At 43.4% G+C, this 116839-nt stretch overlaps 7 protein-coding genes across 8 annotated transcripts; 5 read left to right on the plus strand and 2 right to left on the minus strand.

Annotated features, from left to right (window-relative positions):
* The first annotated feature begins 2500 nt into the window (after positions 1-2500).
* depdc5 (DEP domain containing 5, GATOR1 subcomplex subunit) lies at positions 2501-37078 on the plus strand. 2 transcript variants are annotated; one of them, XM_084160939.1, is made up of 43 exons: positions 2501-2556; positions 2904-2968; positions 3079-3166; positions 3253-3299; positions 3457-3542; positions 3655-3738; positions 3852-3901; positions 4024-4093; positions 4240-4318; positions 4507-4568; positions 4706-4775; positions 4873-4945; positions 5108-5211; positions 5321-5395; positions 5507-5641; positions 5769-5830; positions 7888-7961; positions 8139-8208; positions 8318-8354; positions 8455-8572; positions 8667-8899; positions 9065-9265; positions 13797-13932; positions 14025-14128; positions 14286-14345; positions 19190-19373; positions 21215-21375; positions 21598-21718; positions 21816-21983; positions 23607-23844; positions 24055-24188; positions 24315-24414; positions 24798-24860; positions 29710-29837; positions 29962-30042; positions 30395-30527; positions 30648-30756; positions 31158-31397; positions 34082-34251; positions 35308-35479; positions 35681-35741; positions 36086-36168; positions 36336-37078. In XM_084160939.1, exons 1-43 carry the CDS (start codon positions 2510-2512, stop codon positions 36632-36634), a joined length of 4875 nt encoding a protein of 1624 aa, XP_084017065.1. In that variant the 5' UTR covers positions 2501-2509; the 3' UTR covers positions 36635-37078. The 2 variants fall into 2 exon arrangements, with proteins under 2 accessions (XP_084017065.1, XP_084017066.1); XM_084160940.1 differs by lacking the exons at positions 13797-13932; positions 14025-14128; positions 14286-14345; ... (16 more) ...; positions 36086-36168; positions 36336-37078 and having other exon boundaries at positions 9067-9228.
* Positions 37079-38754: 1676 nt separating this feature from the next.
* Positions 38755-42452, plus strand: ywhah (tyrosine 3-monooxygenase/tryptophan 5-monooxygenase activation protein, eta polypeptide). Its single transcript, XM_084159100.1, has 2 exons — positions 38755-39202; positions 40361-42452. Exons 1-2 carry the CDS (start codon positions 39116-39118, stop codon positions 41012-41014), a joined length of 741 nt encoding a protein of 246 aa, XP_084015226.1. The 5' UTR covers positions 38755-39115; the 3' UTR covers positions 41015-42452.
* Positions 42453-45562: 3110 nt separating this feature from the next.
* Positions 45563-60293, plus strand: slc5a1 (solute carrier family 5 member 1). Its single transcript, XM_084159662.1, has 14 exons — positions 45563-45770; positions 46694-46765; positions 47490-47594; positions 48327-48386; positions 48510-48614; positions 50436-50541; positions 54839-54919; positions 55123-55334; positions 56055-56298; positions 57650-57800; positions 57943-58111; positions 58908-59123; positions 59273-59378; positions 59511-60293. Exons 1-14 carry the CDS (start codon positions 45639-45641, stop codon positions 59723-59725), a joined length of 1974 nt encoding a protein of 657 aa, XP_084015788.1. The 5' UTR covers positions 45563-45638; the 3' UTR covers positions 59726-60293.
* Positions 60294-67524: 7231 nt separating this feature from the next.
* On the plus strand, positions 67525-78131 carry rnf208 (ring finger protein 208). The gene is made up of 2 exons (XM_084159124.1): positions 67525-67715; positions 75411-78131. Exon 2 carries the CDS (start codon positions 76679-76681, stop codon positions 77477-77479), a length of 801 nt encoding a protein of 266 aa, XP_084015250.1. The 5' UTR covers positions 67525-67715; positions 75411-76678; the 3' UTR covers positions 77480-78131.
* A 4374-nt stretch (positions 78132-82505) lies between these two features.
* On the minus strand, positions 82506-89499 carry LOC311127742 (uncharacterized protein). The gene is made up of 6 exons (XM_084159610.1): positions 89208-89499; positions 86821-86985; positions 86476-86659; positions 86289-86368; positions 84233-84333; positions 82506-83596 (listed from the first exon to the last, which is right to left on the minus strand). The coding sequence occupies exons 1-6, from the start codon at positions 89472-89474 to the stop codon at positions 83512-83514; spliced, it is 882 nt and encodes a 293-aa protein (XP_084015736.1). The 5' UTR covers positions 89475-89499; the 3' UTR covers positions 82506-83511.
* A 3481-nt stretch (positions 89500-92980) lies between these two features.
* cimip2b (ciliary microtubule inner protein 2B) lies at positions 92981-96665 on the plus strand. Its single transcript, XM_084159611.1, has 6 exons — positions 92981-93129; positions 93793-94016; positions 94120-94274; positions 94836-94968; positions 96024-96236; positions 96423-96665. Exons 1-6 carry the CDS (start codon positions 93065-93067, stop codon positions 96518-96520), a joined length of 888 nt encoding a protein of 295 aa, XP_084015737.1. The 5' UTR covers positions 92981-93064; the 3' UTR covers positions 96521-96665.
* A 1700-nt stretch (positions 96666-98365) lies between these two features.
* Positions 98366-108132, minus strand: LOC311127814 (AP-4 complex accessory subunit RUSC2; the record flags this gene model as incomplete). The annotated part of the gene is made up of 9 exons (XM_084159695.1): positions 98366-98477; positions 98568-99312; positions 99430-99476; positions 99590-99695; positions 99838-100012; positions 101924-102000; positions 105224-106237; positions 106381-106678; positions 106849-108132. The coding sequence occupies 9 exons, from the start codon at positions 108130-108132 to the stop codon at positions 98366-98368; spliced, it is 3858 nt and encodes a 1285-aa protein (XP_084015821.1).
* Between the last annotated feature and the right edge of the window lie 8707 nt (positions 108133-116839).

The following is a 116839-nucleotide window of genomic DNA, read 5'->3' on the forward strand; positions in this document are numbered from 1 at the left end:
CATATAACATCTAAATATCTCAGTTCCTTTCACTGGATGGTTCTCACTTTGTAATGTGCTACAGAGCTAGTTTCTGACCGAGTTCACAACTGACCAAAAACAGTGACAAAATAATTTAGCATTAAAGGAAAGAAAGAACAGTTAGCTACTACATTAACACAAACAGTAAATTCAAGAAATAAATATGCATGAACTTAAAGAATTACCTCAATCGAGGACAGGTTCAATAAGCTACAAAATTGTGTAACAACGATATGTGATGCTGCTTTACAGCTTCGCTAGTGTTAAGTTTAGCAATGAATTTTTCAACTAACCCTGTGCTTGGCGATGCTTTCTTCTATTTTATAAATGACTGTGTCCATTTGCAGGTGGTTCTCCAAAAACCAGACAAAATTCAGAATTATATTAAATCCATGTTTTGGTATCGAGTGTGAAATGCCTCTTGCATGTGTGTAGATCTTTGTTTTGGTCGCTCTGTAACGCGCTGTCATCTACTTCTTAATTTGGCCGCGCCCGGAGTGCATAAAAACGCCTTGTTCCTGCAAAGATGTTGGGAAGGACTAGATAGTTTTAAATAGTGGAGTATTGTGGTGGGTTTTTAGTAAGTTTAGGGTTAGATGGTATGGTATGGTATTTTTTGATTTTTTTAATGCATTTTTTCAAGTGGGAGCCGCAGAGCAGTCAACTTGCGCGATACGGCTAAGCCAACTTTGCGAGAAGAAATCAAATCAAATCAAATCAAATTACAACAGGTGTAGACATTACAGTGAAATGCTTACTTACAAGTCCTTAACCAACAATGCAGTTTTTAAGACAAAAAAAATAAGTTAAGTAAAAAAAAAAAAATATATTATAATTAAAGAGCAGCAGTAAAATAAAATAACAGTAGGGAGGCTATATACAGGGGGTACCGGTACAGAGTCAATGTGCAGGGGCACCGGTTAGAGACAGTGCGTGGTCTGACGTACGGTTTTATATGAACTGCGGGCACGTCCTCCCCACGCTGTCACGTCACCGGCGTGACTTTGTTGTTATTATTACTCGACCTGCGCGGAGCGCGAAGGATATAATCCATCCTTTCAACCATACTGACGATCTGAAAGGTATGAAGTAGAACTGACCAGTGTTAACATTGTAGGAAGCAACCATTGGAGGCAACCCGTCCGCCTAGGTCAGGAATGGGCAACTTTGATGTGGGTGGGGGCCACAAAAATCTGAAGTCATCATGAGGGGCCATAGTTGCCCCCCAGTGAGATTGTTTAAACGTTTTAGAGTTAATTTCGTGCAATTCTACACTTTTTGCCATGGGGTGTGGAGAAATGTTTGCTGTTTTAAAGCTATTTTGCTGTAATTCTACACATTTTGCCATGGGGTGGAGAGAAGATTTAGCAAGTTTATAACTAATATCATGCACATTTTTAAGTTTTAGATTTAATTTAATGCAATTCTACTAATTTTGCTATGGGGCGGAGAGGAAATTAGCAGTTTTACAGCTAATTTCCTGCTTTTCTACACATTATGCCATAGGGTGGAGAGAAATGTTTGCTGTTTTTTATATGATATCTGAGTGAGACTGACTAACAAAATCAATGGGGGCTGTAATTCGACCTTGATTACTACAAGTTTAGATAGCTGGCTAACTTACCGATCTATACATTTTTTGTTGACATGGGCTAATTGAGTGACTATCAGTGACTGGCACAACAACAGAAAAAACTAATTTCGAAATCCCGATCCCGATTGAGTTCCATACCTGGCCAAGGGAGACTAGAGTCAGAGAGGAAGAGGGGAAGCGAAAGCGATGGCGTTTTTGTGGCGTTTTTTTTATGGAGGTCAATGAGAGTGTCGAATTTGGTTAACAAAAAATGTAATGGCTTATTTGCTACTTGTGGCTTATTTGATCAAATAGAAGTTTCGTAATTATTAGGTTGTTACGAGTGTATTGATATAAGTAGGACGAAAAAACACGTTATACAGGAGTTGTGCCTTATCGTCACTAGTTACCACAGCCACAAAGTCATAACCCCCCGTCTATTTCTACAGTTTCTCTTCTTAAAATGTGATTTTAAGCCTAACCTTAACCACACTGCTAACCTTATGCCTAACCCTAACCTTCAATAAAGATCAAAAATCAAATTTTCATGAATTTTTACGATATAGCCAATTTTGACTTTTGGCTGTGGTAACTAGTGGAAACATACCTGTTTTGCACACGAGTATCTGCCCTCACATTGTCTAGAATGGTCTCACCTTGGTCTAGAATGGTCTTGCCTCCTCCCGACTGCCATCCATTGTTGAAGACATTCCTTTCATTGTTAGAGCGGCCACTAGAGTATGTGGTTAATATAATAGATAATCTGTGCTAGAGTGCACGGGAATGAAAATGAAGCACACCCAGTAACCAGTACCACTTGGTACGTTGTATTGTGAACACCCAATCAGCTAGCGTAAGCAACTGACAAGAAACCAATCGCTGAATGGCTTTATATTCTGTGGGCGGGTATACTCCATGTTTTGCAGGAAGTTGAACCATCGCTGTGCAGTAAAAACAACAAAGTACGAAGCGTATAATTTCAATAACGTTTAACCTATTTTTCATGTTAATGCGTTGTAAAGGCAGGTCTGAACTTCAATCAACTTCTGTATGCATTGTCTCGCGTTGTGTTTACAGGTAGAGGTAACTTGCTAAAAGCTCACAAGTTAGCTGTAGCAGCTAACGCGTTAGCCACAATCACGAGACAGTCAAGTCAGTGGTGTCCCATGCGTGCGAGCTCTGTGTTACTAATAGGGTGTTATTTGTGTCTACAGAACTTCTCGTTCCTTAGGTTTGATAGAGCTGGGTGTAACTGAATGGTTAGATAACATGCATTCTTGGTAACATACATTCGGTGTGCCTTCTTTAGCTTGTTCATCATGAAGAATAAAACATACAAACTTGTTGTGCACAAGAAAGGCTTTGGAGGCAGTGGTGAGTGAATTCCTTTCAGTGACGGTGTAAAACGGTTCACAGTGTTTTATCTTGTGTTGGGTGAAATGAATGCTGTTCTGTCGTTGACAATAACCCCTCCTGATGCACAGATGATGAGCTGGTGGTGAACCCCAAGGTGTTCCCTCAAGTTTCCCTTGGGGACATAATTGAGATTGCACACCCCACAGATGAATACAGGTGAGCATGCATACCAAGAAGTTATATTTTGCCTGGGTCTATATATTGGTCAAAAGTTATGATAGTTTCTCCTCTTTTTCCAACAGCCCTCTCTTGCTGCAGGTGAAGAGTCTCAAAGAAGACCTCCAGAAAGGTAAAGCATGACTCATTTCCTCCAGTTTTAGGGGAAGCCCCTATAGAACCTAGCTAATGAACTGATCAATATCCCATTTGATTGTAAATGACATGCAGAAGGGAAGCTCATCAGTAAATCTGTAGCCTAAATACAATGTATTCATTCTCTCCTCTAGAGACAATCAGTGTGGACCAGACGGTGGCGCAAGCCTTCAAACTCCGGGCATACCAGGATGTAATCGTTAACATTGTGGATCCGAAGGTGTGTTTTCTATGCATCATATTTCCAATAGGATTTGATTGAATTACAGTACTCTGCATTTTCAAGCTGATTTTTAAAGAGAGCTCATGCTGTATATGGATTTCTGTGGTAGGATGTAACTCTGGACCTCGTAGAGCTCACCTTCAAAGACCAATACATTGGAAGGGGAGACATGTGGCGACTGAAGAAGAGTCTGGTGAGAGGGAGTCTGTTTGAATACCTGTGTATATGCTATCGGTGTTTAGTTAAGGTAGCCTACTTCTTGAATCTGTGCCTAGTAGAACTTCATTAACACTCTATTTATCTTAGGTGAGCACCTGTGCTTATGTGACCCAGAAAGTGGAATTTGCAGGGATCAGGTATGCAATACCATTCTTAACGCATTAATAATAATAGATATGTTATTGCATGTGTAAATATGTTTTATGTTATTATGTGAGTTTCTGTCCCTTACTTTGTATCCTCTCTCTGTTACCTTCAGAGCCCAGGCCAGTGAGTTATGGGTGAAAGGAGAGAAGGTCACCTGTGGATACATCAGTGAAGACACCAGGGTAAGCAATGTCACCTTAAAAAATAACTGCCTATTAAGATATTGCAGGTAGACTACTGGAAATGTAGACACTGTATGTAGTTAATAAATATGTTCTCCAGTCTCCCTACGATAGATTGCTTTTCATATTTGTGATGTTTAATGCAGGTGGTGTTCAGGTCGACCTCTGCCATGGTGTACATCTTCATTCAGATGAGCTGTGAAATGTGGGACTTTGATATCTACGGTTAGTTTTTCTTCTATCCCAGGTTATCAGGTGTTGGTTTGGCTAGATGTGTATTGTTGAGTGTGTGAGATTGAGTCTGAGTGTTTCTTCTGTCTTGAGTGAGTGGGTGGTTTACTGAGATTGGCATTGAGCAATGAGCCCTGTAATTTGTCAATGAGGAGGAAAATAAAGTTTTCATTTGTTTTCAGGGGATCTCTACTTTGAGAAGGCAGTCAGTGGTTTTTTGTCTGATCTTTTTGCCAAATGGAAGGTTTGTGACTTACGTTCTGTGTCACCCTTGCAATGCATAAACCCATTAAATAAATGTAATCAACACATTTCTAGGCAGTAAACGATGCAAAAGTTCTTAAGGTATTTATCCTGGTGAGATTTTGTTGACTTTTTCAGGAGAGGTATTGCAGCCATGAAGTGACAGTGGTGCTTTTCTCGCGCACTTTCTACAATGCTAAAACCTTGGGTGAGCCTTTTCTTCCTGTTTCCATGAGACATCAGGAATATCACATGCTAGCTATTATTAGATTTAGATGTTCTGTTTTTCTTCCCATCTTCTATAGAGGAGTTTCCTGAGATCTTGAGAGGTTCCATCAGACAGGACCACGAGGGCCGTTTCTATGAAGATTTCTACAGGTTTACTGTCTTTCAGCCTCATTATTTAAGTCTATTTCAATTATATCTTCATGATGTCCATTTGTGTATGTCTACTGATTTCAGTTATAGTTACCAGTTTAACTCTTTCCCTCATCTGTCAAAGGTCTGACTGACTGTTTCTCTTGTGTTGTGTCTTTGTAGGGTAGTGGCTCAGACTGAGCGACGTGATGAGTGGGTCTCTCTACTGGTCACCATCAAGAAGCTCTTCATCCAGTATCCTGTCTTGGTGCGGCTAAAAGAAGCAGGTAATGAATCAGACACAACTTTGTACATTTAGCGTTATGAGCAGGGCACTTATGAACATTACTATGTTATTTATGTTTACTTGTGTACATGTGGTTATTTTTGTGATAGTTGGTTTTCCCTCCGGCCATAACTCTACTGCTGCTCAGGGGAATTACCTTGAGGCCATTAACCTGTCTTTTAACGGTGAGTGCATCATCTGCTCATTATTTTGTGTGATGCTCAGTGTTCATAATGAGCCACATATCATCTTGTCTCCTTATGACTTTCAAAAATACGGTCCTGTGCCTTTCACAGTCTTTGACAAGCACTACATAAACCGCAACTTTGACCGCACCGGTCAGATGTCTGTGGTCATCACCCCGGGGGTGGGAGTGTTTGAAGTGGACCGACTGCTCATGATCCTAACCAAGCAGCGCATGATTGACAACGGTAGGTATTTATAACAACAGTAATGGGATGGACAGTCATAAACATTATTGATGGTCATAAATTATTTGCTATTAGAAGGTGATAGGACTAAAGTGATTATTCTGACATATTTGTTTTCCTTTGCCAGGTATCGGTGTAGACTTGGTGTGTATGGGAGAGCAGCCACTCCATGCAGTGCCTCTATTTAAGGTAAGACGGACTGATCCCAAATAAAAACTCAGAGGTTAAAGTTCTCCGTCACTGCAATGGATTTTTGTAATATGGATGACGCATGAGGGTTTTAGTAAACAATTGTATTATTTTGTGGGGGGTTATTATTTTAGTTTTTAAAAAAGCTCCAGGCCACACTTGAATGTCTAAAACTAGATAGAAAGTATGTAGAAATGATACTGGACCTATATATTTTCAAATAACTGCCCTTTTTCTGGGCCACAAATCGATTTTGACAAAGAAATCTGTCATAAAAAAATCTGTCCGACCGTCCGCTGAATTTCGAAATCCCGATGTGGCCCTCGAGCCAAAAAGTTTTCCTGAGATCGACTTAAGTTTCAGTCATGGATTAACTTTTTCTTTAACCCCTGGAAATGCCTCAATCCTCATTTTGACCAAATTATTTGGACTCAAGTCGATGTGCAGCAGACCTGTTTTAACTATGTTTGTGGAAGGGGAACAAATAGTTACTTTGGCGGTGACCACATCTATTTGAATACAGATCCCCAAAAATGACTACTTTTCAAAACTATTTAAATACAGATCTCAGAAAGTGACTACTTTCCAAAACTATTTGAATACAGATCTCAGAAAGTGACTACTTTCCAAAACTATTTGAATACAGATCTCAGAAAGCAACTACTTAAAAAAAAGTAGAAGGCAGTTTGGGGTATTTAGTTTCCTTTTGACACGTAATAGCCATATTTTGTTACTATTAGGATCCTCATTAACACTTAACATTAAACTGTTCTTGTGCCTGTTTTAATAAAAATCGAATTACTTTTTGAGCAACATTTTATTAGCATACATAATACTTGCATTGCAATGAGCTGAGTTTTGTAACTACTGTACACAAGGAATAGTTACTGTTCCTTATTCCAAGTATGAAATAACTCCATTATTATAAAATTATAAAGCTATTTCCAAAGTCCTTTATAACAACATTGCTATTGTAAAAATCACTAAGTTACTACACATGTATAAGAACTTGATCTCAAGTGTTACTGTATTACCTTAGTTACCTTTGTCATTTTGAAACTGCAAAAGTTGTCTACTCTAATGTTGAGGTGATTCCATGTCCTCCATGTATTTAATTCTAGCCTATAGGCTATATTCATATCTAAGAGCCATCCAAACCATGTGTTTATGGTCATATATCTAGACTAATTCAACTAACTGTTGTAGTTTTTGGTTCTTCATCGAATATTCGGCAAGTTTTCAAATAACTTGCATATTTTCAAATACCTTCAAATATTATTTGGTTTTCTGAGACCTGTATTTGAATATCAAAGAAAATAGTTGCCTTTTAGTTTGTTAGATTCTTAATAAACAGAGTAAAACACACGGACGACTAGTGAAGCTCAAACCAAGTTTATTCACCCACTGGGTCACACAGCTGCATAAGACAAAGACATATTTACACAAGCACTGGTATTTAAACCTTCCTCCTATGCTGAGTCTCCTCCTTACACATCTGACAGCCAATACAGCTCTGTTGCTAGACAGGACTTTAGTGATGCCTGTTCTTTCTCACTTCATCTGACCTGACCTGACCTCGGCCCCCATTCCTCACTAATCCACAGCTATCCACCCTTATCAGTGACCCCACCATATACATTCCTCCTACATATAACCATGAACTTCTGGTGTAGAAAGTATTTCATATTACAACCCAACAACTGAAACCAGACTGTGGCCCTTCTCCACTCCATAGGATACCAAATATCTAACAATAACATGTTCTGACACAATGTAAACTTTCTGCATTCCCCTCTCTCCCTCAGTAACAAGTTTAGAAGTCAGAACCCATCAAGTTGAAACTATATAAACTATATTTGACTACCTTGAGTATTTGAAAAGTTGGTATTTTTTAAATAAACTACAAAATACAACTATTTTCTGCCCAGGTCTGATGTGCAGATACAGAATGTATGTTATTGCTACCAGTTTCTGAGTTATGATTTTCTACAATATGTCACTATCTTTGTATTTTGTATTGGATGGTTACTGTATGTTTTCCCTGTGATGTTGACAAGCTGCACAACAGGACAGTGCCTGGAGACTCACGACTGGGGGATGACTACAACCTGCCACACTGGATCAACCACAGGTAAGAACAGACAGACACAGCTTACGGATAAAGATGGAGAGATGGAGGAGGACAGAGGAAGGGTAATATGGGTGAGCGAGGTTAATATATTTCAGGATGGGAGACTGTTGAATATCCCTGGGTTTAGAGAAGGGGATGTTCTTCTAATGTTATCTCTTTCTGTTACCATGACCACAGCTTTTACACATCCAAAAGCCAGAACTCCTGCAGCTGCTTTACTCCTCGCATCAAGCTGGCAGGACGCAAGGTACTTACAGTATATAGACCTAATCCAGATGCACCTACTATTCAGCCAATATTTTTCATTAGGCTTTTAGCTCACCTGTCATTTATTTTCTCCTTCTGTTTATATCTAGCTCCATGCAGAAAAATTCAAGAACAACAAAGAGCACAGTAAGAGAATGTCTTTATTGGTTAATTCCCCCTCTGCGATGAACTATCATTCCTTTTTCTTCTCTAACGAACTGTGCCTCTTCTTCATTGTCTCTCTCAGCTCTTGGGGCTCCGAAGGACGAGAACAGCCTTCCCATCCAGGTGGACTACGATGCCCATGATGCACAGGTGTTCAGACTCCCCGGGCCGTCCCGAGCCCAGAGGAGCACCAACTTCAGGTGCTGCTCAAACACAACCACACATTTATGACACACTTCCAATGAATAGGGTTAGGAGTAAGTATAGGAGTAACTCAGTGCGACGGTCTTCTAGGGTGGTCCGAGAGAGGGAAGTGAGTGGAAGGAGAAGCTGGGGGTCTGCGGACGTGAGTGGGGGTATAGGGGGCGGTGTGTCCCCCCCTGTCCGCTCTTGTGGGCCTGATGAGCAGCGGAGCCTGGCCTCTGATGACAGTCTGGGCAAGGTGTCCAACATCCTGCTGATCCCCCGTCTGCCCCCAGCCCAGTACGGAGAGGTCAGCAGCTCCCTGGGCTACACCAGCACCAGAGGTACCAGGAAACAAACCCCTTGTATGAGTGATTAGTGTGATGGTTAATCGTGAGGGTATGTTATCTAATCATGTGATGAGTAGCCATAAGAGTGTTTATTACAACTGTGCTAATGTGTGTCTGACTCTCTTTCTCTCTCTCTCTCTCTCTCGCTCTCACTCTAAGAGTTGTTGGAGAAGATGATGGAGTCTCAGCGGGACTCCAGTGCTCCGGGGAGGTTCACGGTGGGGAGTGCTGAGTCCACCCTCCATGTGCGCCCAGGGGGCTACACCCCTCAGAGGGCTCTCATTAACCCCTTCGCCCCCTCACGCATGCCCATGAAGCTCACCTCCAACCGCAGGCGCTGGATGCACACCTTCCCCGTGGGTGAGGACACAAACACAATCACACACCTTCATCCACTTAGAATTAGACACACACTCAAACCCGGCAGTTTAAGCTTAAACTTTTTCTTTGTCTCAAAATCTGCATCAGCCAATTAAAATCTTTGACGTAGTTGCATGTGATATAACGCTAAATGTTAGCTTTTCCCATCAAATAACATGGCACACTTGGCTCTATTCTAACAACACCAGCTGGACATTATTATTTTCTGTAATTCTGCATCAGCCAATTACAAATGTTGACGTAGTTGGACGTGATAGAACACTTTTTCATAAGAGTGTCCTTAACAGATGTCAAACAGCACCATTTGCTAATCAAACTGGACGATTAGCTCACAGTGTATTGAGCCTAGCTCCTGGTAATTTTCGCTGTTTGCGGCAAGTTGTATTCCCAGGTGAGATATAGTATTTTTTCCTTTGAAATGTAGAATGACATGTATTGTGTGTTGCGAAGGGAAGTGCATCCAACACATAGAAAATGTAGATGTTTATTTTATATATATACAGCTCTGGAAAAAAGTAAGAGACCACTGCAAAATTATCAGTTTCTCTGGTTTTACTATTTATAGGTATGTGTTTGGGTAAAAATAACATTTTTGTTTTATTCTATAAACTACTGACAACATTTCTCCCAAATTACAAATAAAAATATTGTCATTTAGAGCATTTATTTGCAGAAAATGACAACTGGTCAAAATATCAGTAAATATGCATTGTTGTCAGACCTCGAATAATGCAAAGAAAATAAGTTCATGTTCATTTTTAAACAACACAATACTAATGTTTTAACTTAGGAAGAGTTCAGAAATCAATATTTGGTGGAATAACCCTGATTTTCAATCACAGCTTTCATGCGTCTTGGCATGCTCTCCACCAGTCTTTCACATTGATGTTGGGTGACTTTATGCCGCTCCTGGCGCAAAAATTCAAGCAGCTTGGCTTTGTTTGATGGCTTGTGACCATCCATCTTCCTCTTGATTACATTCCAGAAGTTTTCAATGGGCTTCAGGTCTGGAGATTGGGCTGGCCATGACAGGGTCTTGATCTGGTGGTCCTCCATCCACACCTTGATTGACCTGGCTGTGTGGCATGGCGCATTGTCCTGCTGTAAAAACCAATCCTCAGCGTTGGGGAACAATGTCAGAGCAAAAGGAAGCAAGTTTTCTTCCAGGACAACCTTGTAAGTGGCTTGATTCATGCGTCCTTCACAAAGACAAATCTGCCCGTTCCAGCCTTGCTGATGCACCCCCAGATCATCAACGATCCTCCACCAAATTTCACAGTGGGTGCGAGACACTGTGGCTTGTAGGCCTCTCCAGGTCTCCGTCTAACCATTAGACGAACAGGTGTTGTCTACGGTCCAATCCTTATGGTCTTTTGCAAACCTCAGCCTGGCTTTTCTTTGCTTCTCATTGATGAAGGGCTTTTTTCTAGCTTTGCACGACTTCAGCCCTGCCCCTAGGAGCCTGTTTCGAACCGTCCTCGCCGTGCACTTCACCCCAGCTGCCATTTGCCATTATTTTTGTAGGTCACTTGATGTCATCCTACGGTTGTTGAGTGACATTCGAATGAGTTGGCGGTCATCCCGGTCAGTAGAGAGTCGTTTTCGCCCTCTGCCGGTCTGTAGCTTTGTTGTCCCCAATGTCTACTGCTTGACCTTCTTCTTATGAACCGCCGTCTTTGAAATTTTAAGGATGGAAGCAACCTGACGCTCACTGTATCCCTATGCCAGTAAAGCCAGAATTGAACCCTTCTTTTCCTCTCTCAAAACTTTCCTTTTCAACTCTTTTGGCATGGTCAATAGTTATTTTTTGATTAATATTACTTTTGAGGTACTATTAGCACTGTTTCTGCCATCCAGCTGGTCCTATTGCAAGAGGATAGTGATGACCACCGCAGTGGTTTTTATACTTTCCCTTGTTAAATAAGTTTAGGTTCAGGTGATCACCTAATCAGTACCTAATTCAATAGAATGAGGTGTGCCTGTGTTGGAATTCAACAGACACTGGAATGGAATGGCTGTCATTCATGTAGAGATGCTGATTGCAGTGGTCTCTTAATTTTTTCCAAAGCTGTATATATATTTTTTACTTTTACCCCTTTTTCTGATATCCAATTGGTAGTTACAGTCTTGTCCCATCGCTGCAACTCCCCTATGGACTCAGGAGAGGCGAAGGTCGAGAGCCATGCGTCCTTCGAAACACGACCCTGCCAAGCCGCTCTGCTTCTTGACACACTGCTCGCTTAACCGGAAGCCAGCCGCACCAATGTGTCGGAGGAAACACCGTCCAGCTGGCGACCGAAGTCAACTTGCAGTCAACTTTTTTGTTGATGGACGATAAACTTAAAAGTTGTATAGACCTCCTTGATCTTTTTCCTGTAAAAGCACATAAATGTATATAAAACGAATAAGGAAAAACTTGGGATTTTGTCATATATTCGAAAATGTGCCTTTAGAGTTTTGTCTAACGTTAGTAGTTAGTAGCCTAGTCAAGGATGCATCATGCAATATTGGCACACTACACTTGTGACAGACCAAGTGGAACAAAAGTAACATTTGGGGGTTTACATTATCTTTCTGGTGGCCAAGTTGACCTATTTTATGAAATGCCATTGGTTGGTGGATATAAAGTCTAAGATCTTTGATAGGCTGATGCGGAATTTGTTACAGGAAATAATCACAACCACCTGGTCAGGTTAGGATAGGGCTAAATGTGCGATGTTATACAGTGGGGAAAAAAAGTATTTAGTCAGCCACCAATTGTGCAAGTTCTCCCACTTAAAAAGATGAGAGAGGCCTGTAATTTTCATCATAGGTACACGTCAACTATGACAGACAAAATGAGAAAAAGAAATCCAGAAAATCACATTGTAGGATTTTTAATGAATTTATTTGCAAATTATGGTGGAAAATAAGTATTTGGTCAATAACAAAAGTTTCTCAATACTTTGTTATATACCCTTTGTTGGCAATGACACAGGTCAAACGTTTTCTGTAAGTCTTCACAAGGTTTTCACACACTGTTGCTGGTATTTTGGCCCATTCCTCCATGCAGATCTCCTCTAGAGCAGTGATGTTTTGGGGCTGTCGCTGGGCAACATGGACTTTCAACTCCCTCCAAAATTTTCTATGGGGTTGAGATCTGGAGACTGGCTAGGCCACTCCAGGGCCTTGAAATGCTTCTTACGAAGCCACTCCTTCGTTGCCCGGGCAGTGTGTTTGGGATCATTGTCATGCTGAAAGACCCAGCCACGTTTCATCTTCAATGCCCTTGCTGATGGAAGGAGGTTTTCACTCAAAATCTCACGATACATGGCCCCATTCATTCTTTCCTTTACACGGATCAGTCGTCCTGGTCCCTTTGCAGAAAAACAGCCCCAAAGCATGATGTTTCCACCCCCATGCTTCACAGTAGGTATGGTGTTCTTTGGATGCAACTCAGCATTCTTTGTCCTCCAAACACGACGAGTTGAGTTTTTACCAAAAAGTTATATTTTGGTTTCATCTGACCATATGACATTCTCCCATACCTCTTCTGGATCATCCAAATGCACTCTAGCAAACTTCAGACGGGCCTGGACATGTACTGGCTTAAGCAGGGGGACACGTCTGGCACTGCAGGGTTTTAGTCCCTGGCGGCGTAGTGTGTTACTGATGGTAGGCTTTGTTACTTTGGTCCCAGCTCTCTGCAGGTCATTCACTAGGTCCCCCCGTGTGGTTCTGGGATTTTTGCTCACCGTTCTTGTGATCATTTTGACCCCACGGGGTGAGAACTTGCGTGGAGCCCCAGATCGAGGGAGATTATCAGTGGTCTTGTATGTCTTCAATTTCCTAATAATTGCTCCCACAGTTGATTTATTCAAACCAAGCTGCTTACCTATTGCAGATTCAGTCTTCCCAGCCTGGTGCAGGTCTACAATTTTGTTTCTGGTGTCCTTTGACAGCTCTTTGGTCTTGGCCATAGTGGAGTTTGGAGTGTGACTGTTTGAGGTTGTGGACAGGTGTCTTTTATACTGATAACAAGTTCAAACAGGTGCCATTAATACAGGTAACGAGTGGAGGACAGAGGAGCCTCTTAAAGAAGAAGTTACAGGTCTGTGAGAGCCAGAAATCTTGCTTGTTTGTAGGTGACCAAATACTTATTTTCCACCATAATTTGCAAATAAATTCATTAAAAATCCTACAATGTGATTTTCTGGATTTTTTTTTCTAAATTTGTCTGTCATAGTTGACGTGTACCTATGAGGAAAATTACAGGCCTCTCTCATCCTTTTAAGTGGGAGAACATGCACAATTGGTGGCTGACTAAATACTTTTTTCCCCCACTGTATAATGGTAACAGCTAACATGTAGCATTTTATCACGTGCAACTACGTTGACGATTTTAATTGGCTGATTAACAAAGTAAAAAATAAAATAATTAAAGTATCAGTGCATCACAAGCACAGGGCAGTCATGATGCTACAGGTACAATGCATACGTTCCTGTACAGAACATCTTTCACGTGTTCCAGGTCCGTCGGGAGAGGCCATCCAGATCCACCACCAGACCAGACAGAACATGGCTGAACTGCAGGGCAGCGAGCAGAGAGACCCCGCCCACACCTCCGCCGAACTCCTGGAACTGGCCTATCACGAGGCCACTGGCAGGTTAGACACGCCCCAGGGGGAAGGTCATGCCTCTTTTATGTAATTATAGTTGAGTCTATTGATTATTTCCCCCCTGTGAACTGTATGTTCAGACGGACAGCATCAGAGAGACGACAGGCAGGAGAGAATGGGCTGTACTCCAGCGGAGGGATGGAGGAGTATACTCATGGCAGCCCAGCCAGCAGCAACAGCACTGGTATACACACACACGCACACACACACACACTAGTGCATCTGACTCACTATATAAGCATTGTATATAGCACACACAAACCCTGCCAGTTATCTTTTCTCTTAATGTTATATGGTTGATGATCACGCAATTGGTTTTAATGCTGATAGTGTCTGTGCAGGAACACCGGTAAACCGTGGCTCCTCGTTTGAGGACTTTTCATCTGGCAGTCTGGATCCAAGTGAGTCTGTGCTGCCCTATGAAAGAAAACACACACACGACACAGACACACTTGGACACAGTCTCACACGTCATGTACACAGTAATATCCTATCAGTTTGGTTGGGAACATTGCTTGACAGCCGAACTGATAATTGGAATAAGCCCTAACATGATGAACTGAACGCTTATCCAGCTGGACCCCTGATTGGCTGAATCCTCCGTTTGGTGTCTGTCTCTGTGAGCCTCAAACATCATACTGAGGGAAATACAAGGGTTCATAAAGGTTCACACATTATTGGGTCACGCACATCCCCCTCTCTCTCTAATGTCCTTCTATCTACCTCTGACTATCTCTCACTTCCATTCTCTATCTTCCAGGTTCTCTAACTCTTTTTCGGCTTCCTCTATATTCCCCCCCCCCCGGCTTCACATCTCTCTCCTTAATGTATCTGCTATCATGTACTCTATCATACATAAAAGTATTATAATCTCTGCTCTCATGTGTATGTGCTTAATTAGCCTCTTCCAGGTATTTGTGTGTGTGTGACTCCTGTCTGTCTGCATGGGCGGTAGGTAGCCTAGCGGTTAAGAGCATTGGACCAGTAAACGAAAGGTTCGAATCACCAAGCCGACTAGGTGAAAAATACAGTGGGGAAAAAAAGTATTTAGTCAGCCACCAATTGTGCAAGTTCTCCCACTTAAAAAGATGAGAGAGGCCTGTAATTTTCATCATAGGTACACGTCAACTATGACAGACAAAATGAGGAAAAAAAATCCAGAAAATCACATTGTAGGATTTTTAATGAATTTATTGGCATATGATGGTGGAAAATAAGTATTTGGTCAATAACAAAAGTTTCTCAATACTTTGTTATATACCCTTTGTTGGCAATGACACAGGTCAAACGTTTTCTGTAAGTCTTCACAAGGTTTTCACACACTGTTGCTGGTATTTTGGCCCGTTCCTCCATGCAGATCTCCTCTAGAGCAGTGATGTTTTGGGGCTGTCGCTGGGCAACACAGACTTTCAACTCCCTCCAAAGATTTTCTATGGGGTTGAGATCTGGAGACTGGCTAGGCCACTCCAGGACCTTGAAATGCTTCTTACGAAGCCACTCCTTCGTTGCCCGGGCGGTGTGTTTGGGATCATTGTCATGCTGAAAGACCCAGCCACGTTTCATCTTCAATGCCCTTGCTGATGGAAGGAGGGTTTCACTCAAAATCTCACGATACATGGCCCCATTCATTCTTTCCTTTACACGGATCAGTCGTCCTGGTCCCTTTGCAGAAAAAAAGCCCCAAAGCATGATGTTTCCAACCCCATGCTTCACAGTAGGTATGGTGTTCTTTGGATGCAACTCAGCATTCTTTGTCCTCCAAACATGACGAGTTGAGTTTTTACCAAAAAGTTATATTTTGGTTTCATCTGACCATATGACATTCTCCCAATCCTCTTCTGGATCATCCAAATGCACTTCAGACGGGCCTGGACATGTACTGGCTTAAGCAGGGGGACACGTCTCGCACTGCAGGATTTGAGTCCCTGGCGGCGTAGTGTGTTACTGATGGTAGGCTTTGTTACTTTGGTCCCAGCTCTCTGCAGGTCATTCACTAGGTCCCCCCGTGTGGTTCTGGGATTTTTGCTCACTGTTCTTGTGATCATTTTGACCACACGGGGTGAGATCTTGCGTGGAGCCCCAGATCGAGGGAGATTATCAGTGGTCTTGTATGTCTTCCATTTCCTAATAATTGCTCCCACAGTTGATTTCTTCAAACCAAGCTGCTTACCTATTGCAGATTCAGTCTTCCCAGCCTGGTGCAGGTCTACAATTTTGTTTTTGGTGTCCTTTGACAGCTCTTTGGTCTTGGCCATTGTGGAGTTTGGAGTGTGACTGTTTGAGGTTGTGGACAGGTGTCTTTTATACTGATAACAAGTTCAAACAGGTGCCATTAATACAGGTAACGAGTGGAGGACAGTGGAGCCTCTTAAAGAAGAAGTTACAGGTCTGTGAGAGCCAGAAATCTTGCTTGTTTGTAGGTGACCAAATACTTATTTTCCACCATAATTTGCAAATAAATTCATAAAAAATCCTACAATGGGATTTTCTGGATTTTTTTTCTTCTCAATTTGTCTGTCATAGTTGACGTGTACCTATGATGAAAATTACAGGCCTCTCTCATATTTTTAAGTGGGAGAACTTGCACAATTGGTGGCTGACTAAATACTTTTTTCCCCCACTGTATGTCTGTGCCCTTGAGCAAGGCACTTAACCCTAATTGCGCTGGATAAGAGCGTCTGCTAAATGACTAAAATGTAAATGCATAAATTACTGTCCATAATTTCTATGTGGTATGTGTAGTGTGTTTTTTTGCATGTACTATATATATGTGTTTGTATGAGCCATACAGTGCCTTCGTAAAGTATTCAGACCGCTTTACTTTTTCCACATTTTGTTAGGTTACAGCCTTATTCTAAAATGTATTAAATAGTTTTTTCCCTCAACAATCTACACACAATACCCCATAATGACAAAGGAAAAACAGGATTTTAGAAATGTTTACAAATGTATTGAAAATAAAAAAAACAGATACCTTATTTACATAAGTATTCAGACCCTTTGCTATGAGACTTGAAATTGAGCTCAGGTGCATCCTGTTTCCATTGATCATCCTTGAGATGAGTTTCTACAACTTGATTGGAGTCCACCTGTGGTAAATTCAATTGATTGGAAATGATTTGGAAAGGCACACACCTGTCTACATAAGGTTCCACAGTTGACAGTGCATGTCAGAGCAAAAACCAAGCCATGAGATCGAAGGACTTAAATATTACATTTACATAATTATTCAGACCGTTTACTCAGTACTTTGTTGAAGCACCTTTGGCAGCGATTACAGCCTTCGAGTCTTCTTGGGTATGACGCTACAAGCTTGGCACACCTGTATTTGGGGAGTTTCTCCCATTCTCTGCAGATCCTCTCAAGCTCTGTCAGGTTGGATGGGGAGCGTTGCTGCACAGCTATTTTCAGGTCTCTCCAGAGATGTTCAATCGGGTTCAAGTCCGGGCTCTGGCTGGGCCACTCAAGGAAATTCAGAGATTTGTCCCGAAGCCACTCCTGCGTTGTCTTGGCTGTGTGCTTAGGGTTGTTGTCCTGTTGGAAGGTGAACCCTCACCCCAGTCTGAGGTCCTGAGCACGCTGGAGCAGGTTTTCGTCAAGGATCTCTCTGTACTTTGCTCCGTTCATCTTTGCCTCGATCCTGACTAGTCTCTTAGTCCCTGCCGCTGAAAAACATCCCCACAGCATGATTCTGCCACCACCATGCTTCACCGTAGGGATGGTGCCAGGTTTCCTCCAGACGTGACGCTTGGCATTCAGGCCAAAGAGTTCAATCTTGGTTTCATCAGACCAGAGAATTTTGTTTCTCATGGTCTGAGAGTCTTTAGGTGCCTTTTGGCAAACTCCAAGTGGGCTGTCATGTGCCTTTTGCTGAGGAGTGGCTTCCATCTGGCCACTCTACCATAAAGGCCTGATTGGTGGAGTGCTGCAGAGATGGTTCTCCTTCTGGAAGGTTCTCCCATCTCCACAGAGGAACTCTAGAGCTCTTTCAGAGTGACCATCGGGTTCTTGGTCACCTCCCTGACCAAGGCCCTTCTCCCCAGACTGCTCAGTTTGGCCGGGCGGCCAGCTCAAGGAAGAGTCTTGGTCGTTTCAAACTTCTTTCATTTAAGAATGATGGAGGCCACTGTGTTCTTGGGGACCTTCAATGCTCCAGCAATGTTTTCATACCCTTCCCCAGATCTGTGCCTCGACACAGTCCTGTCTCGGAGCTCTACGGACAATTCCTTTGACCTCATGGCTTGGTTTTTGCTCTGACATGCATTGTCAACTGTGGGACCTTATATAGACAGGTGTGTACCTTTCCAAATCATGTCCAATCAATTGAATGTACCACAGGTGGACTCCAATCAAGTTGTAGAAACATCTCAAGGATGATCAGTGGAAACAGGATGCACCTGAGCTCAATTTCAAGTCTCATAATAAAGGGTCTGAATACTTACGTAAATAAGGTATTTCTGTTTTTTATTTGCAACAAATTAGCAGAATTTTCAAAAAAGCTGTTTTCGCTTTGTCATTATGGGGTATTGTGTGTAGATTGCTGAGGATTTTTATTCATTTAATCCATTTTAGAATAAGGCTGTAATGTAACAAAATGTGGAAAAAGTCAAGGGGTCTGAATACTTTCTGAAGGCACTGTATATGCGTGCATGTTTGTGTTGTAATCACACTGCTGATGAGATCACGGCTTATCACGTGCTTATCACATCATCACAGATTGCCACGTCGATTGTCACAGAGCCTCAGTCTCCTGCATGTGTTGATCAGAGCTCCAGCTCTGTCAATGACACTGGAATCATCATCAGGTGCAATGAGAATAACACTCTGCTCTTTTTTTCTTCCCCCTCTTTTCTCTCCCTCTCTCTTTCTCTACTTTTATTTTTGTTCGTCCGTTTCTGTCTGTCATTGGCTGTTGTTTTTCCCACGCCACTCTCTTATAATTCCAACCTGTATCTTTGTTCCTTTCCAAACTTTTTGTTCCACATTTCCACACTTTCCCCTCCTCCTACTTTATCAACCACCTCTGCACACCTTCCTTTCATTCCAAACATATTTCTCTCTTTTGCTTGTCCTTCTTTTCCTATTTCCTTACCTACCTCCTCCTCCACAAAATGCACCCTGTTGGGTGGTATGTGTGTTTGCCATGGGGCACTTGTTTGTTTGTTTGTCTGTCTGTCTGTCTTTGTGTTGTATGGTATTTTTGTCTGGTTGCGTTCGTGTGTGTGTGGTGGGGGTTCCCCTGAAGCCCTGCTGCTGTCTGCCCCCCCGACAGTGCCAAGCTTCTGTTGCACGGTGGGGGTAGACTGGAAGTCTCTGACCACACCCGCCTGTCTGCCCCTCACCACCGACTACTTCCCCGAATGGCAGACCCTGCAGAACGACTACACTGAGGGCTGCTACGACCTGCTACCACACACTGACTTGGAGAGGTACAGGACACACACACACATACACATACACACTGTAGAACGACTACACTGAGGGCTGGTACGACATGTTGCCACACACTGACCTGGAGGGGTAGAAAGTGTAACTCGCAGAGTACACACACACCTCACGTAGTATACAAAATGACTACTGCAACACTGACTGCATGGTCTATTGCCTTACTGAGAAATATAGCAACTAATAGAGCAGCAGCTACAGTGAGGGAAAAAAGTATTTGATCCCCTGCTGATTTTGTACGTTTGCCCACTGACAAAGAAATGATCAGTCTATAATTTTAATGGTAGGTTTATTTGAACAGTGAGAGACAGAATTACAACAACAAAATCCAGAAAAACGCATGTCATAAATGTTATAAATTGATTCGCATTTTAATGAGGGAAATAAGTATTTGACCCCCTCTCAATCAGAAAGATTTCTGGCTCCCAGGTGTCTTTTATACAGGTAACGAGCTGAGATTAGGAGCACACTCTTAAATGGAGTGCTGTCCACAGAAGCAATCAATCAATCAGATTCCAAACTCTCCACCATGGCTAAGACCAAAGAGCTCTCCAAGGATGTCAGGGACAAGATTGTAGACCTACACAAGGCTGTAATGGGCTACAAGACCATCGCCAAGCAGCTTGGTGAGAAGGTGACAACAGTTGGTGCGATTATTCACAAATGGAAGAAACACAAAATAACTGTCAATCTCCCTCGGCCTGGGGCTCCATGCAAGATCTCACCTCGTGGAGTTGCAATGATCATGAGAACGGTGAGGAATCAGCCCAGAACTACACGGGAGGATCTTGTCAATGATCTCAAGGCAGCTGGGACCATAGTCACCAAGAAAACAATTGCAACACACTACGCCGTGAAGGACTGAAATCCTGCAGCGCCCGCAAGGTCCCCCTGCTCAAGAAAGCACATATACAGGCCCGTCTGAAGTTTGCCAATGAACATCTGAATGATTCAGAGGAGAACTGGGTGAAAGTGTTGTGGTCAGATGAGACCAAAATTTTGATATTTGGCATCAACTCAACTCGCCGTGTTTGGAGGAGGAGGAATGCTGCCTATGACCCCAAGAACACCATCCCCACCGTCAAACATGGAGGTGGAAACATAATGCTTTGGGGGTGTTTTTCTGCTAAGGGGACAGGACAACTTCACCGCATCAAAGGGACGATGGACAGGGCCATATACCGTCAAATCTTGGGTGAGATCCTCCTTCCCTCAGCCAGGGCATTGAAAATGGGTCATGGAGGGGTATTCCAGCATAACAATGACCCAAAACACACGGCCAAGGCAACAAAGGAGTGGCTCAAGAAGAAGCACATTAAGGCCATGGAGTGGCCTAGCCAGTCTCCAGACCTTAATCCCATAGAAAATCTGTGGAGGGAGCTTAAGGTTCGAGTTGCCAAACGTCAGCCTCGAAACCTTAATGACTTGGAGAAGCTCTGCAAAGAGGAGTGGGTCAAAATCCCTCCTGAGATGTGTGCAAACCTGGTGGCCAACTACAAGAAACGTCTGACTTCTGTGATTACCAACAAGGGTTTTGCCACCAAGTACTAAGTCATGTTTTACAGAGGGGTCAAATACTTATTTCCCTCATTAAAATGCAAATCAATGTATAACATTTTTGACATGTGTTTTTCTGATTTTTGTTGTTGTTATTGTGTCTCTCACTGTTCAAATAAACCTACCATTAAAATGATAGACTGATCATTTCTTTGTCAGTGGGCGAACGTACAAAATCAGCAGGGGATCAAATACTTTTTTCCCTCACTGTACATGCACCTGTTTCAGATGCCTCACCCCTCTCACCCTCCCTCTCTCTCTGTCTCAGGCGGGATGATGAGGCCCCGGTGATGAGTGCCCCTCAGGTGTTTGAGGAGTTTATCTGTCAGCGGCTGATGCAGGGCTACCAGATCATCGTCCAACCAAACAAAAGGAAACCCAAGCCCGCTGTGGCCCCACCCCTCAGCAGTAGTCCACTCTACACCAGAGGTGTTCTATACCCTGTCTGTCCAGGCCTGTGGCTCTGCTCTGACACAGTTACCTAATACCACCACAGTCACAGTTAGCTACTGGCTGACACCGTTCACTTAGAGATGATTCCCTTATACAGCATATTTATTTGCATAATTTAATCATTTGGTAAACCACAATAATCTCAGTTTGGACCAAGTGCAGTCATTTACCCTCTGTCTCTCTCTTCCTCCTTCTCAGGGCTGGTCTCTCGGCGCAGGCCAGAAGAGGAGGAGAGTCTGTACTGGCTCAGTATGGGCCGTACCTTCCATAAAGTCTGCCTGAAGGATAAAATCATCACTGTTACCCGCTACCTCCCCAAGTGAGTCTCCAGCCTTACATTAGAGCCATACTCCCAGCTAAATCATCAGACTATGTTTGCATGTCACTCACCTGTAATGTGTGTGTGTGTGTGTCAGGTACCCGTATGAGTCAGCCCAGATCCAGTACAGCTACAGTCTGTGCCCCCCTCACTCTGAGGCCCACTTCCTGTCCTGCTGGGTGGAGTTTGGTCATGAGAGACTGGAGGAGTACAAGTGGAACTACCTGGACCAGTACATCTGCTCTGCTGGCTCTGAGGACTTCAGGTACCTACAATGCATTCAGAAAGTATTCAGACCCCTTGACTTTTTCCACATTTTGTTACGTTACAGCCTTATTCTAAAATTGATTAAGTTGTTTTTACCCCTCATCAATCTACACACAATATCCCATAATGACAAAGCAAAAAAAGTTTTTTTGAAATTTCTGCAAATGTATTAAAAATAAAAAGCTGATATCACATTTACATAAGTATTCAGACCCTTTACTCAGTACTTTGTTGAGGCACCTTTAGCAGCGATTACAGCCTCAAGTCTTCTTGTGTATGACGCTACAAACTTGGCACACCCGTATTTGGGGAGTTTCTCCCATTCTTCTCTGCAGATCCTCTCAAGCTCTGTCAGGTTGGATGGGGAGCGTCGCTGCACAGCTATTTTCAGGTCTCTCCAGAGATGTTTGATCGGGTTCAAGTCCAGGCTCTGGCTGGGCCACTCAAGGACATTCAGAGACTTGTCCCGAAGCCACTCCTGCGTTGTCTTGGCTGTGTCCTTAGGGTCGTTATCCTGTTAGAAGGTGAAACTTCGCCCCAATCTGAGGTCCTGAGCGCTTTGGAGCAGGTTTTCATCAAGGATCTCTCTGTACTTTGCTCCGTTCATCTTTCCCTCGATCCTGACTTGTCTCCCAGTCTCTGCCGCTGAAAAACATCCCCACAGCATGATGCTGCCACCACCATGCTTCACCGTAGGGATGGTGGCAGGTTTCCTCCAGACGTGACGCTTGGCATTCAGGCCAAAGAGTTCAATCTTGGTTTCATCAGACCAGAGAATCTTGTTTGTCATGGTCTGAGAGTCCTTTAGGTGCTTTTTGGCAAACTCCAAGGGGGCTGTCATGTGTCTTTTACTGAGGAGTGGCTTCCGTTTGGTCACTCTACCATGAATGCCTGATTGTTGGAGTGCTGCAGAGATGGTTGTCTGTCTGAAAGGTTCTCCCATCTCCACAGAGTAACTCTGGAGCTCTGTCAGAGTGACAGTTTAGCTGGGTGGCCAGCTCTAGGAAGAGTCTTGGTGGTTCCAAACTTCTTCCATTTAAGAATGATGGAGGCCACTGTGTTCTTGGGGACCTTCAATGCTGCAGAATTTTTCCCCAGATCTGTGCCTCGACACAATCCTGTCTCGGAGCTCTACGGACAATTCCTTCAACCTCATGGCTTGTTTTTTGCACTGACATGCAATGTCAACTGTGGGACCTTAAATAGATAGGTGTGTGCCTTTCCAAATCATGTCCAATCAATTGAATGTACCACAGGTGGACTCAAATCAAGCTGTAGAAACAGCTCAGGGATGATCAATGGAAACAGGATGTACCTGAGCTCAATTTCGAGTCTCATAGCAAAGGGTCTGAATACTTATGTAAATAAGGTATTTCTGTTTTCTATTTGTAATACATTTGCAAAAATTTGTAAAAACCTGTTTTTGCTTTGTCATTATGGGGTATTGTGTATAGATTTATGAGGGAAAACTTTAATTTAATCAATTTTAGAATAAGGCTGTAACGTTAAAAAAATGTGGAAAAAGTAAAGGGGTCTGAATACTTTCCGAATGCACTGTATATACAGTCACACTTCCAAATTACTCATATTTTTTACCTTATCTACCGTTCCTGTGCCATAGTTTGATAGACTCTCTGAAGTTCTGGCGGACCCGCTTCCTGCTGCTGCCAGCTGGGGGGGCTAGACGTGTGGCGGACGGCGAGGGGCACTGGGACGTGTACGGGGAGGGAGCGGGGACGGTGGCGGGCAGAGAGGGCATGACGGGCACCGGGGACTGGGCCCTGCTGGACGGCTTCATCCGCTTCCTGGAGGGACTCAACCGCATCCGCAGACGCCACCGCTCCGACAGGATCATCAGGGTAACACCCTAAAACACTGTCTTAATCATTTAAAAAGACAAAAACTCAAAAGATTAACCCAAATGATGTGATTGAGCAGTCTTGCAAACCCAGCCAAGAGAGAAACTGACTCTGCCAGAAACAATGATCCTATGCCAATGTTGTTGTCTTGAGCTGTTTGAAGTTTTAAGCTTCTTGTCATACTGTCTTCCCCTCTCATTCTGTCTGTAGAAAGGACCGGCGATGAAGGGTCTGCAGGTGACTGGTCCTCTCTCTGCCTACCCTCCAGAGCCTGTAGCGCCCCCTCTAGGCAAGAAAGGCACCTCTGCTTTATCAGCTCTCCTGGAGTTGGAGCAGAATCAGAAGTGAGTGTAGTTGTCCTTTCTGTGTGCTTTCAATGGAACCTTGTGTGTTTCCAAATTATTGGATGCACAGGGTATCTGACATTGAAGGTACCGGTCTCACAATAATGATGCATTTCCTGTCTGCAGGACTCTAGAGGAGCAGCAACAACAGGGGAAACCCTCAGCTGCCACCAGTGAGTCTTCCACTGTCTCCACGACCACTACATATGTGGACAGCCCTCGCAAGGTGGGTGTCTTTGTGTGGTTTTGGGAAGGAACACAACGATCAAGGTTTCCTGTTTGGGTAAAAGGGAGCTCAATTTCTGTTGGGTAAAAGGGAGCTCAATTTCTGTATTGGGTTAAAAGGAGCTCAATGTCTGTCTTGGGTTAAAGGGAGCTCAATTGGGGCATTTTGGGTGTGTGTTTTGGTTGGGGGCATTTTTTGTTGTTGGTATGCATGGAATGTTGGTTTGCCGTTTATAGGGGTTTATCTTTGCTTCCTTATTATGGGGTTTCGCTTTGCTTTTGTTTCCTTCTCTCCTTCCCCACCTTTCTCTCCTTCACTTGTTTTCCTGTTGATGGACTCTGGGTTTTTCATCCTGTGGTGTATCCCTCTTCCTATGCTGACAGGATGCTGCCTTCATTTTGGATTTTATACGTAGCCCTCGTTCCTCCTACATCTATCACACACAGGTCAGTAACTAGGGGCACTGGACGCCGCTGCATCTGTTAGAGTAGAAGTGTGTGTGTGTGTGTTGTCCTGTTTCAAGTTTTAATGTCACATGCACAAGTACAGTGAAATGCCTTTCTTGCTAACTCAAAACCCAACAATGCAATAATCAATAACAATTTAATACTAGAAAAAAACACACGAGAATAAGAGTAAGCGATATGAAATACACAATAAAGTAAGTAAGTATACTATATATTTAAATATTTAAAAAGTAAGTTCCAATACCATATTTACAGTGTATTCAGAAAGTATTCAGACCCCTTGACTTTTTATACATTTTGTTACGTTACAGCCTTATTCTAAAATTGATAAAATTGTTCATCAATCTACACACAATACCCCATAATGACAAAGCAAAAACATGTTTTTAGAAATGCTTGCAAAAAAATTAATAAAAAGGAAATATCACATTTACGTAAGTATTCAGACCCTTTACTCAGTACTTTGTTGAAGCACCTTTGGCAGTGATTACAGCCTTGAGTCTTTTTGGGTATGAAGCTACAAGCTTGGCACACCTGTATTTGGGGAGTTTCTCCCATTCTTCTCTGCAGATCCTCTCAAGCTCTGTCAGGTTGGATGGGGAATGTCGCTGCACAGCTATTTTGAGGTCTCTCCAGAGATGTTGGATCGGGTTAAAGTCCTGGCTCTGGCTGGGCCACTCAAGGACATTCAGAGACTTGTCCCGAAGCCACTCCTGCGTTGTCTTGGCTGTGTGCTTAGGGTCGTTATCCTGTTAGAAGGTGAAACTTCACCCCAATCTGAGGTCCTGAGCGCTTTGGAGCAGGATTTCATCAAGGATCTCTCTGTACTTTACTCCGTTCATCTTTCCCTCGATCCTGACTAGTCTCCCAGTCTCTGCCACTGAAAAACATCCCCACAGCATGATGCTGCCACCACCATGCTTCACCGTAGGGATGGTGGCAGGTTTCCTCCAGACGTGACGCTTGGCATTCAGGCCAAAGAGTTCAATCTTGGTTTCATCAGACCAGAGAAACTTGTTTGTCATGGTCTGAGAGTCCTTTAGGTGCTTTTTGGCAAACTCCAAGCGGGCTGTCATGTGTCTTTTTCTAGTCCAAGGCGTGCACACCATCCACCGCTTCCGAGTATATTACTCGCTAATGTTCAGTCTCAGGACAATAAAGTAGATGAGCTCAGGGTGAGGATCTCCTTCCAGAGAGACATCAGGGACTGTAACATACTCTGTTTCACGGAATCATGGCTCTCTCCGGATATACTGTCCCCGTACATAAAGCCAGCTGGGTTCTCAGTACATCGCGCAGACAGGAATAAAGAACTCTCCGGGAAGAAGAAAGGCGGTGGTGTACGTTTTATGATTAAACACTCATGGTGTGATTGTGATAACGTACAGAAACTCAAGTCCTTTTGTTCACCCGACCTAGAATACCTCACAATCAAATGCAGACCGTATTACCTCCCAAGAGAATTATCTTTGGTTATAGTCACAGCCGTGTATATACCCCCTCTAGCCGATACCACGATGACCCTCAAGGAACTACACTGGACTTTATGCAAACTGGAAACCGAATATCCTGAGGCCGCATTTATTGTAGCTGGGGATTTTAACAAAGCAAATTTGAGGAAAACGCTACCGAAGTTCTATCAACACATTGACTGTAGTACTCACACTGGAAAAACACTCAACAACTGCTACTCCCCCTTCCGGGATGCCTACAAGGCCCTCCCCTGCCCTCCCTTCAGCAAATCAGGTCACAACTCAATGTTGCTCCTCCCTTCCTATAGGCAGAAACTCAAACAGGAAGTACCCATGCTAATGTCTATTCAACACTGGTCTGACCAATCGGAATCTCATGCTTCAAGATTGTTTTGATCACACGGACTGGGATATGTTCTGAGAAAAAAATGGACGTATACACGGACACAGTGACTGAGTTCATCAGGAAGTGTATAGGGGATGTTGTTCCCACTGTGACTATTAAATCCTACCCAAACCAGAAACCGTGGATAGATGGCAAAACTGAAAGTGCGAACCACCGCATTTAACCATGGCAAGGTGACTAGGAATATGGTTGAATACAAACAGTGTAGTTATTCCCTCCGTAAGGCAATCAAACAGGCAAAACGTCAGTACAGAGACAAAGTGGAGTCACAATTCAACGGCTCAGACATGAGACGTATGTGGCACACAATCACGGATTACAAAGGGGAAACCAGCCACGTCGTGGACACCGATGTCTTCTCCTGGACAAGCTAAACACCTTCTTCGCCCGCTTTGAGGATAACACAGTGCCACCGACGCGGTCCGCTCCAAAGGACTGTGGGCTCTCGTTCTCCGTGGCCAACGTGAGTAAGACATTTAAGCGTGTTAACCCACGCAAGGTTGCCGGCCCAGACTGCTGTCCCCACTTACTTCAAGATGTCCACCATTGTTCCTGTACCCAAGAAAGCAAAGGTAACTGAACTAAATGACTATCGCCGCGTAGCACTCACTTCTGTCATCATGAAGTGCTTTGAGAGGCTAGTTAAGGATCATATCACATCTATCTTACCTGTCACCCTAGACCCACTTCAATTTGCTTACCACCCCAATAGATCCACAGACGATGCCATCACACTGCACACTGCCCTATCCCATCGGGACAAGAGGAATACCTATGTAAGAATGATGTTCATTGACTATAGCTCAGCCTTCAACACCATAGTACCCTCCAAGCTCATCATTAAGCTCGGGGCCCTGGGTCTGAACCCCGCACTGTGCAACTGGGTCCTGGACTTCCTGACAGGCCGCCCCCAGTTGGTGAAGGTAGGAAACAACACCTCCACTTCTCTGATCCTCAACACAGCTCCGTCCTGTACTCCCTGTTCACCCATGACTGTGTGGCCACGCACGCCTCAAACTCAATCATCAAGTTTGCAGACGACACAACAGTAGTAGGCCTGATTACCAACAATGACGAGACAGCCTACAGGGAGGAGGTGAGGGCCCTGGCGAAGTTGTGCCAGGAAAATTATCTCTCCCTCAACGTCAACTAAACAAAGGAACTATCCACATCGACGGGACTGCAGTGGAGAAGGTGAAAAGCTTCAAGTTCCTTGGCGTACACTACACTGACAATCTGAAATGGTCCACCCACACAGACAGTGTGGTGAAGAAGACGCAACAGCACCTCTTCAACCTCAGGAGGCTGAAGAAATTTGACTATGCCGTAAGACCCTCACAAACATTTACAGATGCACAATTGAGAGCATCCTGTCGGGCTGTATCACCACCTGGTACGGCAACTGCACCGCCTGCAGCCTTAGGGCTCTCCAGAGGGTGGTGCGGTCTGCCCAACGCCTCACCGGGGGCACACTGCCTGCCCTCCAGGATACCTACAGCACCCAATGCCACAGGAAGGCCAAAAAGATCATCAAGGACATCAACCACCCGAGCAACGGCCTGTTCACCCCGCAATCATCCAGAAGGCAAGGTCAGTACAGGTGCATCAAAGCTGGGACCGAGAGACTGAGAAACAGCTTATATCTCAAGGCCATCAGACAGTTAAATAGCCATCACTAGCCGGCTACCACCCGGTTACTCAACCTGCACCTTAGAGGCTGCTGCCCTATATACATAGACATGGAATCACTGGTTACTTTAATAATGGAACACTAGTCAATTTAATAATGTTTACATACTGCTTTACTCATTTTATATGTATATACTGTATTCTATGTATTTTAGTCAATGCCACTCCGACATTGCTTGTCCTAATATTTATATATTTCTTAATTCCATTCTTTTACTTTTAGATTTGTGTGTTGTTGTGAATTGTTAGAGACTACTGCACTGCTGGATCTAGGAACACAAGCATTTCGCTACACCCGCAATAACATCTGCTAAATATGTGTATTTGACCAATAAAATGGTATTTGACCATGTCCAATCAATTGAATGTACCACAGGTGGACTCCAATCAAGTTGTAGAAACTCAACTCAAGGATGATCAATGGAAACATGATGCACCTGAGCCCAATTTCGAGTCTCATAGCAAAGGGTCTGAATACTTATGTAAATAAGGTATTTCTGTTTTACATTTGTAAAGATTAGAAAAACCTGTTTTCGCTTTGTCATTATGGGGTATTGTGTGTAGATTGATGAGAAAAAAAATATCTAATCCATTTTAGAATAAGGCTGTAATGTAACAAAATGTGGAAAAAGTCAAGTGGTCTGAATACTTTCCGAATGCACTGTACATGTGCAGGGATACTGGAGTGATGGAGGTAGATATGTATAGGGGTAAGGGGACTAGGCAACAGGATTTAAGATAAACAGAGTAGCAGCAGCTTGCATGTGAGTGGGTGTGTAGAGTCAGTATAAATGTATGTTCATATTATGTGTGAGTGAGAAATTGATGGAGTGAGTGTTTGTGTGTGTGTTGGCGTGACAGTGTGTGTAAGTGTGTAGGGCCCTGTAAGTGTGCACAGAGACAGTGCAAATATTGAAATAAAAGGTCAACTCAGTCCGTGTAGCTATTTTGTAGCTTGCATCCTGTACTGTCCTGCTGGCATGAAATCTGCATGTCTGCATGAGTCTACCTTAGACACACTATTGTTTGTTACTTCGGATTGGTGGTTTGTGAAGAGACCACACATTACACTAGTACCTGGCAGATTTAAGCCAAGTCAACTAAGGTAATGTATCCCAGATGTGAGTTATCCTCTTCAGTATCTAACTAGCATGAGACTAGGAGTGATTGATATGTAATATACATGAAATAAATAGAAGGCAGCAGAGTGACTGCCTGAGACTGTTTGATTTAATTCTAACCTTTGCTGATTGGCCTGTAGATTTCTACAGATCCTGCTGAAGGAGGGGCCACAGACAAAGGTGGTCAGGTAGGGGCTGGGGCGGTGACCGGTGGGGCTGCAGCGCAGGCAACAGGGGACACAGGACCCAGCTTAACCACAGAAACCAGGTGGGTTTAGAAATGCTGTTTTTTTGTAAAGTGTTCAAAATCATGTTTCTAATTGGAAAGTGTTATGTGAATGATGATGGCATTAGTCATAGTTAACCAGGCTTTTATGTCTGTGAGTTTACAGTGGGCAATCTGGTACTGGAGCCTTATGTTTGTCCTCATCCTCCACCCTGATGGAGATACTAGAGGCCATCAAACACCCCACGTAAGACCCTGTGTGTGTGTGTGTTTTTTTTGTTTTATAAGGATAGTAAAACCAGGAAAATTCAGACAAGTGGGGACATTTCGGCGGTCTCTACAAGAAAATAAGCTATTTTAGGCTTGGGGGTTAGGCTTAGAATTAGGGTTTGGGGTTAAGGTTAGGGAAAATAGGATTTTCAATAGGAATCAATTGTTTGGTCCCCACAAGGTTAGTAAAACAAATGTGCGTGTGAAAGAGTGTGTTGGCGTGCACCACAACACATACCTCAAGTGTTTTAGTTGTGGTTTGTTGTTGTCCCTGCAGTTAGATGAGTGTGTTTGAGCTACTGTTCTGTCCTTCTGTGTGATATATATAGAACAGGTGTGCAGCTTCTACCTGAGCAGAAGGGCCTGCCCCCTAACTGCTTCATCAGTGCTGAGATCGTCCATTGGCTGGTCAACAATGTAGAGGGCGTGGCCACACAAGGCATGGCTGTTGACATCATGCAGGTAGGTATACGTTTATCTGCCTTTGTTAAAGTATGTGAAAGAGACACACTGTATGTTGTGAATGCAGCATTTGTGTGTTGGGTTTTTAACAGTATTGCTGTGTCCCCTGTGTTTCTGTAGAAGATGCTGGATGAGGGCCTGGTTACCCATGCATCAGGGGATGCCATGAGGACCTTTGTCTATGGCTTCTACTTCTATAGGATAGTGGCAGAGAAAGACGCCGAGCGAGGTTAGGGAGACACTTACAGTCTACACAAAGCTAATCTGAAAACGTATCAATTGAAAAAATGTTGGTTTGCTTTCCTAGAACAAGGTAGTCCTCCATGCTGCCCACCATGGGGTCAATTCCGTTTCAATTCCAGTCAGTTCAGGAAGTGCACTGAAATTCCAAATCTCTTCAATGCTTTTCAGTGCGGCGAATTTTGAATTTGGTTTACTTTCTGAATTGACTGGAATTGTAATGGAATTGACCCCAGCCCTGCCTGCTTCCCACACTGACCTCTTTCCAGTCATTGATTCTCAGTCATGCCGATATTGATTGTTCTCATTTGAGGTTTCCAGCCACTGGTGGTAACTAACCAGACTCAATAATAACCATACATATATCTCTCCATCTCTACTGTACTCTAGGCCCTACATCCCAGCTACCTCCTCCTGTGGCACAAGGCTGGTCAACGGCAGCCTTGGAGGACTTTGCCCTGTTTCAGAGGAAGTGGTTCGAGGTTGCTTTTGTCCTGGAGGAGCGTCGACCTTGTGACCTCCCGGCCTTCCTGCTGCCCTGGCTGCCCAGCCGGCCTGCGTCCTATGCAAGTAGGCACAGCTCCTTCAGCCGCAGCTTTGGAGGACGCAGCCAGGCCGCAGCACTGCTAGGTACACACAGCCTGCTCCTCCCCCAGAGCTGAGCCTCAGCCCACCCACCCCAACCTCAACCCCACCCCAGAATGGACATGACTTCCCCCCCACAATCAGAATGAGCATGCCTCCCCCTCCCTTCCAGTCAGACACATACCCTGCAACAGGCCCTTAGGGGTTTGGGAGGGAGGGTCCCATAGCAGGTGTCACACAGAGCCACCAGACAAGATTCCTGCATGCCTCTGTATGCAAATATGAAGTGGTGCTAACTTGGTCATCAGATTTGGACATGGTTGGTTGAGATCCGGTTAAACATTTTTTTATTAACTTGGTTTGAATTGTTGACAAAAAGTTCCCAAAAATCATTAGTAACTTGTTAACAGTTGATCTCTAAATAACTTAACACCACTCCATAACTGAGGAGCTACTATTCTATTTGATTGAGGCATTCAGGGAACTTACAAACAGCCATCAAAACCATCAAACTCTAGATAATTTATTCTTAGATTTGAATAATTGGCCCATGATTCATTACATACTAACCACAATTTTACTCTTGAAGTACTTTCCAATGACTTGAATTTCTCACCATCACAACATTGCTCTCACATCATTTAATCATTGACTTGCCATCTACCATCTGAACTAATAATTATCCTGGTGACATTGTTCATTCTGTGTGACACAAGGCATTGGACCTCAGTACCCATCCCCCTTACGGGCAAAAACAGGGCTGCATGTGATTGCTGGTGATCTATCTACTCCAGCTTGCAGAGCTTGGGTTGGTGGTACACCTAAACCTCTTCCCATTCTCATCCCAACCTCCTCTGCCTCCAATTGTAGCTCGAATTGGCATGTCAGTATGTACAGTACAGTACATATTACATCTAATGGTAGTACTCGTGCCACTGTCGACTGATTGAAAACAACTCCATCCAATCAGATCACTGATGGATGGGATTTGCGTCTACTTCCTCCAATCAGAGCAGTAATCGGTGTGGTAGTTCTCTTTTCCGTCCAATTAGAGAACTAGTTGGTGTGGTAGTGTTTAGTGCATGCTGTGGTAGAAGTGGCTGTGGTACAGTAGAGCAGTGGTGTGCAGTGCATTGTCCTCTCTTTGCTTTCTCTCTCTGTACTGTTTAATGCGTTTCCACTATAAAATGTTGTGAGAATGTTACTGCATTTAGGGAGTCTTGACCAATCCTTCTTTCTCTGTCTCACTGTGATTTTCTTACCGTGATTTGATGCTGTTTATGCTGCCACTTTTACAGCAATTTAGAGGCAATCTGCAGTTGCTACATGCATTTTTGGACGTATAAAGTAATGATATATACACATTGATACTTGAAGAATATAACTTCTAAATGCCTCGTGCTGAGTTCAACTGTCGTACCCCATCAGAACCCAAAATATAAGCTTGTTTTACTCCAATGTTTGTAAACATCGGAAATGTAAACAAATACTGTATAGCCTCAAAACATAGTTTCTATATCTTGGATGGTCAGTCCTTGCATCCATAGCTCTGTCTATTCATTTGAGAGTGGTTACATTTCTCCAGACCCATCCCTCAGTTTTTTCTGCTTTGTAATTTTTCAACTAAGGATTGCCACTTTAAATTACTGATGAGTTTGGAGTTGTTTTATGGTTAATATAAACCAGCTTATTCCCATGAAAATGTCTAACACTGGGAGAGAAACAGCTCTAACTGTAGGCTTTGCCCCCATCTGCTCAGAAAACAGATATGGTCATTATACCCAACATTACCTAAAACATAAATGCAATAACTTTTCTCCCATAAAATGTGTCTTATTTGGACTAATTTCTGTGAGATTAATAAGGTGTGAATCATAATTCAGAACCATAAAATATAGTAATTTATACATTAATAAACTCAATGGTTCCTCTCCAGGAAATCATGAAACAATGACACCACAATCTGGCTGTAGAAAGAATTTCCTGTATGCCTATGTTTGTCATGATGACCATGTTTGTGTTGTCTCCAGTGATTAACAGTGTACTGACTTGGTAATTAAAACGTATAGGCCTATTTAAAAAATAACACACTAACCTTTTCAGAATGAAATAATCATATGGACAACAAAATAATGATTTATAAAGAATTGTGATGTAATTTGGAGTAGCATTCTAAATGTATCATCCTTAAAACATAGTCAGTACAGAACAGGTTTGGGGTCAATTCCATTTCAATTTCAGTCAATTCAGAAAGTAAACCAAATTCCAATTCCAAATTGTCCTAACTGAAAGAGAAATGTTGAAGAGAAATGGAATTGGAATTTCAGTGTACTTCCTGAATTGACTGAAATTGACATGGAATTTACCCCAACCCTGGTACCGAATCTGCCTGGAGACAAGTTCTGAGCATAACAGAGGTGTTTCAGGGCAAGAGAGGATGCTATGGTGGAATATTGTGGCTTCACTGACTTTCGATAACTTGCTAACATTCATTGTGAAGTTTCTAACTCCATCTCAAACATTTGGTGTGTGTGTCCCCCCCCCCCCCCCGTACCATATTCCATATACTCCAACAACTGTCTCTCACCCTCTTAATCTCATAATATCCATGCAAATGTCCTCTTCCTGCCTGTCCATCTCTACATCCATCTCTCCCTTTGGGCCTGATCTCTGGGCCTGTCCCTCTACTCCCTTGCTCTCTCTCTCCCCTCCCTCCTCTCTCTCCTCAGCTGCCACTGTACCAGAGCAGAAGACGGTCACCTTGGACGTGGACGTTAACAATCGCAGCGACCGCACCGAGTGGTGCAGCTGCTATTACCATGGCAACTTCTCCCTTAACGCTGCCTTCGAGGTCAAGCTGCACTGGATGGCCGTCACTGCAGCTGTTCTCTTTGAGATGGTAAGACAGAGCCAGACAGAGGGGGAATGTCCATTGACTCACTTGAGACACTCTCAGGGCTCAAAACTGCTTCCAAAACACTTGCATTTGCGACCCTTTGACTTGACAATGTTTTATTGTTCGCTAGGGTGCCAGTGATTATTTTTTTTGCTGGTCAATTTTTGTTTTTGGTTCACAATTTGCTTTTATCAAGATTTATTCAAACAGCAATGGGTATGCAACAATGGGTATGCAAACCAGGTATTCAAAAAGTTTGGTCCGAAGTCTTGGTGGAATCTTTGCCATGCGCAATTCATTCATTATGCGCTGTTTGAATGAACATTTCTAAAGGCTTTCCCAAAAAAACGTCCCAATTAAATGTTGACTGCAAAGTAGGCCTACCTGGCAGAATGATCTCATGATGATTTGTATCAATCACGGGGCATTTGTTTTGCAAACTCTGCCATCACATATAGCCTACACTGTATATTGTATAGTACAAAAACACCTCGGTCTCTTGCTAGGTGGGATTTTGCCACTGGCAAATGTACCTGAATGTCAAGCCCGGCAAGGGCAGCTAATTTAAAAGATGGCTAGTCATTATTAGTCTGGTTCTGTATGGAATGCAGGTACATTATGGGACACAGGTCCAGTCATTAACGGCACACAGTGGCGAGTAATTGGTGCGACCAAATCATGTGCTGGTGCCATCGACTGAAAATGTTGGTAGCACCAGTGCCACCAGTGGAAAAAAGTTAGTCTAGCGCCCTGCACCCTACACATTAAGACAGAGTTCCTGTCAGCATTATTTAATGTAAGATGTTTTTATGACATACTGACATATTTCTTGAAGTTGCCACGGATATGAAGTAAACGGCTGAATTATTAAATATTTCAGGTTGTCATACTTAAGGAGTCACAAGGCATGCCAGCTGATAATCAAACCATATGGGCTCAAAACGGCTCACTAATTCCCAACATGACAACACTACTACACATCACGTTTGCTTGGACGAGAGAGTTTGACAACAAGACCCATGTTTATCTTGACTCTCCACCATATTCCCATCTCTACAGGTCCAAGGCTGGCACAGGAAGGCTGCCTCCTGTGGGTTCCTGTTGGTGCCCGTCCTGGAGGTGCCCTTTGCCCTGCCCTCCTACCTGTATGGTGACCCACTGCGGGCCCAGCTCTTCATCCCTCTCCACATCCACCGTCTGCTGAGGGACGGCAGCGACAACCTGTTTGAGGGTGAGGAGACACTGGGAGCTTTTTACACCACTGTCATTGTACACATGTACACAGTGTGTCTCTATCATTTGATAGAGCACGTATCTTTAACATAGATTGTAAGTAAACGTACAGGGACATAAGCATAAACTATTTATTGGGTGTGTTGCTTTGGGTGTTCGTGCTTGTCAACATTATTCCCCTGTGATAATTGTTTGGCAGGGTTTGAACCAGAGACGTATTGGGATAGAATGCAGATCTTTCAGGAGGCCATACTGTACCGGTAGGTGATTCTCTATACATAGTTTATAGGGCAGCAGGTTGCCTATAGGTTAGAGCGTTGGGCCAGTAACTGAAAGGTTGCATGTTCGAATACCCGAGCGGACAAGGTGAAAAATCAGTTGATGCGCCATTGAGCAAGCCTCTTAACCCTAATTTGCTCCAGGGGTGCCGCACTACTATGGCTGACCCTGCAAACAACACATTTCACTGTACCTATCTGGTGTATGTGACAATAAAACATTGTTTTTTTTTGTTCTCTGTAAATGTGGGATGGAGGCACTATATGTGCTGCAAAGGTCTTTAGGTATTTATCCAAACATTCTCACACTTATCTCTCTCGCTCAGATTCGGTTTTGTTCAAGACAAGTTTTCTGCCTCTGCTTTCAACTTCCCATCAGAGAACAAGCCCCAATACATCCACGTAACAGGTAGGCACATATTAGAACAAAGATGAGCATGATTTCTAATTCTGTCAGACACATTTTTTTCAATATGCCCTTTGTTACCTCTAACACCCTCCCTCACACTACTGTTCTCCTTACCCTCTCTTTCTCTCTCTCTCTGTCCTCCCTGCTCCCCTTCTATCTCCCTCTAGGCACAGTGTTCCTCCAGCTGCCCTACTCCAAGAGGAAGTACTCTAGCGGGCAGCAGCGGAGGAGGAGGAATTCAACAGCATCAGCCAGTCAGGGCCTGTTTGGCTCGGAAGAGCTGGTGGGTTACTACTGGGCCTATAACACTATGCTGACCAAGGCCTGGAGGACGGGCGTGCTTGGGGACGAGAAGCTGGCTGACCGCCTGCTCAGAGACTTCACTGACTTCTGCGCCAACAAAGACAAGAGGCTGGTCAACTTTTGGGACAGCTGCCAGGAGAAAATGAATGCTAGTGCTCCGTGATGAAGAGATAGAGAGGGGGAAGTGAGTTGAAACTGAGAAACAGACAACTCTATTGAAGTGGGAATGTACTGTATGAAATGAGTCTGCATTGGCTGCAGTGTTGAGGTTTCTGGGAAGAATTCTCCACAAGAACACCTTGTATATGTGTGCTATGTCCCCTCTGTGGCAGGACTAGGTCAAGGTGAAAGGTCAAGTGCTATGACCGTTAATATGAAGACTATTCCTGAGGAGCAGAGACTGCTTCCTCTGGTCCTGCTGATGAGCTGCTACTCTTCCTTCATGTTAAGTGAATAATAAGAGAACTAATCTAAACCTGGCATACGCCTCTACATAATGTGTTTACGAGTGCAACTGTGAATTTGAAAACATGTACTTTGAGGAGTATTCATTTATTCATTTGTTGCAGAAATTAATACAAAATAAATATCAAGCGGTTATTATGGGATTTGTTCAGGATGTTTTATTGCATGGGGATAATGTAATGCTAGTTTCCCCTCTCAGTGACTGGTAGCCAGTGTTGAGGAAGCTACTCTGAAAATATAGTTTACCAAGCTACCAATTACTTCACACTGGAAGAAGTTAAGCTACACTAAAGCTACCCTTAACTAAAGTTACTTTGAAAAAGGTTAGGAGACCATTTTCCCTAATCCTTTTCCTAACCTTAACCTAATTCCCCTAACCTTAACCCAATTTCTCATAACGTGCTACGAAAAAGTTATAGCTGTATCAAAGTGGTGTGTTTTTAGGGAATATCAGTTAGTTACACCGCTAAGTGGCAAAAATTGTAATGAAAACACTACCTAGATTTGAATTTAGTTCAACTACCACCAAGCTACTGCAGTCTGCAAAATGTATACTGAACAAAAATATAAACGCAACAATTTCTACGATTTTACTGAGTTACAGATCATATAAGGAAATCAGTCAACTGAAATATATAAATTAGGCCCTAAACTATTGATTTCACATGATTGGGCAGGGGCGCAGCCATGGGTGGACCTGGGAGGGCAGAATGAATGTCCACCTTGGCTGTCCTCATACGATCCCGCAGGTGAAGAAGCCGGATGTGGAGGTCCTGGGCTGGCGTGGTTACACGTGGTCTGCGGTTGTGAGGCCGGTTGGATGTACTGCCAAATTCTCTAAAATGACATTATTAGCTTATGGTACAGAAATTTACATTCAAATTTATGGCAGCAGCTCAGGTGGACATTCCTGCAGTCAGCATGCCAATTGCAAGCTCCCTCAAAACTTGAGACATCTGTGGCATTGTGTTGTGTGACAAAACTGCACATTTTAGGTTGGCCTTTTATTGTCCCCAGCATAAGGTGAACCTGTGTAATGATCTTGCTTTAATCAGTTTATTGATATGCCACACCTGTCAGGTGGGTGGATTATCCTGGCAAAGGAGAAATCCTTACTAACAGGGATGTGAACAAATGTGTGCACAAAATTTGGGAGAAATACACTTTTTGTGTGTATGTAAAGTGTCTGGGATCTTTTATTTCAGCTCATGAAACATAGGACCTACATGTTACATTTATATTTCTGTTCAGTATAGTTAAATTACTAGTTGAACTACATGTAGTTCACGACTCCCCAACACTGCTGGTAGCTAGATGTTCTGCTACATTCTTGGAATAATATCACAGCCCTGATAATGTACAAAAGTGTGTCATACACTCCTCCTCTTGTCCAGTTACAGGGAAGAGAGGATGCAACACTGGAATGGGGAGTGTTTTCCTTTTAGGGATGAGGGAGATAACACTTGTCAGCAACACAGAGGTCTTCTGCACCTTTCAGTATCATATGTGTACATTACAGCGGTTGGCATAAATGCTATCATGGCTTTGGGACTGGGCAGATGTGAGGAAAGGCACTGCTTATGTCCTCTATGTTCTCGTCTCCATCCTAATATGCTGGAACCTTTACTTGCATACCATATGTGAGGAGAGGTCACACTAGCAGCAACCCTACACGCACGCGCTCTCAGTTGCTGCAACCGATGCAGTACGCCGCACTGCGCAGGTGCACGCCTGCAGCGTACGTTTCTATTTTTAGAAAGTGACGTCATCTTGAAATATCAGCGGCAGGCTTCGACACCCCCCCCCCCTCCACACGATAGACTGGATTGACAGGACGCTTGGAGCAGCACCCCATGTCGATAGCAGTGGGAGGCCGCAGTAGCTAGTTAGCCACCGGGTAGTGAGATAGAGAGTCGAGCGAGGACTTGGAGGGTAGCCACTGATTGTCTTACTTCTAATTTGCGCCTCGGCAGCATTAAAAACCGAATTAATTCACCATTGTTTACCTCGTATTGTAAGTAGGTTTTTAGAGATAATCCGCAGTGACATTTGATGTGCTGTTTGTAGCGTTGCACGTCACCGGGAAAATACACATAGCTAGGTGTATTCAAAAGCAATCGTCAATAGTATCCTGTATCTTGGAACTGACTGCCCGACCTTTGGCACATCAACAGCGACAATGGCAGATAGAGAGCAACTGATCCAGAGAGCCCGTATGGCTGAGCAGGCGGAGCGGTACGATGACATGGCCTCAGCGATGAAGCAGGTAGACATAATTTTGCATAATGAGCAATGCAGCTCACTTGGAAGAATTACCAAATGTGACAGGAATTGATATCAGTTTGTAACAAAGGTAATCTATTATTACATCATTCACTAGTCTGACAATGTAGCCTCTTGCTAACTAGCTAACTATAGTAGATGGAATTATCGTCTTGATTTAAGAAATAATTTCCAGAATTCTGTGCAACATCATAAATCAATGTGAAACCTGGTGCACACAATACCAAGGTTGACTATTTCGCTTCTGTTGCTATGTTATTTTGCCAAATCTTTTTTAGAAGTGAATGTGGTAGCTAAAGAGCTAGCTGAGCTAACAATGAAGCTGGTGGTGGTCGATGATGCAGTAGTAGTAGAGTAGCACCAGCCCAGAGGCTGAACGGGGACACATTGGGTGCGTTCGTTCACTACAGCACTTTGGGCCGAGTGAATAAAACTACATATTCCAAGCTTGAAAGCTGGTTTTGCCTTTCCTGTAATAGACTAATTAACAGAATAATCGTCAAATTTATGCCAGACAGAGGTACATTTTCTCAAATAACGAACAAATATGATGGTGGAAGTTTATAAACGACCAGGGCCGCCTGTAGCTCAGTTGGTAGAGCATGGGGCTTGCAACGCCAGGGTTGTGGGTTCGATTCCCACGAGGGACCAGTATGAAAAATGTATGCACTCACTAACTGTAAATCGCTCTGGATAAGAGCATCTGCTAAATGACTCAAATGTAAAATTACCAGATGTTGCTCCTTTACAAACGCACCCACAGACCCTGTCTGCAAGGGCAGATATTGGCTGCAGTTAAATGTATCGATGACGATGGATACATATTCATCTAATGACTTAAAAGTAGCCTGTTTCTCAAAAGGCATAAGACAAACATCTTTATAAAAAAAAAATGCCTTTAATGTTTACAGTTAAGAATCAAGCACAGCTTCAGCCACAAATACAGCATAGCCTTTCTCCACCTAGGCATGCATGCACCCTGCAACATCACACCTTTGTCATTGGTCAATTTCTAGAGCATTTCTTCAGGATTGGAATGTTAGGTCAATGGTACATTTGTTTGATTTATAGAAGGTTTATGATATGGTAGCATTTTCACATCCTGTCAGCATTCTTTTTAACACTTCTATGTCCTCACCAGGTGACTGAGCTGAGCGAGCCTCTGAATAACGACGACCGCAACCTGCTCTCTGTGGCCTACAAGAACGTGGTGGGGGCCCGGCGGTCCTCCTGGCGCGTCACCTCCAGCATCGAGCAAAGAGCCATGGCCGACGGCAACGAGAAGAAGCTGGAGCTGGTGAAGGCCTACCGGGAGACTATCGAGAAGGAGCTGGAGACAGTCTGCCAGGATGTGCTCAACCTGCTGGACCAGTTCCTAATCAAGAGCTGCGGAGAAGATCAGCTGGAGAGCAAGGTGTTCTACCTGAAGATGAAGGGCGACTACTACCGCTACCTGGCCGAGGTGGCCACAGCCGAGAAGAGGACCTCTGCCGTGGAGTCCTCCGAGGGAGCCTACAAGGAGGCCTACGAGATCAGCAAGAGCATGGCGGCCACCCACCCCATCCGCCTAGGTCTGGCCCTCAACTTCTCTGTGTTCTACTACGAGATCCAGAACGCCCCTGAGGAGGCCTGCAAGCTGGCCAAGGAGGCCTTTGATGAGGCCATCGGACACCTGGACAATCTGAACGAGGACTCCTATAAGGACTCCACCCTCATCATGCAACTGCTGCGGGACAACCTGACCCTGTGGACCAGCGACCAGCAGGACAGCGAGGGGGGAGAGGCCCAACCCTGAGACCACCTCCTCCTAACCCCTGATTGTCTTTAGCTAGAGTTAGCCACTCCCCTTCCCACTGTCCCCCTACCCCCTATTCTTTACTCTTTTCAGATCTTTTGTTCTCTAATCTCTTCCTCATCGCTCACCTCTTTGTCTCTTTGTGCCATTATCATGCTCAATTAAGGCCTCATCAGGAAGAATCTGTTCTCTAGTGGCCTGTCGTTTTTGTCCTACATTCTCACCTCTTCCCCTGCTGCATTCACCCTCTCATACTGTCCTCCTCAACTCTCTCCCTCTTTTCTGTCCTCCAAGGCTTTCTGTCCCTGGCCCACTTTCTGTGCGCTAGGTGGTATTTTTTCTTCTTCGATCCATTCCATCCCCTCCCTTCCATAGTTGCTGATAATTAACTGACTAGTTGGTATTCAAGTGACATTTCCACAGGATGTTCTCGTGAGGACAATTTAGTATCGATCATGAGTGGATGTCTGTAATTCTAATTAGGGAAAATGTATTTCATTACGTTACACAGCATAGTGGAAATGTTACTATTGACCAGAATGTTGTGCTCTCCTCCTTGACTTGAACCCTTTCTATGCCCCCACCCCTCTGTCACTGTAAGATCTCTGTCTGTTGTTCCTCCTCTCTATTCCCTGTCTGTTGCCCTTTCCACTCTGCCCTCTGACCTCTGTGTGCACTGCTAGCCCCTGTGAACGTGTGTGCCAGCCATCTTACCATTTTGAAATGTCCACCTTTGAAGGTTGATTGGACAGTGTCTGGAGTTTTCAGTTGTGCAAGTACATTTGTTTATTATTATGAATAATGTGGTCATTAAAATAATGCCATTAAAACATTACCTACCCTGGGAACTTGTTATGTGTGAATGCTTGGATGAATGGCATGCTCGTGTGCTTCAGTCGCCATGAGTGAATCTATGGCCCTGCGGTCATGAGCTATTTGGTCATGATGTGTCCTGCTGTACGTGTATTTTCTTTCTCATTCCGATTATCTCTGTGTTACACACACATACTCATTTAGTTCACTGTGTTAGATTTTATTGTGTATTTGTTGAGAATGTTCTCATGGTATTCCTTCCTCTGATGGACAAAGTCAGAATGGTGTCTTGGTGCAGTCTAAATTTCCAATTAATTAGCTGCACACTTCTGTTGGAGTGAAACGGACGGTAGGCTAGTAATAGGTGTAATATGACCCATTTTGGTTTTCTGTTGCAAAAGTTTTGCTTCTATATGCCCAATTGAACACAACCCTGGCTTGTTTCACCACTAATATTTTTTTAAAAACCTTTCCTGGCTCTTTGTTGTCCTGCATCTGACCATGTTAAGCTTCAGACTCGATAGTCACCTAGTGGTTGTTTCTGGTACTTTTACCCTCCTATCTACAGGGTTCGTAATAATGTAACAACTCCATTAAAGGGAAAAACGTGTTTCATTAACCCATTTATTGCAGTCTTTTGACTTTATCATTGATTTATAGGTCTCTGCTGAGACTGGTATTACAAACATCCCACTACAAGGATGACAGAAGTAGAAAATAATCATGACCTAAAACCAATCAAAGTTATCTTTTATATTGCTACTAGCTCATCTTGATAATCTCAGGGAAGAGTGAGGTTGGGCATAGTTCAGGCTTTGAAATTGCTGAGGTAAAAGCTCAGGTTTGGTGATGAAGCATCAGGTGATAATGAGATTGGACAAATACAAGGGTAAGATCATGCAGTGACATTGTAAATGTTATATACCTGTAGAGACTAATGGCTGATGTACATTTATGTGAACAAGATTGTTCGTAGCTGTGATGAGATGAGAGATTAATATAATTTTATGGATAGCGCCTTATCACACACACACTTAAGTCTTCACCAGCAACCTGAAGAGGAATAACGGCAGGGCAGAGTAATAATTAACCCACTATCTGTGTGTGTGTGTGTTTACTCTGTGGGTGAGGTAGTTTTATGAAGAAAGTACCTTTTCGATTGACTGACCTTGAATCAGAATTAGTTTCCTTGTGGAAATAAATCACAATATTGACAGAAGAGTTAATGGAATGGGCTTACAGTCAACAGCCATGTCCATTAACATACATTTAATGCTATTATTATTACTATATTTCCCCATTAAACATGTCCTATTATAGCCAATAAACCCTTCCTAATTGTGTTCAATCGAAAACCCACTATATTGTTTTTCCTGTGTGCTCTTTGCTGTGCTCTTTCTCCCAGGAGTCCACAATTCTCCTGCTGCCACAGCACTTTCACAGTTGACTTATCTACCTACAGTAGTCACCTACTTTCAGGGTTTTATCAATCAGCCCTTTCCATTAGGACTGGGATTAGTGTAATTCTGAAAGTGGAATGGCTCACACGTTGTCTTTTATAGGATTTTTTAAAAAGTATTTCCTGTTCAGTTGATCATTAAAGTGTCAATCAGCAGTAAAAACAAGAACAGATATACTCCCTGTCACTGTTTCGGTAAACAGCTGAGGGATGGGGTTGTAGAAATGTAACCACTCTCAAATTCATAGACAGAGCTATGGATGCAAGGACTGACCAACCATGATATCAAAATTATAGGTTTAACCATGTTTTTATGCTATATAATAAAGAGTAAAACAAGCTTATATTTGGGGTTCTGATAGGGTACAACAGTTGAACTAAGCTCATGAAGCATAGGTTATTGTATATTCTTCAAGATTCAATGGGTACATATAATAAATGTAAAAAATGAATGTAGCAACTGCTGATTTCCCCTTTAATGACCATTTGTTTGCCATAAAGCACATTCTTTGATTTCTGACACCAATATCTTTTTTTTCTTCATTTACAGTATTTGCATTTGCACATTCATTGGCAGGCAAGCTCACATACACACCTTTGCATGGTCTCAAACACACTATTAACCAACACACCAATGGCGGCCGGTGCCATTTAAGATGAGGGAGGATTATCTTTTTTTTATGAGCATGGATTTATTTCTATTACAGCATATTGGATGACTGTCATTCATATTCCATTCACCCAGCTCAATGTAACATCGATAGGTTTAGGCTACTACATGATAGTCAAATATCACCTACACACATCATGAACTTGCTATAACCTATGAATGAACGTTTACAACGTAGGTGCACAGGTTGAGAGAAATTGGAGTAATCAAGGTGACAGACATTGACACATTCAACACTGCCTTGCACACTCTTGCCTGTATCTAGCTGATCTATGGTGTAATCATTAGTCAAACAGTTGCAAACAAGATTTTCTACTGGACAAATTCAGGTATGTTTTCCCTGTTTCGTTCCGTTTGCTTGCGTTTAAAAAACTTTTTTCAACAGAATCGGTGGAATGAATACACCCCTGATCACACGCAATCACAGTTCACTTTCATAGCAGCCACATACAAACAGCATTATCCTTTTGATCGTTGTAGAATTGCTTCTCGCATCTACACGCTCTCCTCCTCTCACCTTTTCCCTGAGCTTGTGGACTTCAGTGCACAACACATCAGCTGTCTGTGATCAGGCGAAAAAACCTTTCCAAACCAAACCTTCATATCATAACCGCTGACCACTACACACATCCTACATCGTTGTCACCATATTAACTAACATCATAGTCAACATACTAGAACTAAGGTGTTAGTAAACCCGCTACGATCATGCATTACAGTGTACAGTCTGCAAGGATTTTAGCAGTTACACCGACAGGCAATAAATTAATAAAACCAAAAGCTTACCTTGACTTGGAAGAGTTCCAGTGTTGGATAGCCATAGCCAGCTAGCTACCATAGCCAGCTATCTACCATAGCCAGCTAGCTAACATAGTATCCCTCTCTGTTTGAGCAGGGTGTTTGAGTAGGCTAAACTAGCTAGGTAAGTGAAAGTGAAAAAAATACAAAATCTTTCTCTCTCTTGCATCTCCTTAATTTTTGAATAAACAAATGTGTTCAAAACTGTTCAACTATTGTCTTTCTCTATCTTTGAGTCAACTACTCACCACATTTTATGAACTGCAGTGCTAGCTAGCTATAGCGTATGCTTTCAGTACTAAATTCATTCTCTGATCCATTCATTGGGTGGACAACATGTCAGTTCATGCTGCAAGAGCTCTGATAGGTTGGAGGACGTCCCTCCGGAAGTTGTCATAATTACTGTGTAAGTCTATAGAAGGGGGTGAGAACCACAAGCCTCCTAAATGTTGTATTGAAGTCAATGTACCCAGAGGAGGACGGGAACTGGCTGTCCTCCGGCTACACCATGGTGCTACCCTACAAAGTGCTGTTGAGGCTACTGTAGACCTTAATTGCAAAACAGTGTGCTTTAATCCATTATTTGGTGACATTAATATATTTAGTATAGTTTGATCTAAAAAGCATAACTTTTTTAATGTTTCACTATTTACAATTTCTGAAATTCCCTGTGGAGGACAGTCCTCCCCTTCCTCCTCTGAGGAGCCTCCACTGGTACTCACACACACGTGCACTCGTGCTCATGTGCACACACATACCTATCTGTGGGTCAGTAGTACATAAGTAGCATTGCAGGTAACAGGGGAGTCAGCAGCACAGCAGTTAAGGAGAGAGGCTTCAATACACCTGTCCTCTGGTCACCTCTGCAGCTCAGAACAGACAAAATGACACAGGATTATTTGGGGTTCTCCTTAGTTAGAAGTGTGTCTAACAATGGCACCGTGGCCCTCAACAACCCGGCGGATATCTCTGTCATTGTGATCTACTTTTTGGTTGTCCTGGCAGTCGGAGTATGGGTGAGTTTCTGAATCTTTCCATTGACCATTCGGTTCACTCTAAAACAAATATATGTCTGTGAATAGTTAATCCCTCAGCAAGGAAAATAGATCATGGTTTTAGTTGAATCTGGAGAAAAGTTGTTTTCTCTATTCTGAATGTGATTTTTTTTAAAGTAAAAAAATAGAAGCCTCTGGATAGTGTTTCGATGTGTTTCCTTCTGAGTGATAATATGACAAAGTCTTTAAATTTACAAAAATTAAATATTTATTATGATGTTCTACACTTTCTTTACTAAGTCATTCAGATGGCCTCCAAAAAACATAATCCCTAATAGGTTCATGGCTGGACTCATGCAGTACACTTGTTGCTGCAGATATTGTCCAATTGGGCCATTGTGCCAGGAACATTATGCCAAAATTCTCCTCAAATGTATGTCTTTGATGTCAAGTAGCCTATGAATACCAAGAGCACTGACCTCTCAATGAAGTACCTGGATTGCTTCAATTTATGCCCAGCTGCAAAATGTATAATATTGCCAGACATTTATAGACCAAGTCACCAAGAATGTTTGAATTAAATTGCAGAGGAATACTTTTGCATTTGTCATATTGTTTCAGCTATGTGTGGAGAGTTGATACAGTACTAACTACACACCTGTTGGTTCAACGTAGTTTCATTGAAATTACGTGGAAACAACTTTGATTCAACCAGTGTGTGCCCAGTGGGTAGTGCTGATTGATGATTGACCCAAACAATGCTTACAAGATGTAGTAAACCAATTAAACACCATATAAACAAAAATGTATATTGAGCTTTCATATTTAACTGAAAGAGGTGCAAACGACTGTATCATGTAACCACATGGTTATTGATCAATATGATCCCTGATACATGAATATGGTATCTCAAAACAACTCAATTAACCCGTCTCTCTTTGCAGGCTATGGTGAGCACAAACCGAGCCACCGTAGGTGGATTCTTCCTGGCAGGAAGAAGCATGGTGTGGTGGCCTGTGAGTATAAGTCTTCTCTCAGGACAGTCTATTACATATTATAAACTGGGTGGTTCGAGCCCTGAATGCTGATTGGCTGACAGCTCTAATTACGTGGGTAACCAGTTTATAATAGCAACAGGCTAAGGGCTGTATCCAGGCACTCCACGTTGCGTCGTGATTAAGAACAGCCCTTCGTCATGGTCTATTGGCCATATACCACACCCCCTCGGTCCTTATTGATTAATTATCTCATTAATACATTATGACATTCAAGGGCATCCATCTCTCTACTTTACTGGCCACTGTTTATGACACTGGCCCATATTTGGAAAAACACACCCTGTTCTCCTGAACTATCGTAATACGTGCCTGTATTCCATGAAAGTGTCCAGCTCATACTTAAATCAGACAAATTATTTTATAAGGTCATAATCTTTTATCTTGATGGCCTTCATTTGAGACTGCTCCCAATTACTCAATAATGACTAGTGTTGATTGTACCAGAACACATGAAGGGTCTAACTTAATTGCATATTTCCCTTCTATTGAACTATGAACCATGTACTTGGCAACCTTTGCCCCATTATCCTACATGGAACATCCGTTGTTGCTGTAAATGTTCCTTTAGGAATGAGGTGCTCCTCAATGACCTTCCATATCCAAAAACTGTGAAATAATATAATTACTTTCTGTATAGATTGATCATGAACATTCCTCTGTCCTTCCTCTGACCGCTCTCCAGATTGGGGCATCCCTCTTTGCGAGCAACATTGGCAGTGGGCATTTTGTGGGCATCGCAGGGACTGCGGCTGCAGCTGGACTTGCCATTGGCGGATTCGAATGGAATGTGAGTGGCAACGTCTAATGTAAATAAATACCATGATAACCTCTTCTGCAAACATCATCATAACCTCTGAAACGTACCTGATATTATCACTCATCTAATCTCTATCTCTATTATCATCTCATCTCTATCTCTATTATCATCTCATCTCTATCTCTATTATCATCTCTATCTCTATTATCATCTCATCTCTATCTCTATTATCATCTCTATCTCTACTATCATCTCTATCTCTATTATCATCTCATCTCTATCTCTATTATCAGCTCTATCTCTATTATCATCTCTATCTCTATTATCATCTCATCTCTATTATCATCTCATCTCTATCTCTATTATCATCTCTATCTCTATTATCATCTCATCTCTATTATCATCTCATCTCTATCTCTATTATCATCTCTATCTCTATTATCATCTCATCTCTATCTCTATTATCATTTCAGCTCTATCTCTATTATTACCTCTATCTCTATTATCATCTCTATCTCTATTATCATCTCATCTCTATCTCTATTGCACTTTGCAATTGTTTGTATAAAAGGTGATAAACAAATATATTATATGTTTATTATCTATATATCTTGGGGCTGATAAGCCTGTAGGTTAAATGTGACTATATGATCATTACCAGAGAACAGCAGTGGGTGAAAGAAGTAACACTTCTAGTAAAAATATGAATCTGTCATTTTATAAATTCCCCATCTGAGCCCTTAGGATGTGTGTGTTTTTCAGGCCCTTGTGGTGGTGATCATTCTTGGATGGCTCTTTGTGCCCATTTACATCAAAGCTGGGGTGAGAACAACCTTTAGTGCTATTACAGTGTAATTACCATTTTACCATGCCATTTCTTACATTTCTGTAGCATAAAATCAAGTGCTATTCTACAATGTAATCATGTCTACTGGATGTGTTTAGGTGGTGACCATGCCAGAGTACTTGAGGAAGAGGTTCGGAGGGCAGCGCATCCGCATCTATCTCTCAGTGCTCTCACTCTTCCTCTATGTCTTCACTAAGATCTCAGTGAGTCACTCATATCTCTGTTCATTGTATATTACTGATGTTCAGTCCATAAAAACAACTAGGTACACTATATATATACAAAAGTATGTGGACACCCTTTCAAATTAGTGTATTCGGCTATTTCAGCCACACCCGTTGCTGATAGGTGAATAAAATCGAGCACACAGCCATGCAATCTCCATAGACGAACATTGGCAGTAGAATGGCCTTATTGAAGAGCTCTGTGACTTTCAACGTGGCACCGTCATAGGATGCCACCTTTCCAACAAGTCAGTTCGTCAAATTTCTGCCCTGCTAGAGCTGCCCTGGTCAACTGTAAGTGATGTTATTGTGAAGTGGAAACGTCTAGGAGCAACAACAGCTCAGCCACGAAGTGGTAGGCCACACAAGATCATAGAACGGGACCGCCGAGTGCTGAAGCGCGTAGCTAGTAAAAGTTGTTGCAACACTCAATACCGAGTTTCAAACTGCCTCTGTAAGCAACGTCAGCACAATAACTGTTCGTTGGGAGCTTCATTAAATGGGTTTCCATGGCCGAGCAGCCGCACACAAGCACAAAATCTGATTACGTTACTGAGTTTGGGTAATCCTAAAGTTACGTTTTTAGACAGGTAACTAGCAACTGTAACGGATTACATTTAGAAAGTAACCTACCCAACCCTAAGTCTTGCATCTCGCTTATCTCAATAGCCACACCTCCCCCAGTGAGCACATCACTCCAGTGCTGTTTAACCTCCACTGGCTCCCCATATGCTCACGCATCGACCACAAACTCGTGGTTTACACTTACCAAGCTATCCACAACTCTGGACCCAAGTACCTGTCTGACCTCATTCTACCCTCCTGCCCCACACGCGCCCTTCGCTCCTCCAGGTCCATCTCCCTTCAGCAGCCCTGCAGCAGACTGAAAACTATGGGTGACAGGGCTATCAGTTGTGCGGCACCGCGGCTGTGGAATGCACTTCCAGACACTATTAGGGCTGCAGAGTCTTTGTCCTTCTTTAAGGCACAGTTCAAGACCCTGCTGTTCAGAAAAGCGTTCAAGGAATTCTGTTCTCATGTCTTCCGGATCTGATGACACCTGTATATAGTGTTGTTTGTTGTCTGTGTTTTATGTTCTGTGTTTTTATTATTATTATTATTATTATTATTATTATTATTATATTTTTGTGCCTTGGGTGTGAGAAAAGTGCTTTACAAATGAAATGAATTATTATTATTAATATCTGCAGTGCCTCTCGTGGCAACATCATTTCGTTGTGCCTACCTCTACCATTATTTGAATGAACATTCTACGTTATCATGGACATTTTTGCATCACAATACCAGGCAGCCATTGCGAGTGTACCATGAGTTTACCAGTCAAATTGCCAGGGTTAGGGTTAGCCCATTCTATTCATCGTCTGCTACAACACCTTGCTTGTTTCAGCAAGGGGCAGTAAAGTTTCATCACGTTGTTAAAAGTCTATGTTATCGTAGAAACTGACTTAACCGCACGAATGCTCGGCCATCCGGTCTTCAGTCAGCTGTTCGTTGTTTTTTTTACGGTTATGTCAGTTATTGTATTTTCATGACAGTCTTCAACCAAAACCGTCGGTTACACGGTTATACAATAATTGCCTCTCTCTCTCTCTCTCTCTCTCTCTCTCTCTCTCTCTCTCTCTCTCTCTCTCTCTCTCTCTCTCTCTCTCTCTCTCTCTCTCTCTCTCTCTCTCTCTCTCTCTCTCTCTCTCTCTCTCTCTCTCTCTCTCTCTCTTTATCTCTCTTTCTCTTTCTCTCTCTCTCTTTCTCTCTCTTTCTCTTTCTCTCTCTCTCTCTCAGGCAGATATGTTCTCTGGAGCCATCTTTATTAACCAGGCTCTGGGGCTGAATATCTACCTTGCTGTGATTCTCCTGCTAAGTATCACTGCTCTATACACAGTCACAGGTATATATATATATATATATATATACTCTCCACTTATACACTATATACAGTGCTATGAAAAAGTATTTGCCCCCTTTCTAATTGTCTCTACTTTTGCATATTTGTGATACTGAATGTTATCAGATCTTCAACCAAAACCTAATATTAGATAAAGGGAACATAAGTGAACAAATAACACAACAATTACATATTTATTTCATTTATTTCATAAACAAAGTTATGCAACACCCAATTCCCCTGTGTGAAAAAGTAATTGCCCCCTTACACTCAATAACTGGTTGTGCCACCTTTAGCTGCAATGACTCCAACCAAATGCTTCCTGTAGTTGATCAGTCTCTCACGTCACTGTGGAGGATTTTTGGCCCACTCTTCCATGCAGAACTGCTTTAACTCAGTGACGTGTGGGGTTTCAAGCATGAACTGCTCGTTTCAAGTCCTGCCACAACATCTCAATTGGGATTAGGTCTGGACTTTGACTAGGCCATTCCAAAACTTCAAATGTGTTGCTTTTTAGCCATTTTCATGTAGACTTGATTGTGTGTTTTGGTTTTCGCCAGGCATTACTGGAATCATGTTGTCCAAAAAGTTATACTTTTGAATCATCTGTCCATAGAACGTTCTTCCAAGAGTATTGATGATCATCCAGGTGCTTTTTGGCAAACTTGAGTCAACCTTTTGGACGAGATGGGTCCCATTATGCCTGGCGAAAACCAAACACTGCATTCCACAGTAAGAACATCATATCAAAGGTCAAGCATGGTGGTGGTGGTGTGATGGTTTGGGGATGCTTTGCTGCCTCAGGACCTGGACGACTTGCCTTAATAGAAGGAACCATGAATTCTGCTCTGTATCAGAGAATTCTACAGGAGAATGTCAGACCATCCGTCTGTGAGCTGAAGCTGAAGCGCAGCTGGGTCATGCAGCAAGACAATGATCCAAAACACACAATCAAGTCTACATGAAAATTGCTAAAAAGCAACAAATTGGACGTTTTGGAATGGCCTAGTCAAAGTCCAGACCTAATCCCAATTGAGATGTTGTGGCAGGACTTGAAACGAGCAGTTCATGCTTGAAAACCCACACGTCACTGAGTTAAAGCAGTTCTGCATGGAAGAGTGGGCCAAAAATCCTCCACAGTGACGTGAGAGACTGATCAACAACTACAGGAAGCATTTGTTTGGAGTCATTGCAGCTAAAGGTGGCACAACCAGTTATTGAGTGTAAGGGGGCAATTACTTGTTCACACAGGGGAATTGGGTGTTGCATAACTTTGTTTATGAAATAAATGAAATAAATATGTAATTGTTGTGTTATATGTTCACTTATGTTCCTTTTATCTAATATTATGTTTTGGTTGAAGTTCTGATAACATTCAGTATCACAAATATGCAAAAGTAGAGAAAATTAAAAAGGGGGCAAATACTTTTTCATAGCACTGTAACTGTATATAGCAGCGATATACACTGAGTGTACAAAACATGCTCTTTCCATGACATAGACTGACCAGGTGAATTCAGGTGAAAGCTATGATCCCTTATTGATGTCACTTGTTAAATCCAGTTCAAACAGTGTAGATGAAGGGGAGGAGACAGATTAAAGAAGAATGATCCACCACCCAAAGGACATCTAGCCAACATTAACAAACTGTGGGAAGCATTGGAGTTAACATGGGCCAGCATCCCTGTGGAATGCTTCCGACACCTTGTAGAGTCCATGCCCCGTTGAATTGAGACTGTTCTGAGTGCAAAAGAGTGTGCAACTCAATATTAGGAAGGTGTTCCTAATGTTTTGTCCACTCAGTAAAATAGCAGCAATATCTAACTAATTCACTGAGAGGAGCGCTATATCGACTGTGTCCCTGTAAACCAATATGGAGTTCTTATCTGTAACCATGGCAGAATGGAGTAAAGTCCGTCCTGTATCGCTGCATTTGATTCTTTATAACAGGCCATGTCTGACGACACATATGCCTTCCTCCAAGGCTGTTTAATTTCTGTCCCACATGGGTAATTACCCATAATCCCTGATAAAACCTTGTTGTTCTCCTCTGTAATGATGCATTAATGCCTGGACTTTAGTTCACTGACAGGCCATCCGCAAGGTCAGTGGCACAAGACTGTCTCTATATTATGGGTTTCCATAATGCTCAAATAAACATGTAATGGAGTTTAGTGCAGGTGTTGTAAATCTCACACACAAAGGTGTGTTAACTGCTGAAAATAGAGTGACTCACAGCATCAAATACTGTGATGCACACGTGACACATCGATGCTTTCGAGATGCAGTCAACAGCAAAGGTTATGTGCACTGTTATTCTTGGTTAGACATTAAGGACTTGATGTTCAGTCTGTAAGGCAGCCCATCGGAAATGTATGTATGCCACCGTGTCTACTCTATTATCTTTGTGCTCAAATGAATATCAATGACCTACATGTATATTCATATACAGTGGGGAAAAAAAGTATTTAGTCAGCCACCAATTGTGCAAGTTCTCCCACTTAAAAAGATGAGAGAGGCCTGTAATTTTCATCATAGGTACACGTCAACTATGACAGACAAATTGAGAAAAACAATTCCAGAAAATCACATTGTAGGATTTTTAATGAATTTATTTGCAAATTATGGTGGAAAATAAGTATTTGGTCACCTACAAACAAGCAAGATTTCTGGCTCTCACAGACCTGTAACTTCTTCTTTAAGAGGCTCCTCTGTCCTCCACTCGTTACCTGTATTAATGGCACCTGTTTGAACTTGTTATCAGTATAAAAGACACCTGTCCACAACCTCAAACAGTCACACTCCAAACTCCACTATGGCCAAGACCAAAGAGCTGTCAAAGGACACAAGAAACAAAATTGTAGACCTGCACCAGGCTGGGAAGACTGAAACTGCAATAGATAAGCAGCTTGGTTTGAATAAATCAACTGTGGGAGCAAATATTAGGAAATGGAAGACATACAAGACCACTGATAATCTCCCTCGATCTGGGGCTCCACGCAAGATCTCACCCCGTGGGGTCAAAATGATCACAAGAACGGTGAGCAAAAATCCCAGAACCACATGGGGGGACCTAGTGAATGACCTGCAGAGAGCTGGGACCAAAGTAATAAAGCCTACCATCAGTAACACACTACGCCGCCAGGGACTCAAATCCTGCAGTGCAAGACGTGTCCCCCTGCTTAAGCCAGTACATGTCCAGGCCCGTCTGAAGTTTGCTAGAGTGCATTTGGATGATCCAGAAGAGGATTGGGAGAATGTCATATGGTCAGATGAAACCAAAATATAACTTTTTGGTAAAAACTCAACTCGTCGTGTTTGGAGGACAAAGAATGCTGAGTTGCATCCAAAGAACACCATACCTACTGTGAAGCATGGGGGTGGAAACATCATGCTTTGGGGCTGTTTTTCTGCAAAGGGACCAGGACGACTGATCCGTGTAAAGGAAAGAATGAATGGGGCCATGTATCGTGAGATTTTGAGTGAAAACCTCCTTCCATCAGCAAGGGCATTGAAGATGAAACGTGGCTGGGTCTTTCAGCATGACAATGATCCCAAACACACCGCCCGGGCAACGAAGGAGTGGCTTCGTAAGAAGCATTTCAAGGTCCTGGAGTGGCCTAGCCAGTCTCCAGATCTCAACCCCATAGAAAATCTTTGGAGGGAGTTGAAAGTCCGTGTTGCCCAGCGACAGCCCCAAAACATCACTGCTCTAGAGGAGATCGGCATGGAGGAATGGGCCAAAATACCAGCAACAGTGTGTGAAAACCTTGTGAAGACTTACAGAAAACGTTTGACCTGTGTCATTGCCAACAAAGGGTATATAACAAAGTATTGAGAAACTTTTGTTATTGACCAAATACTTATTTTCCACCATAATTTGCAAATAAATTCATTAAAAATCCTACAATGTGATTTTCTGGAAAAAAAATTCTCATTTTGTCTGTCATAGTTGACGTGTACCTATGATGAAAATTACAGGCCTCTCTCATCTTTTTAAGTGGGAGATCTTGCACAATTGGTGGCTGACTAAATACTTTTTTCCCCCACTGTACCATACACAACTACTGAGGGGTAGTTATAGATTCTATATGATAGACAAACATCAAATGAACAACTGGACCATTAACATGCTATCCCTTTTGACCAAGGCCAATCATTACAGTAAAAAAGAAATATCACATTTACAGTGTAAATGAGTACTACGGTGGTTTTCCACAGCTTAGTCATTGAGTGTAACCCTGTATGAGTAATGAGTGGGATTGTGTTGTGCTGACTCACCATTTGCACCCTACCTCAGGTGGACTGGCTGCAGTGATCTACACAGACACATTGCAGACCATCATCATGGTCGTGGGATCTTTCATCCTCATGGGTTATGGTAATGTGTTTATTCATTTATACTGCCTGGTCCCTCTTTTCCTTTTCCTATAACTCTATATCTCTTCTTCCTTGTCCTCCTCCTGATAATTATCCTCCCTTCATTCCCTTTCTCCATGCATTCCTCATTCTCATTCCCCCTTTCTCCTCTATTTATTATCTTCTTATTCCTCTTTCACAACCCCTTTCTGTCTGTCTCCTCAGCCTTCAATGAGGTGGGAGGTTATGAGAACTTCCAGACGCGCTACATGACGGCCATACCTACTCTGACTGGGGTCAACATCAGTGAGAGCTGCTACACCCCTCGGCCTGACTCCTTCCACATCTTCAGGGACGCAGTGACAGGGGACCTGCCCTGGCCAGGCCTGGTGTTTGGCCTCACTGTCCAGGCCACCTGGTATTGGTGCACTGATCAGGTAGCCTACTGCTCTGTAGGGAATGAACAAGTCTAACACCCTCCCACCCTCATTTACATGCACACACACTCGTGTCTTGTGTACATACGCTTGTACACATGCACTCTATCTAACCCCCCCCCCCCCCCCCAGCTCTCAGCTTGTCTTAGCTGAAGTGACTACCTTATGAAGAGAGGCATGCTTTTAGTTAGACCCAAATGTACTTCCCACAGACTTAGATATGATTAAAAGCCAGGCACACAGAGGTGACTGTGAAGAAAGAACAGGATGTTGATTTATACAACCACACCCACGAGCAAGCACTCACTCACACATGTTAAATACGAAAGTTGAAAAACAGTTTATTAAATTAGCAGAACTCAAAGCTTAACTGGGTTTCTGTTTCTCTAATTCATATATGATAGCGCCATGCCTTCTCCTGTGATCAGCGATTTGGGTCACGTTTGGAATGGAAAACATTTCATTTGATGAATAGTTCAGCTAGAAAAGCTGCATACACATTTGTGCCTGTCAGAAGTTATGTGGTTGTATGGTGCATGGAAGGAATGATGAGTGCATTTTACTTCAAACCCCTTTCATTCCCCTCTGCTCTTGATATTGGCATATTCAAGCAATACAGAGGCACCATACTTATGTTTTGACCATGAAAACTGAGCCTTGAAGATTGAATCCATCACCTCTTTAGTAACTGGAGGCTTTTTTTCCTCCCCTGTCGTCTAGGTGATTGTCCAGCGCTGTCTATCTGCCAAGAATCTTTCCCACGTCAAGGCTGGCTGTATCCTGTGTGGCTACCTGAAGCTGCTACCCATGTTCCTCATGGTCTTCCCTGGCATGATCAGCCGAATCCTCTACCCAGACGAGGTGGCGTGTGTGGAACCAGATGAGTGTCTGAGGTACTGTGGGGCCAGTGTTGGCTGCACCAACATTGCTTATCCCAAACTGGTGGTGGACCTCATGCCAAATGGTGGGTAACAAAAGATACTAGTCCATCTAGTAACAATGACAGTCCTAGCACCACTATCAAATAAAATAAAATTGTATTTGTCACATGCGCCGAATACAACAGGTGTAGACCTTACCGTGAAATGCTTACTTACAAGCAATTAACCAACAATGCAGTTCAAGAAATAGAGTTAAGAAAATATTTACTAAATAAACTAATGTAAAAAATAAAATAAAAAGTAACACAATAAAACAACAATACAGAGGCTATAAACAGGGGGTACCGGTTCCGAGTCAATGTGCAGGGGTAAAGGTTAGTCGAGGTACTTTGTACATGTAGGTAGGGGTAAAGTGACTATGCATAGATAATAAAGAGTGAGTAGCAGCAGTGTAAAAACAAAGGGAGGGGGTGTCAATGTAAATAGTCCGGGTGGCCATTTGATTAATTGTTCAGAAGTCTAATGGCTTGGGAGTAGAAGCTGTTAAGGAGCCTTTTGGACTTAGACTTGGTGCTCCGGTACCGCTTGCCGTGCGTTAGCAGAGAGAACAGTCTATGACTTGGGTGACTGGAGTCTTTGACAATTTTTAGGGCCTTCCTCTGACACAGCCAGGTATGGAGGTCCTGGATGGCAGGACGCTTGGCTCCAGTGATGTACTGGGCCATAACGCATTACCCTCTGTAGCGCCTTACGGTCGGAAGCTGAGCAGTTGCCATATCAGGCGGTGATGCAACCGGTCAGGATGCTCTCGATGGTGAAGCTGTAGAACTTATTGAGGATCTGGGGACCCATGCCAAATATTTTCAGTCTCCTGAGGGGAAAAAGGTGTTGTCGTGCCCTCTTCACGACTGTCTTGGTGTGTTTGGACCATGATAGTTGAACTTGAAACGATCAACCCGCTCCACTACAACCTTTTGTCCAGGTGGGAAAGGGCAGTGTGGAGTGCGATTGAGATTGTGTCATTTGTGGATCTGTTGGGGCGGTATGCGAATTGGAGTGGGTCTAGGGTTTCCGGAGTGATGGTGTTGATGTGAGCCATGACCAGCCTTTCAAAGCTCTTCATGGCTACCGATGTGAGTACTACGGGGTGGTAGTCATTTAGGCAGGTTACCTTCGCTTTCTTGGGCACAGGGACTATGTTACTACAACACTGTTACTACTGCTACCAATAGTGCATTCAATAAAGTACTACTCCTTATTCCAGGAAAACATTTTTTACTGCTAATTCAACCAACAATCACATTTGTTCATCTCTTCATTCCTTCTCTTTTCTCTTTTCCACGCCTATCCTAATCCGCCTTCCCTCCATTCCTGTTCTCCTTTGCATTCCCCCCTCCCTGCCCTCTCCTCCTGTCCTCCCCCTCTCTCCTGCAGGTCTGCGAGGCCTGATGCTGTCGGTGATGATGGCTTCTCTAATGAGCTCCCTGACCTCCATCTTCAACAGTGCCAGCACCCTGTTCACCATGGACATCTACACCAAGATACGCAAAGCCTCCTCTGAGAAGGAACTCATGATTGCCGGGAGGTACAGTAACACACATCTCAGCGTGCTCAAGTTCTTTGGAGTTCAATTGCTTTAATACGTGTGTATATGCTAGTGTTTGTGTATGTTTGTATTTAGATAAATGGGTAATATTGATATTGATGTATTATTCTTGGCTGTGTAGGGTGTTTATCCTGGTTCTGATCGGGGTGAGTATAGCCTGGATCCCTGTGGTCCAGTCTGCTCAGAGTGGCCAGCTCTTTGACTACATCCAGTCCATCACCAGCTACCTGACCCCGCCCATCGCTGCCACCTTCATGCTCGCTATCTTCTGTAAGCGCGTCAACGAGCCGGTAAGTCTCCAACTAAACCAAAATCAGTGTGATATAAACTAGTTTCCTTTAGCTACTTGTGGTTTGAACTGGTTTATTTAACCTGCAATAAGGCCCGAGGGGGTGTGGTATTTAAGTGATAATGCCCGAGAAGCCAGTGTTTGTTTTGTGTTTTGTTGAGAAGCTGGTGTTTGGTGTTTGTTGGATATATTGGCACTGGTGTTGTTAGGCCCGAGACGAAATCCAGCACGACACAACACGGTCGTGTATATCAGACCGTATACCACGGCTATGACCAAAGAATGTAGTTTTTAACCAGTTTATAATAGCAATAAGGTCCCTGAGGGGTTTGTGGTATATGGCCAATATAAATAATAAATAATAAATAAATAAATAATTGGTCATTTAGCAGACGCTCTTATCCAGAGCGACTTACAGGAGCAATTAGGGTTAAGTGCCTTGCTCAAGGGCACATCGACAGATTTTTCACCTAGTCGGCTCGGGGATTAGAACCAGCGACCTTTCGGTTACTGGCACAACGCTCTTAACCACTAAGCTACCTGCCGCCCACTCCGCGTTGCGTCGTGCTTAAGGACAGCCCTTTGCCATGGTATATGGGCCATATACCACACCCCTTGGGCCTTATTGCTTAAGTAGTTTATCTGTACTCTGCTGGCTAGTTTCAAGGGACCCTGGTTACCACTTTCACCATTTACTGCCTTGTTCCTGTGTATGTTTGTGTTATACATGATGTTTGTGCAATAGAAAGTGAACCATGAAAATGTGTTGAGTTACATATACCCCCCCACACTTTCAGGGTGTGTTCTATGGCCTTACGTTAGGTCTGGCTATTGGCTTAACCAGGATGATCGCTGAGTTTGCCTATGGGACAGGAAGCTGTGTGACCCCCACTAACTGTCCTGAGATAATCTGTGGGGTCCACTACCTCTACTTCTCCATCATTCTGTTCTGTATCTCCTGCCTGGTGATAGTCAGCATCTCCCTCATGACCAAACCCATCGACGACAAACATGTAAGTTACAACTGCCCCCGATACCCAAACTTATTTTGTTATTCTTCCATCTGTGAATGTAATTTAATAAAAACTCTGTCACTCTGCTATCTCTAAATGAACTTCTCCCCATTTGTTTGTCCCATGCCTCTCCCTCCCTCCATCTCCAGTTGTACCGGTTGTGCTGGCAGCTGAGGAACAGCACAGAGGAGAGGGTGGATCTGGAGCTAGACAATTGGACAGAAAACCAAGAACCTGACTCGATGGATATTGAAGGTAAGAGAGGTCTCACTCCCATCTCTATCTGTTATTCCGTGACATACATACAGATGTTTCTTCTCACATCTGCATTCATACGTGCGCACGCACACACTGTCTCCTCATCCCTGTGTTTGTGTGTCTGTGCAGAGCCCACAGAGGAGCCAGGCTGTTGTAAGAAGGCAGTATTGAGCTTCTGTGGTTTGGAGAAATCGAATGCTCCCAAGCTGAGTGCTGAGGAGCAGGCTGAGCTGCAGAGGCAACTCACAGACACCTCAGAGAAACCCTTGTGGAGGAACGTGGTCAATGCCAACGCCATCATCCTCCTGTGCGTCTGTGTCTTCTTGCACGGCTTCTACGGTTAAACATCTCCTCATCCTGGACCTCCAGTGCCCTGGAGTCTGGCCTGTCAAACCATCAACTTGAGGAGCCTCCTCTTTCAAACCTGAAATCCTCCCCAGACTCACAGGCCCACGACGCACTGTAAATTGCCTTCTCTCTTACACTCCCTCCCTCTATCCATCATCTGTACAGGTCCCTCTTAACCTCTTAACTCTGTAATCTCCACACCTCCATAACGTGGTCAATGCTACGAACGCCTTACCTAGCTCCATACCTGAATGACTGGCCTGGACTCTCTAACTGGGAGTCACAACGCTCCTTCGGTTGGTGTTCTTTGTTCTCTGCTTTGTGGACTTTAAATGTATGTTGAATGTGTCATGAAGATTATGATGATGATAAAGAGGATGATCATGATGATGATGATGATGATACTGATGATGATGATGATGATGAAAGATCTGAATAGAACTCAGTGTCCAATGTTATCCAATGTTCACTTTGAACTTTCTGACCTTCATGAACATTCTATATTTCGGTATATTACATACACTAGGTGGGGGTGCAGTATGAATAAACTCATGTAATTTAAGATTTGAAAGAGTATCATTACCAAGATAACACTGTACAACCACTCCACAAATTTCTTGTTAACAATCTATAGTTTTGGCAAGTCAGTTAGGACATCTACTTCGTGTATGACACAAGTAATTTTTCTAACAATTGTTTACAGACAGATTATTTCACTTATAATTCACTGTATCACAATTCCAGTGGGTCAGAAGTTTACATACTTATTTAAGACTGTGCCTTAAATAAATAAAAAAGTATATCAGTTTCACTTAAGGACCAAAGGATTGACAGCCGTCCCATATAGATTGCAAAATAGTTAGGAAGAGATTTTTGACGTACCGATCCCATGGCATAGTGTTTATGAACTGACACGCAAAACGACACCGGATTCAAAAATTTGAATCTTTCAATTTAAATTATTATATAAAATTCTTGCTACCAATAGAATGTTATTTATATGGGGGATACAATCTTCCCAGCTCTGCAGATTTTGCTGTGAAGAGACAGAATCATTAGATCATTTGTTTTGGTTCTCTCCATTTGTAGCTTGTTTTTGGACACAGGTCCAGGAATGGCTAAAGGATTGCAATATTTACCTGGAGCTAACCTTGCAGATAGCATTACTGGGTGATCTGAAAAGTCATAGTCAATCGATCAATAATATAATAATACTTTTAGCAAAAATGTTTATTTTTAATTCACAATCTGTAGAAGCAATGAGAATAGAAAGGTTCAGAACTTTTGTAAAACATCACAGTACGGTTGAAATATATATGGCAAATAGAAATCCTATATGGATGGTGTTAAGAGATATATGGGAGGTATTGAATAGAGTTGAAGTTGGGACTAATAACAAATAACAACAAATAATAACAAAGATAGCTAATAATGTAAGCATACTGTGTCCACAATAAGTATATAGGTTGTATATTGGGAGCTTTTGGGAAAGAGCACAGTTAGAAAGATATGGCATATAGAAGCAAACCGGATGGACATCATGAAAATGATCAGAGAGGTTGAGAGTAGAAGAAGTTCAGGAGCAAAAAAAAATATATATAAAAAATATATATATATATATATATATATATATATATATATATATATATATATATATATATATATATATATATATATATATATATAATATAATTATTGTAAAATTAACTGTGTCCATAAGGTGTAGATAGTAAGTATAGACCGGAAGTAGAGGCCTGGGCATTGTTGTTCACTAATTTACTCCAAGTAGGGAAAGGATGGCAGGGTGGAAAAGTAATAAAGGGGAGTATATATATAAAAAACATGGGGTATTGGAAGTGATGCAGACAATTACATTGATAGAAGATACAATCTATCTGCAATATTAAGCTGATCCACCCCCCCCCCCCCCCCCCCCCCCAAAAAAAAGAAAAAAAGAAAGTTGACTGTGCCTTTAAACAGCTTGGAAAATTCCAGAAAATGATGTCATGGCTTTAGAAGCTTCTGATAGGCTAATGGACATAATTTGAGTCAATTGGAGGTGTACCTGTGGATGTATTTCAAGGCCTACCTTCAAACTCAGTGCCTATTTGCTTGACATCATGGGAAATCAAAAGAAATCAGCCAAGACCTCAGAAAAAAATGGTAGACCTCCACAAGTCTGGTTCATCCTTGGGAGCAATTTCCAAACGCCTGAAGGTACCACATTCATCTGTACAAACAATAGTACGCAAGTATAAACACCATGGGACCACGCAGCTGTCATACCGCTCAGGAAGGATTCGCATTCTGTCTCCTAGAGATGAACGTACTTTGGTGCGAAAAGTGCAAATCAATCCCAGAACAACAGCAAAGGACCTTGTGAAGTTGCTGGAGGAAACAGGTACAAAAGTATCTATATCCACAGTAAAACGGGTCCTATATCGACATAACCTGAAAGGCCACTCAGCAAGGAAGAAGCCACTGCTCCAAAACCGCCATAAAAAAGCCAGACTACGGTTTGCAACTGCACATGGGGACAAAATCGTACTTTTTGGAGAAATATCCTCTGGTCTGATGAAACAAAAATAGAACTGTTTGGCCATAATGACCATCGTTATGTTTGGAGGAAAAAGGGGGTTGCTTGCAAGCCGAAGAACACCATCCCAACCGTGAAGAACAGGGGTGGCAGCATCATGCTGTGGGGGTGCTTTGCTGCAGGAGGGACTGGTGCACTTCACAAAATAGATGGCATCATGAAGAAGGAACATTATGTGGATATATTGAAGCAACATCTCAAGATATCAGTCAGGAAGTTAAAGCTTGGTCACAAATGGGTCTTGCAAATGGACAATGACCCTAAGCATACTTCCAAAGTTGTGGCAAAATGGCTTAAGGACAACAAAGTCAAGGTATTGGAGTGGCCATCACAAAGCCCTGACCTCAATCCTATAGAAAATATGTGGGCAGAACTGAAAAAGTGTGTGCGAGCAAGGAGGCCTACAAACCTGACTCAGTTACACCAGCTCTGTCAGGAGGAATTGGCCAAAATTCACCCAATTTATTGTGGGAAGCTTGTGGAAGGCTACCCGAAACGTTTGACCCAAGTTAAACAATTTAAAAGCAATGCTACCAAATACTAATTGAGTGTATGTAAACTTCTGACCCACTGGGAATGTGATGTAATAAATAAAAGCTTAAATAAATCATTCTCTCTACTATTATTCTGACATTTCACATTCTTAAAATAAAGTGGTGATCCTAACTGACCTAAAACAGGGAATTTTTACTAGGATTAAATGTCAGTAATTGTGAAAAACTGAGTTTAAATGTATTTGGCTAAGGTGTATGTAAACTTCTGACTTCAACTGTATGACATGTATCTGGTAACTTTCTGTTATTGAATTAATAATGTATTCAACCTTAGTTCGAAAAAAGTTCAGAACTACCCTCTTTTTCAGAGATGAGGGATGGACTCACAAATGTACTATTACACATTCAATCTCCTACTGACTACTGTGAATGGAGCCTGGCGATCAAAGGTTAAAAGTGGTGCCATATTTCCTCTTTGCTCTAGCTGTCATTTTGCTTTGCTATGTGTTAATGAATGATATCTCAAAGATGGAACGAGCAGTACATTTCCTCATGGTACTGGAGTAATAATCCCCTCCACAGGAGTAATAATCCACTCCACACGCACACACATCCGAGTCATTCTTCTCTTTACTGCCCCCTGCCTGTGACAACAGTAAATGCACCTGGAGGACCAAGAATGTAAAATATCATCGCCACATGGGATGGTTTACACTCTTTTAAGTGTAAGGGCTCTATTCAATCCGCATCACAGCGTGATTTAAATTTAAAGGCAATGTTCCTGCGTTAGCGGAGACTGCATTCATAATAAACGCTGCATATGTCGGAAATTACCTTTACATTTCTATTGTGGAATCTGTAACTTTTCAACTTTACAGATTGAATAGAGGCCTAAGTATACTTGTTACAAGTAGTATACCCTAACCCTAACCCTAGAATGGCATTAGGGTTGTTCCATGTCATTTCAGAAAGCCATGACACCCACCATTGCAGATTGATCTAAAATGGTTTCTGTAGTTAGAAACAGATGAGACATTGTTTTGTTGAAAGACAATTTGAACACTGAGAAATTAACCTTATTGTATGCACCCAAATTGGCCATTTAAATTGATAGGATTCATTTAATATTTAATAAATATAGCACCCAACATCCAATTTGGACCAAACCTCTTCCTAACAATGATTAAAGGTAGACTCAGCGATATGATGTAGATGCAGAAAGTAAACAGCATAGTGGGTCAATTTCCACAACAATTGAAGCGCGAGGCTCAACTTCTCCGCTGTTCTGGTGTCCTGGCTACCACGCTGTGAACAGCGTGAAATGAACCCGTGCACATGAGCAGATACTGTGTGACTATATGAGAGCAAAGTCTTGCATCTCGCTCATCTCAATATCTCCTGTTGGTGCTATCCCAGTCCCTCCAACACGCTGCCATCTTAGAAGGATCTGTCTCTAGTCTCAAAATATCCACATATGAATTGTGTTCTTTTTGCACAAAATCTCAGCTTTTTTATAGCTCGTATGCATCATACTGTACTTTATTCTCTTTATTTCTCTATAGCTTATATTGTGTCATAACTCCTTCATCCAGGCAGCCTCTCTTTAATACATTTTGCCCTCTATCTTTTATGGAAACATGAGAGGATGAATGCTTACAATAACTATGCTGTGTTTATGCAACATTGCAGTTGGTTGTCAGGCTGGGCAAGTTTGTGTGAGAGTTATCTACTTCCCCAACGTAAGATGAACTTGTGGATACCATTTTTATGTTTCTGCATGCAGTTTGAAGGAAGTTTCTAACTAGTGGTACCGCAATTGCTAATTAGCATTAGCACAATGACTGTAAGTCTATGATGGCATGCTAATAGATACCATAGACTTCCAGTCATTGCGCTAACGCTAGTTAGCGTTGGCTCGCGAAACTAACTCTAACTTCCTTCATACTGATTGCAGAGACATAAAAATAGTATCCATGAGTTTATCTGACTCTGGGGAAGAATTGCAAAGTATTCTTTTAACGCACTGAAAAACATATTAGGTTATTAGGCTACTTACTGTATCTAGCTCATACAATAAATGTGTGTATAGCGAGACACAGACATTTCTCTTTCACAGCCAAAGTATAAAGAACCAAACAACTTCAATGGAATGTTCTCTCAATGTGTGGGTTATACAGTATAGAAGCACACACAGATATTATTTCATGGATCATCTTTTCAATCCGAGCTGAGGATTATTTATAGGTCAACATGCAGGCCTGTGGAGTGGGAAACTGATTAAAATCCTTGTTATGTAATGCTAGTATGTGATGGCTGAGGCTATGGCATGACGGCCAGACAGGGACACTGCTTTTAAGTGTCTGCCACTTTGTGTTTGTGAAAGCGAGCTAATGACATTGTCAGAGCAGCTTACCGATCACTGCACCTGTACACAGCCCATCTGTAATTAGCCCACCCAACTACCTCATCCCTATATTGTTATTTACATTGCTATTTATTTTGCTAACTTGCACCCCTGTCACGAATTCAGCCGAGGCTGCCCCTCCTCCTTGCTCGGGTAGGTTTCGGCATTGGTCGTCACCGGCTTACTAGCCACTACCGCTCCATTTATCATCACTCCATTTGTCTTGTCTTGTCAATCACACACACCTGGTACTCATTCCCTCATTAGTCTGTGTATAAGTGTTCCCTCTGCCCCCTTATCCTTTGTGAGTGATTGTTCATTGTGAGAGTGAGTAGCTCGGTTTCCTTGTATGTAGCCAAGGTGGATTTTTCCCTTGTGCTAGTTTCGTTTTGACGCTTGCTGCGCTTTATTCATGTACACTGAATAAACTCTGGATTTCGGTGTTTTACCTCCTGCGCCTGACTCCGTCATTCACACCTCATCACAACCCCAGTATCTCTATTTGCACATCATCTTCTGCACATCTATCACTCCAGTGTTAATACTAAATTGTAATTATTTTGCACTATGGCCTATTTATTGCCTTACCTCCATAACTTACTACATTTGCACACACTGTATATATATTTTCTATTGTGTTATTGACTGTACGTTTTGTTTATTCCATATGTAACTCTGTGTTGTTTTTATCGCACTGCTTTGCTTTATCTTGGCCAGGTCGCAGTTGTAAATGAGAACTTGTTCTCAACTGGCTTAGCTGGTTAAATAAAGGTGAAATAAAATAAAAATAAAAACATGAATATCCCATGTCTTCTGTGATACTGCATTTCAGTGAAATCTCACCATGAGTATTCAAAATCTCTATGTTTTGAATAATGCAGATATAATACAAATTTTACTATGTGGTCTGTTTTTCCTATATGAACTGTGTTGATCAGTATAGTATGTTGGTCTGTAATGTAATGCAGTATGATTAATGTGTGTTGTGCTGTTACATATTCTATATTTGAATTAATGTGTTATTGGATTTATGTTTTGTTTTTTCAATTTCAGATGTGCTGCACTCTGCAGATCAGATCTATTTGTTAGCAGCTTCCTGTATGTCTTGTGTGCTTGGCCTGTGTAGCGAGAATGTGTTTTTGTTTGTGTGTGATGGAATAATATTGTATATGGAGTATGATTCAGTGCTCTCTGCACACAGCCTCCATCTTTCAGTATGTGGTGTGAGTGAGTGTTTGTGTGTGTGTGCAGGGTAGAAGGGGGGTGGGTTTTCAGGGCCCTCATTGGCTGAAATATTTTCACTGGCGACTAGAAAACGTGATCCAGCCTGCAGAGGCACTGCAGCGGAAACTGCAGAGAGAGAGAGAGGGAGGGAGGGAGCGAGCGCAAGATAGAGAGAGAGCAAGGAGAGAGAGAGCAAGAGAGGGGGAGGAGAAAGCATGCAATAGAAATAGTCAGGTTGAGAGAGAGAGATCGAGAGAGAGAGAGAGAAAGAGAGAGAAATAGAGAGAAAGAGAGGGAGAGAGCCACATACATATGGTGAGAGAGACAGAAACAGAGAACAAGCGTGTGAGTGTATGCGTGAGCTAGTGTGTGTGAGTGTGTGCACAGAGGCGCATTGACAGGAGCGGAGAAGGAGCAAGGCTAACAAACAGCAGCCGTGAGAGAAAGGGAGCACTGAGACGCCACTGGGGGAGAGAAAATAAGAAAGGACGAAAGAAAGACAACAGTGAATACCTGAAGACCTGAGGCTCTGAGACCAAAAGAGGAGGATAGGAAGAGAGAGAGAGAGAGAGAGAGAGAGAGAGAGTAGAGAGGAGGAGAGGAAGATACCCAGAGAGGCATCACAGGAGCTCACGTAATTACACAACCTATTTGGCTGACTGACTGACTGACAGAGAGAAAGAGACAGGAGGAGGGATGGAGAGGGAGCTGCTAGGAACCGCCGCTCGGCCACACCACAGACGACAGGGCGAGAGGGAGAGAGTGTGAAGGACGAAGGGAACCGACAGAGGAGAAGAAGAGGAGGGCTCCACCACCAGCCTCTGTCCTCCATCACTGTGACTAAAGGAAGGAGTGACGCATCCATCCTTTGACAGCCCAGTCTCCATCTTACCTTCCCTTCCTCCATCTTTACCTTCCTCCCTCCACCTCCATCGTTTGTTTTCTCAGGGTCTCACAGAAAGGAATGATCACCTTGTCTCCGCCGCTCCTATCCTCCTCCTACTCCTTCTCCTCCTCCTCCTTCTCCTCCTCCTCCTCTGCCCCTCTGGCAAAACACCCTCTGTTCTGCTCTCAGACGCACTGAGACCAAATGTTATCAGCTTCACACACACATGGAAGCTCTACCCTGTAACAAGACTATTGTCACCTCTCAGCACAGTAATATCCAAAACCAACAACATCAACAACACACAGCAAGAACCAGGCACAGCAAGGTGGTAGGAGAACTGGTAGACGATATGTTACGACAGGACTAAACAACAACACAGGTAAAAGGCTTGATCAAGGATGCATCAATGTGTGAGTGTTTACTGAAAGAGGGCTCTTTGTGATGTTTCTGTGCATGTGCGTTCTATTTTGTGTGTGTGTCAATGTATGTGCTGGTGTGTGTGTCTGTGTGATTTTGTCCAGATGTCGGATCTTAACTTGATCACTCTTTTGTCGCTGAGAATTTTCCTGCTGCATCAGGAAATTCGAATGAGCCTCGTAAGTCCCTGAAAAATAGCAGTTCTCTTTCTCTCCATGCGGGGGCAGTCGAGTCATTGGGATCAGGGCTTGCTATCAAAATAATTTGTGCAAATGTACAAAAATGTATTTGAAATGCAGCAATACCCATCAATAACCATTGTTTTATATAGCTTAATAACACAAGATAGATATTGGTTTCCACTAGGCTACATACGAGCTAACAAGTGTTAAGTGTATCCTAAGGTCAAAATTGAGTTTAATCATGGTCGGTTAGCGGTTAGGGCCACTGCCTTATAGGTTGTCTACTGTGTCGCCGTGGGTTTGATTCCGGTCCACACCATACTGGCACAAATAACTCAATCCCCTGGTTGACTTGATTTATTTACACATTTAAAATATGGACTTTCCACGGATATTTTACCCCCGATCTTGTTAAGAAATGACCTTACCAGACACTTTTGGATAACATAAATAGGAAACTAATAAAATAATAACAATAGGCTACACCAACATTAGTTTCCATTCATACAAAGAGTCGGGTAAATTGCCACGGTAGATTGAGTAAACGAGGAAACACTTGATTTATACTGTATAGAATGCTTATCAAATAGATACATTGTTCCTAGTCTGTTCAAAAAGGACCAAGTTGTTCTGAATACAATACCAACCAGAGGGCGAACATATCTTGTAAGACTTTGGTTGCAAGCAGGACTAAGGGTAACACCGACATAATCTTTTAGGGAGCTGTAGAGGTGACCAATAATGGTTGCAATTGAGATCAGCTGTGCGGGTGAATTTAGAGCGTATTGATGGTTTAACGAGACATCAGCTGGCGATAATCTAGTGCCATCGATGGTTGGAATATGCCCCTTGTTATTTGATAATATTCCAATAGGCTACATTGTGTAGGCTACCCGTTAGCCTTTCCATTGTCACATAATGAAAGATGTGAAAATGGATAATAGGCTACTGTGTTTCCCTGTCTGATTGGTGAGCTGATTTGGGCCATCAGTTGATTGACAGATGTAGGCCTACTGTAGAATGATAAACTTTCCTCCAGTGTGGATGCTTGTCCACGTTTTTGTTGTTAGGCTATATATAATTTGTCAATTTAGTTCTGGTCTTTGGATTGAAAGCCTGTATTGTGTGACTTTAAAATTTCATTTCGTAAAGCTTTCAAGATGTTTATGCATTTGAGCCTATCCAAAGATGACTTTGTTGTGCTGAGACACTTTTCTTTGATGTGTAAATGATCAGACTATTCGTTTTACTTCTTGAAAACATTTAAATAAATGCAATTAACTTCTGGGCCGAATGTAGGCTCAGGCTGGTCACTAAGAATACTATGAATACTGATGATCCATTGGCGCGTCGTTTTTAATCATTTTGTTTTAAGCCTTCCCCAAACCATAGCCCTAACCATAACCACTCGGAATTAATGCCTAAACTGTTATCTTTTTAGTTGTTTCTGTTTTAACCCTGTAACCAAGCGGAATCATCCCTTTAACCACTCAGAATGAATGCGTCAAAAATAGACGTTCATCCATGAGTCAAAGGGCTAGATTGAAACCCATACCAACTCTGGCATATGTGTGTCGGGGTCAGTGGCTGTAACCACTGGACCACACAGGCACTGAGAAAACCATTCATTTATTCTGCCTATTGCTTGCCTTCAACATATAATAAAAATGGATCTAAAAAAACAGATTTTCCCTAACCAAAAATGAATCTACCCCCTACAAATATGTCAATTGATTATAATCCACATAATAATTAACACAAGATGCAATGTAGTTACAATGTGCATTGTATACAAACACTGCTTCCAGCTGCCCAATGGCGGTGATTCTAAATATTTCTTCAGATATTCAAATCCTCCTGCTGCAGAATATTTTGCCTCCTGCGGCAAAAGGGGTCAAATTAAAATCCTACATCTGTAGTACCATGTCTTTGTTGCAGTTGAGAGGGTCGTTGCATCACAATCCTCCATTCTGAGGACACATGCACGCGCTCAGACATACACACACACACGTATGTTTCCGCTACACACATGCACGCACATACACAAGCACACACACACCTGATGGGGGGTCCGATTCAGTCTACATATATTCCATTGTGTGTTGACTGCAGGGGAAAGGGTATCTTAAGGCTATCTTTGGGTTATCATATCCCCAGAGGTCATGACATATGACAGATCTCTCTAGGGACCAGGCTGGAACTGCCCGTTCTGTAGCTGTCAACAGAACTGAGGGATCTCCATGTTGACCATGCACTGGGCTGGTGCTGACTGCAGTCCGAGTGCTGTTTCCTGCTACCATGCTGTGATTGCATAACTGCTGCTCCTACTGCCGCACCACTCCCACATGCTGCCGCCGCGCTAAACCTGCTCCTTCCTTCCAAGCTCCCCAAATACACACATACTCATCTGTTACATATCTCCATCCACACCCATCCTCATCACAGCAACAGTGTCTATGTCTGCTTCTCCCTGAGCTGAGACATAAGTCTCCACAAAAATATCAAATAGCTCAATCAATCGAGCCACTGGAATATTGATTGGTGGGTTGCTTGACGTGTCATAAGTCCTTCATGAGGCTGTGTGTCAAGAGGGGCCATTATTGTTATCGTTGTTATTTTTCTGCTGGTTTTGACACCGACAAGCTCTGTGGCCAGCCGGCCATGTTGCTGCCTGAGAACCACAGAGAGAGAGAGAGGCGAGAAAAGAGAGAGAGAGAGAGAGAGGTGAGCACAAAGAGTACTTGGCTGTAATGAATTGCGGGGAAAATGGCTGACGCCTGCTTTGAATGGCAGGAGTTGAATTCTTATAACTCCCCCTCACACATACACTCACATAATCTCTCCTCATAGCTCCTCATTCTATCACAACAGGATTATGTACAGAGAATAGAGTAGAATGCACATCAACATCCTAGTCAGAATTCAGAAAACAGATTTCTTACTGTAGATGGATTTACACATTGACAACATTGAATGTACACATCTGAATACCACTTTATGGTAGCACAGTGCATCCATTAAATGATAACGACCAACATCTAAAGACCAACCAACACATAAAGAACAAAACACTTGTGGATTTAAAAAACAACCATGCAGATTAGAATCCTATCATAATCAACAACAACATTAAGCTGTGCTTTATGGAATTCACAGTCATTTAGAGAATAGCACTTTATGCAGATTCACTGCAGTCAACAGGAATACATCTGGGGATTTGTCCACAGCCAACTCTAAGGTCATCATACCATTTATGTAATCATAATACATCGTTACCCCCACAGGGTAGAGCAGAGCAGCAGATACCTTTTATCAGCCAAGACAGATCTCTGGACACTAATCAGAATATAGCCAGCATTCTCTGTGTACTGTTGCTGGGTGTGTTATAGGGGCACAGGCATCAGTCAACCAGTCATTCTGCCTGGTCCAGTTCAGGTCACATTGCTGAGGGTGAAGGCGTGTGTCATGGAGATGCAGAGGTAGACAGAGGATAAAGGCAGAGAGAGCCAGCTGATAGTGTCTGATTCATTCAGAACATACTGTCCTTCTCCTGCTCCCTGCTCCCTGCAATGCACAGGTGGAATGCAGCCAGGAGGCAGTGTGAGGGAGACGGCTGGACTCAGCAGTTTAGGTGTGTGTGTAGGCAAATGGAGGGAGGAGGAATGGGGAGTGGAAGATGGTAGGAATGTTCTGGGTGTTTTTTTTGTTGGTAATCTGCGTTGGTTCTGTTTTTCTGAATTTCCAAAATGATCTAGAACATTTTGAAAAATAGACCAACACACATAAACAGTCACACAAACATGCATGGTGAAATGCCATTTGATGTGAATAATCCAGACTACATATATTCTTGAATCTGTAATGAGTCCATGGAAGATGAAACTATAAGTAGTCTGGTTTATTAGCGTTTAATAGCATGTTAGTCTGTCTATTCAATGTGTGTGTGTCCTGAAATGTCATGGGTGGCGTATGTGATGGAGGAGTGTAGAATAAGGGTAAGAGTGTTCTTGGTGTTAGTGTGTGTGTACGTACTGTACGTGCATAGGAATGTCTGTGTTGTGTCTTTCCTCTCGCCAGAGCTCTGCTATCTCCATCTCTCCATCTCTCCATTTTCTCCCTTGTTTGTTTGTGCTGACAGGGTCAAAAGTTCAACACATGATTTCATTATTTTAATTCCTGGGCAGGCGGGCTGACTACTGGGCTGGGCAGGGCTGCAGACAGACACCAGGCGGTTTGCAAAGCTGTCCTCAAAGCAAAGGGTGGCTATTTGAAGAATCTCAAATATAACATATATTTTGATTTGTTTAACACTTTTTTGGTTACTACATGATTCCATATGTGTTATTTCATAGTTTTGATGTCTTCACTATTATTCTACAATGTAGAAAATAGTAAAAATAATGAAAAACCCTTGAATGAGTAGGTGTGTCCAAATTTCTGACTGGTAGTGTACATATAGTACCTCAGGTGTCTGGTATGTGTGTGTGGGGGCATGGATGGTTGAATGGACACTGAAGGGAATTAATGAATACTATTCTACCTCAATGGTGAAACTTATACACTGTAGTCATACAGTATTGAATTGAATTAGCCACGCATCATAAAGGGATAATACGTGGTAGGGAAATGCATTGTATGACACAGATCTTCTGGCACATATTGGCCTTGCCCTGGCAGATGCTACTGGGAATTGGACTGAGAGATGACGCCCTTGTTAATATCTGTGTACAGAGTGTGAGTTTGTGAACGAATGTGTGTCAGAGAGGAAGGGCGAGAGAGCAGTTATTTAAGTAAAAGCTTTGCGGCACTGTGCTGCCAGAGGGACACACTGAGAGCAGTTGTGAGTGACACTGGCTAACAGCCTTGTCTTTCACTGACTGGGGACAGATACGGGAGGACAGTCTGAGACAAGAGAATGGTTTAATAGATGTTTTATCAGTGAGATACAGGAGAGTTTCCACATGCCTGCTCAACAGAGATGCTCCATTGCACAACAGCGGGGTTGGGTGGGTCATTTTTTAAATGTTTTTATGGGAGTGTGAATATGAAGAGAGAGAGAGAAAGATATGTGTGTATGTGTGTTGGAGGTTGATGGTTAATGGGCTAGGGTATTTCTGCCTGTAAAGGTACAGCTCTCTCGCTCCGTGTGAATCTTCAGAGGAGGTTGGGAGCAGGAAACCACAGTTAAAGTGCATAGATAAATAGACCATTAATAGTAACTAGGACCGCTGCACTCCTCTTTCTCTCTCTCTCTCCTTCTCTCTCTTTCTCGGCATGTAGGTCAACTCCCTCGCTCTCCTTCTCTCTTCATGCATCATGTCTAACGAGAGCCTTGTGTGGAAGAGAAAAGATGTGTCATTTTACTCCTTGTTGCGTTGCCATGGAAACAGACATAGTACTACGTACAATCATACATTTACACCACCTACACTACTGTTCAAACGTTTTGGGTCACTTAGAAAGTTCCTTGTTTTCGAAAGAAAACAACATCAGATTGATCAGAAATACAGTGTAGACATTGTTAATGTTGTAAATGGCTATTGTAGCTGGAAACTGATGATTTTAAATGGAATATCTACATAGGCGTACAGAGGCCCATTATCAGCAACCATCAGTCCTGTGTTCCAATGGCACGTTGTGTTTGCTAATCCAAGTTTATCATTTGAAAAGGCTAATTGATCATTAGAAAACCCTTTTGCAATTATGTTAGCACAGCTGAAAACGGTTGTGCTGATTAAATAAGCAATAAAACTGGCCTTCTTGAGACTAGCTGAGTATCTGGAGCATCAGCAATTGTGGGTTCGATTACAGGCTCAAAATGGCCAGAAACAAATAACTTTCTTCTGAAACTGGTCAGTCTATTCTTGTTCTGAGAAATGAAGGCTATTCCATGCGAGAAATTGCCAAGAAACTGAAGATCTCGTATAACGCTGTGTCCTACTCCCTTCACAGAACGGCACAAACTGGCTCTAACCAGAATAGAAAGAGGAGTGGGATGCCCCAGTGCACAACTGAGCAAGAGGACAAATACATTAGAGTGTCTAGTTTGAGAAACAGACACCTCACAGGTCCTCAACTGGCAGCTTCATTCAATAGTACCCACAAAACACCTGTCTCAACGTCAACAGTGAAGAGGCGACTCCGGGATGCTGACCTTCTAGGCAGAGTTCCAAAGAAAAAGCCATATCTCAGACTGGCCAATAAAAAGAAAAAATGAAGATGGGAAAAAGAACACAGACACTGGACAGAGGAAGATTGGAAAAAAGTGTTATGGACAGATGAATCGAAGTTTGAGGTGTTCGGATCACAAAGAAGAACATTTGTGAGACACAGACCAAATGAAAAGATGCTGGAGGAGTGCTTGATGCCATCTGTCAAGCATGGTGGAGGCAATGTGATGGTCTGGGGGTGCTTTGGTGTTGGTAAAGTGGGAGATTTGTACAGGGTAAAAGGGATCTTGAAGAAGGAAGGCTATCACTCCATTTTGCAACGCCATGCCATACCCTGTGGACGGCGCTTGATTGGAGCCAATTTCCTCCTACAACAGGACAATGACCCAAAGCACAGCTCCAAACTATGCAATAACTATTTAGGGAAGAAGCAGTCAGCTGATATTCTGTCTATAATGGAGTGGCCAGCACAGTCACCGGATCTCAACCCTATTGAGCTGTTGTGGGAGCAGCTTGACCGTATGGTACGTAAGAAGTGCCCATCAAGCCAATCCAACTTGTGGGAGGTGCGTCAGGAAGCATGGGGTGAAATCTCTTCAGATTACCTCAACAAATTGACAACTAGAATGCCAAAGGTCTGCAAGGCTATAATTGCTGCAAATGAAGGATTCTTTGACGAAAGCAAAGTTTGAAGGACACAATTATTATTTCTATTAAAAATCATTATTTCTAACCTTATCAACTACATTTCCTATGCATTTTGCTATATTTCCTATTCAAACTCATTTCATGTATGTTTTCATGGAAAACCAGGACATCTCTAAGTGACCCCAAACTTTTGAACGGTAATGTACATAATGCACATTACCACTCTAAATGAAACCTACTCACACACACTCATGGTTGCGATGGTTTTGCTCATCTGCCTATGACCAAACATGCATCTCTTTCATGCACCATGTAGTAGGATCATAATGGGAGTTGACAGGACGCTAGCGGCGTGAGGAGACTAAAACCACCCAGTCTCATAATTCTTTCAGTCAACTACAACCACAGTAGTTAGAGCTCCTTCTCTACGGTTATTAAGGATTTCAAAGGAGGCTCTATTCTGAATATTTCAGTGTTCTCCCTAAAGAGGCATGTCTTAAAATAGAGAGAGTATCCATATCCATCCACATATCGTATCACATCCATGCTATAATATTGCAATAACATAAGTTAACAATAATACAGTCATAGCAGATTCATGTGTGATTTATTTCTATGAATAGTGTTAACTTATCAAACTCTCCTCTCCTTCCTCAGGTAACTGAGCCAGAGGATTGTGAGGACGACAGTCACACCATCTGACTATCTGAGGCCACTGCTGTCACTCTGAACCTCTGAGAGACAGACGGACAGACCGTGACGAGGACCTTTATCAGCTGACTAATGGGAGGACTCAGTTTGAAAGTCAAGTACCCCTTCCTTCAGTCCCTCCTTAGAGGATTTCAGGAGTGGTACGTTTAGGAGCAGGGGAGTCATTCCAAGAACTTTCCATTGCCTCCTAAAAAAAGACCTCCGCCTTATCAGACTCCAGCCAAGGAAGCCAAAGGACACAAAACCATATTTGACCAAGAGCAGAGAGCAGAGAGAGAGCCGAGAGCAGAGAGAGAGAGAGAGAGAGAGAGAGAGAGAGAGAGAGAGAGAGAGAGAGAGAGAGAGAGAGAGAGAGAGAGAGAGAGAGAGAGAGAGAGAGAGAGAGAGAGAGAGAGAGAGAGAGAGAGAGAGAAGGTTCCAGCCTGAGTGTCTACAGGTTGTTCTCACACACAAGGCCATTCCACAGCCTCAGATAGAAACAGGAAGGAAGTACTGGTTTGAGCAGCAACCACTTAGAAACAAGCAAGCCCCAAGCCCTGTTTGAGTCAGTTTCCCCTGGCAAGCCACAGGACGCTGTGTGAGACAATACAGACTTAACTACTACTGAACAGCCCGTGCTGCTTGAGCTCTCCATTTTGAGAGAGTAGAACTCTTCACAACCCTGTTGTGTAAGTGTATAATATAATCATCTATATACGTACATATAAGATTATTTATTGGTGTTATCACTGAAAACATATCTTTGTGCTGATGTGTTGAGTCCTGTCTGTTGTTGAGCTGTTACTGTGGTTGTTCAGCTGTTACCAGTACATATCTTTATTGTATACCTAAGACTGCACAGAGTAGTTTTAAGAGGACTAACTACCAGGCTCGGACTGTTATCGCTGTCTATCAGTAGTGTTATCAGAGGACAGTGTTTCTGTGAAATAGGGAAGTCTGTTTCACTGCTCCAGGTTTGAGGGCTCTGGCTATAGTCCTCTGTCCTTCTGTCCCACATAAAGACTCAGGGTAACAGCACCACAGACGTGGGAGGCCTTCTATTTGAAACAATGGACAGAATCATACGTCCCCATGTCCCGTCTAATGGCTGACTTTGACACCCCCAGTCCACTTCATAGCCCCGCCCCACGCCCAGCCCAAGCCAGGGGCATCGCCCGCTGAACCAGTCACAGCCCCCTCTCTCTAACAAAGACACAGACACACAAATAAGCTTAATGTCCATGTCCTGCCTCAGGCGGCAGCCTGTGACCATCCCCATGGATACCGTCAAGATCATCCAGTCGGAAAAGTTCCCCCGGGAATGCACAGTGCCAGTCACCCAGCCTTGCTTCACCCCTCCCCCGCGGGTGGCATGGGACGGAGGGGGAGAGGGAGAGATCATCGTGAACCAGGCGTGCAGTGACCTAGCCCTGGAGATGACCTGCACTGATCTAGCCCCCACCAGACCCATGGTCTCATCTCCCCCAGCTCCGATGGCCCGCATGGGCCGCAGGGAGAGCTACCTGGCCCAGCGCAAAGCCAGCGCTGCAGAGATCTGCTACCACCAGTTCCACTACAAGATGGAGGACGTCATAGTCAACCAGTACGTGCTGCGTTCTTCTTCCACCTCCTCCTCCACCTCCTCTTCCTCCTCGGGGCCCGTGATGCCCTGTGAACCCCTGGACTGCCCCACCTGCGGCCACACCTACAACTTTGCAGGCAAGCGTCCACGCATCCTCTCCTGCTTGCACTCGGTGTGTGAGGAGTGCCTGCAGATCCTCTACGAGTCCTGCCCCAAGTACAAGTTCATCTCGTGCCCAACGTGCAGGCGTGAGACGGTGCTGTTCACTGACTATGGGCTGGCTGCCCTGGCCATCAACACCAGCATCCTGAGCCGGCTGCCCTCTGACCCCAATGGCCCGGTGCAGTGGGGCGGGGAGGCCGACCGGAGCTGCTACCAGACGGTGCGCCAGTACTGCCAGTCAGCCTGCACATGTCAGATCGCCAACCCCCTGTCCTCCTGTGGCATCATGTAGAGACCTTGGCAGGGGCCAAACTGGCATGCCTCCTCTCTATCTCACATACATACAACCCGTCTCCTCTCTATCTCACATACATACAACCCGCCTCGTCTCTATCTCACAAACATACAACCCGCCTCCTCTCTATCTCACATACATACAACCCGCCTCCTCTCTATCTCACATACATACAACCCGCCTCCTCTCTATCTCACGTACATACAACCCGTCTTCTCTCTATCTCACATACATACAACCCGCCTCCTCTCTATCTCACATACATACAACCCGCCTCCTCTCTATCTCACATATATACAACCCGCCTCCTCTCTATCTCACATACATAAAACCCGCCTCCTCTCTATCTCACATACACACAACCCGCCTCCTCTCTATCTCACGTACATACAACCCGCCTCCTCTCTATCTCACGTACATACAACCCCACACGGATGTATCTCTATATTTAATAGCACAGATGGATGCTGTCTGGGTCAAATGGATCGTGAAGGACACTGTCTTGCAGACAAAAACAGGGAAATAGCAAATAAATGTATTTTATGTATGGAATATGAATCCTATTCCCCCTCTCTTGTTCGGATGTGTTTGTCATTGACATCTCTTTACATGGGAATGCTAGGGGAGGCCTATCCCCTCAACCTAGGTCAATAAAGAATAAACAAATGATAAAAATAAAAAAAACACTGCTGTTTGGTCTGAACTGGCTATGGATGTTCAGTCATTAAGAGGCTATTAGATAAGTTTGATAGGTTGATGAATTAGGATGTTTATACAATTCTCTGTCACACCATCTCTCTGTCTTGTGGTGCAGGAGGTAAAAGCCCTATAGCTCAGTTCATCATAAGACTAACTCCTCTATGTGTCATTACCACTGGACTGTTTACTGTCAACAATAAGCTGTACATTGGTAATCGTCTGTGATTCTGTGTAGGAGTAATTGTTATGATGAACTGCCTATGCATTTCCCCACAGGGTTATTTGGAGTGCTGATGACCTGTGTCAGTTACAGTAGTTAAATCGGCCCTTTTCTCATGGAAGATTTTATTTTCCTGGAAATGATCAAATGCATAACAACTGGGGTAGTCATGGAGTGGAGATTCAATAAAAGGAGCATAAATTCGATCAAGGCTTCAATCAAGATCCAGTAAGGATGAAGAAATCTCTGTTACGGTTGCATTCACAAATGTCTCAAATCTCATAAATTGGGTACTGATATAGTTTGTTGCAATGAAGATCTAATCAAAGTATGTTTCATATCTTGGTACAGGGCATAGCAGCACAGAACAGTATTTTGGTTTCCTTAAAGGTCCAAAGCAGCCGTTTTTATCTCAATATCAAATCATTTCTGGGCAACAATTAAGTACCATACTGTTATTGTTTTTAATTAAAATGGTCAAAAAGAAACCTAAATAGCTTCTTAGCTAAGAGCAATTTCTCAAGCAAGAATTTTGCTAGGACGGTCTGGGAGTGGAAAACTGAAAATTTACTGTTATTGGCAGAGATGTTTGGAACTCTCTTTCTAATTGGTCTATTAACTAATTTACCACATGTTGATGTCACCATGGAAGGCCACAACTCCCTCCTAACAAAACAGGCTGAAGTTTCAAGTGGTATTTTCAAACAGTATCACAATTTCACAGTATTATTCCAACCTCAGTGTGGAAATATATATATAAATCTATATAAATCACGTTTTGACTGCACTGGCCCTTTAAAAAAGACTAGAAACCAAAGGTGAAAATAATCATCCTTTTGCAGACGTGGGGATCCAGACAGACGTGGAAAAGTGGTGAAATACACTGAGTGTACAAAACATTAAGGACACCTGCTCTTTCCATGACATAGACTGACCAGGTGAATCCAGGTGAAAGCTATGTTCTGTTATTGATGTCACTTGTTAAATTCACTTAAATCAGTGTACATGAAGGGGAAGAGATGGGTTAAAGAAGGATTTTTAAGCCTTGAGACAATTGAGACATGGATTGTGTATGTGCGCCCATGGGGCGGCGCACAATTGGCCCAGCGTCGTCCAGGGTAGGGGAGGGAATGGCCGGCAGGGATGTAGCTCAGTTGGTAGAGCATGGCATTTGCAACGCCAGGGTTGTGGGTTCGATTCCAGTATGAAAAAAAATAATAATGTATGCACTCACTAACTGTAAGTCGCTCTGGATAAGAGTGTCTGCTAAATGACTAAAATTTAAATGTAAATAGGGTGAATGGGCAAGACAAAATATTTAAGTGCCTTTGAATGGGGTATGGTAGTAGGTGCCAGGCGCACCGGTTTGTGTCAAGAAATGCAACGCTGCTGGGTTTTTCATGCTCAACAGTTTCCCGTATGTATCAAGAATGGTCCACCACCCAAAGGACATCCATCCAACTTGACACAACTGTGGGAAGCATTGGAGTCAACATGGGCCAGCATCCTTGCCTGCCAAAGGTGCTTCCACCAAGTATTAACTATGGGGTGTGAAGACATAAACAATCAATACATCTTCATTTTCTATTAATTTGGAAAATTTTCTAAAAATGTTCTTTGACTTTGAAAATGTTTTTTATTTGTATTTATTCAACCTTTATTTTATCAGGAAGTCATACTGAGACCAAGGTGTATTTTACAAATGAGCCCTGAACTACAGAAATTACAGAAAATACACACATCAAAATAGAAATACAAAATGCAAGCTGAAAGAAAACACTGTCAATAAAAACAAACACATTAACTCTCATATCTAAAGTTTACTAATGATGTTAGGTACAGTGGGAGTTTTTGTAAAAGGGCTTTATAAATGAAAACATAGCAATGTATCAACCTACGTGACATCAAAGAGGGTCAACCAACTTTTTGTTAGAGAATGCAGTGACTTTCTTCATACAAGTGCAGTGCAGCTACAGTATACTGCATCTAATGGCTTTAATGAATTGGCAGTTGCGTTCATATACTGTAGATGAGGTCATCATAGTCTAGGACCAATAGGAACGTCGACTGAATAATCTGCTTTCTACTATTTACCGAGAGGCATGACCTATTTCTTAGTTTTACCTGCATTCAATACTAATGTCAGGTCAATAAAGTTTTTCTGTAATACAATGAAGGCAGACTGTAGTTCAGATAGAGCCTGGTCAACCGGTGGGGCAATAGCATACACAACAGTATCATTGGCATACAAGTGCAGGTTATTTATTTTTTACAGACAAGTCAATATTGTTAATATAAACAGTAAAAAGTACAGGACCCAGAATCGACCCCTGTGGGACACCTTTCGTTATGTCCAGAAAACCTGATTTAACACCATCAGTAGATATACATTGAGTTTTATCTGTCAAGTAATTTGTAAACCAGTTACATGCAGCCTGGTCTAGGCCAATTGAGGAAAACCTCTGAATTAGCAGTGAGTGATCAACAGTATCGAAGGCCTTTGACAGGTCAATGAAGGGGGCAGCACAATGTTGCCTTTTAACCACATAATTTTTAACTAACTAATGGGGCGGCAGGTAGCCTAGCGGTTAAGAATTCCCAAAAAATCTGGCGATGTGCCGTTGAGCAAGGCACTTAACCCTAATTGCTCTTGTATGTCACTCTGGATAAAAGCATCTGCTAAATGACTAAAATGTAAATCTTAAATAACTAGGGATGCAGCAGAGATAGTGCTATGACCTGGTCTAAAACCTGACTGATGTACATTTAGAATACATTTCAAAGATAAGAAAGATCTTAGCTGAGAATTAATCAAGGATTCTAATATTTTAACTAGGCAAGAAAGTTTAGAAATAGGGCGATAATTATTTAGGTCACAAGGGTCACCACCTTTGTGAAGGGGGAGTACATGGGCCGCCTTCCAAACCTTGTGGATAGTACCAGATATATACGTCAGGTTAAAAATATGGGTTAATGATTCCACAATCAGGGGGGCAGAGAGCTGCAGCAAAAATGGATCAAGCATATCAGCCCTAGTGGATTCGTTTTACATCAATTGTAAGAAAGGCATCTTGCACATCACAGGTAGTAAATTGTTTAAATGAAAACAAAGATTAACTAGAAGTTGATGGGTTAACCGTCACGTCAGCGAGAGGCTGGCAGAGCGAAGAGCAGTCGATTGACTGACCAGGGTCAGTTAAACCACCATTTCTCTCAAATAAAAAGCCTGCCGAGATAAAATGATGATTAAAAGCATTACTTATCCCATTCTTCTCAGTTATAATGCCAGTCAGACAGAACTTGCTTAGGCAGGGATGAAGAGGAATTTGTACGCTTCAGTGCATTTACTGTTTTCCAAAATTCAGAGACAGAGCTTAAAAAGTAGCTTGATTTATACTGAACAAAAATATAAACACAACATGCAACAATTTCAAAGATTTTACTGAGTTACAGTTCATAGAAGGAAATCAGTCAAATGAAAGAAATTCAATAGGCCCTAATCTATGGATTTCACATGACTGGGCAGGGGCACAGCCATGGGTGGGCCTGGGTGGGCATAGGCCCACCCACTTGGGAGCCAGGTCCACCCACTGGAAAGCCAGACCAAGCCATTCAGAATTCATTATTTTCCCCACAAAATGGCTTTATTACAGACAGAAATACTCCCCAGCACTCCCCTCCCCCTCCTCAGATGAGGTGAAGAAGCCGGATGTGGAGGTCCTGGGCTAGCGTGGTTACACGTGGTCTGCGGTTGTGAGGCCAGTTGGATGTCCTGCCAAATTCTCTAAAACGATGTTGAAGGCGGCTTATGGTAGAGCAATTAACATTCAATTCTCTGGCAACAGCTCTGTTGGACATTCCTGCAGTCAGCATGCCAATTGCATACTCCCTCAAAACTTGAGACATCTGTGGCATTGTGCTGTGTGACAAAACTGCATATTTTAGAGTAACCTTTTATTGCCCCAGCACAAGGTGCACCTGTGTAAGGATCATGCTGTTTAATCAGCTTCTTGATATGCCACTCTTGTCAGGTGGATGGATTATCTTGGCAAAGGAGAAATGCTCACTAACAGGGATGTAAACAGATTTGTGCACAACATTTGATTGGATCTTTTATTTCAGCTCATAAACAATGGGACCAAGACTTTACATGTTGCGTTTATATTTTTGTTCAATATAGCTTTCTTAATTGAGACAGTACATCTGTTTCTCAGTTGTCTGAAAGATTGCCAGTCCACCTTTCAGTTTTCCTTGCCTTGGCCTAGGCCTGATTTGTCATCTGAATGAGCTCAGATAGCTCAGAAGAAAACCAAGGGTTATATCTATCTTTGACTCTGAATTGTTTAAAAGGGGTGTGTATATGGAGTGAAAAAATATGGAGGAGACATTTTCTAGAGCCAACTCAGGGTCAGGAATACAGGAGACAGTGGCTAAATCGAAGTAGAACATGTAATGTAAAAACCCTTGAGTATAACGTTTTAAAATGTATCTTCTTAGTTAAACAAGGATTAGTATTTTTCTGTTTGGTATCTCTAATACATACTATGGGACAATGATCACTGATATCATATTCAAATACTCCAATAGAAAAATATTTATGGGGTTGTTAGTAAGAATTCAATTAATCAATGAGGATTTATCAGGGTTTTTCACAGCCGTGGGGGCATGGGGGGCAGTAAATCCCAGCAACAAATGTGTATTCTGGTTTACGGACACATCTACAACCAGTAAATGTGTAGTAGGTTGTGTAGATTAGTAGGGAAAAAATATAATTGAATCCCTTTTTAGATTTAATTTTAAGGCAGCAAAATGTGAAAACTGTGCAAGGGGTGTCTAGACTTTCACTAGCTACTGTATTGACGGACATCAAAGAAACATAAATACACATTAGCTACATATAATTGCAATATTAAAATATTATGGTACCTGAGGATAAATAACTACAAATGTAGAAGCAGACAATAAATATACATGTCAATATCCATATAATGAGATGACTAAATAGATTTGAGTCCTGTGCATCCACAGCTTTGTATTAAAGTGCTACAGTATGTACGTCTTAGAGGAGGAACATTACCAATGACTGTAATGTTGGAACATTCTGCTCTTCTCATTCTGGCACAGTTTTCCTTCTCCTGAACAGCTGTCCCAACCATCGCCCGCTAGCTTTCTTCACGGATGAATTAATCTGTTGGCTTTATGTGAAAGAAAAATCATGCACCAGAACCATTAAAGATTGCACGGAAGGAATATTTAAGTCTTACAACATAATTCCTTAAATGTACAGTGAGCACTGGTGTACCACACACCCCCGCAGCCCCAAGCACTGGTCCCCCCCACCCAGATAGCATATGAACACGTCATAAGCCATGGCAAAATGTTTAGAAAAACAGGAATTATGTTTTAAAACTGCAACATTTTCTCTCTGTCTCATGGCAAAATGTGTAGAATAGCATGAGATAAGTTATAAAACTGCACATTTTTATCTCTGCCCCAAGTCCTAAAATTTTATATTTTTGGGGGGGGGTTGGGAAGAGAGACCTTGCGGGGGGCCTCGTGAAACTGAGGTAAGCCACTGACAGTAAGCCTACTGTATGTGTGATTGTAAACAAAGAGGCCATTTGGGATGAGTCAGAGTGAATTTTCATGAACAGATGCCTAGGTTTAAATATATGCTCTCCACATCTCCTCAGCACACTGTGCATTATCTATGCAACAGTGCATCATTCCCATTTGGCTGCCATGTTAGAGCAGCCATGGACATTTTATAAGAGCATCATGCATAGTATGACAACACACACACTGTCCTCTAGGTGTCGATGTTGTCTCACCTGGTTTTCTCTGTGGTCTCCCCCCTCCTCAGAGAGCCAATCTTCAGCTTCCAAGTCTGTGTCCTACTTCCCTGTTTTTTGTTTCTTGTTTCTTGTTTCTCCTGGAGAGAAACATACTGTAGATATTTGTCAACAGAGACATTGATGCAGACTCATTCCAAAAACATTTACACATAGGCACAAGCATACAAGCATACTTTCACACAGACATACTCTACCATAAGTTTGCATGCATCTAACAACACACGCAAATACAGAAATACAGCTTAAATATTTGTGTCTATTTAAGTGTGTGTACAATATGAGTAAGTGTGTGTGTGTGTGCATGCTTGTGTTTGTGTGTGTGTTTGTGTGTTCGTGCATACAGTTGAAGTCAGAAGTTTACATACACTTAGGTTGGAGTCATTAAAACTCGTTTTTAAACCACTCCACACATTTCTTGTTAACAAACTATAGTTTTGGCAAGTCGGTTAGGACATCTACTTTGTGCATGACACAAGTCATTTTTCAAACAATTGTTTACAGACAGATTATTTCACTTATAATTCACTGTATCACAATTCCAGTGGGTTAGAAGTTTACATACACTAAGTTGACTCAGCCTTTAAACAGCTTGGAAAATTCCAGAAAATGATGTCATGGCTTTAGAAGCTTCTGATTCTCATTGAGTCAATTGGAGGTGTACCTGTGGGTGTATTTCAAGGCCTACCTTCAAACTCAGTGCCTCTTTGCTTGACATCATGGGAAAAAGAAAAGAAAAATTAGCCAAGACCTCAGAAAATAAATTGTAGACCTCCACAAATCTGGTTCATCCTTGGGAGCAATTTCCAAACGCCTGAAGGTACCACTTTCATCTGTACAAACAATAGTACGCAAGTATAAACACCATGGGACCACGCAGCCGTCATACCGCTCAGGAAGGAGACGCGTTCTGTCTCCTAGAGATGAAGTGCAAATCAATCCCAGAACAACAGCAAAGGACCTTGTGAAGATGCTGGAGGAAACAGGTACAAAAGTATCTATATCCACAGTAAAACGAGTCCTATATCGACATAACATGAAAGGCTGCTCAGCAAGGAAGAAGCTACTGCTCCACAACCGCCATAAAAAAGCCAGACTACGGTTTGCAACTACACATGGGGACAAAGATCGTACTTTTTGGAGAAATGTCCTCTGGTCTGATTAAACAAAAATTAGAACTGTTTGGCCATAATGACCATCGTTATGTTTGGTGTAAAAAGGGGGACTTGCAAGCCGAAGAACACCATCCGAACCGTGAAGCACGGGGTGGCAGCATCATGCTGTGGGGGTGCTTTGCTGCAGGAAGGACTGGTGCACTTCACAAAATAGATGGCATCATGAGGAAGGACAATTATGTGGATATATTGAAGCAACATCTCAAGACATCAGTCAGGAAGTTAAAGCTTGATCGCAAATGGGTCTTGCAAATGGACAATGACCCCAAGCACACTTCCAAAGTTGTGGCAAAATGGCTTAAGGACAACAAAGTCAAGGTATTGGAGTGGCCATCACAAAGCCCTGACCCCATCCTACAGAAAATGTATGGCCAGAACTGAAAAAGCGTGTGCGAGCAAGGAGGCCTACAAACCTGACTCAGTTACACCAGCTCTGTCAGGAGGAATGGGCCAAAATTCACCCAACTTATTGTGGGAAGCTTGTGGAAGGCTACCCGAAACGTTTGACCCAAGTTAACCAATTTAAAGGCAGTGCTACCAAATAATAATTGAGTGTATATAAACTTCTGACCCACTGGGACTGTGATGAAAGAAATAAAAGCTGAAATAAATCTTTCTCTCTACTATTATTCTGACATTTCACATTCGTAAAATAAAGTGGTTATCCTAACTGACCTAAGACAGGGAATTTTTATTAGGATTAAATTACAGGAATTGTGAAAAACTGAGTTTAAATGTATTTGGCTAAGGTGTATGTAAACTTCCGACTTCAACTGTACATGCATGATTGTGTGTGTGTGTGTGTGTGTGTGTGTGTGTGTGTGTGTGTGTGCATTTTAGTTTAGTTTACGTCATCTTACCTGGTTTTCATCATCCCCGGGCTGCTCAAGCAGATCCTCTAGACACAGGTACCTCCCTCCAGACACTTCCTTCACCTTCTCTAAAACACACACAATTCATAACCTTCAGTTTCAACCCAAATACACCAATGATGACACAGTATTTCACAGTGTACACTGTGGGAAGTAACATTGGATGGTCACTCACTTAGATGTCCCATCATAAGTGTTGTGTCCGATGCTGACCTCCGTCGAAAATGCTGATGCACGTTACTATTGTTTTGAGATGATTGGTAGGGTAAGTCCTCATAATCTTTGACTTCAAGTCTTTCATTGGCAGAGGGGCTGCCTTCCTCAGAAGCCTTGAAGTCACACTGGTTGCGTTCTGAATTCTATATGGATAGAAACATCAAGTCAAATGTTGTTAATTACCTGTTACACTGACTGTGTCAATGCTCACAGCAAATATAGTCAAATATTGACTTGTATATAGCTTCATCCACATAATTCTCTATTTACACATGAGATGCCAAATGTCAACATATCTTTTTACCTGTCTCCCCTGCTGCTCCCGGAGAGCATCCATCTCCACCTGTAACCCTTGGTTACGTATCTGTAGCCTGGCGATCTCCTCCAGCATCCGGCATACCTGCTTCAGGTAGCCCAGCCCAGGGGTGAGCCCCTCATACTCCTCCTCACACACATCCTTCTCCCTGATCTGTAAAGACGACACATGCAGAGACTTACACAAGGAAGATAACAGTGCACATGGAAAAGTATACTGTAAATTAACTCTGGCATATTACTTCACAAAACATTTATTGCTCTGAATAGAATAGCAATCTAATGCTATGACTTCTGGGGCAGCAGACCTGATATTTTCATTGCTTATTAGTAACTAATCAGCAATCAACTTGTGTTGTAGATATGTGGTAGTAGAGTAGTGGCCTGAGGGCACACACTTAATGTGTTGTGAATGTATTGTAATGTTTTAAATTGTATAACTGCCTTAATTTTGCTGGACCCAGGAAGAGTAGCTGCTGCCTTGGCAGGTACTAATGGGGATCCTTAATAAATACAAAATACATAAAGTGCTCCGTCATTAGGAGCAGGAAATACATATCTTCCCCAAAGAGAGCTAAGCTAATGAGGTGGCCTTTAACTGGCCTTTGCCTTCCTCATAAACACTCAGCACCCTGTCTCTGTGTCCTGCCGAGAGCAAAGACTAATATCCCCATTTAATAAGACTTGTACAGGAAGAAGACTTCCTGTACAACTGTGGCAAACATGAAACACAAACATCTCTCTGCTTCATTACACCAAACATTGTCAACACTCTACATGACCACTGGATAATAACATTACAAAGAGGAATCCTTGGTGCAGAAAACTGATAATTTGTCTAACGATGAATTAGTAAATAACTTTTCCCCAATGGGACTGCCGTCGCTTCGAACATGTGACGCAGAAGCGCGACATGTCCGTCACAGTCTTATCAACAACACAGCAGACTGCTCAACACAATACCCACACACTCCATCTGTCCAGGAAGCACCACACCAGCTTGGCTCCATTCCACTCATGCCTGTTGCTCACCTGGACAGACTGGTTCACAGACTGGTTCACTGTCTGACACACTACAACAGGGGTACACATACTGTATTTGCTAGATGGCAAAGCTCCGGATGGATACTGTTATTTATCGGCGTAGTAACAAACCCCACTTGGTGACCCATGCAACCCCAAATTGTTCAAACTGTTCCCACCCTTCTTGTTGGCGGAGAGAAAATGTTGCCATTTTAAAGATCATTCCCTGCAATTCTACACATTTTGCCATGAGGCTGATAGAAAATGTTGCAATTTTAAACCTAATTTCCTGCAATTCTACACATTTTGCCATGTCTTATGTGTGTTATGGTACCCGAGTGACTCAACAAAATCAATGGGGGCGCCCTAGGGGGTCGAAGCCCCTGAGCACGTAATCTTGTCATGATAACTACAATATTTAGATAGCTGGTTAGCCTAACTTACCTATCTAGCTAACATGGCCACCAATTGATCAACTGGACATTTCTCATCTGACAGGTTTAAAATAGCTCTCTAAGGTCTGTCAGTGAATGACAATAAGAGGAAAACTGCCCATGCACTACCAAATTTCAAAATTGAACCTTGTGCATTCATTCTACTATTACAACTCTCAGCAGCAGTAAGTTAAAAGCCTGACTCAGTTCCTAAATAAAGCGAACATATTTGAAAGATGATAACCTACAGACACGACAGTGATTCAGTCGATGCAATTAGTGTTTGTCTTTCTGTGTGTCTAACTGTGTGTGTGTGTGTGTGTGTGTGTTGCAACTGTTAACTGTGGTAATGGTAAAAAGCTAATTTCCTCCCTGACATTCCTTCAGTTCATTGTAAAAAAAAGACATGAAATGATTTATGCTCAGTATACTGCTTGAACATGACAATGGACTTCCGTCCGGCATATTGTGTAATTACGTAATAACATATGTCATAACAACAACAGTGATAACAATCCGATTCTAATGTATGTTCAATACATTTGCGAATAATCTTTCAAATGACTACTGAAAATGTTCCATACAAACCAAGAAGAGGAAAAGAATGCCAAACAAAACTATCAGATGACTGAGATTTTGGAGAAAAAAACTAAACACTATGGATCACACTGTCTAGTCCCAAACTCTAGATTACATTTACATTTTTGTCATTTAGCAGACGCTAGTATCCAGATCAACTTACAGGAGCAATTAGGGTTAAGTGCCTTGCTCAAGGGCACATCGACAGATTTTTCACCTAGTCCGCTAGGGGCCTTTCAGTTACTGGCCCAACACTCTGAATCGCTATTACTTTGAAGACAAGAAAACAGTCAGAGAATCATAAGATTTAAGTAAACAACTCCTTTCAATATAAACCCACCTCTGTTTCTGTCTGAGCAGGCAGTGTCTTGTGATGTGGGGAGAGGCCTCCTCTGTGTTGCAGCAGATCTGTTGAGGCCTGTTTGTCCACTACTGACTGGCTGACTGTCCTCCTCAGACCAATGCTCCCTGACCTGTGACCTGCCCTCTGGATATGGGTCACTGAGTGAGGTGACGGTAGTGAAGCGGTGTGACACCGCTGTCGGGGCACATTGTCTCTGTCTCCAGAGTATGCCCTCCTCAGTGCCTGCTCCACTTTTAGGTGCATGACCGCGGCCAGCTCCCTGTGCCGCTGAGCCCTGGGGCAGAGGGACAGGGAGGAAGAGGAGGAGGAATATGTCAGAGAGAGGACAGGAGAGCACGGAGGAGAGGTAGAGGGGAGTCCATCCTCTTCCCTGACTGTAGGATCAATATCTGTATTATCCATGGACACAGAGGGAGGAGAGGAGGAGAGAGAAGCCTCAGAACAGATCTCCACCCCTGAATCCTCTGTATCAGACCGCATCAGTGTCCCCACGTCAGATTTAGACATGAAAGTGGTCCCTGAAAGCGTGAGGGAATCTCCAGAGTCACCCCCTTCCCACTGGCCCTCCAGAGCTACTCTCTCCTGGGGGCCTTCAGTCACCCAGGTCTCCAGAAGATTGCCAAATATGTTGTACAAATCCATCTCAAAAACCCAAATCCTGTCCCCTCTTCACTCTTCTTCTCTGAAATGGTAGCAGCACGAGGTGAGTTTGTGATGTAGAATTTGAAACATCCCTGATGCTCCGCCTATATTCTTATGACACACCTCCTCATCAATCATCCTGTCACAGCAGTGATGCTGCATGCATATGGAGGCCTGCGCTGAGCGGCTGTTCCCTGGCATATTGCTGTGGTTTGTCTTGGGAGTATGACTCACGCTCACTTGAGCCCCCAACTCCCCCCACCAAACACCATAAAACTCAGGTATGACAGGGGCAAGTCATGACAAGGCCAAAGTGATAGCTACACCATGTGTCAGTCCACATACTGACTGTGGTGCTTCTCAACCAGTTATCTCCTGATGAAAGATCAATCTTTTTGGACAATAATACCATACATAGCAGAGAGGTTTGTCATATATGTGAGTGGGTAGGTGTGACGTAAGGTGTGACAAGACATAAACTAGGTAAAACATCTGAAATAACTCCAACACAACGTGATATCTGAGATTCATAACTTATTGGAATGTGTAGAAGGAGCATTCCTGTCTGGTGATTCTGATAAGGATCTACATTCCAGTTCCCTATTGAATAGTGACAGTATGTTTCATCAGCTTACAAACACAAAGAAGACCTTTACATCAAGATGTCCACACAATATTGTGGGTTGTCACTCAGTCATGAAGTTTGTACATGGCCTACAGCTCCAGAGGCTGTGACGTATCTGAGCCACTTACTTACACAAGCATAGCCTACACATAGGCTGTCACTCACTTAATTTAAATGTGGATTTACACATAACTAATTTGTTTTGAGTGTACAGGCAGAATCGGCACCTGTAAACACTGATGTGAAATGCAATTGTCTCTCAGGAATATGATATTAGATTATATGTATGTATGTATTCTATGTATTTCTACACAGGCCCTATGATAATAATAATAATAATAATAATAATAATAATAATAATAATAATAATAATAATAATAATAATAATAATAATAATAATAATAAATATAGCTGCGAGCAGCAATGAACGGAGTTCACAGGATGACAGAAAGGACACAAGATCAGTTGGATAACAAAGCAAGCACTATATCATGCAGGAACTATCCTCCTTTATGTGCAATCATATGAATCTAAATACAAAATCTGGAGTGAATCTGACATATGGTTCATGAGGAGAAGATTATTTTGAGTATTAGTGTTAAATATGAAAATAATTAGTTTCCTTGTTTTTTGAGATATCAATACCAAATTCAGTGTGGTTCATTTTAGGGATGTCCATGATAGCGATGACACGTTTCAAGGTGATAGGCCACTGTGGAGTGGATTTACAGTGGTTTGAATGGACACGTAAAATCTGATTTTTGATTTGTCAATAACTCAGCCATCTTTTGACCAATCACTTAGCTTAGCTTTTTCAATCTAGGGTAAGACATGTACCATGGGCCTACATTCCACATTTGGGTGTCATTTGGTCCTATGGTTCATGAGAATAAGATTTTTAAAGTATTTTTTGCATATTTTAGCATATTAGCCTATGTGCTAATATGCATCTACTGATACGGTGTGGCCATTTTGAATACATCAACGTTATTTTCTCAAACTCTTTAGGGACTATTGTGATGAGTCCAAATACCACATTTGGAGTGAATCTGACTTTTAGTCCATGAAAATATTTTTTTGCGTTACATAGTAATTTTATTTATTTATTAATAGTTTCCTTATTTTTTCCGATATTAATGCTAAAGTTAACATGGTTCATCATGCTAATGTCTTTGCTGACCCTTTCAAGTTGATTAGCGCTAATAAGCGCTATATAAAATACATATATTATTAGGGGTACAAAGGATTTATATGGACCCGTAAAATCAGATTTCCTGATTTATCAATAACTCAGCCCTCTCTTAACCATTCCCTTAGCTTTTCTCAAACTAAGTTAAGATATGTACCATGGGCCTGCATACCACTTTTGGTGTTGTTATGATTTATGAGAAGACGTTTTTAAAAAGTTTTCCAAACTTTCCAAGATGGAGGAAAATCTATCCTGATAGACCTTAAGGGTCCTTGAGGCTAATTTGTTCTGCATGAGCACGTAAAAATGTATGCACACATGAATGTAAGTCGCTTTGGATAAAAGCGTCTGCTAAATGGCATATTATTTATTTATGAGGAAAGACACCTACATACAACGTTTCAAGTCTGTAGGTCAAACTGGGCAGTGGATATGAGCCTCTAGTTTCTGTGTGCCAAATTAGTAAAAAGTTACCAATCTATGCTTGAGTTATTTGACCATGTCAAGGGAAAACAATTACAAGAACAACAATAAGTTTCACAGCTTTACTGTGAACACCTTATAATATTATATATTTATTCAAATTCAGGGAGCTGGCAGTTCATGGGAGACGGTCTTCCACAGCTAGATTATGATGCAGTTCAGAAGAGGAGTAGTCTGAGTGGCCCAGGAAATATAGGCTCAGGAAATATCCCAGCCAATGCAGCAATGCTGCTTTAACTGACCAGGTGTCGCTATTTCATGCCACATAAACTGTATATCCTTTCAGATATGTAATTTTCTTTCAAAATGAACAATTAATTAATCAATTAATTTATGTATCTATTTTTCCCATAGGAAAATATAAGATATGATAATAAAAAGTGGGGGAAACATGTGAGATGGCTAAAACACAAAACCAGGAGGGCTAGTGTAAAAACAACTCTGGCTGTAGAATAAAATAAAAATAATCAAATACAACTATTGAATATGTGAAACGTAAATATTTGGTAGGCTAGTGTTTATTACAATGACACTTTACACCTGTTTGACCATAAGGTGCATGGGAATGTGTGACGGCGGTGCTTATTTGCCACTGCGGACTGAAGGAACAAGCTGTAGCCTACAGTACAGTACTTAACAACCACAACCACAACAACAACAACAAGAAGCTTTAGAATGTTGGGGGCAAAAGGCGCGCAGATGACCGTCTTACCTCACAATGCCAACAATGACAGAATAATGGATCCTTGACCTGGTCTAGACGCAGAAATATCTCTTCGCGCTGTCCGCATCCTCTCCACCTGCCAACCATCCACAAACACAGAACTGCAAAGTTTGGCTGCTGTCCGGCGTGCATCTCGAGTTCCGTGTTCAGTGGTACAGTGTGCGGTCAACATGGAGGAATTCCCCCCAAAATTCAGCAAGGTGCTGGTGACGCCAGATCCGCAGTACATACCGGGGTAGATAATTCACATTGAAACTAACACTTTGCTTTTGAATTTCAGCAAATTAATTCATTAAATATACACTCTAATTAGATGTGTGTTATATTGAGATGTTATTTGTATTACCTGCATGGTGTGCTATTTATAGTGAAATTCTAAACCTTTTTAATGATGCATTATTGTATTCGTGCGTAATTCCATTGATTATATGCTTGCGCATACCTTTACATTTTACTTGATTATATTTCGCCATTTTATGTCTTTACACATAGCATGCATACATTCGGCCAACTAGAGGCTTGAGGAATTAACACAAACAATTTAACAAACCTACATGACATTTCCATGAGCAAGAACAAGTCCAGTGCTCGAGGCCAAAAGTATTTTGTGGTGGCCATCACCCATGGCAACCGTTCCCAGGAAGGTTGAACTCAGAGGCTAAACTCCCTGACATGAAGGAACACAACACAGCTTAAACTAACTACCATGAGATCCATACAGTCACCTTTCACCTCAATAAAGACTTTGATACAAGCGTTGTAAAAAAAAAAAAAGGGGGTTCAAATATTTACACTAGGCCTACTGTCAACATGACAGAGAATAAATCCAAAAAGGCCTGTTTGAAATCTAATTACAATCCTCACCACAACCACCACCTCTCTCTCTCTCTGTCCTCAGGTATGCAGGTTACTGTCCCCAGCTGAAGTACCACCTGGGGAAGACCTACGGCCAGCTGACTGCCAAACTGCTGTCCTCTCCAGAGGTGTCTCGCTCACGTCGCCTGGTCCTCCACACGGGCCGCTTCCCCTCCACAGAGACAGACACCGGCCCGCGGGACGAGAACTGGAGGAGCCACCATGGAGAATGCAGGAATCTGGAGACGATGATACCGGGCTACACTGGTAAACACACTGTTACTCAGTTTTCATACATTAAGTAGAACTCCCTCATCTCTTCCATCTGTAAAGTATGCTTTTGCATTGTGTACTCTGGTGTCTTTTGCAGGCTTTGTCCCCAAAAGCCAGAACTACTTCTCCCATACCTACGCTGAGACGTGTCGCGAGGCCCTGTCTGAGTTTGACCGAGACCAGCAGAGGAGGGTTCGTCTGGCATCAGCAGACATACCGCTTGTCAGCAACACCACCAATTCCGAGTTTAAAGTAATCAGCTCTAATCTCTCTCTCACGTACACATGCACTCTCTCACACACACACACACACACACACACACACACACACACACACACACACACACACACACACACACACACACACACACACACACACACACACACACACACACACACACACACACACACACATCCCTGTTTAATAATCCATGCTGAGATCCTGTGTCACTGTCAGTGTCATTTATCACTCACTGTCTCAGTCTAAACGAGGCCAGCTGCACAACCTGGAGAGCTCTCCAATCATAGACCACCCACAGATTCAGACCAATTAAGTCTCTGAGATTCACACCCATTATCTCTCATTGTGTAGGAGCTGACAGGAATGTTCAATAACACAAGCAATTACTGTTAGCCACTTATGTTGATTGAATGATAACAACTTTACATTGATACCATGCGAGAAAATCTTATCTTCTTATAATCAAAGGTCTATAGTCTGGGATAGGGCCTTTGGTAGGAGCCAGAAGCTTGAATACCTTCTTTGTCTCAACCATAGTGTCTGTCTGTCTGTCATTCTGTCTATCCCCTTCAGCCTCGGAGACTGAGCACCCCTCTGACGGCCATCTCCAAAGATCCAGCCCCCTACGAGGCCCTGGACCCCTGGAAGCCCAAAGTGTCTCCGTACTTCATGGAGGACAGCAGTCCACACAAGTACTTCATCTCAGGTCGGTACAGTATGCCAGACATACCATTTTAAATAACTAGGCTATTTCAGCCACAACCGTTGCTGACAGGTGTATAAAATCGAGCACACAGCCATGCAATCTCCATAGAGATACATTGGCAGTAGAATGACCTATACTGAAGAGCTCAGTCACTTTCAACGCGGCACCGTCATAGGTCTACGTCAGCACAAGAACTGTTCGTCGGGAGCTTCATGAAATGGGTTTCCATGGCCGAGCAGCCGCACACAAGCCTAAGATCACCATGCGCAATGCCAAACATCAGCTGGAGTGGTGTAAAGCTCGCCGCCATTGGACTCTGGAGCAGTGGAAACGCGTTCTCTGGAGTGAAGAAAGACGCTTCACGATCTGGCAGTCTGACGGACATATCTGGGTTTGGCGGATGCCAGGAGAATTCTACCTGCCCCAATGCATAGTGCCAACTGTAAAGTTTGGTGGAGGAGGAATAATGGTCTGGGGCTGTTTTTCATGGTTCGGGCTAGGCCCCTTAGTTCCAGTGAAGGGACATCTTAATGCTACAGCATACAATTACATTCTAGACGATTCTGTGGTTCCAATTTTGTGGCAACAGTTTGGGGAAGGCCCTTTTCTGTTTCAACATGACAATTCCCCCATGCACAAAGCGAGGTCCATACAGAAATGGATTGTCGAGATCAGTGTGGAAGAACTTGACTGGCCTGCACAGAGCCCTGACCTCAACCCCATTGAACACCTTTGGGATGATTTGGAACGCCGACTGCGAGCCAGGCCTAATCGCCCAACATCAGCGCCCAACCTCACTAATGCTTGTGGCTGAATGGAAGCAAGTCCCCACAGCAATGTTCCAACATCTAGTGGAAAGCATTCCCAGTAGAGTGGAGGCTGTTGTAGCAGCAAAGGGGGGACCAACTCCATATTAATGCCCATGATTTTGGAATGAGATGTTTGACGAGTAGGTGTCCACATACTTTTGGCCATGTAGTGTATGAGTGTGCAGCACAATCAAATGTATATGAGTCTCTGTATTGACTAGATCTTCCATTGGGGCATGTATTCAGGTTTCACGGGGTACGTGCCCAAATCTCGCTTCTTGATTGGCACGGGCTATCCCATCACCACCAACAAGGCCCTGGTCCAGTTTGGGAAGGAGATGAGGAGTGACCCCACCTCCCTGCGCCTCCCTGGGTACGAATCAGGAGTCCTGCCCCCCATCCCCACAGTCTACCCGTCCCACCGGGGCCTGCTGCCCTCCTACACCGGCCATGTTCCAGGTGGGCCTAAACCTCATCAATACACTATATAGTACGAAGCCTCACACACAGCTCTGAAATCTCCATATTTTGTTTAAAAATGTATCATATCATCACTTGGTAGATCAAATGTTACTATAATGTTATTGCTTAACTATAATATTATTTTGAGATCTTCAGTTAAGTTTACCTTCAATCTGCCCACAGGATACAAGTTCAGGTACGGCCAGACCTTTGGGCAGCTTACCCACAATGCCCTGGGGCTGAGCGGCACTCAGAGGAAGATAGAGGCCAGAGCCCAGTAACGGAGGTACAATCCACAAGACAATCACATGACTTAATAAAGAACTAGGGTAGAGAACACATCGTGGAGTTGTTTTGAGTGATGAATCCAAGGACTTTGAAATAAATGCATATGTCTGTGGAACAGCAAAACCTTGGTCTGTGGACTATGTACATCCCAGAGTGAAAAATAATAATGCCTGATTTTTTTATATGAACAGAACAGGTACACACTGCAAATATGGGCAGTGGAAGGCTGCTTCTCCTGTATTTAGCGATATATATATATATATATATATATATATATATATATATATATATATATATATTTTTTTTTCTACTGTACAAGTGAATGTGAAACATAAGTCACAAGATAAATCAATACTTTTTTATTCGTAAAGGTTGTTTGTCACAGGGAATTTACACTCATAGAGGGTGCATTCTTCTAAGAGGAAGGACAGTTAGGTTGGGAAGGAAATATGAGAGGGGTTATGATAAACTCACTTTCACATTATTTACTTTTACGTCATTTAGCAGACGCTCTTATCCAGAGCGACTTACAGTTTTTTGTTTTTTTCATACCCCCCGTGGGAATCGAACCCACAACCCTGGCGTTGCAAACACCATGCTCTACCAACTGAGCTACATCCCTGCCGGCCATTCCCTCCCCTACCCTAGACGACGCTGGGCCAATTGTGCGCCGCCCCACGGGTCTCCCGGTCGCGGCCGGCTACGACAGAGCCTGGATTCGAACCAGGATCTCTAGTGGCACAGCTAGTACTGCGATGCAGTGCCTTAGACCACTGCACCACTCGGGAGGTCTATAATAACCAAGTCATTCCTGTCACGCAAATTCAGACTTTGCCTTTCTCTTTCTCCTTAGCTTAGTAGTACTGGCCTATCAAAACAGTGTACACCTGAAACACAACATGATAGCTTTATATTGTGCAAACAACACCTAACAGTGCCACAAATCTAGAATTTGCTTACCTAAATATTTACAAAACTCTACTTCTCTCATTTAAAAAAACTGTATAACAGGATATTGATATAGGTAGTACAACCACACACAGTAGTAGGCCTAAATTAGCACCTAATGACTCATTGAACATTTGTTTTTACACATGCACAGAAATCTTACCATGCTACAGTCGGGATTACCTCATAAACATGTATTAACTTTGTCTAGTTGAATGTGAAGGCAACCTCCTTTTGGAAGGTAAGCCACTGCACAAGGCTGCTGACTGGCATAATATGTGGCACTAGTAAACATGGCTAGTAAAGATTGCCTTTCTGCATTTCTTTGTTGTCCTTCCAATCACACATAGGATAGTCACAGTGTAGGGGTTGGAAGGTAGAGGATCAGATTGAAACTATTAGGAGAATAGGATGCTACTGTATGGTATGCATGCAGCTCCATTACACACTAATTGGTTTCTTCTGCAGAGTCTGGGATGGTGTACAAGGCTTTCAGATCCTAAGGCAAGACCCTAACGTTGGAGGAGCCTCTCTGACCACATAGTTTGATTGACAGGTTCACAGGGAGAATCTATTGCATAAATCCCAATTCATGACAGATGAACAGAAGCACTTGTAAATCTAATAGTACATGGGGGGAGTTGTTATTGCCTAATAATAACATAGCAAAAAGTATTACCCATGCTCCGATAGTTGTATCAATTGTTCTAATGTGCTTTTCTGATCAGTGTGAGTGTGTTCTAGCTTACGTGTCTGTGTGCAACACTGTGCACTACAACACTGACTCAGGATCATGCGGTTGAGATTTTTGGTAGTGTATCTTTTCTTCTCTTCCCTACCCCTCTCCACTCATCAGAGGGTTGGGTGAGTGTGGTCCTGGGGCACCATGTCTATGTCTGGTGTTTCTGGTCAGGCTGTGGAGCTGGGAGTTTCCCTGACCACACTGTCTGAGCCAATAGGCCCAGCTGAGACCTGTCCAACTGCAGCCACTGTGAAGGTCTCCTTCAAGACAAGAGAAATACAGTTATTAAGGAGGAACTGTAATAACACCATAGGAACAGGTTAGCCATAGTTCAGTTCAGTAATTCTGACCTTTTCTGGGTCTGTGTCCCATTGAGGTTTTGAGGTGCCCTCTGTGTCCTGGTAGAGGGATTCCTTGCTGCTCCAAACAGCTTGGCCCAGCGTAGCCCACCCTGGGAGAGGCTCTCATCCTGGGTGTCTGCCTGCATCCTGGGGGTCTCCATCCCAGTTCCCTCCCTCCTGCCCTCCGGTGAACTCTCCTCTTCTATCCTCCCTTCCATCTCCTGCTGAGGCTCAGGGTGGATGACATCCATGTAAATCTGTCCATATTCCACCCCCTCCACCCCCCCCTCCACCACCCCCTCTGCGTGGGCAGGCCGTCTCTGCCACCACCCTGGACTGGTGGCTGACCACAGGCTCCTGCTAGACTTGCCTAAATGCCTCGCCCACTTCTCCTGACCCATGACCTTTGACCCCTGGGTGGACCCCTGAAGATGCTGTACCAGCTGGTGTGGGTCACCTGGTGGCCTGCTGTTATCTCTGGGTCCATCCATAGAGCCATATGCCCCCTGTCTGTCTCCTCTGTCTCCTCTCAACAGGGGCCAACTGGTCATGAGAAAGGTGGAGCATGGTGGAGCTTGTTCCCTGGAGCAGAGCTGTCTGTTGTTCAGCAGGCGGGGCTCCAGCAGCAGGTTGAGGTCAAAGGGTAACATGGAAAGAGGCTGCAGCAGGAGGAGGAGCTCCTGGAACATAGGCTGACACTGCCCATGTGACATGGCGAGGAAACCCCATGGATGGTAGTAAGCTGTCACCTTGTCTGGGGAGAGGAGAGTTGGAAAGAGTATGAGAGAGGTACGTTCTAAGAACATTATGTTTTCTAATAACAATTTGGAGAAGTTAAAAAAAGAGCCTGTCCTTTAATCTAAACACATACCTTTTTGGTTGTAGAGGTGATTTAGCCAGAATTCCAAGGCCCTCAAGCTAAAAGAGAGAATATAAGTCCCTAATTTTACAATAATAACATTTCATAAATCACCATTAGAACACAATTTGATATACTAAAAAAGACTGTCTGAGACTTGACAGGGACTCACTTGAGCAGGCCCATGATGAAGGCTCGTAGTCTCATACAGTGGCTGGTCAGCAGGGAGCACTGCCTCACCTTGGACAGCAGGCTGTGGAGCACCTGGGTGGTAGGGCCTTAGACAGGAACAGAGACCATTAAACTACAACCCCCATTAGCAACTGCAGCACTGTAGTCGTACCATCATCAGCATCAAACCTACCACAACCACCATCCTCATCATCATCATTACCATCATCACCACCATGTGTCTCTCACCTGCCTGAGTGGAGGCATCCACCACATTCCAGGCGTGGTTGCGTCGATGACCGATGATCAGGTCCAGTTTGTGGTCCCTGAGGCCATCCTGCAGAATGTTCTGGATGGTGGGACACAAATGCTCCAGGACTAGACCACCAATGGTGGGACTCCTAGAACTGTTCCCTAGCCGGATCTGGAGAGAAGTGGGACATTATCATATCATGATCAATAATTACACTTTAATAAAAAATATAATAACATACAGTACCAGTCAAAAGTTTGGACACACCTACTCATTCAAGGGTTTTTCTTAATTTTTTTACTATTTACTACATTGTAGAATAATAGTGGAGACATCAAAACTATGAAATAACACATGGAATCATGTAGTAACCAAAAAAGTGTTAAACAAATAAAAATATATTTTATATTTGAGATTCTTCAAAGTAGCCACCTTGATGACAGCTTTGCACACTCTTGGCATTCTCGCAACCATCTTCATGAGGAATGCTTTTCCAACAGTCTTGAAGTAGTTCCCCCATATATTGAGCACTTGTTGGCTTCTTTTCCTTCACTCTGCGGTCCAACTCATCCCAAACCATCTCAATTGGGTTGAGGTCGGGGGATTGTGGAGGCCAGGTCATCTGATGCAGCGCTCCATCACTCTCCTTCTTGGTCAAATAGCCCTTACACAGCCTGGAGGTGTGTTCTGGGTCATTGAAAAACAAATGATAGTCCCACTAAGCGCAAACCAGATGGGATGCAGAATGCTGTGGTAGCCATGCTGGTTAAGTGTGCCTTGATTTCTAAATAAATCACAGACAGTGTCACCAGCAAAGCTCCCCCACACAATCACACCTCCTCCTCCATGCTTCACGGTGGGAACCACACATGCGGAGATCATCCGTTCACGTACTGTGCGTCTCACAAAGACACAGCGGTTGGAACCAAAAATCTCAAATTTGGACTCATCAGACCAAAGGACACATTTCCACTGGTCTAATGTCCAAGTCTCTTCTTCTTATTGGTGTCCTTTAGTAGTGGTTTCTTTGCAGCAATTCGACCATGAAGGCCTGATTCACACATTCTCCTCTGAACAGTTGATGTTGAGATGTGTCTGTTACTTGAACTCGGTGAAGCATTTATTTGGGCTGCCATCTGAGGTGCAGTTAACTCTAATGAACTAATCCTCTGCAGCAGAGGTAACTCTGGGTCTTCCTTTCCTGTGGCGGTCCTCATGAGAGCCAGTTTCATCATAGCGGTCCTCTGTAGCTCAGCTGGTAGAGCACGGCGCTTGTAACGCCAAGGTAGTGGGTTCGATCCCCGGGACCACCCATACACAAATAAATTAAATAAAAAAGAATAATAATAATGTATGCACGCATGACTGTAAGTCGCTTTGGATAAAAGCGTCTGCTAAATGGCATATTATTATATTATATTATATTATATATATTATATAGCGCTTGATGGTTTTTGCGACTGCACTTTAAGAAACGTTCAAAATTCTTTACATTTTCCGGATTGACTGACCTTCATGTCTTAAAGTAATGATGGACTGTTGTTTCTCTTTGCTTATTTGAGCTGTTCTTGCCATAATATGGACTTGGTCTTTTACCAAATAGGGCTATCTTCTGTATACCACCCCTACCTTGTCACAACCCAACTGATTGGCTCAAATGCATTAAGAAGGAAAGAAATTCCACAAATTAACTTTCAACAAGGCACACCTGTTAATTTAAATGCATTCCAGGTGACTACCTCATGAAGCTCGTTGAGAGAATACCAAGAGTGTGCAAAGCTGTCATCAAGGCAAAGGGTGGCTACTTTGAAGAATCTCAAATATAAATTTGTTTAACACTTTTTTGGTTACTACATGATTCCATATGTGTTATTTCATAGTTTTGATGTCTTCACTATTATTCTACAATGTAGAAAATAGTAAAAATAAAGAAAAACCCTTGAATGAGTAGGTGTGTCCAAACTTTTGACTGGTACTGTATATTTATGGGAGTTGATTCATCCTATTCAGGGATACTGTCTGTTTTTGTGAATTGGTTATTCTAGTTCCCTTCAGATTGCTTTTAGCTCTGCTGGACTCTACCTTTTCCCCTGGATCTCGACTGGTGCCAAAATGAGCCATGATCAAATCCACTGCCAAGCTCACAGATTTCAGCAAACCTGGAGAAACATGGAAAGAAGCACATCAGGAGTTAGCTCATTTCATATTCTGTGCCATGCAGGGGGGTTATCAAAATGCCTGAGGGACTGACATAAAACAGATTATATTAATTAAACAGAAACATCAGACACTGAATAAAAAGGGTGTATATACAGAACCACATGGGAACATCCATGATTCATCTCCCTTCCTCCCTTCCTCTCTCCATCTTGCTCTGGCTCGCTCTAAAATGTCAGGGTTCTTTATGCATATTGAATCTGCCTACAATGCTCTCCCCTGCCAAACGGACAGTACATCACTGTGCAAGCATTGCTTTCACAAGACAATGTGCATACAAGCATGTGATTGACATTTACATTGTTTGGTGATAATCATGTGTGTCTGTATTGTGACACTAAAATAACATAAATCTGTGAATCATATATCCAGCGTATCAACAACACTGCACCCACTGCAACAAACACTCACTGGAGCTTGCACAATCACATACACATACACAAACACACTAAATGGTTCAGCCAATCCAATGCAGGGAGAGAAAAATAGGTCATGTTTTAAAGAAACCCCCTTCAGGGTATTGAAGGCACTGCTACAGCAAGCTCTGCTGCTGCTCTCTTTAGAACCCAGCAGCAGCACAGAATAACAGACAGTGTAGGATTCCAGTTTCCCATAATAACTGTTCAGTAACAGTCTAATTACTCTCCATCTTGAGATAACACTAGATTACTGACACTGTCTACCTACCACACACATCCTCTGATTATACGCTGACATCACACACAGTCAACATCACATCATACAATCCACATTATATGCCCTCAGCTCAAAGCACCCTTAACCCCATTAACTTAACTCAGTTTTGCTCTACGACCCCCACAAGCTTCTTGGGACTCGTCTGAAGTCGGTACAGCCGATACTGTACTGTCTGTAGCGTCCGTACAGTTTGGGTTTCACACTAACTATGACCCCTCTGTAAAGGTGAGACTCTCCCGAACACGTACAGTACCAGTCAAAAGTTTGGACACACCTACTCATTCAAGGGTTTTTCTTTATTTTTACTATTTTTTACATTGTAGAATAATAGTGAAGACATCAAAACTATGAAATAACACAAATGGAATCGTGTAGTAACCAAAAAAGTGTTAAATAAATCAAAATATATTTTATTTTTGAGATTCAAAGTAGCCACCCTTTGCCTTGATGACAGCTTTGCACACTATTGGCATTCTCTCAACCAGCTTCACCTGGAATGCTTTTCCAACAGTCTTGAAGGAGTTCCCACATATGCTGAGTACTTGTTGGATGATTTTCCTTCACTCTGCGGTCCAACTCATCCCAAACCATCTCAATTGGGTTGAGGCCAGGTCATCTGATGCAGCACTCCATCACTCTCCTTCTTGGTCAAATAGCCCTTACACAGCCTGGAGGTGTGTTGGGCCATTGTCCTGTTGAAAAACTAATGATTGTCCCACTAAGCCCAAACCAGATGGGATGGCGTATCGCTGCAGAATGCTGTGATAGCCATGCTGGTTAAGTGTGCCTTGAATTCTAAATAAATCACAGTGTCACCAGCAAAGCACCCCCACACCATCACACCTCCTCTTCCATGCTTCACGGTGGGAACTACACATGCGGAGATCCTCCGTTGACCTACACTGCGTCTCACAAAGACACAGCGGTTGGAACCAAAAATCTCAAATTTGGACTCATCAGACCAAAGGACAGATTTCCACCGGTCTAATGTCCATTGCTCGTGTTTCTTGGCCCAAGCAAGTCTCTTCTTATTATTGGTGTCCTTTAGTAGTGGTTTCTTTGCAGCAATTCGACCATAAAGGCCTGATTCACACAGTTGAACAGTTGATGTTGAGATGTGCCTGTTACTTGAAGTCTGTGAAGCACTTATTTGAGCTGCAATTTCTGAGTCTGGTAACTCTAATGAACTTATCCTCTGCAGCAGAGGTAACTCTGGGTCTTCCTTTCCTGTGGCGGTCCTCATGAGAGCCAGTTTCATCATAGCGCTTGATGGTTTTTGCAACTGCACTTTCCGGATTGACTGACCTTCATGTCTTAAAGTAATGATGGACTATCATTTCTCTTTGCTTATTTGAGATGTTCTTGCCATAATGTGGACTTGGTATTTTACCAAATAGGGCTATCTTCTGTATACCAACCCTACCTTGTCACAACACACCTGATTGGCTCAAACGCATTAAGAAGGAAAGAAATTCCACAAATTAACTTTCAACAAGGCACACCTGTTAATTTAAATGCATTCCAGGTGACTACCTCATGTATCTGGTTGAGAGAATGCCAATAGTGTGCAAAGCTGTCATCAAGGCAAAGGGTGGCTACTTTGAATCTCAAAAATAAAATATATTTTGATTTGTTTAACACTTTTTTGGTTACTACATGATTCCATATGTGTTATTTCATAATTTTGATGTCTTCACTATTATTCTACAATGTAGAAAATAGTTAAAATAAAGAAAAACCCTTGAATGATTAGGTGTGTCCAAACTTTTGAGTAGTACTGTACATGTCGGTTGTTTTGCTCTAGGACACCCACAGGCTTCACAAAACTCGTCTAAATGTACCCCGGTACCAGTTTAAAAAATGTATGGAAGTAATGTATATATGGAGACTTAAGTGAAAAAAGTAAGGGGTTAAATAAATAAATAAAAGACTTCCTGATCTCTCAGATATGACTTCCTTTAGATTTTTTTTTTGGACTATCTGTTGTTCCATGTAGTGAATCTGTTATTCAATGTGTTTGTATGGGCTAATAGCAGTAAGGCAAAATAAAAATGTTCATCAAATAATTTTTGTGTGTATTTCTTTGATACTTCAAGGGGTCTTAAAATTCCTAATAAAAAAGAAAAATGAACCATGGAATGACCTTCTTAAAACAATTCCATATAGTTTAGTAGAACCCTACCCCCCCCCTCCCCCCCCCACCCCGGCTTAGACAGGGCTTTGACTTGCAAATTCGTAACATATTGTACGTTTGCAAATTCGTAACATATAATTGAATTGTAATTCGTAACATATCATACGAAATGGTTGATGGACATCCACAAATGAATACATACCATACGAAACCTAACATATCATACTAAATGGAGTGTCTCGGATTTACGTACAGAATAATACAAAATGCTCTGAGACCAGTTTGATCCATGCTCTATCACCTATACATAGATCAAGCCCCTCCCTTGCCCTCACCTCTCCTCTGCAGGTGGCTGATGGACAGAGACTCGTAGGAGGCTTCAGGTGACAGGCAGAACTCCACAGGTGGCCTACTGTCACTCAGGCTGAAGGAGTCACAGTGCTGTTGTTGATGCTGCTTCACACTGGGCCCTGCAGACACCAGAGGCTGCAGAATGGTGCTCAGAGAGGACATAGGGGCCACTGATGAGAGAGCAGCTGTCAGGCTACGATGAGAGGCTGCAGACCCAGCCATAGGGACTGAGGATAGTGGGGTTCTCTTGTGGGGCAGTAAGGGTGGGTCTGGAGAGGAAACCAGCAGGTCTGGATGATGGATGTGACTGTCAGAGGGTGACATGGTTGCTACTTGGGAGATGGGACAGTGAGGGCTGTGGGTCAGGAGGAATGGGTTGAGGCTCTTCTGCTCTGGGGACAGGCGAATGAGATCTTGGCAGATCTGAGCCATGCCTTGGCTACGTTTGATTGAATCTTTACAATGAGACTGGTTTGGGCTACTGTTGGCCTGACCTGGGCTGGGGTAGGTTTGGTCTAGGTCTTCATAGAGCTGGTCCTGGCATGAATAAGCCTGGGTTAGTTTGGTATGAGATTGTTTTGTGCTTGTTTGCGCTTGTTTTGGACTGGTCGAAGTGAGACCAAGGCTAGTGTGGGGCCTGTATGGACTGGAGTGTGTCCAGTTGAGTCTGGACTGGAAGCGTTCTGGACTGGGGGTGCAGGTGGAGCAGGTATCAGAGCTGGAGGGGCCTTCCAGGAGGATGGCTCCATAGCTGCCTAGCGGTGAGGGACGCAGGTGGGTCAGGAGTCTGTTGCCTTTGCCTATGCACTTGGACCCTGGCTGGGAGCTGAAGCTAGGCTTGGTGTTCTTGTGGCTGATGTACTGGTCCAGCAGGGAGCTCAGGGGCTGGCTCTGAGGTTTACCTGCCGGGGGAAGCAGGACGAAGGGCTGGATGGGCAGGGAGGTGGGCCTCTGAGCCTTACTGTAGCGCACCATAGGAGTGGCCCATGAACATGCCCCTGAGAGAGAGAGAGAGAGAGATAGAGGGAGGGAGAGAGGGAGGGAGAGGGGATGAAAAGTTTTAAAGATAAGGAAAAAACAAGGGTAGATCAGCTGAATCGTAATTTCGCATGTAAAAATACCAACTGGTTTGTTTTCTTACCCTCCTCCTCCATCTCATGGTTTGTTGACACAGAAGGGTAGTAGGACACATTGATACTGCCTTGGTTGGGACTCAGGAGTAGGGGGGAGTGGATGCTACTCTGGCCCAGGGAAACTGCCTCCTGGATGGGACACAAATCCTGGGAGGTGTGGGAGTGGCTGGAGCCCTGGCAGCTGTCTGTATGTCTCTTACAGTAGGCAATCTCAGCAAAGGTGACATGCTGGGAGTCCCAGCTCATACAGCGAGGACGGTGCAATGGGGTAGCTCTCCTCTCTTCTTTGTCTAAGCCTTCTTCCTGCTGGCCATGGAGAAACAGATACAATTTGGATTAGTTGACAGGAATGTCAACTGCTATGAAAGTAATTCTGCTCATCATACAACATCTTACAAATTAGACAAAACCTGAAGAAGAAATACAAAAGGTGTGCATCTTTTTAAACATGCTGTAAGTCATTGTGGTATGCCAACCTGTTTTGCCCCCTGGCTCTGCTCTCCTCGGGCCTTACTGAAGAGGAAGTAGTGGCCATCTGAGGTGACGCTGGTGGTGCTGGACCAGGCTGGGCTGGGTGAGGCTGACTGAGATGACAGGTCACAGGTCACCAGCTTGTAGTACTTCTGGGTGGTCCCTGTGGGCAGCAGCCTGGCCTGGCTCTGGAGACAGGAAGTGAGGTCAGAGACCTCCAGAGAAGACAGGAGGCCCTGGTTGTCGGGAGAGTAGACATTACAGTTTGAGTCCATCGCCTGTGGTGACCAGCAGGGGACAGAATGCCCCCTGTCAAGAGAAGAGGAGATTGTTCTGCCCCCCTGACTGGGGCCAGCAGCCTGAGGACCCTGGGGCTCCTGGGGGAAAGGTTGCAAGTTTAGGAAGACAGAGCCTTCTGCTGGCTGGGATGACTGCACTGCAGGACTGCTGAGGTCATTTGGGATGGCAGGGTTGTTACTCTTGTTGTAGATGGCGCTGAAGTTGACGAGAACCCCATCTGAGCTGTTGCAGGAGGAGTCTGTGACGTACTCCAGAAGACCATCAGAGAAAGACTCAGGGAAACATTTTGGTTGGCCATAGCTGAAGTAGTAGCCCTCATCACCACATTTTAGCACATTATCTTCAACGTCCTCCAGTCTCTCCTGCTCCCCATAGTCCGTCAACACAGTTTTACCCCTGTTTTCATGGTTCTGACTGACTGATTGGCTAGAAGGTTTGGAGGTCCGCCTCCCAGCATTACTCAGGGCCCAGTTAGAGTTCCCATGCAACTGCAGCACAAAAGAGGAGTCCTCATGGTATCTGTGCAGGTTATCTCCATCACTATCGTCATCCTCCTCATCTTCATCCACCCCTTCATTAGGGAGAAAGGAGTTGTGTAGACGTAAAGTACCTCTAACTACAGGGTATTCTTTATGTCTTTGAGAGATGGTCATCTGTGATGCCTCCTCCTCTGATGATCCAGAGTCACACTTCCCACTGCTGTCACTGCCCCCCTCCCCGTCCCCCTCGCCCCAGTCCTCCTTGAGGCTCCAGTAGCTGGAGGAGATATGTCTGAGGCTGTTGTGGAAGGGCTCTCTGTGGAGGTTGTCTTGCTCGGGGAGGGAGGCAGTGCGCGTCAGACCCACGGAGCTGGAGCACAGTCGACCAGGCCTCTTGGAAGAGCTGCTGCACAGAGCCGTCTGCACAGGAAGCTGCCAGGGGGGGAGTTGCACCAGGGGGAAGTGACACGTGATCAGGGTGTCCCCTGATAGGCTGGCCGTCCTGTTCATTCTCTCAGCTCAGCAGTTGATGTTATTACTGAAAGAGTCTCCATGCTCCGAAGGAAACACCTGAAACAGGAGGAAAGGAGAGCATTAATGTGGTCCTCTGTAGCTCAGCTGGTAGAGCGCGGCGCTTGTAACGCCAGGGTAGTGGGTTCGATCCCTGGGACCACCCATACACAAAAATGTATGCACACATGACTGTAAGTCGCTTTGGATAAAAGCGTCTGCTAAATGGCATATTATTATTATTAAATGGGTTATGATGACACTAGAACAGATAAGCAGCCCAATGCTACTATGACTAGTCCGACTCAGACTACTACTGCATCCTCTGCCCCAAGCCATCGGCATGGCCAGTGGGCCAGAGCTGCATGATTCACTCAGTCAGCCGTGGCGTGCTCCCTTCCTCCCTCCTCCCCACCTAGCAAAAGTCACCCATAGCTACTCATAGTCTGTCTGACTCTGCACTGCAACTGGGGCAGCAATACTGCCTGATAACCAACAACGACGAGACAGCCTATAGGAATGAGGTAAGTGAACTGGCATTGTGGTGCCAGGACAACAACCTCTCCCTCAACGTCAGCAAAACAAAGGAGTTGAAAGTTGACTTCAGGAAGCAGAGGATGGAACACACCCCAATCCAAATCAATGGGACTGCAGTAGAGAGAGTCAGCAGTTTTAAGTTCCTCGGCGTCCACATCACAGAGGACTTTACATGGACTAACATACTGTATAAAACTTGATATTTGATAGTCTGATAGAAAGACATGTTACACAACACAGCCATTCTTGTACACCTCTTAAAGGCCCAGTGCAGTGAGAAATGTGATTTCCCTGTGTTGTATATACAGGTAACTGCCAAAATAAAGGAAACACCAACATAAAATGTCTTAATAAGGCTTTGGGCCACCACAAGCGGCCAGAACAGCTTCAATGTGCCTTGGCATAGATTCTACAAGTGTCTGTAACTCTATTGGAAGGATGCAACAATTAGCAGCACGGCTAGCTCAATTGTTAAATGCTTAATAATGACAAATAACACTGTCATAAATGTCATTAATGTAAGGAAAGAAAGGTAGTGTTTTATGTCACGCGATCTGTGAAGACTCCAAGCATTAAAACCTCTTAAGCTGACAGTCCCCGAAATCGTGCACTATAATTACTTTTAAAAATATGTAAGGGTACCAGTCAAAAGTTTGGATTCACCTATTCATTCAAGGGTTTTTCTTTATTTTTACTATTTGCTACCTTGTAGAATAATAGTGAAGACATCAAAACTGTGAAATAACACATATGGAATCATGTAGTAACCAAAAAAGTGTTAAACAAATCAAAATATATTTTATATTTGAGATTCTTCAAAGTAGCCACCCTTTGCCTTGATGACAGCTTTGCACACTCTTGGCATTCTCTCAACCAGCTTCATGAGGTAGTCATCTGGAATGCATTTAAATTAACAGGTGTGCCTTGTTAAAAGTTAATTTGTGGAATTTCTTTCCTTCTTAATGTGTTTGAGCCAATCAGTTGTGTTGTGACAAGGTAGGGTTGGTATACAGAAGATAGCCCTATTTGGTAAAAGACCAAGTCCATATTATGGCAAGAACAGCTCAAATAAGCAAAGACAAACGACAGTCCATCAATACTTTAAGACATGAAGGTCAGTCAATCCGGAAAATTTCAAGAACTTTGAAAGTTTCTTCAAGTGTAGTCGCAAAAACCATCAAGCGCTATGATGAAACTGGCTCTCATGAGGACCGCCACAGAAAAGCAAGACCCAGAGTTACCTCTGCTGCAGAAGATAAGTTCATTAGAGTTACCAGCCTCAGAAATCGGCAATTAACTGCACCTCAGAAATTGCAGCCCAAATAAATGCTTCACAGAGTTCAAGTAACAGACACATCTCAACATCAACTGCTCAGAAAAGACTGTGTGAATCAGGCCTTCATGGTCGAATTGCTGCAAAGAAACAACTACTAAAGGACACCAATAATAAGAAGAGACTTGCTTGGGCCAAGAAACACGAGCAATGGACATTAGACCGGTGGAAATCTGTCCTTTGGTCTGATGAGTCCAAATTTGAGATTTTTGGTTCCAACCGCCGTGTCTTTGTGAGACGCAGAGTAGGTCAACGGATGATCTCCGCATGTGTGGTTCCCACAGTGAAGCATGGAGGAGGAGGTGTGATGGTGTGGGGGTGCTTTGCTGGTGACACTGTCTGTGATTTATTTAGAATTCAAGGCACACTTAACCCGGATGGCTGCCACAGCACTGTGCAGTGATACGCCATCCCATCTGGTTTGCGCTTAGTGGGACGATAATTTGTTTTTCAACAGGACAATGACCCAGAACACACCTCCAGGCTGTGTAAGGGCTATTTGACCAAGAAGGAGAGTGATGGAGTGCTGCATCAGATGACCTGGCCCCCACAATCCCCCGACCTCAACCCAATTGAGATGGTTTGGGATGAGTTGGACCGCAGAGTGAAGGAAAAGCTGCCAACAAGTGTGGGAACTCCTTCAATACTGTTGGAAAAGCATTCCAGGTGACTACCTCATGAAGCTGGTTGAGAGAATGCCAAGAGTGTGCAAAGCTGTCATCAAGGCAAAGGGTGGCTACTTACTATCTCAAATATAAAATATATTTTGATTTGTTAAACACTTTGGTTACTACATGATTCCATATGTGTTATTTCATAGTTTTGATGTCTTCACTATTATTCTACAAGGTAGAAAATAGTAAAAACAAAGAAAACCCCTTGAATGAGTAGGTGTCCAAACTTTTGACTGGTACTGTATATGTTTACATTACTTATTTCATTTATTTCCCACCATTTTATAAGTCAGAAGACAGCCATCCAGACCATCCTAGGACCATGTAAACGTCCTCTGTCGAATAAACTTGTATTTGCCTCCCTCTGGTGGTCGGTTGAATTATTATATCCATTTATATCACTTCACCGCAATGTTATGTCAAAGGGGCGGTCCTTAGAAAAACATTTATCCAGCTTGACTGCTTCACGGCACAGACATGGCAAAGCAATCTTTTAAATTGTCTCGAGCAGGCGGTTCTAAATACATGCTTCCATAGCTCTACTATAAAGAATGCGACCTACACACTTCCTTAAACCTAAAATAAGTACGCATTGCGTATGCTAAGAACGACATAATCGAGCCCTTTACATAGCCCTTACACCCTTGTCCATAGGAGGGACGCACGCTGTTTAAATGGCCCAAATGTTGATTTAGACATTCACAGATTTAACAGATTTTCACTATCACTAATGTCATGATATGTTTGGTAAAGTAATAAAGAAGGTGTGGTGAGTGATTTCAAAGGAGTCAGGTGCAGGAGGGTAAATCACAGAATAACATTTATTCCAAACACAGAGGTACGCAGTAATGCGCAAAACAGGTGCACTGGAAACAACAAGGCACACGGGGAAATATCCCGGCGATACAAAATACAAGGAGCTCCACCAAGCTAATCTAACCTCCACAATAAACAATCACACACAAGGACAAGGAGGTAGAGGGAACATTTATACAGGTACTGATGAGGGGACATGAACCAGGTGTGTGTAATAAACAAGACAAAACAAATGGAATTATGAGATGAGGAGCGACAGTGGCTAGAAGGCCGGTGACGACGAACGCCAAAGCCTGCCCGAACAAGGAGAGGAGGCAGCTTTGGAGGAAGTCATGACAGTAACCCACCCTTTAAGTGCAGCTACAGCAGCGCGCGGACACCGGCCTTGGGGACGGCCAGGAGGACGCGGAGCAGGGCGAGCTGGATGGCGCTGGTGGAAATCCCGCAATAGGGAGGGATCGAGGATATCCCTAACCGGGACCCAGCACCGCTCCTCCGGACCATACCCCTCCCACTCCACGAGGTACTGAATGCCCCCCACCCGACGCCTCGAATCCAGGATGGAATGGACGGATTACGCCGTGGCCCCCTCAATGTCCAGAGGGGGGGGCGGAGGAACCTCCTGCACCTCAGACTCCTGGAGCGGACCAGCCACCACCGGCCTGAGGAGAGACACATGGAACGAGGGGTTAATACAGTAATCTGGAGGGAGTAATAACCTATATGTAACCTTGTTTATCCTCCTCAGGACTTTGAACGGCCCCACAAACTGCAGGCTCAGCTTCCGGCAGGGCAGGCGGAGGGGCAGATTCCAGGTCGAGAGCCAGACCCGATCACCCAGTACAAAGACCGGGGCCTCACTGCGGTGGCCTTCTGGCGACGCACGGTGCGCTGGAGGTGGACGTGAGCAGCGTTCCACATCTCTCTGTCATCTCTGTCATCCACCGCAGGAGCTTCGGTCTGGCTGATAACCTAAAACACATTGAAATGGCGATAGGTTAGTGGAGGAGTGGCAGAGAGAGTTCTGGGTATATTCGGCCCATGGCAAGAACACTGACCACTCCCCCGGCCGGTGTTGGCAGTAGGACCACAGGAACCTACCCACATCCTGATCACCCGTTCCACCTGCCCATTACTCTCGGGGAGAAATCCAGAGGTCAGGCTGACCGAGACCCCCAGACATTCCATGAACGCCTTCCAGACCCTGGATGTAAACTGGGGACCCCGGTCAGACACTATGTCCTCTGGCACCCCGTAGTCCCGGAAGACGTGAGTAAACAGGACCTCCGCAGTCTGCAGGGCAGTGGGGAGACCGGGCAGAGGAAGGAGGCGGCAGGCTTTTGAAAAGTGGTCCACAACCACCAGGATGGTGGTGTTACCCTGAGAGAGGGGAAGATCAGTGACAAAGTCAATACACAGGTGGGACCATGGCCGTTGTGGAACTGGTAAGGGTTGTAACTTACCAGCTGGGAGGTGCCTAGGCTGCCTTACTCTGGGCACACACCGAGCAGGAGGAGACATACACCCTCACATCCTTAGCCAAGGTAGGCCACCAGTACTTTCCGGTCAGGCAGCGCACTGTAAGGCCCATACCTGGGTGACCAGAGGAGGGCGACGTGTGTGCCCAATAGATCAGACGGTCACGGACAAGAGACGGCACGTACTGCAGCCCAGCTGGGCACTGAGGTGGAGATGGCTCTGTGCATAACGCCCGCTCTTTGTCCACATCCATCGCACACACTAGCGGTGCCACAATGCAGGAGGCCGGGAGCATGGGGGTGTTGTCTATGGGCCTCTCCTCTGTGTCGTACAGCCATGACAGTGCGTCTGCCTTCACGTTCTTCGTACCCGGGATGTAAGACAGTGTAAAATCTAACCGGGTGAAGAATAGGGCCCACCTGGCCAGGCGAGGGTTCAGCCTCCTCACTGCCCGGATGTACTCCAGGTTACGGTGGTCCGTCCAGACGAGGAAAGGGTCTTTCACCCCCTCGAGCCAGTCCCACCACACGGTCAGGGCTCGGACAACAGCCAACAGCTCATGATCACCAACGTTGTAGTTCTGCTCCGCCGGGCTGAGCTTCTTGGAGAAGAAGGCACAGGGGCGGAGCTTGGGTGGCGTGCCTGAGTGTTGAGATAGGACAGCGCCTATCCCTACCTCGGACGCATCCACCTCCACTACGAATGGTAGTGATGGACTCCTGGGAGGCACAGCGTCTACCTGGAGGTTTATCGCACAATCCCCCGCCCGATGAGGTGGTAATTTGGTCACCTGCGTTTTGAAAAACGCATTTGCCAAATCGAGGTATTCGGGGGGAATGCGCACGGTGGAGGTAGTGTCTGGACTTTCCACCGTGGTTGCACCAACGGAAACAGCTAGACACCTACCCTGACACTCTCGCGACCACCCCGTGAGAACCCTCTGCGGCCATGAAAAGGTGAGGTTGTGTAGTGCTAACCAGGGAAGACCCAACACAACAGGGAAATCAGGAGACTCAATAATAAAGAAGGTGACTTGCTCTCTATGGGTCTTGTGCGTAACCATTGTGACTGGTGCTGTATCTTCCCTAACGAACGCGTGTGGGTTTGCGCTACCTGGGGTGACGCGAGAGTGCCCTGCCTGCCGCCTCCAGACCCGGAAGAACCCTGACGACAGCGTGCAGCCGAATGTCCTCTCCTGCCATAAGAGTGACACTGGAGCTGTCGTCCTCCGTTCTCCCGGATCGCTGCACCACCTAGCTCCATCGGAACTGAATCTGGGTTGAGGGGGGGTGGAACGGGCAGGCCCCTTCCAGGACGTCCTCTTGCAGCTGATCGAAAGTCGTCAACATGGTATCCTGGCAGGCTAGCTCCCTTCGGACGTCCTCTCGCAGGCTGCACCGGAAGCTGTCGATGAGGGCCCGCTCATTCCACCCGGACCCAGCCTCCAGGGCAAAGTCCTGCGCGGTCCTCGTCACCTGCCTCAGGTGGACCAGCCGCTCGCCCGACTCCCTACCTTCGGGCGGGTGATCGAAGACTGCCCGGAAGAGGCGAGTGAACTCCCCGTAGTTGTCCAACGCAGCTCCTCCTTCACTCCAGACCGCGTTGGCCCACTCCAGGGCTTTCCCCGCGAGGCAGAAGACGAGGGCGGACACCTTCTCCCGCTCCGATGGAGCCGGGCTGATAGTCGAGAAGTATAGGTCCAGTTGCAGGAGGAATCCCTGGCAGCGGGCAGCTGTCCCGTCGTAATCCCTTGGTCGGGATATATGAATCCCTCTGGGTGCTGGCATGTGGGTGGCTGGATCCGGTTGCTCAGCTGGTCCCGAAGTATCGGGTCCTCTCCTCTCCAGGCGTTGGACAACCTTCTCCCAAGCTGGCTAGCATCGTAGAATGCTCCCGGACCCGCGTCACGACTCTAGGCATGTGCTCCTCGCCTGCTGCCTCCATATCAAGGTGTGTGATTCTGTGGTGAGTGATTTCGAAGGAGTCAGGCGCAGGAGGGTAAATCACAGAATAAAAGGGTTTATTCCGAAACCCAGAGGTACGCAGTAATGCGTCAAATCACTCCAGTGCGCAAAACAGGCGCACTGGAAACAACAAGGCACACTGGGAAATATCCCAGCGATACAAAATACAAGGAGCTCCACCGAGCTAATCTAACTTCCACAATAAACAATCACACACAAGGACAATGGGGCAGAGGGAAGACTTGTACAGGTACTGATGAGGGGATATGAACCAGGTGTGTGTAATAAACAAAACAAAACAAATGGAATGATGAGATGAAGAGCGGCAGTGGCTAGAAGGCCGGTGAAGGCGAACGCCGAAGCCTGCCCGAACAAGGAGAAGAGGCAGCTTCGGAGGAAGTCGTGACAGAAGGTGAAATATTTTGGGTAGATGTTCCTAAAACAAATTATAACTATATATGGACATATTATAAAGTATGAAAAGGCTTATTCATTCACAATTGTATTTTATTTTATCATATCATCATATTTGTATAGTATTTATTATACTTTTATTGTGTACTAAATCACATGGGTTGAAAAGTGGTAGCCTACCTTCTGCTGAGAGGGTAGGCTACCATCAGTGGTATAGTCCTAGTGGAGGGTAAACGCAAGTAAACGCCGTTTAGCCACCTTTTTTCAGAAAAATGCATTGAAAGTAGGCTTATTTGAACTTCATGTTAATAGACATTGTAGCCTAGTTCAGTAAATTGACCGTGTGTTAGGGTGACCATCCCATTTTTCCTGGGACAGTTTTAGCCCATTTCAGGTGTCCCAACCTTAAAAATGGCAGTGTAATAGGGGTTTTCAAGGTTTTGGGGAGTTTATAAGCTACTGAATCTGGCTGGTGGGTAACTGCGGCCAGGATGGCGATGTTTCAAATAGGCCTAGCTTGTGCATCACTATCACTAGCTATCTCTTGTTTACAAAAAAAATTGGCTAGGTAGCTAACTTGATTCTTCATACATGCACTAATAAAGTAAAAAAGCATTGGATTGGTGTTAAAGAGAGCTAGAGAGAGTTTCCTTCAACCAGATTTTTTGCACCAGTCTCTGCGCTATTCCTTTTAACTCTATGTCACATTGAGATTTACTTTATAATTTACACCTAACTTAACCTATGACCTGACCCATCACCTTATGTATTACTGTCCCCCAGTTGCAAGAAGTGACCCCCCCCCCAACATAAAATGTAATATATATATATATTTTTAAATAAACTAAAATGGCTCAGAGTCTCTCACGCATTCTTTCTGTCCCTAACACTAAAACTAAATAATATAAAAACAAAATATAAATATTTTTATACAACTAAAACTAGCAAATCAGGTTAGAAAAACTGAATGAAACTAAACTGAATTTCTAATAAATAAATACAAACGAATAGAAATAAAAACAATTAATAAAAAACAAAACTATAATAACTTTGGTTCACACACACTCAGACAACGAGCCCAACTCTCATCCCCTAAAACCTTAGCTAGCACTTCCTCCTTGTAGAGACAGATCTGAGCCACACAGCCTTCTATGACAACAGTCTCATGGATTACAGTGAGCATGCAATGACACAGAGTATTTTTTTATTTATTTGGAGAGGGTGGGCTGTACTCTCCTCCTGGCATGAGGGGAGCTTGATGTGAGTGTGCATGAGTGTATGTCAGACGACTGTTCGTGGCTCTGTTTTAGAATATGAAACCCCTGTCATTTTCTGAATTCTGTTAAATCATCCAAATAGTCTATCATCTTGAATTTTAAAGCTTATTTTCACATTGCAGTCAAATCACTATAAATAACTCTGAAGTGATTCTAAATTAAAAATGTATTTTTGCTGCATTTTCTGGGGTACAGAGTGTTGCTGGTGAGAGG

This window comes from Coregonus lavaretus, assembly GCF_964263955.1.
Source record: "Coregonus lavaretus genome assembly, chromosome: 4".
Lineage (NCBI taxonomy): Eukaryota > Metazoa > Chordata > Actinopteri > Salmoniformes > Salmonidae > Coregonus > Coregonus lavaretus.

What these genes read in the sequence shown, in the direction of transcription:
- rnf208 (XM_084159124.1), top strand. Translation starts at nt 76,679, where the DNA reads ATGTCCATGTCCTGCCTCAGGCGGCAGCCTGTGACCATCCCCATGGAT.
- LOC311127742 (XM_084159610.1), bottom strand. Translation starts at nt 89,474, where the DNA reads ATGCACCTAAAAGTGGAGCAGGCACTGAGGAGGGCATACTCTGGAGAC. An exon ending in CTGCTCAGACAGAAACAGAG is followed by an intron (nt 86,986 to 89,207) that starts GTGGGTTTATAT and finishes TCGTCTTTACAG; the next exon opens with ATCAGGGAGAAGGATGTGTG. An exon ending in ACTTATGATGGGACATCTAA is followed by an intron (nt 86,369 to 86,475) that starts GTGAGTGACCAT and finishes TGTGTGTTTTAG; the next exon opens with AGAAGGTGAAGGAAGTGTCT.
- ywhah (XM_084159100.1), top strand. Translation starts at nt 39,116, where the DNA reads ATGGCAGATAGAGAGCAACTGATCCAGAGAGCCCGTATGGCTGAGCAG. An exon ending in TGGCCTCAGCGATGAAGCAG is followed by an intron (nt 39,203 to 40,360) that starts GTAGACATAATT and finishes TGTCCTCACCAG; the next exon opens with GTGACTGAGCTGAGCGAGCC.
- cimip2b (XM_084159611.1), top strand. Translation starts at nt 93,065, where the DNA reads ATGGAGGAATTCCCCCCAAAATTCAGCAAGGTGCTGGTGACGCCAGAT. An exon ending in GATCCGCAGTACATACCGGG is followed by an intron (nt 93,130 to 93,792) that starts GTAGATAATTCA and finishes CTCTGTCCTCAG; the next exon opens with GTATGCAGGTTACTGTCCCC. An exon ending in GATGATACCGGGCTACACTG is followed by an intron (nt 94,017 to 94,119) that starts GTAAACACACTG and finishes TGTCTTTTGCAG; the next exon opens with GCTTTGTCCCCAAAAGCCAG.
- slc5a1 (XM_084159662.1), top strand. Translation starts at nt 45,639, where the DNA reads ATGACACAGGATTATTTGGGGTTCTCCTTAGTTAGAAGTGTGTCTAAC. An exon ending in GAAGCATGGTGTGGTGGCCT is followed by an intron (nt 46,766 to 47,489) that starts GTGAGTATAAGT and finishes ACCGCTCTCCAG; the next exon opens with ATTGGGGCATCCCTCTTTGC. An exon ending in CCATTTACATCAAAGCTGGG is followed by an intron (nt 48,387 to 48,509) that starts GTGAGAACAACC and finishes GGATGTGTTTAG; the next exon opens with GTGGTGACCATGCCAGAGTA.
- depdc5 (XM_084160939.1), top strand. Translation starts at nt 2,510, where the DNA reads ATGTTTTGCAGGAAGTTGAACCATCGCTGTGCAGTAAAAACAACAAA. An exon ending in CCACACACTGACTTGGAGAG is followed by an intron (nt 19,374 to 21,214) that starts GTACAGGACACA and finishes TCTCTGTCTCAG; the next exon opens with GCGGGATGATGAGGCCCCGG. An exon ending in CCAATACATCCACGTAACAG is followed by an intron (nt 36,169 to 36,335) that starts GTAGGCACATAT and finishes ATCTCCCTCTAG; the next exon opens with GCACAGTGTTCCTCCAGCTG.